The 144,179-nt window shown below is 39.2% G+C and overlaps 3 protein-coding genes and 2 long non-coding RNA genes across 5 annotated transcripts; 2 read left to right on the top strand and 3 right to left on the bottom strand.

Moving 5' to 3' along the window:
- Positions 1 to 5,000: 5,000 nt before the first annotated feature.
- LOC311427719 lies at positions 5,001 to 5,861 on the top strand. Its single transcript, XR_014687516.1, has 3 exons — positions 5,001 to 5,063; positions 5,445 to 5,612; positions 5,765 to 5,861. It is a non-coding gene; the product is annotated as an uncharacterized lncRNA (long non-coding RNA).
- Positions 5,862 to 18,762: 12,901 nt separating this feature from the next.
- On the bottom strand, positions 18,763 to 26,665 carry FBXO4 (F-box protein 4). Its single transcript, XM_084504093.1, has 7 exons — positions 26,096 to 26,665; positions 25,768 to 26,003; positions 23,959 to 24,179; positions 23,027 to 23,102; positions 22,351 to 22,529; positions 21,279 to 21,454; positions 18,763 to 20,422 (listed from the first exon to the last, which is right to left on the bottom strand). The coding sequence occupies exons 1-7, from the start codon at positions 26,528 to 26,530 to the stop codon at positions 20,333 to 20,335; spliced, it is 1,413 nt and encodes a 470-aa protein (XP_084360219.1). The 5' UTR covers positions 26,531 to 26,665; the 3' UTR covers positions 18,763 to 20,332.
- Positions 26,666 to 26,744: 79 nt separating this feature from the next.
- Positions 26,745 to 29,972, bottom strand: RIMOC1 (RAB7A interacting MON1-CCZ1 complex subunit 1). Its single transcript, XM_084504094.1, has 6 exons — positions 29,858 to 29,972; positions 29,476 to 29,582; positions 28,930 to 29,076; positions 28,414 to 28,545; positions 28,093 to 28,207; positions 26,745 to 27,980 (listed from the first exon to the last, which is right to left on the bottom strand). Exons 1-6 carry the CDS (start codon positions 29,961 to 29,963, stop codon positions 27,901 to 27,903), a joined length of 687 nt encoding a protein of 228 aa, XP_084360220.1. The 5' UTR covers positions 29,964 to 29,972; the 3' UTR covers positions 26,745 to 27,900.
- Positions 29,973 to 36,588: 6,616 nt separating this feature from the next.
- LOC311426779 lies at positions 36,589 to 42,949 on the bottom strand. The gene is made up of 2 exons (XR_014687018.1): positions 42,806 to 42,949; positions 36,589 to 37,049 (listed from the first exon to the last, which is right to left on the bottom strand). It is a non-coding gene; the product is annotated as an uncharacterized lncRNA (long non-coding RNA).
- On the top strand, positions 42,168 to 128,718 carry OXCT1 (3-oxoacid CoA-transferase 1). Its single transcript, XM_084503408.1, has 17 exons — positions 42,168 to 42,551; positions 44,890 to 44,998; positions 46,420 to 46,510; positions 60,497 to 60,632; positions 63,161 to 63,310; positions 64,634 to 64,740; positions 68,822 to 68,886; positions 88,672 to 88,775; positions 91,487 to 91,598; positions 92,088 to 92,182; positions 92,683 to 92,731; positions 96,070 to 96,142; positions 96,905 to 96,980; positions 110,835 to 110,924; positions 117,343 to 117,423; positions 120,526 to 120,627; positions 127,455 to 128,718. Exons 1-17 carry the CDS (start codon positions 42,471 to 42,473, stop codon positions 127,488 to 127,490), a joined length of 1,557 nt encoding a protein of 518 aa, XP_084359534.1. The 5' UTR covers positions 42,168 to 42,470; the 3' UTR covers positions 127,491 to 128,718.
- The last annotated feature ends 15,461 nt before the right edge of the window (positions 128,719 to 144,179 follow it).

Here is a 144,179-nt window from a genome sequence, read left to right as displayed (position 1 = left end):
GGCTGTGAGCTAGGTAGGAAACATCACAATGAAGAGCAAATGAAGACTTGGCTCCTTTCCCCAGTATTCAGAGTGCCATAAACTAATCTACCTTTTGAAAATATGCCTAAATTTGTAATCTCCAGAGACTCCTACTGAAGATAAGTCACTCCACCTCAAGCATTATGTAACATTAGGCAAAAATATTAGATTGCCTGCTGTCTTGCAGGACTGAGGTTTCTTAAAGATGTGAAGTCCTAAAGCCACAAAAGATGATACATTAGGAGGAATGAGAAAGACTAATTTGGATTCCAATTGAATTGGAATTTGATTTTTCCAAAAGTAGTTCACCCAAGAAACTCAGACTGATATCAGACATGCTGTTCTGCTTGTTGTCAGGGCAGGTGAACAGGTTGCTGCACCTGTCCAGACCCCAGGTACTTGGTGCAGCCATCCTGCCAGAAGTTATTATTCAAATCAAGATGTTGTTTTTGCTGCTCCTCAGCATAACTTTAGAAAATCTGTTACTGCAAACACATTACCCAGCCAGGCTCATTTTAATAGAGCTGTGTGAGGAAGCAAGAGCATACCCACTACTGAAGAGTGGTTGTATGCCTAATATGTAAACAGCAAACTCCAATGCCTTTGAAATAGAAATAGGTGATGGGCCATCTCATTTGAATCATAGCATCTGATCTGCAAACAAAATCCTTTGAATTAATCAAAGATTTAAAACAAAACATAAGTACCTATCCTTTTAACGTGACAGCAGGGTGCTCTCTCTGTTCCGTTAAGTGCATATAATTGGAGTCCAAGATTGCACAAGCTTCTACATCAATTTCTACTTTGTTTTTCAAAGCATTCTGAAAAGACAGAATGAATCAGAAAAGAACAAGAGGCATGCGGACTGGTCCTCAAAGTACTTTTTAACATTCACTGAGAAGAGGAGAGTTCAAAGGCAAATGCTGCACAGTAAAAGCTTCCTCCCTTGTTTCTCTTTCTAGAGAATTATCTTGTATTCTGACCCGACTCAGAGCAATGTCAATGAAAAATGAAGGCATTCCTGTGAGCTGAAACAAGAGTAGACTAACAGCTTAAAGTATTTTCTACACTGTTTGGAAACAATTTCAAATAAAAACAGAAGAATCTTTGACCTTCAAGAGGAAAAGTGTGGCAACTTCAGACTCCAACCAGAAGACATAAAAACAAGAGGAAAGGGTGTGAAAAAGTTAATGACAATAATTACAGTATTAACCTTTCCTTTAATGATGTTAACTCAAAACATGAGCTCTAAGTGTTCATTTTCACCTTTAAGAATTCTCTCCTTTACTGATAAGAGAATTTGCTGCTTCAACTGTTTTGTTAGAAATGGTTTGAGAAGAAACTTTTCTTAAATCCATCGACTTATTATTACCCTGGTTGTGAAACTAAGTCCAGGTACCTGAATGTGTCTATACCACAGACAAAGCACTGACTGTGGAACAACAGAGAAATTCCTGGCCTAACCCTGAATTAGCTATTTCTGATACTAATCTTACCACATACACACAGTACTTAGAACTGATTTAGCCAAAATGATATGTCATACGTCTACTTTAAACTTGTACACATCTTCAGTCATCTTAGAGCAAGAAAAATGTTTTTACATTTTGAGCTTATCATTCAGGAACTGATTCAGAAGTTTGATTTTCTGCCAATAGCAGCAGAAAACAGCTGCCAAAAGACTGCAAAAATCTTAAACTAAGGAAGTAATATAACCTGCTTACATCTCATTCTAATCTTTCAGAATAGTTTAAATCCTGGAATGTGGAATTTTGTAGACATTTGTCTCCAGTTTCAATTATTCCAGGGAAATTATTCCTCCAGTGTACATTCAATTCTTTTAAGCAAGAACACATTGCTTAATATATTCAGTTTAAATTATTTTTTGTAGCAGTGAGAGCTCCATGGTTCACATGATTCATAACAGGTCAAAATATTAAAAAAATGTTAATGTAGAAAATTCATTATACAGAGAAAAGATAATGGTTCACAAGGGCCTCCTGGAAATTTTGTAGAGATTTTAAATATCTGATTGAGAATATTTAGGCAAAAGATTTATCAAAGAGAATATACAGACCCTAGTTTTTATTAGTGGTTGTATTACACAGAGTGTAGTAAATCCCACAGAGGTTGCTGTATATTGTAAACAAGACTTCCAAGGTAAGAATAAATGTATTGGCTTAAATTTGATCAGTAGTAAATCTTTTATGAAAGGCAAAATGAACACCTGAGTACAAAATTTATTACAGGTTTGTAAAATTGCATCTAAAAGCAAAAAGATTATAGAAAGACTTCTGAACTACTGCAGTGATGAAATCTTTCTCGATTAAGTATATGCCTATTCCCAAACCTGAGATCAAGGACTGCATAGGTTATTGAATAAAATTTCCATTTTATGTCCAGTTTTACTTCTATTTACATTTCTACAAACTTTTTCCTATCCATTACAGGTAGATTCCTCCATTTTATATACAAAAACTGAAAGTAGAGAATAAGTGATTATATAAAATAGTGATGTGTTTTATAAAATTGGGATTTCCTTCTTTTCCAGCAGCAATTAAACTCAATATCTGACTGCAGTTGGTCTTATATTAGTTTGTTCTTATTATTCATGAAGACATGAGCCAGAAAACAAAAACAAAAACCTTACATTTGTCTTCTAAACATATTACGATATTCATCCCAGTAGTACTCTTTTACATTGAATTTCACTGAATAATTTTTGATTGCATTCAAATAATTTTCCTCCAGGCCTTTTTTTTTTTTTTTTTTTTTTTTTTTTTTTTTTCCTTCTCCTCCTGAGTTATCATTTCAATCAATTTCACCAGGGGCTGTAGGATGTGCTATGGATACTGAATACTAACATTAGCTCTTTAGTGTACATGTCCCAGGTATGCTTGCAGTCATATGCATCTTTAATCATACTTAAAGAATATAAATCACTGACAAATATTTAGCTTATTGAACAGACTGTTGAAATTAAAACGCCTTTCATTTATAAGACTTCCATCGGGTCCAAAGTTAGGTCCAATTACAGGTATGTGAGCAAGAGCTCCTCTTGCTTTTGTTTGTGAAAGACAAGCATGTACAGACATAATTCACTACCTACATTGCCTATCTTCACTTCAAAAAGTACTGAGAAGTAATAAGCACAAGAAAACTGACTAATTATAGAAATCCATAGCAGGCTTTGAAGATACTTATTTGTATCACTGCAATGCAGTCCCAGTATTTTTCAATAATCTGTAATTTAAAAAGCACCAGGCAAAGCTATTTCACAGAGCTACGCATTTTGCGTGAAGTTACTAAAGTGAGCCTGAAATTTTCCAGAAGTATTAGCTGGCTAGCTTGTGCTCTAACTGATAATGAGAGGTGAACTGTAGGGCGGAGAACATTTAGATTCTGATGCTGAAGGAGAGAGCACAAAGCTGGTGGCATTATAATGCAGACTGAATGTCTATTTGGAGCCAGAATATAAATAGAGATAAATATATCCCCAGGGAACAGATTCTTTGGATTAGGGAGGGTGCAGGAGAAATGGGAGTGGAGGGTGGAACTTACAGACCTTTCCTACCTCATGGAAAACTTCACAAGCTTTTTCACATTAATAAAATGTAGTTGGTTTGTTGCAGCTGAGGTTCTAAAGCTATTCATCTCTTGGAGCTGTGAATTCAAATGAGAAGCCTGTCCTTGAAGGTGTATTACTTTGACAGTTTAGTTACTTTAAAGCTTTTCCCCCCACCCCCACCAGAAGTTAGTATTAAATTTTTGGAATTAAAGTTTCCTAATGTCACCAGCTAGCGATATAGCTTGCTAAGGCAACCCATCAATTATGCCTTAGACATCTTGTTATATTATTTGTAAATGCAGGTATGGCAGAGTTAAAGAAGATCTCATCTGATCTAATACTTTATTTTCTAGGGAAGTGAGAAAAAAAAAAAAAAAAAAGAGAGAAAAATACACAAGTAACTAAAAACATAAGCCATCACATTTGCATGTGTACAAATCTGTCTAAAAAGGTTTGCTAAACACAAACAGTAAGTACCTTAGAGTATACCAATATAGGCATACAATTTACTGAATTGTGTTGTTTATATCACCTTCTATTTCACTTCAGAAAATGAAAAATGGATTGCTTTGCGTAGGAGAATAATCCAACCTGCAGTGGCATAAACACCAAAGGAAATGTTGCACCCAGCTTCTATGAAAGAAACACATCCATTGATTTTTTAGTTATGGTAATAATGAATGTAATAAATTGCACCCTAAGACACTACAGCTTTCTTTGGCTGAGGAAGCACTTTCATATGAAGTTATTCTCAGAGTGTTATCTAACTAGGTATCCATGTATTTTTAAGCTCAAATTATTCTTCACAACAACCTCATTAGCTCAAACGGTAAAGAACTTAGTCCAGTGTTTAACCCCTATCACATCTTCCAGAGTCAGTGCTGTACTGAAACTAAATGATATGAAGAAACTGGTGAACTAATAGATTATATTTAGTAACATACCATCCAAGAATTCACCCACTCTGCAGAAAGCAAGGGGAGTGAGAGGGAAGGGGGGAGAAGAAGAAAGAAAATAGAAAAGAAAAGAAAAAAATGCTCCTCTTCCTTCTCTTCTTCCAGCCCTGATTAAATTCACTTTTGTCAGAAAGCAACACACCTGTGGCCTCTCAGCTCCTACTCTGCTTGTCATCTGATTTCTGTTTCCTAATCTTAGACACCTGTGCTGGTGTAAATTAGCACTTCATGGGAGCTCTCTGGCTTTCTGACACCTGTATGGTCTGACAGGTACTCCAGCAGAGAAAGAGGAGCAGTAGCATTGCATTTTCCCCTTTATCTCTCTGTCTTGTATAACTTCACAATTGGTTTAAGCCAATATAAATGATGTGGCAGAAACACTGGGCTGGTGTGGGGAATGTGTATCCTGACCTGAAGAAGGGAACATTGGATCTGGATAATTGGAGGGACTGATAAAATGTACTCACTGCTCTACAATGAAAACATTTGCTTGGCCTTCTCCTCATGCTTTCTAACAGGTAAATGCAGAGCAGCCTTGCAAGCAGAATATTGACTTAGTAAAAGAACTATGATGTGCTTACTTTATAAAGGCTCCATTAAGGGAGTCCATGCACTTCTGTGTTACTCCAAGGTATTACGAGGGCTCTATAAATGCAGGCCCTGACTGCCCCCTAAGCCTGTTAGCAGCCCTTTGCTGTACCCTCAGTTCATCATAACCTTGGGGCCCAGTGTCTCCAAAACAGACACAGTTTGTGTCAAATTGGCACAATGTGCCAAAATGTGGCATAGGAAGGACCTGCCTGCAGGCACCTTTCTCATGCTGCCCATGCCACTTACAGGCAGCTTTCTGCACTGAGAGGTAATGCTGCTGACAAGAGCCCACACCATCCTTTTTCCAGGTTGTATCAACTGACTTCAGTTTTGTGTGCAACAAAGAGCTCCACAAACCCTACTACTGCAGTGATACCACCAGAGGCGAGCCTTCTGCTTCCTGACGTGGCTCTCTTCCCCCAGCAGTTGGGTCTGCAGTGAGAGGGGCCCATGGCAAGGCACCAAGACTCCCCCGGGTAATATGACTGGTGGGGCCCCAGGGTCCCTGTGGGGTGCTGCAGGCCCAGACCCTTACGGGAGCACCCAGGCAGCAGCAGTCTTTTGTAGACTGAATTAAAAGGGCCTATTTTAAATTGGCATAAATTCATATAAAGTAATTCCTACACAGTATGACCACTCTGTTGTGCCAGATGGATGGTCCAGGATCTGTGGCGTAATGGGGAATTGGGACATCAGTGTTCAAAGTACAGGCCTCTGCACATACGGCTGCAGGTAGGCCAAAAAGGAGTTTATTACCTTTCCCCCACGGCACTGCATTTTTCTCACTCATTAGACTTTGTAGTTTAATATGCAATCAAATGAGGATCATAGAGTCATTTCCCAGTCCCTCTGCCAAGGCAGCCATAGGCATGGCAAAGCACAGAAAGCAAGCTGCGGTTCTAGCTCTTGGGAGCAGAGCAGTAGCAGGTTGCTTCATTCTATTGTAATTATTACCTTAACTTTTGATTCAGGCAGTGATTATCTCAACACTATTCCCTTTGAAATTGGTGAAATAGAATTGATCCAAGCTGTTTGCACATGCACCTGTCCCCTCATGTGCCTGGATCCAGCTCCCACTGCCTGCTGTGTCTCAGGGAGCCTCTGATGCAATTTTTTTCCACTCTGGGAATTACAAAAGAACGGTTGAGGTACTCTTTCAGTGAAATGCTCTCTCTTCTGTCATCTACATAGTATGGCACCTCACTTTTTGGCTATAGTAGTGACACAGGCGAGAACATGAAATAAGGTTTTGGACGTTAATTAGTGTGGTTAGAAAATTGGATAAAAATGCAATTTAAGATGTGTCTGTTCAGGGAAAAAAAACTTGATGACAGCAGAGAATTGGACTCATAATGTACTATTCACATACAACTAATCTCCCTAACTCTGAACTGATGAGGATGGTTTTCCAGTAATTTGAACACCAGATGGTTTCAGCTCTCTGAATAATACGAACACTTGTAATGCAATTCTTATTGTGTCTGTTTATATCTTCATTGTAGCCGAGGAAAGTTTCATTATAAGTTGATAGCAACTTTCTCAACAGAGAAGGAGTCCAATGTGTCCTTCATATTGTACATGTACTTCATAGAATCACAGAATGGTTTAGGTTGGAAAGAACCTTAAAGATCACCCAGTTCCAACATACCTGCAAACCCAACTCCTTCAGCCTATCTTCTCCAGCCCCTTGGTCATCCTCATGGCCCTCCTCTGGACTTGTTCTAACAGGTCCACGTCCTTCTTGTGCTGGGGACCTTAGGCCTGAATGCAGGACTCCAGGTGTTGTCTCAGCAGTGAAGAGCAGATGGGGACAATCACCTGCCTTGCCCTGCTGGCCACACTGCTTTTCATGCTGCCCAGAATAAGGTTGACTTTATGGGCTGCAAGCACACTTTGCCAGCTCATGTTGAGCTTTTCTTCAACTAACACCCCCAGATCCTTCCCCCCGGGGCTGCCCTCAATCCATTCTCCACCCAGGTGGTATTGGTGCTTGGGATTGCCCCAGCCCAGGTACAGGACCTTGCACTTGGTTTTGTTGAACTTGATGAGGTTCACACAGGCCCAGCTCTCAAGCCTGCCCAGGTCCCTCTAGATGACATCCTTTCCCTCCAGTGTGTTGACCATACCACACAGTTTGGGGTTGTTGGCAAACTTGCTAAAGGTGCACTTGATCACACTGTCCGTGTCATTGACAAAAATGTTAAACAGCACCAGTCCCAATACTGACCCCTGGCGAACACCACTCATTACTGACCTCCGCATGGACAGCTGTTGACTGCAGTGTTGACTACATGCATTTAGTAGGGATGGTGAACAACAAGGTAGGTAAAAAAAAAAAAAAAAACTACCCATCTGCTCCAAGTGTGCTCTTCAACACTGTGAGGTCTAACCTGCAACTGGTGATGAGTACTGCTCCACAGGCTTTGATACTGGGACCAGTACTATTTAACCTTGTCATCAACAACCTGAACAGGATGAAATGTATCCTTGTCAAGTCTGGGGAAGACACCAAAATGTGGTGAGTGATCAATATACTGAAGAGCAGGCCTGTCACTCATAGGACCTTGGTGAGATAAAAGTGTAGGATAGCAGAAATCTCGTGACTTTCAAGGACAAGAGGAAAGTCTTGAAGCTGGTGCAGAATGACCCTGTGCAGTTTGTGGACTGACTGGCTGGGGAGTGACTCTGCAGCAAAAGACCTGACAGTGCCAGCACCCATGAACATGGCTTGTCAAGGCATCCTTGAGGCTCTGGTCCTGGTACCGACCCCTAAGGAATGCCATTTGTCACTTGTCTCCACCTGGATGTACTATGTCCAACTGTTCAATGAAGTACCCAAGTGGCAACTGGCAATTTAGAAGTGCCACTGAATTCTGTCACCAGACTTACTTTTTCTGTACTGGTAGCCCTATATGATGTTTATGTGAACTGAGAACAGCAAAAGACATGCAGGGACATGTCATGCAGTGCCATTTTAGAAATGTTTTAGCTCTTTCTGAGCAAGTTTGTATGCCTACATGAAAAAGCATGAAGAAAATAGCACTGGTTACAACCAAGTGAAGTGGTCTACATCTCTTGCCATCCTCAGTTGACTTCACGTTAGTGAAACATCGTCCCGTTGAGTCACACCCTCATATCCTAGCAGTCACATTTCTTATTCTAGCAATCACATTTCATGACCTGACAGTTTCAAACCTATCTTTGTCCAAAGTTTAAAAAAAAATAAATGGAGACAGAAGTATTAATTTTGAGAGCAGACTTTAACCATGTAATTTGTACAATAAATTCAATAAATTACTACTCTTCAACTGAGATAGCCAATCACTGTCTTATTTTCCAAAGACTTCTTTGCTGAAAATGTTTAATTTTTCAAATAGATCAGAAAATACATTATACCTAGAAGGAACTGCAGACTCGTGATCCCGCTTGGCTTAAAGCTAAACCCATGTTTTTCACTTCATCCTTTCATTATCATCCTACAAACAATGCAGACCTCCAGAAACAGAGGTGATTATTTGTTGAATTTGTATTGTTCAGATTATTATGTTTATTTAGTGCATTTTTTGCAGGTAACCCGTGTGTGAATGCACTTTAAGATGCTGTCTGCAGTCAAGAAGCCTATTTACAATGTTGGTATTAAATTACAGGCAGTAGTTGTTGCAATGTTCCTATACAATATGCTCTATCAGCATGCCAAGAACACTCACACTGAACTTAAGGTGGGTATGATTTAGTTAAGAGACTAAACAAATGGAATAAAACACTGGGCATCCTTAGTGAATGGTGAGATTTCACATTGACACATCACAACTCCTTAGTTACTGGGGGATGTTGGCATGTTAGTGATAGAATGGGTAAACACATTAAATATATGGAGAACTATCTAATGATGTACATAAAATCAGTAACAATTCTTGGTGCACTGAGTTTTACTGATCAGGTAATGACTTTCTTTTTGAAACCAAACACATAGAACAAGAGGGACAGAATGCCACCAGACCTCTTGCCTTGTACTGTGTATTGCTGCCTTCCAGCTACCTCCACATCTAAAAGCTAGGAACAACATAACAGAGTAACAACATCCTAATCAATCAATCAAAACAAACAAACAAACAAACAAACAAAAACAGCCTGCTGGAGTTAGGATAAACCCTCAGTTCCTCCTCCTCCTCCATGCAAAAGTTGAACAGTTTACTTTCCTTCTTCTTTCTTCCAGTTCATCTTATTTGTATCCTCTTCAAATTGTCTAAACAGCACTGATGCAATGGGAAGCAACATACTGCCTGAAATATCCAACTGTGTGGGAGGAAAAAAAGCCTTTTTCCCTTTATTTGTTTGGAACTAGGTAGTAAGTTCTACTCAAAGTTAATTCCAGTGTCTAATAGTGCTCATTGGTCTACAGGAACTGGTGTAACTTCTGACTTAAACCACCAGTAATAAAGATGAAATAGTAAGCATTTATTGAGTAGTTAAATCTATTTTCTGGTTAATTCTGCCACTAACCACAAAACAGCTGTATTTTGGTTAATAAATAAATAAATAAATAAAATTAAAAAATAAAAAGCAAATTGTTCCCAGCATTGCTGCACTCTGTTGCTTGTATATTCAGTCGTAAGCACACAAATTTCAAACCATTTGTGCTTCTTTTTTGGTTCTAGGTTAATGTAAGATAATGTTGGTCGTTGGTGTAAGCAGTGCAGAGGAAATACTGAATAATACTGAAAACTGAATCACTCTTATCACTACTCTCAAGTGCTGCTGTTTTGCAGTACCCTGTGAAAAACAAAGTCTCCAGTTCTCCAGGGTGTACTGCGTGGACATATTAGTAGTCCCTTTCCAACATGGCTCTGTGTCACTGTGGATGAAGGCAGCTGTTTGGTTAGGTGTTTCTGCTGTTTTCTCAGTGATAAGCACATCCACTGTAATTTCTGCAGCAGGCTGAAAACTAATTAGGCAGCAGTGATATTCTCCCTCAGTGTCACAGAGAGAGGAATATTCAAGAGGCTTTTTTTGGTGTAGGATTTTTTTTGGAATTTTTTGGAATTTTTTTTGGAATTCTGATAGAAAGATAAAGCCTTAAGGTGGCAGATATCTGGCTTTCAACCCTCACTTTGAGGTATGCAGTTTACTATTATAGATTGTCTCAACACTGCCGTACTCCTTTTGTTTTGAAATATATATATATTTTTTCCATCACAATGTCTGCAGACAATGGAGAGATAGTTAACACATACCTAAAATGCATTTTTCCAAGGTTTTTGCCTTCCTATTTTTTATTATTTGGTTAGCTTTGGGGAAAATGACCACAATCCAAAAACAAAACAAGGACAAAACAAGACAAAGACAAAACAAAACAAAACAAACAAACAAAAACTTAACCAGTCCTTATAAGGATTTAGTGAAATCAATGGAAAAAAAAATTAAAAAATTCAAAAGCCAAGTTCGTGTGTGTTTGCTCATAAGAAGGAGCTTGCAACTTCCTTTACCAAGTAGTTTTCATGGGGAGTTCTGCAGATATTTTTAACAGTACCAGGTAATTTTTTTGCATTCATGAACAGAGATGCATATTTTGATATGTAACACATATGAAAGTAGCACATTTGGTACAATTGTTAAAAATAGCTCACAGGCTCTTCTTGAAATGAGAATTGATTTCCTGGCTTTTTACATGTGGGGTAAAGAGACAATAAAATACTATCAGCCTGATCATTTTATGAGAGTTGATACTGAAGTAAGAGTGAGGTGTATGCTAAGAGACGCACTGAAATATGTTTGACTTTGTTTGCCTTTTAAATTCTAAGAAGTCAGTGGGTCCGAGAGCAGTACCACAAAAAACATGTCTGGACCATCCATTTTCTCTCCCAGCCTCCAGCTCATGTTTTCAGTTTAGGTTTCAACTTCAGTTTTTGTTATTTCCTACTAGCCAGCAGACTTTTCGTGGCCTAGAAACCCACAACCTCCCTTCACTGGCAGTACATGAAAATGTTCTCCTCGTGTAGTGTGCAAAACTGGGGGTGGAACTTGGAATTTGTAAAGGGGCTATTCAGACAGAACATTTCTTACAAAGTTCTTCAGTTAACAAACATAAGCAAAATTTTTTTTTTTTAGGTGAAGGTTTTTCCAGCTTCTTTTCCTTCTCCCTGATTTAGTGATGTAAACAGGAAAGTAAATCCTTGATTCTGTGTAATAAAGTGAAAGAAGCAGCAGTCAAAGTTTGCACAATCTGGAACAAACCAGAGAGGCAGATGAACAGGCCTCAGGGAAAATGACTGTTTACCTGAAGCAATACGAGAAAGGAAATGAGTAAAGCAAACGGGTAAAGGAAGAAAAATGTCTTTAAAACTTTGTTTTGCTGTGCTGCCTTTATCAACCGTGCAGAGCCATCCACTCTGTTCCTGTCCAAACACACCTACCCTCTTTTATCCACCTCTGTTTCTCATAATTAAATGGTGAGTGCACTGGAGTAAGATTGATCTTCCTGCTTTGTGTTTGAACAGCACCTTGCACAAACTGCTCCCACATCTTTGGCTAAGAACAGTAAATGCTACAGAGATAAAAAAAAAATCTGGGCTCAGAGACTTTGATAAAGAGGTCTGATCATGACTAGGCCCAACATCTTGTAAACCCTTCCCATGGTACGTAGGTCTGCGGTGATGGAGCTGCCATGAAGGCTGTTCATGGGAGCCAGAGGTGCTGGGCTATGGGGCCATGTGAAGAAGGCACCTAGAGAGCTGGTGAGCAAATGTGTAGGGGAGGCCAGGATTAGGCTTGGTGGGAGAAAGGAGATCAGAGGACTTGCGAGACCAGTTGCAGTGCACTGAAATTGAGTGCTGGAACAGTACACGTGCTAAGGATGAGGAGAACAAGTGGATATGCAGCACTGTCCTATCTGGTCAAACCCTTTGCAAGCAGGGTTGGAAGGAGAGAAGAGAGGGGTGATGGTTACTAGAAGAAAGGTCTATGTACATACCAGTAAAAGCACCTTTGGCTCTGGAGTTCAAGTATGTAGTCCCTACTGACTTCAGTAGACTTTTACCCTCACTGGTATCAATTGTATATTTTGCTGACAGAAATTTTTACCACATTTGTTTATTTATGAACAAAATTCTTTTCGCCTCCCCAGGTTAGACAGATTCTGCACTGGACTCAGGAGTGAGTTATGCCAGTAACCTACTGAACAACAAGCCTACAGCGTGCTGATAAAGGAAGTAAAATCACTGCAGCAACCCCAAAGCAGGCAAAAGGTGATTCTTGTCCTGCACACAGAAGAATTGGCAAGCACAGGACTAGATAGATTGAAGTCCTCAGGCTCTGGAAAAGAAATCAGCCAAAACACCCATAAAACCAAATAAACCTAGAGCTTCAAAATCAGTCTGATTAGAACACTTGAACCCAGTAAGAAGCAAAATTAATCAATTATTGCTTCTACATATAAAAATCCTTTATCATTTCCAAAGAAAAAGCAAGACACCCATTTTGCAAAGACTTGCATGCCAGATTTCAGGTGCGCAGTACTATTTATTGCCTTCAATAACCATTGCCATCTATGTGGTTAGTGTAGGATCCAAATCCATACATGTAGTTTGATTCTGGAGTATATTAAGCATATTGAAGGAGTAATAGCACTAGTCTTATTACATTTATGGCAGAAATACACTCTGATGTCCTAGGTGTTTAAATAAACATAGTCTGTAGAGGAAGCTCTTATTATTCTGCAAACAATGGGGCAATTTCCCGGAGTGAACAGTGCTGTGACCTCTGCGTGATTGATAGCAAGGAGCAAGACATGATATTGCCAGCATCCAGACAAAAGCAGAGTATTGGCTAGGAGAGACTCCAGCACTTTTTCATCCAAGATTCAGGCTGTCTCAAAGAGATAGAACAAAAGTAATTAAATATCATAAACCAAAATCTTTAGGAGCAGTGTTGCAATGTGCTGAAGTAACACAGGAGCTCTGAAATGCTCTCTGAGGTAGCATTTCTCCCCATCTCCCTCTCTCTCTCAGGAGCTCAGATCCCTAACTGTGGATACTGTCAACAACACATTACTTAAATGCTCTTAAAATAGGTGCCTGATGAAAACATATTTAGAAATCTTGGTGATAAATACAGGGGTCCTAATTAATGAGTCCTAGTGATGAGCAACAAGTTATATGATCCTGATCCTGTCTTAACCTGAGCCAATGGAAACCTGATTTTAGTGGATTTAGGCTACATTTTTGCTCTATTTAGCAGCTAGTTCCAGCCCACCATCAGTTAGACTGGGACAAAGTTTTAGGTTTCAGGTGTGCTCCAGTGCACTGGCACCTCAGAGGAAATAACTTAAGCCCACAGTGTTCCTTGTCATAGCTTGTTGTCATCCTGGATTATTGAGTTGGGTCCACACACATACTACTTGCGATGCACTCTGTTGACAGTATGGCACCGTACAGGGCTGTCAGGGTGCAGATGGTGCATCTTTTTTTTTGGCATATGCTGCAGCTGAAGTACAGTACAAGCATGGACCGCAGCTCACTGAGGCCAGGGTGTGTGCTTCTCAGTGTCCCTGTGACCACAGTTTGTCAAACAATGATCAAGGAAGAAATAAAGACTTATTTCAAAGATTTGACACACTGTGTTTGTGTTTTGGAGCTACAGCATTAATATGTTTACATTAGATATCACAATTAAGGCTCACTTTCTGTGAAGTTATTCTGGAACTTTTTGTGACATTTTAACCCTGAGCATAAGTCCACTGTGCTGGTGTTGTTTTCCAGGACATGGCCGTGTCCTTCTGGTGTAGTTTATTGCACTTGGAATGAACAAAGTGCTCCTCCTTTGGAGTAAGGGTGGCCCTACTTGCAATTGTCCAAGAATAGCAATTTCTTTCTGAATTCACTCTCTAATCTGAGCCAACTTTCAAGCATAGCCAAGCCATTTAGACATTCCACAGGGTTGTCAGGAGGAAGATACCCTCTTTGAAGAGAGGTGACCTAGCTGTCATGCCAGCTTCCACCTGTGGCTCAGATAAATATGCAGACTGACAATCTCTGGTGTGCTGTAAGCGCCCCTCTAGAGCAAGCCCTTTTGCCATTGCAAAGAAATGCTGTGACAGTGCTGATATTCCAGTACCCAAATACCTCCATTCCTGTGACACACGCATGAAGAGATCAAGCTAGCAATATATAAATGCATACAAATATCTCAGCAGTGGTTTTACAGGAATAGCTAGGCCTCAGGAATTTCCCTATATGCCGTGCCACAACTATTGAAATTCTGTGGATGTAGCTCAAATATTCTGAGACTTTCCTTTCTCCCAGTGTCTGCAATTCTGTGTGCTCAAATATGGGGTAAATTTATAGATCTGGCATGTGGTTAGGATTAGGAGAGGGTTCCTGGCATATGGCTGCACCTCTGAGAGCAGAATCTCACACAGACCATGGGCTCCAGATGCAACGCAGATCTGCAGTTTCTTCCACCCCCTGACTTCAGCCTCATCTACTCAGCACGTTGCAGGTCAGGCCAATGAAAAGAATTTGGTGGACAGAATAACAGCAGGAAAAAAAGTGCTATGCTCTACTGCTCTAGGCCAGAGATGCCAGGGGGAAATTAAGGCAGGAGCTGACTGTAAGCCTCATGGTCAGTGTGAGGGGGTCAGCATGAACATGCCCCTGGATGTTGTGGAAAGTGCCTATGATGCTTTTTGTTGTTGTTGTTGTCAGCCAGAAATTTCCATTATTGGTGATTTTCAGTGCCTACCATGAATCTTGTTGATCATGGTGGCAGCAGCTTGCAATGTCTTCTGTAAATTGGGCCCTTCAAATGACTACACCCTCAGGCACATTGAGTCACTCCAAAAAATCATTACACCAACACTTCCTGTGGCTTGTTTAATTCTCAATTTGTCTCTAAATTATTAACAATTTGTGACTGGAACAAGTGATCAGAGAACTGCTGGGGAAAAATGTCTTGTTGTGTATCTATGCACCAGCTGATTTGTATCGACTCACATCCTGTCATTAAAAACAAGTTAAAAAAATTGTGCTTGATAGAAGCTTTGTGATTTTTTAGTGAGCTCAAAAGAAGTTCAGGTGTATCAGCTGAAAAGGATATTGATATTGGTTCAGCTGCAATTTTTTTTTCATCAGAAGACTGGAATATACTTGTATTCAAGTGCACAATTCAACCACATGTTGATTATTCTCAGAGTTGCCCTTCCTAGTTTATATGAATGCAGCAGTGATCAGGTAATTAGGTTCTTTTCTCCCAATAATTTATGTTTTTACAAAATTTGAATCTCTAATTTTGGATAAACATAAGACTACTTTAATCTTTCTGTTAGTTAAACATTATTTCTATTTATTGTCTTGAATATAGCTTGTGATTTTCTTAAAAGATGCATTTGTGCAGCTGTGTCAGTACATCCTTATGTTGTACTGTTGTACAGTACAAGGCTTGGACGCATAATGAATGACATTTATAGTCCAAAAAGGAGATTCCCAGGTAACTTTTTTGCTTTAAAATTAGTGATTCAGATTCATGATACAATTCTAAATACTTCCTCACACAGAATTTAATGTATAGCACATATCCAGGTCAAGTATAAACTACCATATTCATATGAATTAAAGGTATGGACACATCTTTAAATCTCTACAAAATTTAATATGAAGCCAGTTCAATGTCAAAGATGTCTGGCTGGAAGTACTACCAGTCTTACAGAACACAGTCCATTAGCTGAAAATATAGTACATTGGCTGGAAATACTATCAGTCTTATAGAACAAAGTTCAAAGCAACTGCAGTTTCTGGACTCATTTTGCACAGGAAACTTGTATAAGATGCTTTCATAAAAGACAAGGTGGATTTGGTTCAAAGTAGAGAAATAGGGTTATTTTTGTTCTTGGAAAGTAGCCCTTGTATGTTCACATTTGTGGAATGTGTCTCCCCTGCAATCAGGCTGTGGAATTGTCTTCATAATTCAAGTCAGTGGGGAAGATATGAAAGACACCAAAAAATTGCATCCATTTATCAACAAAATGCAATTGATTAATAAATACAGACCTCAGTCCCTCTCAATCTCCCTCAGTTCCTTGATTCCTGAGACCAAACTGAAGAAGAGTTTATTTTCTTGTCATCACCATTAAATATTTTAACAAGTATGGTAGGTGTTTGTGGGTTGTCGCCAGCCTTATTTCATAATGCAAAACTTTTCAGAGCTTGGAGAAATGCACTTCTGGGACAGTATCAGACTAACATAGTCCCAGACGCTCTCTTTCACCCGTGACCAGTTTGCCAAACTATGCAGGAATTTATTTAGAGGCTCTGAGACTCACAGTATTCAACTTTTTTGATGGAGCAGATGGCTTGATTGATTTCAGCCTTCACAAAAAGACTGAATGCCTTTATGTCATGGGTTTTTTGTTTGTTTGTTTGTTTTTTCTTTTTTCTTTTTTTTTTCTTTTTTTTTTCTCTCCCAGCAGATGACTGATTCTGCGTGTTGTCACGGGCAGGGCCGGTGTTTCCAGAGATACAAGAATCCTGGTGCAAGGACAGCCAGAATTTTTGCAAGTGTGCATTCAGTGGGTAAATGGGTTCTTCAGGAACCTCCAGATGCTGAGCAAGATAAATGCAAAGTCCATCATCTGGAAGGGAACACGATGGGTCAGAGACTGGTTTGGGAACTTGTGGGTCTGAATCTGGAGCACTGTGTCCAGTTCAGGTCTGTGGTGTGGTGTGATTATACCCTATAGAGAATCCAGTACAGGACAGCTGAAGTGGTTAAGAGTGGGGCCTGGGAAGGGAGGTATAGAGAAAGTAAACTTAATGCTGGTGGGGAAGTGAGCTAGTGAAGGAGATCATCCAGCCTTGCTGGTTATTAAATATACCCCTGTGTCCAGAGCCACTGCATTCTGCTGCTTGCTCTGTCTCTCTCATTGAACATCTCTTCTGTACAGCTACTTCTATCCTTCATTTGTAATTTCATCCTCCCCAGGGAACTGAGAGCAGCCTGTGTGCAAACATCTGACCTGAGATTTAAGCACAAGCTCAAACTCTAGCATCGCCTTGTCTAATTGGCCCAAGAATATAATTTCTTCACTCTTCTACATAACAAGGATATCTTATCCAGAACCACTCTTGCTAAAATGGCATGAAAGACACACTAAATCACTGGCTTAAGCTTCAACCACCTCTCAAAGATGCCAGATTTCCATGCATCCTCCTGACTGCAACTTGCTTTAATCAGAATCCTTCCGTGCAAATTGGTGTCAATACCCACCGGACTGAAAGCAGGGGCATCAAATTCCCTCTCTATAACCCTTTGAAAATCACGCTGATTGTTCTCACAGGCTTTTCTATAACTGCCTGTATCTGAGGAAAGTCAGAGGGACGGGACCCCTTGAAGCAGCTTTGCCGCAGGTGCGAGGTGCGGACCGGCAGTGCCATCCAGCGGGACGCGGTGGGGTTGCGGGGAGCAGAAGGTCCCCGCCGGGGCGCTCGGCACCGCTCGAGAAGAAGCCGAGAGACACCAACCCAGTCCTGGGGCACCACCGGTGTCCTGTGGACTCGGCAGGTTCCTTCACTCCACCTTCTTTGGAGTAGACAGCAAGCGTTCCTGTTATTCTCGATTTCAAAGACTATGAAAACCAGCGCCCCCACGGCCACTTCCTTTTTTTTTTTTTTTTTTTTTTTTTTGCTGGGGGAAAGCTGCTCAGAGGAGGGCCCATTAACAGATCTATCATAAATTAGATTTACTGTCAGTTTATTCTTTTGCTTTTATTTTGTGAACGCTTTTTAAATAAGCTTCCTGTGTCAGTGGACAGGAAAATGATTCTCTTTCTAGCAGTGTTAGAATCCTTCTCCGGGAGAACAGGATCTCTGGGAAACAAATTGCTGAGTTTTATTTCTCACAATCTCATCACAGTCATAATTGCTGCTATCGATACAAATGTAAAAACCATATTAAAAACAAACCAACAACAAATTAAAAGCTTGTTTTAAAATAAATTTTCGTGACGTTCAAATATTCAATATCCAACTACTTTTATCCAAACCTAATTGCCTTATCATGCTTCTAAATTCACCAGGCTCAGGAATTTAAATAGTGTATTTTCTAGGTGAAATACAAAAGCCACTTCTAAATGACATCGGCAGTGCCTCTCTGCAATACTTATTTGGCGTATGAATTCTCAACAGGCTGATTGCCTATTTCATGGCATATCTCACTGCACCCAAGCCGTTGATTTGCAAAGCACACACTCCACTCATCATCTTCCTTAGTCATATTGATCTGCCACCGACTGCACTATCATGCAGGCTGCCCCCCCAGCTCTTGGGATTCCAGTGATGCAGCTGCACAGACTGCCAATTTCCATGGTTCCAAGGCTGTGCCCTTAAAAATCTCAAGATATTCTAAGTTAATGTAAAATATGTCCCCCCGGTTATGATAAACTGTATTCCCTACGTTATCTTGACCTTTTAAAATGACAATAAATTAACATCTATTAATTAAACATTTAATAACATTAGTCACTGATGAAAGCAATGCTGCAATTATAGTTATCTGTTCTGGCAGCATGACTGCAGACAGTGCATGTTTGTGTGTTTGCAGACGGGGGGAGAGCTTAACACAGAGAAAGACTGGAAATACTTTTTAAAAAATAATTTATTCCATACGAAGAAGGCAGAATAAAGATCTTGCATAAACAATCATTTGTAATAGCTAACACAGGTTTCTGCATTCAATTCTCCTTAACATAGACAGATAACAACAGAATTATTATAACTAGCAGGAAGGTCACAATCACCCAGTCACAAAGTGTCAATTTTTTTCTCCTATTGTTCATGTTTTGCATACTATTTTAAAGCACAGAGTACACATATTATATTAAATTCAGGATAATAAACACAGTTAGCATAGTATTGCTTGTCACGGATCCTCCCTTAGAACATCTCCTGATATGAAGTCAGACAAAAAGCCTAGAAAACTGTTAATCCTGTATAAAGATGAACAAAATAAGATTACGATTCCTATCTCTGTATTAGTTCATTAAACAAACAAACGAAGACTTCTCAAATGGAATGTTTCTGAAGTAGCTGTGTTAAACATCAAACGTGTATACCAGAATGAAGGTAGTTGCAAGCTGGATGTGCACCATGTGCAACATTTATCTAGGTAACAACAAAAAACTGTTTTTGAGACTATGGCACTTTCACGTAGCAAACAAAAGAAAAAAACAAAACAAAATAAAACAAATACATGCATAGGCAAAAAAAAAAAAAAAAAAAAGCCAAGGGAAGTTTCTGAACATTCATCCAATTATTAAAAAATATTAAAAAGGTGGAAGAATAGGAGCAGAACTATGCCAAAATACACCAATATGAAAATGACATTTTGGATCTAAAATGTTGTCTACTTTTTATAAAAATATTTACAGCTCTGTAGAAAATTTCAAGCCCAATACTTCACATCTGCAAATGGCCACAATTATCTGAGTAAACAACAGGTCCTGGAGATCTATGTATTTGATAAATCTTTTGAAATACTAATAACTCCATTTTGCATTCACTCATGGCAACGGGTATGTCAGTTCAAATTAATAATTTCACTGCAGCAGAAAGCAGATGTTGAAGGGTTTCTGTAGTCAATTGATAAACAAGATCACAACCAAGAATTAACTGATTCATGCAAGGTATTTTGCTTGTTTGCTTGTGCGAGTTTTGGTTGGGGCTGTCAATTATGCCTCAAGCACTATTTCTTGTCAAGGTCTTGTGGTTTCTGAAGAAAAAATAGACAAAAAGGAAAATCTACACTTCTGAAAGAGATACTGTCTGTCAATCTACTACAAAAGATGATGAGTTAGGACCATAATACAATGCACAGTGTATTTTCTTTGGTTAGGAACTGTCATTGTCGAGACATCCACTGAATGTATTTACTGAATGTGTGATGCGTGCCATACAGCTGCATTGATAAACTAACCTAGTTCGGTATATTTACAGATGAGATTATCAGATATACTGAGAAGAGATTGCACCTTAAAGGCCTCATTTTAAAAGAAAGAAAACTAACTATGTTAATTATTTATGTGCAGTGAAATGTATGCAGGTTTGTCTTTTAAATCTCCTTTCTGATGCGTCTGTGTCAGGACAAGATTCTCAATTCATCTAACTGCCAAACACCAAAGTCTCTATACAGTAAACCAAAGCAAGTTCCATTATTGCGTATTTTTACAATCTGCTTCCTCTAAGAGCCATTCGATTCCACTTAGCAATCCAGTTAAAGTTGCAGCTACAGTATCTTGCACCTGTAAAAATAAAAAATGAAAAATAAAAAGTTAATGTATTACAAATAACAGGCAACGTAACAATATTTTAGTAGCACTGCATGTCTATCTTTGAAGTCAAAAACACTCCTCAAATCTAAATTTTCACCACTGGCTTCTATATCCCTTAAACAGGGTTCCTGAGAGTATGGTACAAAACAAAAACACTAAGGTTTACAGAACGAAGTATAAGACCCATTAAAAAAAGCCTTGCATTGATATCCAGGTGAATTTTATCTTAATCACTCCATTGGCTATTCTAGACAATTTTCTTTACAGATGAGAAGCCACTTGCAAATTCTTCTCGTAACTCTTACAGGAAAATTGTCACCGACTTTAGAATTCAAGGCATTACTACTTCTCAGATTTTGTAATGTATTTTAAAGCATCTATTAGAAATGGTATACTTTTAAAGCTTGTGAACATTTTCTTTAATGAAAACAAAGGAATTATCTCAAATTGGGATTTGATCAGCTGGTCAAGAGGTGATTCTCCCACTATATTTAGCATTGGCACAACCTCACCATGAATATTGGTTGCAGTTGTGGTCTCCACCACATAAACAGGATGTTCAGGACCTTGAATACATCCAGAGGAGAGAAACCCCCTTCAAGACCCTTCCTTACCTTGTGGCTCCGGCTGAAGTTTCTTCTGTGTACCTAGGCAAGCCACTTACCACTTACAGGACCAGAGAAATTAAATTATTCATTTAAATGGAGTGCTCATATAATACTAGTGTTGAAAGCTTGCTTAGGTGGGTACAGTTCAGGAACTACAAATTACTTAAATTACATTTAAGCCACATGGAAATGGAAAATAAAGGTTAAAAAGCAAGTACCATCCAGGGCTGATTTAGCAGATTTAGTTGCAACTGATGTGCCACATAAACACAAGGAATTCTTTTCACATCTTCTTGAGAGATGCAAGACAGAACTAGCAGAGGTCTGTTCGGAGGTCCAAGGGTTGGATCAATCATTGCCAAAATATGAGCCAGTTCCTCCTGACGATCATGTTCTAGGAAACAATTTGTAAGTATTACATATATGCAAATCCCAGTAAGAACAATTTTTTTTTGTCTTAAATATTTTTCAAATATTTAAGATCTCAGAGGTGAGGCAACACAGAACTAGAAGAGGTATAGACAAATTATCTCATTCTGCTTAACTCAAGGCCAGATCATCTGTCTTCATGTCACACTTAGCTGTTATTTAAAGATCTTCAGAGATTTCCACAGATGGGCTATTCCAGTCCTTAATGACAGAGTATTTTCTAGGCACCTCTAACTCCAAAACAACAACAAATCACTAAAATATACTGACACTCTGTACAGCCAGCAGCCCTTCCCTAATGACTGTATTTTTCGTTTTAGTATATCCCCTCGCATTTTTTACCCTCTTCTTTCCTGAGCTAGACCTTTCCATCCATTTAAAACTGATGAATATAAAGAAAATTAACATGATAGTTGTTTGGATTATTCTTATTATAGGACTGTCCTGATTTGAGCTAATTGCATCTTTTTCTGCACTCTTTCTGGTGGAGGCTCTCTTTCCAGGCCATTATACCCCTAGCACCATTCCAGGCTGCTTCTCCTAGCCACCCCCAACGATTTTTTATTCAGGTTGGTTTAGTTTTGCTTTTTTAAAATCCAAAATCACTTCCCAGATCTAGCGTAGAGAGCAGACATATAAGTACCAGCCATAACCGAAAGAATGGGCTATAACATCTCACAGGGAGGTAACAGACTACTTAGACAAGCGACCTCCTGGACCAGGTAAGAAATGAAGAAACAGCACTAATGAAGTTGATTTTGAAATAATCAGAACATGAATGTTGATGTATTCTATATTCTGCATAAATCTTTTGTGACATGCCAACCTTTCATAAAATATGAGTAAAGAGAAAAACCTTACTTTTATGAGCTTCTGCATTAGCAACATAAATGAATCCATCAACTACTTCGCACACCTTTTTAACTTGAGCTATTACATTGTAGTGCACAGCTTGCTGATTTCCTACTACACTGTTTTCTTGGTAGAACATCTTATTCACAACAGCAGCTTGCTCCTCCCTTGCTCTCTTTCTTTCCACACTGCAAGGTATTAAAATATTTCAGTAGTCAGATTAATTAAATAGAAAATGCAAAAACAGGATCTAGGCAGCATAGCACAGGGGCAGGAAAATAGCTTAAGCCAGCATAAGTTTCATTCCTCACACTTTTTTTTTTTCTAGTGTATGTATTCAGATAGCTAGCAATTTGCAAGAACTCATGAAAATACACTCCAGGATGAGTTTATACAGTGTTTCAAATGGGAATTAATCAGGTTATCAAGATAGACAAGAGCACCTGCTATGTCTTTGTCGTATACATTTGTTATGTATATGATTTGAAAAATAAAGTTATTACTTCCATGTGAAAATTCATAGCTTGAAGAAAGGAAGGCAAAGACTGAAGGTATGTATTGAAGCTTCAGTTTATAAGGAATATCCATGCATATGAACACAGGCATAAAAAACACATCACAAAACTGTAAGGAGAAATATGAAAGAACAGAGAAACTGTCCTTTTTTGTGCAGAACAAATCTTACCTGGTGGTTGAATACAATGTCAGAATATTGAATTTTTGATTGTTATTAAACTGAAAACTGACTCCTGATCCAATTCCTACATGGGAAAAAAATGAGTATATGAGGTTACAAATACTTAGTCACTGGATATGACTAAGTGGTAGGCTGAAAATCCCAGTGGTGCTATACAATGGACATATCCAAACTTAGGTGTTGCTGTTAAGGGTAGCATATACATTATTTCACGCTGAAATTTTATACATGCTCTAAATTTGTAACACGGACTATTAATTTAATTAAAATAAATAGAACTGAATTAAAACAAGGAGGTATTTCCATGTTGTTTTTTTTGGTTTGTTTGTTTTTTTTTTTTTTTTTTTTTTTTTTAATATATTTAGATTAGAACCTAGAAACCTAGGTCATAGGTCATAGGGGAGTTAGATTTGCCTCTATTAGCCTAAATCAGCACAGAAAATGTTCTGCATTTACAAGAGGCTGCATTAACAATGATACAAAACAAAAAAAAGATGACAATTCTAAGAAGTTCTATTTTCACACTTCCTGTAAATACAAAGTAACCATTACAATTGTACTGTGCTTAAAGGATATAAAGTAATGTACATTTTTGTCTGGTTTGGATTTAAGCGGAATTTAGGATTTAAAACAGAAGTAAAAAGAGCAAAATCTTGATATGGTACTGTACAAATTAAATCATTACATTTACTGCAGCTACAACATGATCACAATGTTTATTGCCTTTATCATTTTGTATAAATACAAAGGGTGATTTTTTTTATTTTTTTAAAACTATGCTATTTCAAGGGGAGTATTTATTAAAAAGCATCATTTTTGTTTTCCATTTCTCCCCAATGTTTTTGTGTTTAAAGATTTATTTAAGATTTAAATAAGAATTAAAAACAAAACAATACAAACAACAACAACACCATCATTACCATGAATTCGTCTTTGAGGTAGGCCAGCCACTAGCAGAATTTCTGGGCATGTCATCATCTTTCGCACTAAAGAGTTATCCAGCTCTTCCAAACCTGGCCCAAACATCGCAAAGCGAGGTTCTGCCTGAGTGACCAGTGACTGCAAAAAGGAAGTTACAGCCCCGTACCGGGGACGGCTTGATTTCCAGCTTCTTCGACTCTGAGGACAGCTTTTTTTGTATCTGTAAAATAGACCCAAACTAGAAATTAAACACAAAATACAGAATAGGTAAAAATCAACGTTTACTCAGGTCCCACACTTCTCATGCATTATTACTGGTACAACTCAAGCACAGGTGAAAAATGACCGAAATAATCAGTTTTGAACTTCAGCAACGGGTTAAAGCAGACAAAAGAATTAGTCCTTCCAAATTCCAAATGCGGTCTTGTTGGACCTTTAACGTACTTCCATGGGATGGAATATTTAGTTTAAAAAAAAAAAAAGTAAAATTAGAAACTCTCCCAGCCTCACTGCACACACAGCATTGGTAGGATAAAATCAAAGCTGTTGTGTTGCAAACAGCATAAAAAAATAGGAAAATTCTGAGTGCACTTCCAACCTTCATTAAACTGCCTCTGTGTTTACTATTTGTTCACTCCACCTGGAAAGGACCATTTCCTATTGAGGAACAGAGAACACATGTTATGGAAGTAGACAAGCTGTTGTCTGCAGCCTTATGCATTCATTTGATGGAGAAGCTGGAAGGCATGAAATGACTTTTGTAATCACAGGGAAAGAAGTAACAGTGATGGAAGAGAGAAGCAGGTTCAATTTTTGCTTTGTTGGTCACTGCACTGTGATGCTGGACAAATCACTTCAAGAAAATATTAAATGTGTGCTTCACTTAAGATCAGCAACAACGTCAAGTGCTCACAGACACAATGAAAATCAGTGACAGGTGATTTCCAGTATGTGATGCTCTGAAGTACTTGGACCTGAAGACATTTAAATGCAGTGCTCAAAATCTATGATATTTTGCACTTCATGTTCAATACACCTCTTTCCCAGCTGTAAAATGGGGATGAAGGGCACAGAGACCACAGGAGTCAGTGCACTTTTTGTGAAGCAAGAGTTTCATGAAATCATCTTTGGAAAATGTAACTGCAAATTAATAACTTTGACTGCAAATTAATTAAAGGCATTGAATGAGTTTTAAAAAACACAAACACTGCAGAATAATCTGCTTCTCTTAGAGGACTTTTCAATCATCCAATCATCATATTATGAGTGTTGCTGTGCTTTTCAGCTACACTGGTTGAAATTACAGGCTCTGTCTTATTGCCACTAACTATTAGAGCTAAAGCAGTATTAGTACTTATTCTGCACACATTCAAAAAGAACATTTTATTTTTTACTAGGTCTTCCAGATAAGATATAAAACAAAACCAACAATCATTCCACTCGCTGTATTTTAAACACTTTTTAGTTCTTTTATTAAAACAATACATTATTTTTCATTGCACTGAGAGTGAAGAGCATTTTCATCAGGATCAGTGGTGAACACCGCTTCTCCAGTGCAAGATTTTTCACGGCACAGGAGGCAGTTTACAAAAAGCTTTGATTTTTTTTTTCGTAACATCTTACATTCCTGTTGAATTCCAAGGAGAAATACAGGGCCAAACCGTTGCAGAGCAGGAAATTAAATTTCTAAAATAAGGGACAGGTTTGGGAACCCATCGAAATTTGAGCAGTGGCTTTCAGTTTTCTGCAGTAAATATGAAGCCTGGCTGTGGGCTGTAAATTGTGCAAGAGAACACTGAGGCACTTACATTGCCATGTAGTCATACAGCGTGTTATCGCTGACTTCTGAGAAGGCTTTATTAAAAATCTCCACATCCGGGAGCGACTTCCAGTCAACGGAGGTCCAGAAGGGGAGATCCCGCAGCAGAAAGTACCTCCAGAGCAGCGGGTCCTGCACGGCCGCCCGCCAGTAGCAGCTCGTGCTCCCCAGGTGGCACAGGTCTTGCGGCGAGAGGAAGGACATGATGTTCAGCTGCACGTCGATCTGAAAACACCGACACCGGCGCATCAACCCCGGTAGCCCGGATGGCTGCGATAAGGAGGAGGAGGAGGACAGGACAGCGGGTCCGAGCTCACCGGCAGCACCTGCAGGGCGCTCGCTTCCTCAGCCTCCCCTTCCCCTTCTCCGCCCGGGGGGGCCGGCGGTGAGGCGGCCTCAGCCCGCTCCCTCAGCCCCCGCGCCCAGCGCTCCTTCAGGCCCCGCAGGCGGCCCCGCACGGCGGCCTCCAGCCCGCCCCGCTCCGCCGGGCCGCTGCCCGCCGCCATCCCAACCCCGCTCCGCACCGCCGCGGCCCCGGGCGAGGAGGAGGAGGAGAAGGAGGAGGAGGAAGAGGAGGAGGAGGAGGCGCCGCTGCGGCCGTCCCCCGGCCACGCAGGCGGAGCCCCCGCGGCTGGCGTGGAGGGGGAGGCTGAGAGCACGGCGAGCTCGTTTATTTCTTGGTCCCGAGGTAACACAGCATTTGCTTGGCGCTGCTGGTGCTCCAGCCCTGGCCGTGCAAAGGTCCCTCGCATACAGACACATACTTCGTCAGCATGCTTTTGCCCAGTTCTCGGAAATCCAGGGGTGCGCTGTGCGATCTGCAGCCCGGGCCGCTGTCGGGCGCTGGGTCTGGGGTCTCCAGGCTTTCCTGCTCGCCCTCGCCACAGAGTTTCAGTCCCCAGTAGCACATTTCTCCACTGTACACCATCGCCAGTAAGTGAGTGTCACTAAATATACCTGCAGAAATAATTCGTATCAAGCTCTTTATTCTTCTGCTGTGACCAAGTATGCAGCTTGTTGACTACGTCCTTTTCTTAGAAACACAGCAAAAAATTAAAAAAAAATGGTACAGACAACATAAGCCTATTAAAGAGGTACACCAAAGAGCAATTTTCTGCCACCGTATGACCGATGATGCCCACAGGACAACCTGGACTGAGGTCTTGCTCATTGCTCCACCTATTTTGCCCTTCCATAATACTAAAATATTTAAGGACTAGCATATACATATAAATAAATAATATATATAATATAAAATATAAATAATATAAAAATGTAATATAGATAGGTAAGATAAAAAATGTTTGCCTATTTCTCTTAGACATCTTCAGTATTTCTGAATCCATTAAGTGCACGTATGACCATGTATTAGAATTGACCACATGAGAATACCTCTGTGCCTCCCACAGTTTAAGCCTACTAGAAAACAGCTTTTTGAACATCATCTTAACTCAGGTTAAGCAGCAACAGCTTTTGTATTTGAATAGGAAACACATTAAGTGTCCATGGTCATTCAAAGCAAAGAAATCCTACTGAATGAATGTACAAAATCAGTTACTGAATTTGTTCAGTCAATGTAGAGCTGAACTAGAGCAATCCCACTTTTGGATGAAATTAAACAAGATGTTTTGCTGCCCCCGTGAGCATTTGTTGCACAGAACCAAAGTAGAAGTAGTTTTGATAAGGTATAATGTGAACATCCCATTTGTATCACCAGCTGTTTTACTTTGGAAATCCTCTCCTGCTCCACCACCATACCAGCACCACTGATGTAGTCTCAGATGCTCACATAATTGCACTACAGTAATGTAACTTACATGAAGCTACAGTGGATGAGAGAGAAAGTTTCCCAACTCTAACCATCTTTGGTTATACTTTCTACATGGGTGAAGTCAACAATTCATCATATCTTCTTTTTTCTTCTAGATCTAAACAGGGACATTAACATGGAAACATTTTGTGCCCTCTGTAATTGTGTTTGTGCTTTCGACATTTGTCCACTGACAACTGTATGGTTATAAACCACAAACACTGTGCACACAGTGTATAAAGCCTCAGTCCACTTTTCTTCAGTGCACTCAAAAATACAGAGAAAATGAATGTTACCAACTCCTAAAATCCATTACTCAGAAGAAGTTATAGGGGATGAGGAGGGAATCAGGAAAGCATGCCTGCTTCTTACGTCTGCTAGTTTTTGATTTGCTGTAAAAAGATAGTTTTGAATACAAATGAAGTCAAATGACAAAAATACACAATAAAGCATTTCAGAAAGTGGAGTAGTTATTGGGGGCGGGGGTTGTGCTTTTTTGTTTACCTTCACTGAGTAATCTAGCTGTGTCTTTATCCTGAAGTGAGTCATCTTCATTTATTCGAAGAGGGCATCTAAAGCTAAGCATCTTCATCAAGTAACGAACTCCATCATTAAGACACTGAACGCAGTTACAAAATGAGGAAAAAAAACTTTTAGGTAAATTCTAATTAACTTAATGATAGCCAGAAATATTTCCAGACATGAATTCCCCCAAACCTTATTTAAAATTAAAAAAATGTATTTTAAAAGAAAAAAAGAGTCACACTTTAAAACTGTATTTATGGACATTCACATACTTGTAGCACTTTATAAACTCTCCTTTACCTTTTTAAATATGGCAACGTTTTCTTGTAGCCATTCACTCCTTTCTTTTACTGTATGACAATACATGTAAAGCAGGGCTCCTCTTCTCCAGTAAAGACATTCTACCAGCTCTGTACCAAGGATGTTAATAGGCTGGAATAAAATCCAACAAACTGTGCTAAGCAAAAAGTAAACCATCTACACTACTCATACACACACACACACAGTGTCATATTAAGCCTCCAGCCTTAGAGACTGTACTTAACAGCAGAGGTCACAAACACAGACCTCATACTTCAGATTTGTATTGCTAAAAGCTTCTGTAATCATGAAACATTAGAAAAAATGAGTGTACAACATGTTCTTTGAAAAGTTATTTTGAGTTGTATTTAAATAGTAATCCCTAAGACATTATTTGTTTTCCAAATATCTTAAACTTTGTCCATTAAAAATGCAAATACTGCTATCCTATCCGATTTTAGATTTTTGATTTTTAAATAATATTTAATTCTCTCACTGAGTAACACTAGTACTCACATCTTCATTTATGCTGCATTCTGTCACTAGATCTTCTGGTTCTGACAGAACACTAGTAAGTTCTTTAACTTTTTCCAAAGAAGTTTGCTCTGGAAAATCTTCATCCACAAGCTGGCTTTCCTCAAAATATGTAATGTCTAAAACAGCCTACGGAAACAAAAAGATATAAAATGCAATACTACTACCTGCAGACTAATCAGATGGTAGCGTGCAGTAACATATACGTTTGAGTTTATGAAGTATTACAATTTTATAGTAATTTCAGCACTTAATTTACAAAAGTAACAACCTCAAGGTATTGTAAGGGTGTTGATGGTGAACATAAACTCATAACCCTTTCTGTCTTCATGGTATCAGTACAATTACTATCAACTTTAACTTCTCTTCTACTCCAGACAAAAGCAGCGCTGTACTTCATAGATGTTCTGTAATTACCACAGGAGTAACAGAAATCCCTCTCTGTTACACCCTCTCTCATACACCAAACCTTCTCCTATACACAGCGGATGTATTTAAACGGAGCTCTGAATGCTTTGAAGGCGCTACCTGTGTATAAAGCTGCAAAAGCTTGGAAGGGTGTGTGTTCTCGCTCCCTTCACCACAGAGTGCCTCCAGTTTCTCCAGAGCAGCAGAGCCCTTTGCGAGGAAGGTACCTGAGGGAAGAACACAACGCTCCCTTAGCGCTGACAGCCACCCACCGACAGCCCTGCTTCCTCCTCTTTTCCATTATGTTTCACCCCCTTGGTAACAGCAGCAGAACAAAACACCAAAACCGCCCCGCTGACACAAGCCCCGACCGGACCGGACACCCTTGGTGCCCGTCTCCTCCTCAGGCACACCCCGGGGGCGAGCCCCCCTCACGGGGGACCACCAGGACGACCACCGCCACCATCCCGCCACCGCCTCGCTCCCTACCGCCGCCCCTCACCGTCGCCTCCCGCTCCCCTCGGCGCCTCCAGACGCCGGCCCAGCGCCGCCAGGCGCCGCCGCAGCCCCGGCACCGGCCCCGTGCCCCCCACCCCCTCGGCCGCCATCGCCCCCGCCGCCGCCGCCGCCATGCCCCCGGCCGTGCCCGCGCCCGGCACCACGTGACGCGCGGTGGCCATGTCGGGGCAGGGCGGCCCCGCTGCCAGCTCCGCGGGGGCGCGCGGCTCCTGCGCGTGCGCGCTAGCGGCGGGGCCGCTGCTTCCCGTCAGGGGACGGGAGCCGTTAGTGGCGGTTGGTGACGTTACGGTTGAGCATTTTTACTTTTTTTTTTTTTTTTTTTTTTTTTTTTTAGGTTTCAGTTTGCCGTCCAACTTAACAGCAGCTCTCCTCCTGACCTCCGGAGATGGGCAGCTGTCGTGTTGTGAATCGCTGTCAATCGTCTGTTGCTTTTTATATTCAATAAACGCAGCAATGTTTGATCTCAGTACGTTGTTTCTCTAGCTCTTAACTGTTCCTCTTTCTGGAAAAACTAATGCATCAGCGCTCATGTGAGCACTGCGCTCATGCAGTGCTGGATTTTATTTTAAACATTTTAAGAGTGACTGGAGACATTTTCCTCTTCTAGCTCGCAATCTCTTCCCAAGTTAGTTACTATGTTAGTGCTTATCTCCCACTGGGGTGCGCTAAAAAGCTGCCTGCAATTTACTGTGCTTGTGAACTGGTAGTGGAAACCTGCCTACATAGAGACACCAGTGGTTTTGCTGTTGCCTGTGCTATGTGCATTATGTAAGAGCTATCAAACAGATCAAATACAATGAAAAAGTAAAACCAAAAAGCCAAAAATACCTGCTTCCAGAAATGGTTTGATTTTTATTTATTTATTTATTATTTTTTTTAGGAGAAATCCTTTAATATTTTTTTGTGCATACTGTTATTTACTCCTGCATAGTCCACATCCAAGCACAATTTTTTCATCTAAAGAACCTTTTTAAAGAGCCTTAATAGTGAAAGTATTAAGGTAAATAATTGCATCATTCCTGAGAGTCAAGGAGATACTGCTTCATGTTTAAAATGAAATGCAATACTTGCCACGTTGACAGCCTGGGGACTGAAAAATGGCTGCATGTCATTAAGTTCCCTTCTGCTGCCCCAGATTCTCTGCTTCCGTGGTCCTGCCTTCAATTCTTTGTTTCAACATCCAGTTATGATTTATATTGCTTTCCTCGTGGCTTTCTTTACAACTTGGCAAGCGGGTGAGCTCTTAATAGTGGAGGAGATGTCAGGTAGTCTTTCAAGATGTGCCTCGTGGAGAAACAAACAAACAAACCTGTAATGGTTGTGTGTTGACTCATTCGATGAAGGAAGTGGTATGGTTCTTCAGCCTGTGCTTGGGCACTGCTGCTTATTTTAACTGTATCTTGTTTTAGCTGTATCTGTTCTGAAAGAAAGCTAAATGTATATGCAGTGACTTCCGCCCAGAAACAGTTACACATTGTTTCTTTACTTTTGCGTCTGGATTTGACCTTTCTCAGCAGTGGTTTAGCTGGAAGAGAGGTGTTTCTGTTAATACCAAGCTGGCAAAGTAGAAAGCTGCTACAAATGAAGAGAAGAAAAAGAAGAAAAACAAACACTGGAGGCACACACTTCTGAGGAAAAGAGTATCTCAAAGTTCTTTAGTGTTATCATCTATTTATTTTTCTCCCAACCTGGTTTTGCCATTGATGCAGTCTGTGAGTGGAAGCTATAATGTCTTTCAAGCATTTCGCTTGTTCTGTACCCTGTTGGGAAGAAGCTTATAAACACAGAGGGTGTCAAGAGTTCTGGGCAAACACACGTGGAGCTGGGAAGAGAGGGCTGGGCTGAGCCTGGTTGGGATGTTGCTGCCGTGCTGCTATGGACAAGCTCAAACCTCTGCTTGGGCTCAGCCTTGCTCCTGGCCAGGGTGGCCTCTGAGCAGCTCCAGCATCCGTCTCTTCTCCAAGCTGCATTCCCTCTGGCACTAGACTCCTAAGATGTGTGTTGCAGCTTGTAGAGCTACTGTACTAATCTTCGCCACACACCCTGCAGAGCTCTTTGTTCATAAGACAGATAAAAGAATATGCCTGATTTTTTGAGAGAGCAATGATCTCAATATGCCTGATACTTTGTTTTTGCTTAGAACCTCCTGGGATAAAAGCCCTGACAAATGTTTGGAAGATAATGTCCTGGTTTTGGGTTTGCTACCTCTCCCTATTATTGTCAGGGCTGGGAAGTCTTAAAATCTAATTTCTCCAAGCTTCCCACAAAGAAAGTTGCATCCCATATTTTTTGGAAAATTTTCCATGTTTAAGAAGAATGCTCTTCCAAGATGACTCTTAACATACATTTTTTTTTGAAGCAAAAAACATTTTACTGTGTAGAGCTACTTTAAGGAATCGTTGCAGTATGGTAAAACAGTCTTAGTTAAAGATATTTAAGTGGAGTTTGCAATAATTTGCTGCTTAGCATCTCCATTTTTAAAGCTGCTGTTACTACTAAGGGAGGACATGTGGTGTTGGCCATTTAAAAACAGTTTCTGCTCTTAAATTGATAGAAGCACAATAGGTAAATTGAGAAATATCACAGTGTGTGAACAGTTTAGGTTGACAGAAGCAGGAGACCTGTTACTATTTCATTCTTCAGAGCCAAGCAAATGGCATTGCCACAACTGTCCTGTCATTTGGGTTTTATATATAAATATGTGTGTGTGTGCAAGTACATATGCACAGTGTCAATGTACATGCATGAAACACATGTTTAAACATTGGTTTTGTGCAGTATCTGTAGAATTACGTAAGTAATAAATATAGCTATGATTTTTGTTTTGCAAATTTGTAGCTCGAAAATATACACTACCATCTGTTTAAATTCGCTATGTTGCGTTATTATTATTATTAGCTACAGTAGAGTCTACAGCTGCTTTTCTTCCAAACCACATTCTTTTCAATCCTTCTGAGATTTGTGTGTAAATGTGCATGCTGTTAGAGAAACAGACTATCTGTAACCTAGTTACCAGTAAGGAATTATTTTTGTCCTGTGGTATTCCACCAGCACTCCTAACTATCATGATAAACATGGCTGGGAAACAGGGCTTGCCTGAAATCTCTGAATATGTGAAAATTTTGAACACATTAGAACAACTAAGGTCTTGAATATACAAAATATACTTTGCTTTAGTGACCTTCTTATTTCTGGAGGTTAGGGAAACAATAGTTAGACACAAGTGCATTTTTCCTCTCTATGTTTAGTGTTACCCAAACTAGAATTTAAAGAGAGGAACTGGAATACCATGGAGGCAGGAAAATATTAGCTTTAATTAAAAATACAGACTTCTCTATGGAAAACAGCTTTGTGCAGCAATGAATGGTATATTTTTATCATTACCAGCAGTCTCAAGAACTTTGCAGTTTTGCAGACTGTGCAAATTTTCTCGAACTGTGGCACATAAGTGGGGTGATAAAGAAATCATGCTAATTCTTGGAGAAAATATCCTGAGAGGAAATTTTTGGATTAAGTGAACTGTATATTTTGATTATGTGGTGTTCTGATCTCTAGAAAGAACATTGGAAGAAAGAGGCTTTCCTTTCATTAAATTTGTTGCCTGACCTAAGGTTACTAAATCTGGTGATGAAGACAGCATTGGGTTACTTATGGTTTGCTTTGGTTATAAACTAACTCTTCATGTGAAGGAGAATAAAAATAAAAAATAATAAAAAATAATTTAAAAAAGTGTGAGGGAATGAAAGCAATTTACAAAATTAAAAAAAAAAAAATAATAATAAAAAGAAAAGATAAAGTTGCACAGACTGGATTGAACCTGATCAAACAAGCTACCAGACACTACTCCTTATCCAGCAATTCCTAGCAGTTTTAAAGTCTGTGGTCAACATTTGGCTTTGAAATGAAGACTGAACACAACATGGATATTAATATAGATGTGCTTGGCTGATTTCAGTTTGCAGCAGCATGCTTCAAGTCCTGTAGAATCTGGAAAGGTTTATAATACAGTATTTGGTAAGTATCTTAGAATGACAGTAAATTACCATGACTTCAAGGATAAATCTATGCTTTTATTTTACCTGGTAAATTACTGAAGCTTGGTGTATATTTGTAAAATGTTAGGTAGGAATGGCAAATTTTCAAGAACAAGGAAATGAGAAGTGACTAACTTTTTTTTTCTTTTTTTCTTTTTTTTTTTTTTTCCTTTTTTTTTTTTTTTTTTTTAAGTGTATATATATATATATATTTAGGTTACAAACTTTACAACATACAAAAGCACAATAACCCAAATTAGGGACAAATACCATTTTACTTGTTGTCAGTGTAAATTCAGGATTTATGTGTGTGGTGGATATTAGATTGATTTATCTGTCTTATAAAGGGTGCTCTTCTAGTAAGTTGTGCTTCCAGTAACTAAGAGGCATTCTATAAAAAATAATCCAATGTACTTGCTCTTTCTACTAATTTGTATCAATGATATTTACTCACACTTATCTGCTATGGGGCTGAATAATACAAGTTTGCTCAAAATGTATTACTTGAGGTCAGTCTTGGTTTATTTATATGAGCATATTTGTAGCACATGAGCTTCATGACTTTGTTTGTCTAAAAATATCTATAAGAAAGCTTCTCAATATTGTAGTACTGCTTTTCAAATGTCTTTCTGATTCACAAAGGGTGGTGTGTGCTTTTGCTCTGTTTTATAGAGTGACGTTAGAAGTACCAGGGAAGGTGAGCAAAACTGGAATTTAATCAGAACAGTGCTAAAAGAGTGGAAAGTAGTTACCAAAAATTTCCTCCATACTTCTGTGGAATTAAACTCTATGAAAATGATTTCCAGAGTTCAAAGTCATAATGGATAATGTCATGTAATCGATTTAGGAACTATCAAATTAAGTCAGCCCTCTTAAAATGAGGCTATATATTCAGTCTGAAATACATTCAAGATAGAGCATTTGATATTCATATTGGTGATGCCAAATGTGAAACTGGGCATAAGGGTGATCTGTAATGGAGTTGTACTTTGTTCGATGGATGTGAAATAATTAATTCCGGAGAGGCACGTGACTGCCAACTATTCATAGCCTCCGTAGGTGTGTCATATTTTTCTTGTCTAACCTTGCATGACTGTTCTTTGTTCTACCTGCTTCCAGTCTGTTCATATTTTGGGTGACTGACAAAACAAAAAACACCTGCTTTCATATGATGTGGTCACCTGCGTGTGGGACAACATGGTACCTGACCTGCATTTAAGTTTAAGTAGGCTCAGAAAATATAAGATGATCTAGCAGTCTGATTATTGGTTGTTAGGAAGTGGCACGTGCTGAACTTTGAAGTTGGAACTGCTCTCTGGAATGATCTCCCTGGAAAAGGAGAACGTTAGAGCCTGACAAATAGGGATGGTTTCTTGCAGCTGAAGACAGAATTTAAGTAGCTTTTTAAACAGCTTTTCCATTATATGGTTAATGATCAAAGAGCTGTGTGTACTGTGGACAGCTTCATCATTCTGCCTGGCATATCTAATTTATGGGTTCCTGTAGGTGTCAGGCTAGGAGAATTTGCTTACAGTAAACTTCACCCCAGCCTCCAACTGTTACAGATTACTACATTTGTAGTTCAGGGTATTATTTCACAGTTGACCTTTAGGTAACATAGAAATAAGGATATTTGGTCAAAAAAAAAAAAAAAAAAAAGTGTCCCTACTCACATCCCTACTTGCATGTTCCCACCACTTCATTGTATTAATCTAAGAGTCACATAATGGTTTGGTGTGTGAGGTTGGCTTGCTTATCTGACTAAATGTTGCCTTTATTTATTTTCCCTACAGACTGAGTATCAAGCTTATCTGTGTGGCTGTAAGCTGCATAACTGGCAATTCTGATGACTGTCCCCCAGACAGAAACTAACTTCCTTTTGAGAGTGTTATGTGAAACTTACCCTTGGAGAACCTAAGTCAGTCGTGTAGTAAAGTTTTGTTCCACTGTAAGAGGCTTTATACCGTTAATTCCTTTGGATCATAGCAAAATTAAATCTACTAACTGGGATTTTATATTAATCATTGTAGTATTTAGTAATAAAGCTTTCCTGGTTATTTTGGGGCTGCTGGAGGGGGGGGAATTCTGAAATGGGGTGGAGAAGAAGAAACATGCACTTGATAAACTTTTAAACAAGGCAGAGGTGTCATGCCTTATTTCGGCAAGCATTTCTTTTGGAAGAGTGCTAGTTTAAACAGCTGCTCTGCTTTCTTGCTCCTTCTGTCCACTCTTTTTAGGCTGCCTTGTAGGTTGTGCTCATGCAGTAGTGCATGATGGACATGGCTGGGAAGCTCGTCTGTGTTCAAAGCCTCCCCCCCCATTTTCTGGGCTACACTGAGTGTTCACACACGCATGTGCTTGCTTTACCTGGAAGAGTGACTGCTGGTACAACCTCTTGGACCTATGATTAACCAAATGCCAAATCTTTCAAACCCATAAGAAAATAAATGCAAGCATACTGATTTTGAAGACCAGTTCTTGTCATAGGTAGCTCTTTCATTATGGTGCACAACTGTTGGAGTGGCAAGCCATGATAACAGTGATCAAGGTTTTATTCTGTGTGGTATATAGGAAATATAAGATTACTATCCCATCATAGGTTTTCTGATTCCTGTTGTGGATAGCTTTCAAGTTGAATGAAACTCTGGAAGTGCTTGCTTAAAGATTTTAACACTTTAAATACACTACAAACAAGAAGCACAACATTATTTATTGGATGAACAATTGAGAGTCAAGTGAATTATATATCCTAAAGGCCTGTTAATGTCTTATGGGAATCTGAGGCTCTTCTTGCCATTCCCATAGCAATAACTTTCAGTTCAGTATGCCCAGTTACTGTGGTTACTTAAAGACCTCTGTGCCAAGCTTGGTACAGATGTAGCACCTAATTGAGGCCTTATAGTTTTACATGAGGACAGCCGTTGTTGTTGGAGGAAGATAAACGTCAAACTGCTGACTCTGCCTGTCTGAGAGTTCAGCGGGATGCCACAGGGTGTCTCCACTGTCCTCAATCCACTTCAGGCTTTAAATGGGGATGTTGCATAGCACTGATGTCAGTCTCGAATGAAAAACTGTACAAACCCCCTACAGCAGAGTAGTGAAGTCCCTGTGAACTATTGCAGTATGGCTTCAGGCTGGCATCTGGAGAGAGAAAAAAAAAAAGTCCGGACCTTTGAAAAGCTGTTTGGAGCTGGTCAAATTAAGAGCAAGAGGCCTGAGAGCTTCTCAACAAATATCTGTGTGCTTGCAAATGCAGGAAACTTACCTGCTGTTTAGGTTTAACAGGCATCTAGCTCCCTTTTTGTGTCTATTTGTGGGACTGTATCTAAAAACAGACTGTTATATTTTGCCAAAACCAGGGGAGAGCTGAAGGAAATCCCCAAATTTTATGACTAAACAATTCTAAAAGGCCTTTTAAAAAGTTGGATGAGTGAATAGTAAGGCTTATTTTTAAATCACCTGATAAAGAACTTATAATAATATTTTCAGATATTGCCATCTATCCCATGTGTAAGATTAGTTGCCTTCCTAGTTCTTCTGTTCATTTGATTGAGACTAAGAAATGAAATCTAACAAGAAATGACTGTCACATTTTCCTTTTGCATGTTCAGATCATGCTTCCCATGGAGAATATTGACCAAGCTATTGATGGACTGCTCCACTGTACAGGGAAGGTCTGCGCTGCAGAGAGTTGTTCTTCCAGCAGCTGAATTAGGCAAAGCAATGCAGATGAAAATATATTGGCACCTGGTTTTGTCAGATCATGCAGGGAGCTGGCTCCCTAGAGAGTGGATGATAAAATCATTATGTGGGCTTGGACTGTGTGTGTGGATTTGCATGCCAGACTCCTGTAGCCAAGAACTGGTGCTTGACACTTAAGCACCACACCCACGAAATGGATGTCAAAGTCCAAGTTTCACCTGTAACTCGGTTTTCCTCTTTGAAATTTGCAGTCTAGGCTTGTTGCTTTTCTCCATTTCCAGCTCCACTGGCTGTCCTGTAGTCTCATGGTGCAGGACTAGATGCACTGAGTTTGAAGGTGTGTGATTTGTTTACTGCATACCATGTTTGCAAATGTGGTTCTGTGTTAGAATCACAGAATGGTTTGGGTTGGAAGGGACCTTAAAGGCCATTCAGTTCCACCCCCCCGATATAGGAAGGGACACCTCCCATCAGATCAGGTTGCTCAAAGCCCCATCCAGCCTGGCCTTGAACACCTCCAGGGATGGGGCACCCACAGCTTCTCTGGGCAGCCTGTGCCAGTGCCTCACCACCCACATAGGAAAGAATTTCTTCCTTGTATTTGATCTAAATCTACCCTTTTTCTGTTTAAAAACGTTCCCCCTTGTCCTATCACTGTATCCCCTGAGAAAGAGTCCCTTCCCCAGCTTTCCTGTAGGCCCCCTTTAAGTACTGGAAGGCAGCTGTAAGGTCTCCCTGGAGCCTTCTCTTCTCCAGGTTGAACAACCCTAGATTCCTTATCATGTTAATGTTTTATACTTCTTTCTGTCATTTACGTATCAAATACAAGGAAACTATTTCATCAATAGTAGTTCAATAAAGTCTTCCTGGGCTCTGAGTTTTAAATGCGTACTGTTTGCTTACAAGGTTTGCTTGAGCATACCCCATGCAGCTTATTAATGTAACGTTGAGTTGCAGAATCTGGAAAAGCCTGTTACAGAAGTGCTAACAACATGTGCTGACACGCAGAGTGTCAGCTGCTCAGGATTCCTGTTTCCAATTTGTTTCTGTAGCCCCTTATGCTGTGTTTACCTTTAACCCTCAACAACAATAGGATTGGAGTGTAAAATAACCCCATTCTTTCTGCTTGGCCAAAGGGGAAAAAAAGGACTTTATTGTTCTGTTACACTCTTGCAGCAAAAGCTTCTTCTCAAAAATGAAGAGTGAGCAATTAAAAATAGCATTTACTGAATAAGGATTTAAACCATCCTCCTTAAATATTGATAAACAAACATATGCCACTTCTGCAGAGGATGTCTGCCAATATCTGCTGAATTAACCTTTTTTTTTTTTTTTTTCTCTTTTCTTCTGTAAAGGAATGATAAATCACTTATCCCCTTTCCTGAACTAGGAGACATACTGTCAGTCACTGTTGAAGGTTAATATGCTTAACTAATTAAGACAGTGTTGATAACAATTACTAAATATGCATTACTAAAACATGAATAGAAGTGCCAAGGATCATGTTGAGTAATAGACTTTTGTTGTTGTTGCTGTTGTTTGTTTGTTTGTTTGTTTTTAATAAAAATGATCCCAATTTTAACTACTTATATCTTGTAAGTACTCCAGTGTTGAATGGAGGAGTAGCATTTCCAGTGATCAGAAGGATTGAAGTTCTTTATTTTTAAGACTATCATAGTGCATTTGAATTTCCTTTTTGGTCCTAAGCTTTGGCCCCTCAAGAGAAAATGTTGGCAGAATTAGTTGACAAAAGGATTCCTCAGCAGCTCCACAGGTTTTCCATCCACAGTCTTGGCACTGTGATTCTCTCACTTCCTTTAATTTCCATAACTCTTTAGAAGGTGGCTTTTTGTTTTCCAGTTGATTTTTGCCTTTGGTTTAATTTTATGCATGAACTTTCATTTGCTAACTCCCTACTAATTTTTATCATGTATAGTTTTCACTAAACCCTCAAGTGCCCATTTTACTTTGTAAAGAGTGTTTTGTTTGTTTGTTTGTTTGTTTCTTTGTAATTATTTCTTTTCATTTGAACCTTATTAATAAGTTGAATATGTAAGTTCACATTGCTTACCAGTGTAATTATTGGTCAGGCAGGTGGCAGCCCTTTTGTCTTCCTCTAGGTAAATACATCTCCTGTAAATGCTATGAGTGTATCCTAAAGTTTTGAATGGTTTTGCACAGGAGCTTGCAGTTATTTTCATGTTCTTAGATGAAATTTATTTATAATTATCAAATGCTATTATGTAATTCTCAAAAGGTGTCTTCTTTTTATTCTTCCTCTAATTGCTTTTCCCTGTGATATTCCCCTCTTGTAGGAAGATGGTGATGTTATAAAATTATCTTGTTGAAATTTTCTTTGACTTTCCATACGAAGGGATTTAGATTAATTTCACTATATCCAAAGATAAGTTTCTTGTGCTCTTGAATGATTAATGTAAAAAATACCCCAGTATTTCACGTAAAAGTATTTAAACTCCAAACTCTTGTTTCAGAATTGGGAACTATTAATGCATTGGAGGTAAGTTCAGGTGTTCTATGTGTATTCTAGATGCTGCATAATTTAAAGAACATTCCTTTCTGCATGGTGCAGTGTGTGATTTTTTATGCATCAATAACTGTGGGGTTTTGTGAAATTTTAATGGATCTGAAAGAAAGTAATTTGCTAATTTTTAATTAGCTAAAATCTGGGTCAAGTACAAACATTACAGAACTTGTACAGAAGTTGCTCATTTCAGAGCTCTGGTTCTCCACCCTGTATAGATGGATGAAATATATAAAAAAAGTCTGCCTATTTGCTAACTTTGATAGCTTTTGCTGGAGTTGGGGAAATAAGTATTTCACTGTATTGTAGTGCTGACTTCGTCTTAATATACTTGATAGTAGTATTACTAAGCTGGCTGTATAACGTTATACATGATGATTAACCTCCAAAATACATACCTACTGGCTTGTTTTTGGCACCAGGTGCTCAACACTCTCCCTCTACTCATTCATAAATGTAAAAGTGACAATAGTTTGACTTGCATGCTACCACTGGTACTTGGTTTACTTCATTGAACAAAATAAGATCAAACAAACTACAGTTATCTTTGATTATTTTGGAGACTTTGGCTATCTGGTTATAGTCCCTTGTGTGAAGAGCTCGAAATCATCTAAGAAATTAAAACAAAGTAGATTACCTGCCATCTTTTATAAACTACTCCAGAATAAATTATCTGCTCATTCAGCTATGTCTGGAACTTGCCAAAATAATATGCTTATGCTCAAAAATGTGCAGACCTTGCACAGCCTTTTTTGAATAAATTGTTTTTATAAAATCTATAGCACCTCATAAGTAAAAGTTATATCCTCCTAAATTCCTAGTTCATTAACTACTTTATATAGACAAGATTATCAGCTTGGCATAATAGATGTTTCAAGGAGGTATTATTATTCATGCACTTGTACCTACTGCATGCAGTTAGCCCCCTTTCTCCAACCTATTGATAATATCCCCTTGGAATCTCCAGTAGTCCAAAACCCACGTGAAACTAGCTGAGTATCTAACACCTTCTCAGAAGTGAACAGTTTGGCATGTTTGTAACTGCACATTGCTGGTTTAAAGGAAGATACTTACTGAACTGAAGTGAACAAACATTTAGATGAATAAGTTTTGCAATACTTAAAGGAAAAAAAATCATGGAAGGAAAAATGACATTAAGTATTTACATGTCTATATGAAATTTACGTAGAACTGAGGTTCAGAAAAACAGTTCTGTAGAACTTGCCTGCAGATGTTTAGCCCTGAGAAAATACAGACCCAGCTGTTCCTGCAAGTTCATCAAGCCCCTGTAAATGGCAGCTTTTGCCACCTAGAAGTGCCCCAGACCTAGCTGTCTAGCTTAATCCAGTGGCCTGGGAAGGGGGGAGGATGCTAGTGCCCTGGAGCCCAGCAGGGACATGACCTCCACCACACACTTCGCTGGTGTCTGCAGGGTTTGTGTTATGGGACCTGTCACTACGGGTGTCCTTGAAAGCGTGTAGGGGGCACTTACACATCAGGGTGACACGGCTGTGCTCTGCTCGTGGGCGCCAGAGGCCCGTGTGTGCGAGGCTGGACCAGCACTCTGAGCCAGAAGAAATGGATGTGCAGGGAACAGCCCTCTTTAAAAACTTGCCTCCTTTGTGTTAAATTACCCTGCCGCGCGTTTGCACAGCCATAGCTGAGGAGGACAAGGCTGGCAGCTGCGCTGGAAAGGAGAACAACGGCGGGGAGCGTGACCTCCCGTCATGTGCCGGGGGCATTTCTCCTCTCCTGCATCCCAGCCGCTGCTCGCACTCCTCTGCCAATCTTTGTTCCACCGGGCATCGCCGGCGCACGGGCTGATCCCCGGGGGTATTTTTAGGAAGCGTCAGGCACGGTGGAGGCGTGCTTTGAATTCTCCCCCTCGCAGCACGGCGAGGTGCCAGCGCTGAGAGGTGCACGCCATGTGACGGCCGCGGCCGGCGCGCGTCTATTCCAGTCACATTTTCCACACAAACAGCATCCGACGGGGGACCGCGGGGGGCCCGGCCAACCTTCAGGAGCCCCGTTGGCAGCCCACGCCCCGCTCACACCGCCTTATCGCCGCGGGGCCGGACCCTTCCTTCCCCCTTCCCTCCGCCGCCGGGCCCCGCCTCGGGCGCGGCCACGTCAGTGGGCGTCGGGGCCGAGCCCCTCGCCCTCCCCCGGCACGCCTGAGCCCACGGCAGCGCCTCTCCCGGCCGGGCCTCGCTCAGCCGGCGCCGGACAGCAGCACCAGCCGCCCCCTCCTCCTCCTCCTCCTCATCTTCCTCCTCTTCTTCTTCTTCCTCCTCCTCCTCCTCCTCCTCCTCCAGAAGATGGCGGCGCACAGACTCCTCCTGCCGCCGCTCGCCCGCCGCATCCTCCTGCCCGCCGCGCGGACACGGGGCGCCGCCGAGGTGAGGGGCGGGACGGCCTCTGTCTGTCCGTCCGTCTGTCCGTCCGTCCGTGTCACCCATCCATCCATCCATCCATCCGTCCATCCGTCCGCGCTGACCTTGGCGGAGACGGGGAGAGGGGATGCGGGGCTCGGCCCCGCAGCGCGGCTCAGCCCCTGCCCGCTCCCCTCGCTTCCCCCTCCCGCCCCCCCCTGCCCCCGGTATCCCCTTCTGATCTCCTTCTGGGTGTATTTTTGGGGGACACAGCGCCTCACCTGCTGCCTCCTGCCGCACGTGTCGGCTGCCCCGCGTGTCTCCGCGGGCAGGGGGGCCCGGCTGCTCCTGCCTTTGTTTTGTCGGGTTGTGGCTTGCCCCTTCTGCGAGGCGTCCTTCCCCTTGGCTGGCCGCTCGGGTGTCCTGGTTTGGGCTGGGGTAGCTGATTTTCTTCATAGCAGCGAGAAAATGTTGCCATGCTTTGGCTCTAGGGTAGGAATAAAGCCATAAAGCCACCGATGTGTTGGCTGTTGTGCAGTGCTCACACACAGCCCAGGGCATTACAGCCCCTCCTGCTGCCCCACGAGCGATGAGGGGCTGGGGGTGCACCAGGAGCTGGAGGGGACAGGGCCAGGACGGCTGGCCCTAGGCTGCCCAAAGGGATGTCCCACACCATGCGGTGCTGTGCTGAACGATAAAATGGGGCAGAATTGGCAGGGGTCTGCCATTGCTCAAGGACGGGTCGGGCAATTGCGCTGTGCATTGCTTGCTTTGTGTATTCTTTTTTTCCCCCCACTTTTTCTTCCCTGTTAATCTCCCTTTATCTCGGCCCACCACTTGCTGCCCGCCTTCCTGGTTGTGTGTCCCCCTGCCACTCGGCAGGGGACAGCGGGTGGCCACCATGTGTCACCAAGCTGCCAGATCCACGGCCACCACCTGGGGTTTCGGCTTCGTGCCCTGGTGTGCAGGGACACACTTTGCAGTTCTGAAAATGTGTTTCTGAAGGAAATAGCCATGGGGCTACTGAGCATGGGGAAAAGGGTCTTATTTTCAACCAGTATGGTTCCCACTTAATAATGTTTTTCTGAGCCCCTCAAAGCAGAGGAGCATCGATGGCAGAGGAGCATTGGGAAGGAAAGAAACCTCCATTTAAAAAGGTTTTCTTAATACTCCATGCAAACCCTTCTAGCCTTAGTTTTATAAAGGAGGCGGTTTGTGTAGTTTTGAAACTGAGCCAAAATTACTGCACTGGTTGTAACTGGATCTTAAGACAACTCTGCAGGGAAGAATACTGCCATTCTCTTTATGTTGTGCATACATTAGCTCGATTATTATTCATTTACCCATTCTTCTCCTCCTTTCCCAGTCTACAATTTCTACTTCCACATCAAATTAGAAGTGGAAACAATATCAGCTAGTATTTTGACCTCCAAATATGCTCAATTTTTCAAGACTGTGTAAGTATAGTGTAGTGGTTTACATGTCAGTTGCTGCTGGAGCACTGACAGTACTTCATTAGTATTAATCCATGATAATATTACTGTGAAATGCTTCAAGGGGAAAAAAAAAAGTTTTAGGATAGCTGTGATCTAAGAATACAGCAGAGGATTCATGGTGGTTACTGTTTAATGGGTTTGCGCTATCAAGTCTTGATTTTCGGGTGGAAGTCCTATTAATTTCCCTTTTGTCCTCCTATTTCATATGTTTGTGGCAGTCTCCCTGACTGAGGGTGGTTCTCCAACAATGCATGTAGTGCTAAGAATGCAGGACGAAGCTGGGCATCCCTGCTTACTACACGGCCAGCACAGTGCTGTACTTCACATTGTTCCTTGGCCTCCACTCAGAGTTTGTGGTGATGTTGGCCCTCTGCGTCTGCGCCTACTGATTATCCTTGGTGTCCAGATACTTCGGAGCTACAAGCAGTAATGTTGGGTTGGAGCAATCTACATGTTGCTCAAACTCATGTTGAGGAATTGCATTTTTGAGTCTGTTTACAGTAAGTCACGACTTCTCAACAGTTTAAGATGGAATTCAGAAACTGTAAATCTGTTTGAATATAGTCTAATGGATGCAGTTTATATTAGTCCTAAAGCCTTTATAACACGCATGAATGTAGCAAAACATGGGTGATATGATTTGGGGGATAGAGAGACAGCAGAGTCCTTGTTCTAGACAGCCTAACCCATATATATGTCCCCCTACCCTTCTATCCCTCTTTCCACAAATATGGAAGCTTAGTCTTTGTCTTAGCAGTGTCTTTTTTGTACATCTTCCCCTTTAGTTAGCCAGAGGAATGGTCGTTATTACAGAACTACCATATAATACATCGTATTCACTCACTTAACCTCTTTTAATGTTGTTCTAGATTTCTGGATGCTATTTTTCTACCAGCTCTCAACGCAACACCAAATTTTATACTGATCCTGTTGAAGCTGTAAAAGACATACCCAATGGGGCAACTATACTCGTTGGTGGTAAATATTTAAATTCTTTATGGATGAAAACTTGTATTCTATTAATGAGATAATTGTGGTTCTTTTAACGTTATCTAATTTGAGAATCCATATCTTTTGTGTAGGTATTTTAAACAAGTCATTTCCTACCTTACTAATCATGGGACAGACCTTATCAGTAAGCAAATCTTGGTTTCTTAGTTGAAGGAAATATCCTCAGGAAAAAATCATTAGTTATTTTTCCCCATTAATAAAGCGTTAGACCTTAATTGCGTCAATTTGAATGCAGAAAGTTAATTTGGTCTTTTGGATCATTACTTCAGATGGTGAAGAAAGGCATTTTAGCTTGATTATTTTTATGCATTCTGTGCTCTGTATTTGCCTTTTCGCTGGCTCTCTGTGACCTTGAACAAATCACCTGAGCTGTTTGACTGTTGGAAGTCAAAATAACTTACCTATTATTCAGTTATACTGAATGGTTATGTGTAATATTTCCAGAAGAGTCAAGAAATTGTATCATACTGGCTTTCAACATGACTTGAGCTCTTAAATATTCTAGATGTTTTTCACAGTTTCATGCTGTTTAACCTCCTGAAAGAAAAGGCAGTCTCTTTATTTAACGTACCATATCTGATTTTTAGTACTGAAGAAGAGTAGTGAATGTAATGTTGTAAAACATGGGAAACATCACTAGAGATCTGTAGTAAGGCAAAGAAATGATAATTCTTCCTATTTATCATTTTGCCTTACTACTGTCTATTTTTTTGTTGTTGTTTAGTAGGAACAAAAGAAAAGATGCAATGGTTGCAAGTAAAATGCTAGTAGTCATAGTATTAAGAGTAAGACTGGTGCTTCAAATGTGCTATACTTCATTTTAGGAGTATGAGGTTCTTGCACAATAGGCAGGGGTGTGAGGTGCTTCAGCCTGGGTGGAGATCTGGGTTACTGTGCTTCCAGTTACTGGTCTTACCCAGAAGTTTAAGATTTCCAGATTCTTATCACTGACTGTAGGTTATGCTGTATGGGAGAACTCTTTGCTCCTCTTGTTTGACAATGTTAACCATTCATTGTTACTGATGGTTAGTTGCCTGGAAAAAAAAAAAAAAAAGAGGAGTAATGTGTATAAGGGCACAGGGCATGGATAGGACACACACCAGGATAGCCAAGGTCTTGGAGACCTTATCCAAAGGCTGTTTGCATATGAGCAGGTATCTGATATCTTCATTGCTTTAATATTGCTAAATTGCTTTAATCCAAACTGGGAAGCATCCAGTGACTGGGAGATTACAGTACTAGGGCACACCACGCTTTCCAGAAGTATTGGTTTCTTTAGTCATCTAAAGTGCTCATTCTATTCAGGAAAGACTTAACTAACCAGTGCTTCTGATTAAACTGTTTTTCAAACACTTGTGACATATTCAATTTTATTTCATTATACACAGGTTTTGGATTGTGTGGGATTCCTGAAAACCTCATTGGGGGTTTGCTGAAGACTGGAGTAAAGGGAATTACAGCTGTCAGTAACAATGCAGGGTAGGTATACGTGTATTTGTGGCTTAATTCTGTTCATGTGAGAAGGCTGGTATGTTTAAAAAAATACTGCTTTTCATCATAAGGTGTCTGAAAATTAACATGAAAAAATAATATAAAAAAAATGAAAAATCAGTATGAAAAATAGCTGTGTCAGTTTTATTTTTGGACTGAGTCCAGAGAGTACAGTCCTGTGTGTATATATACCCCGATTTGTCTGGGAGCAATTGTTGCTGTAGAACATAGCAATTACGTATATTTACATATATTTAACCGGTTGATTGTAACTGAAAATATCAGTCATTTGTGTGTCTGTAAATTTCGAGATGGGAATTTTTAATTACATTTTGAGGCTTTCTGACAAAATTTTATTATAGCTCCGTTACTTTAAAAAAAAAAAAGGGGGGGGGGGGAGGGGGGGAGGAAAATAACCCCACAACAATAGAGAATATTTATGATAAATCAATGGAGAGACTTTTTTTGTGAGTCTAGAAATTATCATTTTGTTAAATATTTGCCCATTAAGAAATTCATGTGAGATTGACAAAATAATTTTTACATGCAATTTCCCAGCTTCTCATTATGGTTATTTTTTTTTTTACACAAGCTGCTCATCTAGTACACCTAACAGTCTTCATGTAGAGAAATACAGCCACAAGCGCATTGATGGAATAGAAACAAAATTAAATAAAAATTCTGACATGCAGAATGTAGTGACGTGTATTTGAAATTTGCCAGGTCAATAAGATGGATGTTCTGCTCCTTGCAGCATGTTGGATGAGTAGCATATGCAGGTAGCCCTAAATTTGGTGCAGTAACTTATCATATTAAATATCACCCACAGCAACAAAATAATCTCAGTATAATTTGGTTCACTGTGGATTTAAAGAATATTGAAAACCATAAAAAATCCTCATTTACTATTTCCTGTCAAATGCAGCATACAAAATTAAGTAGTTCACAAAAAAATGCACTAACCTGGGATTTTCTAATTGCTGAAATTACACATCATTACAGAAAAGAAAAGAAAAAAAGGGTAAGAATGCTCATGCACCATGCTCACACACCAGCTTGCTTACCACCTGGGGTGTATAATCCTATAACCCCAGTAGATCTAGCTGTGAAAACACTCTTGTTTCACAAGGCAGGAGTTTAGGATGAGCCCTCTTAAAAAAAAAAAAAAAAGTTTGCTAAAGGTGCATCGAGATACTTGCACCAGAATAAGGGAGAGATGGGTTTATGAGAAACAGAAAGGTTGTTTGGGTATGAAGAGCTTGGTTCCTAGTGTGAAATGAACGTAGATGTCAAACACTGCTTCCTCAATTCCTCCAGCCTTGCCAAAGAAGTGAATTAAGTTTGATTTATCCAGTAATGCTTTGTGCCCTTGTCATCTGTGTCATTACATCTCTCCTATGGTCTCCTACGTCTATGGTTTTGTATCCCAGTCTGTTTTAACTAGACTGAAATTAACATGATTTAAAAACAGAATATAATTAAAAAATACAGATAAAGTAGCAATTATAACAATTAATAATTAATAAAAAAAAATATGTTTTGCAAATCATTGTCTCTTCTCACTTAAAATATTTCAGACATGGTTTCTTGGTCATAGAACAAGGAAACACCTGAAATCTCCATGTGGTCTTTTTCACTACCTTTTCAAACTCAGATTTAAACATTAACAAGAGAAAGTACTTTCTTCTGTTATCTACTGTTATCAGCTTTGTTTCCTGGTTAATAAGATAATACCAACCTGTAGATTGAAATTAGCAGTGGTAACAGGGAAAAGTGTTTCAGAAAATGTTTTTTCTTTAAAAGTTTGATATTGTAAGGGAAAAAATGTGTTGAGCAAAATCAGGCAGTATTTTTTTTCTCAGATATATAATCTTACGAATTTTGGAATATTCTGTTGAGCAATCATTATGGCAATAGTGAAGTTTAGTTGGAGTTTTCACTTCCAACTAAATTGGCAAAGTATGTGGCCCTCCTGCTGCATCACAAAACTTCCGACGTTTGATACAAGGTCACATAGGTACTGATTGAGTTCTGCTAGATATAGCAGAGATATTTAGTTCTGCTAAGGTTCTCACTTCTGTTTTCTCGTTTGAGTTCTTTGGACCCCATAGAAATAAGCCACCAGTTTTATTTTTATGTTTACTTTAATTAAATACAGTTGTGGTTCTCTTTTTATTTATTTTTTATTGCTTTTAGAAGAAAATTTGTTCCTATATATGTAATCCAGGCAGCTGAAGTTCACAATATGTTAATCTTATTTTTTTCCAGTTCCTCGTGCTTGCCATTGTGCATGCATAGTAATGGATATAATTTGCATTAGCACATAGGGAGTCACACTCAAACCCTTCACTATCCTGTTGAAAACAATTTCTGTTGGATGCTAAAAAGGAGACAAAGAGATAGAATTTATGAAAGATCAATCATGTAGAAGAGATCAATCACTTTCCTTATACCCTTATTTCTGAATGACATGCATATGTGTCAACAGAGTAAGTGCATAGATGCTTCTAGCAAGTAAAGGTTTAAATGTGAAAAGAGAAGCATTGTGGAATGGAACTCAGAAGCAGACACTTTGTATTGTATTTTATAATATAGAATATTGTTGTGGTTTAACCCAGCCAGCAGCTAAACACCATGCAGCCGTTTGCTCACCCTCCCCCCTCCCTCACTGGGATGGGGGAGAGAAACAGGAAAGTGAAGCCTGTGAGTTGAGATAAAGACAGTTTATTAAGACAGGAAAATAATAACAATAATAATGATGATAACTGTACTACTACTACTAATGTGTATGAAACAAGTGATGCACAGTGCAGTTGCTCACCACCTGCTGACTGATGCCCAACCTAACCTTCACCTAGCAGGTGAAAAATCTTTCACCAAGATTTTTGATGGTATTGTAGGCCAGGCTGGATGGGGCTTTGGGCAACCTGCTCTAGTGGAAGGTGTCCTTACCTTGGGCAGGGTTGGAACTGGGTATTCCTTAAGGTCCCTTCCAACTCAAACTGTTCAGTTCACTAATTCTGTATTAGGTTGGAATTAATTTTGCTTGAAAGAGTTGCCCTGAAAATTCTTTGATCTTTGAAGCTGGGGAGATTAGTGTCAAACGTTTTGTTTTCCATGAATGTTCATGGAAGTCTGATAAACACCTCACAGAAAAGTATGATGATCTGTGCTTCCTTTTAGGCATACTCAAAGTGTTGGTATTTGAATTTGTCTCCAGTGCAGGCTTCCACCTCTACAGATTTTAAAGGCACTTCAGACCTGCATCCTCATTTCTTGTTGTATACCTGCTAATGGTTGTTACCTTTGAGGGGCTGTTGGAGCAGCAATTGTGCTAAGGCTTTCCTTGTAGGTGGTATCAGATGACTTGAAAATGCCCAAGAACATCTGGGTTTTTCATGAAAGCTAGCTTGTAAAAAGCCTGGTTTTAATCTCATATTAAACAGTATTGTCTATTTTGAAATTAATTTAAGAATATGGCCTCATCTTTTGTTTTTATTTCTTAACTATTATATGGAATTTAGCCTGCTATAATTTGATAGGGTTTGACATCTGAATCAAATCACAGATGTTGTCAATAATAAAGTCAAAATCCTCATCACAGTGAGTGAAACCATTTAAACATCTTAGAATACCATAGCAAAAAGCATAATGATACTACCAAGTATCACAATACTAACAAATAGATTTGAAAACTGAAATAGCAGAGCATTCATATGCCCTGCAGCACTAGTATTCAAAGGGTGAGTTGTTTTTTTAATCTTGGGATGTCAAGTACTTTGTGAAATGACTAACTTGCCACTTTCCAAGATGCCTCAGGATTCAGTATTTTGCTCTGGTGCTGAGTGCTGTGCTGTAGCTAATACCCTGCTGTGTTTCATCTTCCTGACTGCAACTGCTTTCTATTCTCCAGCTCTTCCAGCACACAAGAGGTAATTGGCTGTGGTTAGTGTTTTTTTTTGTTTTTTTTTTTTCATCCGGCAGTGGGGTTAGAAGGCAACTTGTAATTGGAGCAGAGAAGGAGCCAAGTATGCAGACAGGCAGCCTCTTCTAGAGAACAGTGCAGCAACATGGATTAAGTCACGTGTCTTTCAATATGTGTGAACCACAAAATGTTCTTACAGAGCGATCTGTTTGTGACTTAAAGAGCAGCAAGGGGGACAACGTTTCACTTGCATCTAGGAGAGAGCAAGAGGAAGTCCTGTCGCACTCTTACCAACTCCTTTCTTTGAGCTGGAGAGGAGGTTCAGCCAAGTTTAGAAATGCTTGGCACTCTGGGGAAACAACTTCAGAGGAGTATGTGATCACAAATTCACACCTTATTGTGCTGTGCTACAGTGCAACAGGGAGGAGATTCCTCCTGCATGTCCTTCCTCGGTTCATATGGCTGCTAGCAGGTCAAGTCCTTGTTTTGAGCTGTGAAAGCCTTGCCAGGGAGGGGATGTACAGTCCTGTATGAGGTGCTCTTGGGCACCTGAGTTAGAAATATGATCCTGCTCAACACACGGCCTGTTGCTGTGCGCTTCTGTAGTGCGTAAGCTATGCACTAGCCAGTGAAATGGCATATTTAAGAGTAGTTACTCTTTTGCCAAGCCAAACAAAGCAAAGCGTTTGAAAGGGAAGCAATACAAATATTCCATATCTCTGCTATTTACACAACGTGCTGCGGGTGAAACTGGGGCTTGTGAACCATGGGAGATACTGAAAGGTACTATGGTGGGCAGGTGTGCTTTTAAAATGCATACTCTCACACCTTCCCTTATAACTTGTTTTGCCTGTGTTATTCATATTTTAAGTATTTCCTTTACAATGTATGATTACATGCCCGTTAAATTTAGAAGATTCTATTTCAGTAACCTTCTAGAATCCATTTTATTTTGTCTTTGCTGCATTGTTTAAATTTGGTTAGCTACATATACATCAGTGCACCCTTATTTTAAACCTTGACTCAGTGAATTCCCAACATAGCTGTGATTGACAAACAGTACCTTCTTGCATGTGGCTGTTGTTATCTGCACCATGACTTCATAGTACCTGTTGCATACTGACCAGGTTATAGTAGACTTGGACATTTCAGGTCATCTTACACCAAAGCTTCCATTTTGCAGGTTTACAGGCCTATTGTTTCAGGATCTGTGTTGCAACAAAACTAATCTTGTCATTAACAGTTAACAAAGCCAAATATTTAAAATGAAAGTTTAAGGAATTGGCTCCAAATTGTTATTTTTCATTAATTATGCTTCGTGAAATGGTTAACTAATTTTGGGTATAATCACATTCTGAGATGAACACCTTTATTCTGTCTGTACTACCTCAATAGACTGACTTTGTGCTAGGTAAAAATGAAGTCTGTTAGTTACTTGTACTAGCTGCACATGTGGTCTGACTGTTGTTACAAATGGTCTGCTTCTCTCTGAGTTTTGTCTGCTTGTGAGATTTAAATATGCATTCTTTTTGAATGCAATAGTATTGAACAGTAGGTTTTCACTTACAGTAAAAATAGAAAAGTCACAGCTAATATATCTTAACTACTAATCACCTGGGTGACCATTTTAAAGGAGATTGACCGCATGCTGCCAGATTATCAGAGGTTCAAGCTATCAGCTAAGAAGGCATTAGCAGCTTTTTAAACCTTTAGTTTCTGTGCTAATTTAGGAGAAGTTATTTTTATGTTACGATATTATGCATTTCTAAGGAGAAGATAGCCTTGTGATAAATATTTGGTCAATGTGCCTGTGTGCACTAAGTTACTCATTGTATGACTGTGCACCCCATATTAATTCAAAAGTATGAAAGGTACTTTTCTAGTTTTAGCAATTAAATATTTTGTTTTTAAGGCAGGTTTAATAAACCTTAACATAGATAAAATTTATCTTGTTTGTCTGTAATTACTTTGAGCGAAGTGTGCCATGTTTGACATAGACTTCCTATTTGTTCTTGTGTATGTAATTCCTATGCCCTAATTCCTTCCTTGTATATTAATGTATATGTTTCTTTCCTTTTATGTTTTTTTTTTTAAAAAAAAAAAAAGTTTCCTGGTGGAAGTCGCATCCCAAATTCACAGAAAGTTGAGAAATTTTTCCATGTAAAATATCAATAAGGTGTTGAGTACTTCTAACGATCATAAAAGTGACAATCACTTGATTCAGAGTGAAAAATGTAACTGAAGAAGTTTATGGAAGAGTGTGAAGAAAGCTTGTATGTCACAAAGATACAATCAAAATAATGCTCAGAAGATCTTACATTGTGATGTAATTTCTGCATATATAAGAAATTCTTTGAATATCTCAAACATTCTTTCACAAGTGAAACACAAGGTCACCAATGACTCTTATCTTTCTTGCATATGGGAGGTTGCCACAGTAATGGGGGAAAGGTCTGTAATTTATTTTTAGTGTTAAGATGAATATTTGGGGCAGTTTACTTCTTTTTTCCTCTAATCTTTTTTTTTTTTTTTTTTTTTTTTTTTTTAAGAATCTATTTGGATGCTTTATTACAACCGTTAGATTGTTGACCCTCTTTGAACTGCAAATCACTCAAGATCTGACCAGGTCATCTTGCTAATTTTAGTGCGGAGGTTATTTAGGATTTTGGCAGGCCGAGTTGTACTAAACTTTGCACTACATAGAACTATTGAGAAATCAGCTCAGAGGATGACTTGCAGGTTGTGATTACAAATGAAGAGGACCAAGTAGGTAAAGAATTCAGTGTGTTTGAAGAATTGTGTCAACTTCATTTTAGAAAAGTGTCAATAAAAGTTAAACTTAGCTTTCAGCCAGGAGATAGGAAGTATGATGCATACACGATGAAATTCAAATATTTAATGGATTAAGTGTATACTATTTAACTTCACTGCAAAGGAAAAATAGGGCAAATTTTAAAAGCTCTGAATGGAATTTGCTTTATTTGTTGTATTAGAAACATGATATGCTACTTCATAGCAAAAAGAAAGATGGAGAGAGGAGTCCCTGCTGCTGACCTAAGTTTCCAATGTGCAGTACCTGTCTTTCTCAAAAATTGTCTGCCTTCACAGCATTTTGATGGACCTGGCAGATATACATATATATATGCACTAGTCATTCGTACAAGCAGTGGTGCATCTTTTTTTTATGGAAAGGAAGGATGGCAGAGGAACAATACTGTTATTTTGCTGTGAGGTTGAAGCTGAAATGGAGTTACTGGAGCAGAGAGGATGGAGTTTCCCTAAGAAGGCTTTACTAGTGGAGGGAGAAGAGTGCAGTGCAAGCAGTGTGTAGAGTGAGTGGAGGGAATTTAAAGCTCAGTCATGCTGATAGCTTGCCAGCAGGGCTTCATGATTTCAGCAACCATGGGCTCCTTTTGCTTTCATCTTTTTCCCCTCAGAGTGAAAGGGGCAGTGTCAGTCTGCTGAGCTGAGAGAGGTTCGGTGCATCATTTTTTTTTGTCCTTTGCCATGGGCTAAAAAAGGCGGTGAGACAGATGCTATGGGTTCTGGACCCTGTGATCTGCCCTGCTTTCTGTCCTGCCTCTTCCTTCTGACTGGGAGTGCTTGAGCATACTGAAGCTCCAATACTTCTCTCTTCCTCCTCTCTTCTCTGTTATCTTCCCTAAGATAGATTCTACCTCTCTTTTCTGCCTTCCATTAACCAGTTCTTAGATGGAAAAATGTCCTAGGAGAAGGGAAATAAAAAAAAAAAAATTACAGTTTCCCTCTCTCTGCTAGTTGATTCCCACCCCACCCCTCATGTTCCTCTCATTCTCCATGTACTTTCTTGGTAGTGCAGGACAGAAAAGAAGCAAAACCAGCATATTGGTTTATCTGGCTCCTCACTAATCTTTTAACCTAATGTGTAAGGGATTACTGTGGGACATGCTCTTACAGCTAGATGACTGGACAATGCAAGACATCAAGTGCTGCTAGATGAGTGCCCACATTTATTTCATCCTTGATTGCGTGCACTTAGGTGTCTTCTGGCAAAGGCCATTCACTCGTTTTCTGCACAAAAGGTCATGTTCTGATGCTGGCAGGATTGCACTTTGATGACTTTTGTGGGGCTGTGAATGTGCATCACTAAGAACTTGGACGCTTTCTTCAGCCTTTTTTCATGTTGGTCAAGTTTCATGCTGTAGTTAGGGCAGTCCCTGAGCATGCAACTTTAAGGCTGTATTACTGACAAACAGACAGTGGTCAGTCCATAGCTCTCAGCTTGGGAGCCTACCTGGGCTTCCCCTGGAAGTGTGGACCTAGTGGGAGACATGATCTGTGTAACTTGGAGCAGATCCTTTTGAGGACTGTAAAGTTAAAGTTACAAAGTAAAAAGAGACTAGATGAATCCTCTTTTAAGTGGACAGAGATGGAAGAAATTATTTCTCTCTCCCACTTGTAGCCTCTTGCCAGGAAAATTTCTAGCTCTGGAACGGATCTGTACATTATCAGGTTTCATGCGTAGCTGTGCAACGCTGTGACCTGCCGAATGCCTAGAGAGAGACTGCTCATGTATCTCCAGAAGCTGACTAGTGTTTTCATATAAAGCACTCTTTAGAAAAATATCTCTGTCAGAAACCTTGGGACTACAGAAGGAATAACCAAAATAACAGGACGAAGAGAAGTATGCTTTTTTGCAGCAACAGCAAGTTTCAAGAAACTCTAGTTTCTGCTTGAGGGCAGTCCTTGCCTGAGTATTTTTATTACATGGTTTTCTTTCTCAGTCTGTGTTCTCCAGGGATGATGTAGTTGCCCTCCTGTCCTTCCAATCTCCAGACTGTAGGAGGAGGAAGGTCAGGTATGTCATTATGTTAGCTCCTCTTTGGCCAGCATATTTTTATACTACAAAACCCAAACATACACGTTAACCTTTCATATCCAGTGACTTCTGGTCTTGGTGAGATCTTCAAGGAATATCCACCTCAGGTCCCGGAGAATTCTTGTGCAGCAAGAACGGAGAAAAACTTCTCTTTAAGAGACATAGAACAAAGCCGTGGAGTTAACTGATGATGCTCACTAGCAGTTTCCAGTGTTCACAGAAAGAGCAGCCAGTCCTTTATACATATACTTGTGCTTTTCTTTGGTACATGTAAATGTCTCTACAAAGGCAGAGAGGAGAGTGTAATTAGCACTGTTTACTCTAAAGGAATGAAAAGCCATCTCATGGCTTGCCAGAGCAGTGTGACATCCCAACTCTGCCTTTTTGTCTGAATAATAATGCAAATTTCTGTTACCTGCTTCATTGGGCTGTGTAGGGCTTGTTGGTGTGTGAAGCTTGGAAACTTCATGAACTCATCTTCCTTGTGATGCTGTAGAATGTATTTTATTTGAGACTCCAAGGAAATAAAGGTAGTTTGCAGTTCTCAGACCTTTATCTGGAGTGCAACATAGGCATGTTGTCGAGACTATTTGAAGTGTATTTGAGATTTGCTAGATCTACCTGGGAGTCTTCTTTGGCTAGTTTTCTATTACAAAAGCCTGACACTGGTTTTTGACAGGAAGATTTTGTAAGTCTGAGAGGGACAAAACAATAGAAAGGAATTCATTACTGGACAACAAGACCTGCTGAATTGTGATTATGTTTTCCGGTCAGCATTGGCAAAACAGAGACCGTGAATTTGGGTCACCTGTATTCTTGATCAGTGTCATGTTAGATCTCCTTTGCTGTATTCATTTCATGTATTCTATAGATTCAGATTTCATCCTAATATAGAACAGGAAACTTAAAAGAAATCTTGATGGCTATGAGGGTAAAAGAAAACATTCTCTGTCTCTGTACTTTCCTTCTTCTGACAGTATACGTAAAAGCTGTAACAACTTCCACCACGCCTCTTTCCTTCCTGCTCAGAGCAACACATTTTTATTACACTCACCTTCGTTTAAATTGTTAAGGGACTGAACCCAGTTTCAGGATGCATTCTTTCCATTCCCTCAGTGAAAGATTTTTCTTCTTATGGCTATTATCTGATAGCAAGGGCACTGCCTGCAGGAAAGATATTTAGGGATAACATTCTCAGTATAAACAAAGCTTAAAAATTCAAAGCAACTTTTGTGCCCAAAACAAAAAGACCAAGAAAGCAGTAGAACATGGAAAGGAAGAACAAGCAATTAACAATCTCCCTAAAACAATCAAAAAAGTTACACTTAATGAAATTTCCCTAAATCAGAAATTATTTTTTACTTTAATTCCAGAATAGAGATATTAAATAAAGGGCAAAGCATGGGGAAAAGGGGAATGATAACAGCTTTTTGACAATTGTGTGGAAATTTGTTTTCTTAGGATATTCTAGTATAAGGAAAAAAACAAACACAGAAAACAAATTAGGATGAAGTGTTCCAAGTGAGATTTTGGAGGGAAATAAAAAACAATGTGCACGAAAGGTTGCTGATGTGCTTGAAAGGTTATACAATGTCCGTGAAAGAGGGTTTTTCAGCTGGAAACCTGAATGCATGTTGCATATAATTGACATATGATATAAACATATAGGAAGAGTAACAGCAATTGGATTTTGCTTCTCTGAAGATGAAATCCCTGGGAATGGAAGTAATTCTGTGTGGCAGGCAGGCAGAGCATGACTGTCTGAAGGCAGAATGCCTCTTCTCATTGTGCTAGGAAAAAAAAGGCTGCATGGCCTGTGCGCTCTGTGACAGATCCTCACTGCAATTTTATTTTTGAATAAATTGACCTCCTTTGAGATATGGAGAAAGAGTGACTTAGAAATACCTTGGTTTGAATGTGACAGAATAACTTTTTGTTTAATTCTCACAGGGAGTTTTGTAACCACAGAGTTTTATTTGAGAGGTGATACTTTCCTGCAGTACATGAGAGAAGCAAACATATCTGTATGGGATCTTGCATGAAGATATTCAGAGTCCTGCTAAGGACCAGAGCGTAAGGACTATATGCTCCAGTAGTTGCTGCTTAGCCTGTGGAAGCAGAGAGTAGATGTCTTGGTGAAATGAAGCAGAAATATCTTCATAACCATTACAAATTAGCTTTTGGCCTTCTGCTGCAATTCCTTTCCTATGTGCATGTGCAAGTTTGCTTGCATGCAGAAATCTCGTGTCTGCCTCTTTCTGTCGGATAGCTTGAAATTTCTGAAACATTAAGTGCTGTGTTACCCTTGTGGATGATACACAGGAGTAGCAAACTCCAGTTTGTAGACAGTTAAATACACTGCCCCCAGTAAAGCTCTGCAGACTGTTACTTAATGTACCTTCTTTCACTGTGCAGTACTCTAGTTATACAACCCCTTTAAACTGCTGTCAGATATTATCTGGTCTGTTATATTTGCTCATTATTATCTTTTATAATAATAAATCGGGGTTTGATGGTTTTCTTTTGAGAAGGATTTTCCTGCTTTGACTGACACAACAAAGCAAATTGTGGTGCTTGTATTTTTATTTATTTTTAATCCCTTTCTTTGCCTACAAGATTTCTTGTTTTACTCTGTTCTCAGCTTTTTTAGTTCCAAGCCTCTGGAATCTTTTCTTGTGGGGAGTTAGAAATATAGGTTGTTTCCATGTGGCACAGATTTTATTCTCAAGGCTTTGGCATGCTGGAACACTTTTGACATTGTATGGTATTGCATCAGAGCTGGATTTCTTTTATAGGTTAGAGTTAGAGAGTGGAGAAAGCTTTTTTTTTTTTTTTTTTTTTAAGTCAAATTCTTCACATCTACAGAGCAAAAAGTAAGCTTGAAGAATCATGCAAGAGAATTTTGTTTTACTTCCTCATGCATCGTTTCCAAATTGCTTGTGTATGCATAGAAGCAGGCTGCCAAATCTTAAAATAGTTCTCATTATACATGCAACTGGGAAGTCTTTCTGACTGCACATCTTGCTCTCTGCAGCTGTTGCGAGCACTGTGATAGGGGGGGAATAGCTGGTCCTGGTACTGCTCTGCTCAGCCCCTTCTCACTTTGCATGCAACACTGCAACAAATGCTGCAGTGCTGGCAAGCAAGAGGGTAGTTGTGCTGTTGTACGGAGGGCAAGCTGGGCCTGGTACAGCCTGGAGAAGAGACAGCTTGGACTCTTGTGAATTTGGGTTAATCACTTAGGAGAAGAATTCAAAAGCATCCCCTAAGCCACCTCATTCTGCTTGAAACTTAGACTTTCAACGCCTCAGTGTGTGGAAAAAACAGCCACTGTGAGATAAGCTTATGCTCTGCATTGATCTGTGGAGCTGTCTGAACAGTAAATGCTGGGAAATACTATATATTATATACCACAACAGGAATACTGCATTGGTCCAAGTTAATTAATCAGAATTAAATTTAAGAATAAAAATATATAAGCATGTGGATTATGTTCACCATTACTGCTTTTCTGTTAGAAAATAAAGACTGATGTGCTAACTTCTTGAATCTGGCCTTTTGAAAGGATGCCAGGAGGTCACAACTGAGGTGTGTAAAATGGAATGTTAAGGGGTGGAGTATTAATATGAATTGAATGAGGTCCAGTGGGTTATTTCATTTGAACTATACTATTCATTGTGCAAAACAAATAACACTAGGCACACTCAGCATCAGTACTCTTTTTTTTTTTTTTTTCCCCATTGCCATACCAGGGCTAGGGGATATACTTAATGATAATTTGGGTAATGTATAAAAGAAAGTGGTATGATGCATTAATTTCTTCATGTGGTCATTAGTGGAAAGAGTTCATTTCTGACTATCTAGAGAAGGAAGAGTACTGTAGACATCATCATGTAAGAATGCTAAGAGTGTGAGATTAGTATTGGGAAGTGATATATTTCATTAAAGCAATTAATGTAATTAGAAAATACAGACAAGTTTTTGGAATCTTTTTCAGGAGTGGTGTTTTCAGTAGGATGCCTATATTGTAAACACTTGCATGCTAAGTACAGTGTGCTGGGTACTGGCTTTGGTTTCTCATAGAACACTCATTCAGTATTTCTTATGCTCCGCTGTGTGGATAATCTTGTTTTACTGAATTGAGACAGCTGTTAGCAAATACACCTCACTTTTGTGAGGTGCCTCTGGGTTGTGGCATCTTTCCCATGTTGTGTGTGGAGGGTCTGAGTTCTCCACTCATGTTACAGAGATCAGCACAGAGGTAGAGGAGCTTCACACACATGTACCAGTCTGCTGATATCCAGCATAATGTGGGAATGTGAAAGAAATGTTTATTTGTAATATGGTTTCTGTTTATTTCCGTTTTTATATTGTCACAAAAAACCTGAAGTATGCTGTTGTCCTACCAGTACACAATACATGTTGGCAAAAATCACGAAAGTGATAAAGACTAACAAAGACCATCTTTAGGACATTAGAATTTAGGAATATTTTGAAGCATTGGCACAGGAAAACATCTGTTATCTTTGGCATTCAGTTTAAGCTGGCATTGTGACAGACAAGAATATCTTGACTGCAATTTTAATGTCCAATGCAATGTTGCTGGAGTAGGTAATTTCTTAATAAGAAAGTGGAATACTTACTGTAGTAAGAAAATTTAAATATAAATATTCTCTTGCTTTGGGTATAATCCAGCACTATAAATGTGAATGCACCTTTCTCCTTGAGCTGCTAAACAATCACTTTAACTGGTCTTCTCCCTAGGGAGCAAGAGTTCAAACAAAAAAATAAGTCTCTGTTTACTAAAAGCCAGGTTGTGCCTTGTCTGAGTCTTTCTTAGTTAGCAAAGCTTTTTAAAGGTGCATGTATGTAGCATAACAGCACTTGTTAAGCCCATATTTGTAGCTGTGACATAGGAAATGTCATTAAAAATGAAGTTTTGGGTTTCTTCAGTGCTCTCGAAGAGAAGAGGTGTGAGCAATAGACTCCTACATTTCAGTTTTAGCTTTGATGCTTTTTTTCCCCCTTAAAGCTGTAATTTATCATTATTTTTTTAATCTACAATTCCTTATGGCAGAAATGGGGGAAGATAACTTTGTCCTGTCTAGTTAAGTCATAAAATTTATCAGATACTTTGCATAAAACAAAACAGTTATAAATGCCCAGTATTGTCTTCTGTTTTTCTACACAGTGTTGACAATTTTGGACTTGGTCTTCTGCTTCAGACTAAGCAGATAAAGCGCATGGTATCATCGTACGTTGGAGAGAATGCTGAATTTGAACGCCAGTATTTATCTGGTGAGCTTGAGGTTGAGCTTACACCTCAGGTAAGAAGACTGGTGATTTATTTTCATCTAAAATACTGATTTGAATGTTCCTTAAGTGGTCTTTTAAATTAATTTGTATTCTTAATGTTTTTTCTCTGTGCAGATGTGCAGTAGAGAAAGATGGCAGTTGCCAAGTTAGGGTCATGAGCTGTAGACTGCAACTGCGCTGTTAAGATCTAACTGGTCATATTGTGTGAATTTGTGTTATGGCATGGTACATTGCATTCATTTCAAGTAAATATAAGTACACTCATACATATACACATATATGCATGTGTGTAAAACATATATAATATGTTTTACTGTACAATGTCTGTCCTTGGTAGTTCCTCCTGGGTGACAGAAAAACACATGAACTATGGCTGGCCTACTGCTGTGGCCCATATAAGGGGAAAAAAGTCAGAGAATCCCTGGATTGATGGTAGCTGTGGTGTGTTATTTGGGGAAGTTGTGTATGCAGTGTCTGCCATCTAGTGGGTAAGAAACAAAAGAGGAGACCATTTTTTTCTGAGATGATGTTTAGAATACATTGTCTTTTGTTCTTGTTTGTTAAATCTCAGTGAGTTAGTCTACAGTGTTATGATCCAACATATACAACTTTTTAGCACTGGCAAGGTACCTCCATAGCTGGAATATAATGAGATCCTACTCCTATGAGCATTGGTGTTCCACTGGGAACTTGTTTTATAAAATAGGTACTATAACTTTAAAACCTACAGCATGTTATTGGGAGGCATTTCCAAAGGTGATGCAAAGCTTTTGGACTTGAAATAGCCATTAACTTAAGTCTCTAGGCAAAGCTACAGTATAAAGATTTTACAGAAAATAGTCCCTTGGGCTCAATCTCTTGGGATTGTGTCTAAGACTCCCAGGGATGAACAGGAAATATCCTTTTATACCCAGTCATGGAATGAATCTTCCTGGAAACGATGCTAAGGCACATGGAAAATAAGGAGGTGACTGGCGACAGCTTATGTGCCTGACAAATCCGGTGACCTTCTATTAAGGGGTAACAGCTTTGGTGGACAGGGAATGAGCAACCGACATCACCTACGTGGACTTGTGCAAAGCATTTGCACTGTCCCCCATGATATCCTTGTCTTTAAATTGGAAAGACAAGGATTGAACAGATGGACCACTCGGTGGGTAAGGAATTGGCTGGATGGTCACACTCTAAGAGTTGCAGTCAACAGCAAGTGGAGATCAGGGATGAGTGGTATTCCTCAGGGGCTGGTATTTGGGACCGGTGCTATTTAATATCTTTCTTGGTGATGTGGACAGTGGGTCAAGTGCACCCTCAGCAAGTTTGCCTATGACACCAAGCTGTGTGGTGTGGTCAACAAGCTGGAGAGAAGGGATGCGAGGACCTGGGCAGGCCTGAGAGGTGGGGCTGTGGGAACCTCATGAGGTTCAATTAGGCCAAGTGGAAGGTCCTGCACCTGGGCCAGGGCAATCCCAAGCACCAATATAGTATGGCTAGAGAATGGATTGAGGGCAGCCCCAAGGAGAAAGACCTGGGGGTGTTGGTTGAAGAAAAGCTCGACATGAGCTGGCAATGTGAGCTTGTAGCCCAGAAAGCCAACCTTATCCTGGGCTGCATCAAAAGCAGCATGAGGTGAGGCAGCTGATTGTCCCCCTCTACTGTTTTCTTGTGAGACCCCACCTGGAGTCCTGCATTCAGCTCTCAGGCCCCCAGCACAAGAAGGACTTCAACTTGTTAGCACAAGTCCAAAGGAAGGGCACAAAGGAAGGGCTGGAGCACCTCTCCTGTGAAGACAGGCTGAGGGAGTTGGGGTTGTTCAGCCTGGAGAAGGTTCTGAGGAAACCTTACAGAAGCCTTCCAATACTTAAAGGGGGCCTACAGGAAATCTGGAGAGGGACTCTTTGTCAGGAGGTGGCTTTAAACTAAAAAAGGGTAGATTTAGATTAGATGTTAGGAAGAAATTCTTTCCTGTGAAGGAGTTGAGGCACAGGTTGCCCAGAAAAGTTGTGGATGCCCCAACCCTGGAGCTATTCAAGGCCAGGCTGGATGGGGCTTTGGGCAACCTGATCTTGTGGAAGGTGTTCCTGCTCATGGCCGAGGAATTGGAACGAGGTGATCTTTAAATTCTCCTTTAATCCAAACCATTCTGTGGTTCAGTCAGCTGACATGGAAATAGCCAGGCACTTGTCACTTCTCACATTTCAAAAGCCTCAAATCTCACCTCTCTATCACCTTGCAATTCATTTTTTCCATCTTCCTACTTCATGCTCAGTAGTTCCATCCAGAAGACCTTGAACTCCTTAGTCATGTGATTTGCTTTGTGGACTGCATAGACAAGCTGTGTAAATCTTCATGGCAACGGTAGGTCTACAGTCTATGTATGTACACTGGTGAACAATAAAGTGAATTAATAACATGCAAGGAAATACAGGGGTCTGAAATATTTATGTTAAGATAAATGCTATGTTTCTGTTTTGGAAAGTGCCATTTAAATTTAATATGACTTTAGACAAAATTACTAGCTCTTGAATGTGTTTTCCCACAGGGTACACTCGCTGAACGTATTAGAGCAGGAGGAGCAGGAATCCCAGCGTTTTACACCAGTACTGGCTACGGGACACTGGTGCAGGAAGGTGGCGCACCTATCAAATACAATACAGATGGCACCATTGCCATTGCCAGCCAGCCAAGGGAGGTAAGATCTGTAAATCTGTTTTCAGGATGCCTTCTGCTTTGAAAACTGAATTTCATACTATTTCATACTATTAATCCAACATACCAAGTTTAACCTTGGTATGTGTTTAACCTTGGTATGTTGGATTAATAGTATGTCTATAGTACCAGGTAGAATAATTTTCCTCCCCCTGCTCATTCCTGCCCCCCTGTAACTGATAAAAGCAAGATGGGGAAGAACAGGTTCTTGAGGAAGTCACACGTGGCTGTGGGATCTTGGATAGTTTCAGGCTCCTTGACAGAGAACATGGAGAGGGCAGAGACCTAGTCCAACTAACTTCTCTTTGGTGGATTTAACTGGATACATAAAAGCACAAAAATGTCCTCATGTTTCTTAAAATTTATCTAATAACATGAAGAGGAATTCCTTTTGTCTACTCCATTGCTGTCTGTTTATTCTTCTTTTAAAGATCTAACAAAGTCCTGAACTTTTTACTTCATATCAGTAATCTGGTGGATACAAAAAAATATATCTTGAGTTTGTGCATATTGAATATTCCATTCGGGTTCAATTCTGCCTCTGCCTTATACAGTGGTTCAATAGTGAGCTTTACTTGTGACTGCAAAGAAAATGCAACCATGTATGAGAAAACCTAGTGATAAGTTTGCCAGAATACTTTTTTAGACTTAATTTTCTGCATGGAATGTAACTCACCTGCTTCCCAAGCCCAAGTGTGTTATGAGTGAGCTTGTCAGTGAATCAGAAGAATTTTTACCTTGGTTAGAAGAAATTGTGAATTTATTCTTCAAAAATGCATTTCATTTTTACGCAGCTGTTAAAATAGTATCTGTTTGTCAGTTAGTATTCAGGCTTCATGAACACTATCATTACAAATATTAATCATAAAGGGAGACAAAACAAAATTCAGCCTGTCAGATGATCTGAATTCAGTGCTTTGTATCAAATTGTCTTTATTTAAATTTGGTTTTTCTGCTGATAAGCAGTCATTAGGAACCTTTTCAACAGTTCTGCTTTAGCAATTTGATTCTTAATTAGCTAGTAGATATACAACAAAAAGCATGTCCAATACCGGTAGATGGAGCAGCAGGAATATGTATCTTGTTCTGTTCTGTATATGCTTCACTAAACACACACTGGGATAAGCCTGGGATTTATTACAAGCTCTGTGGCTACACACACAAGCTACAGTTTTTCAGATAGAATTGTACATAGTGCAAAAAGACCAGATAAAACAGTCTGTAAAATTAACCTTGTAAAATGAAAATTACATAAGATGATTGTTTGAAGAAACCTATATCTCAATAGTGTACTTTACCTCTGTAGGTGCGAGAGTTTGATGGTCGTCACTTTATCCTCGAGAAGTCAATTACAGGAGATTTTGCTCTTGTGAAGGCATGGAAGGCTGATCGTGCAGGAAACATCATTTTCAGGTATGACTTGTTTATCAGTTGGAAAAGATTCTTTAATGATTTTGATAATGAAAGTGAAGGAGAATCCTGTCTTGTGTGTGATGACAAAATAAAGTTTTAGTGATTTCATTTTAATTCATATTGCCTTTCCCTAATGTCAAATTACACTTATCACACTTATCAAAAATTAAAAACAAAGAAACAAAGAAACAAAAAAAAACAACCCTTTTTTTTTCTAAGGACTTCTGAGAATTAAAATACAGCTGTTCAATAAAATATTGGTAGTTAAAAATAATGTATAGGAGAGTCATAGCCGTAGTATCATCTGTGGAGAAAGGTAGTAACATTGTTCCTGTCAGTTTTTGTGTTAGTTTGGGTCCTTTTTCTTGTGTGACTGAAGGCTAACACAAGTATCATATATGCCAGAATAGAAGGGAGTTGAGTCAGTCTCCTGACCAGTCAATAATGGGAAAGCTTGATTTTGTCCCCAGAAAAGCGTGTTTAAAGTCTATTTGATCTCAGTGGTGTAGGGAGAGGCATCACATGACTTTAAACATCTTTTATAGTGAAAAACTTGGGCATTGCACTAGTGATAACATTTATTTCGGTAGTTACATCTGTCCTCTGGTTTGTCCTAAATTGAAGCAGAAGAGGTTTGCTTATGTTTAATGTCTGGTTTTTATTTGTTTGTTTTATGGCTATCAGATGAAAAGGTAAGCATTATAACAATCAGTTGCAGTTTATTATATGAAGGGTCTGAACAATGTAGTCTGACTGTATGTATTGAGAAGAACAATGTGTTGAAGAAGCAACTGAAAAATATGGGGATAAAAATGGGGAAAAAGTACAGTTGCTTTATAGGTGGCTCCATCAACAGGATAGAAAGGAAAATTTATTTTTGGCATTGTGACACATTCTGGATTTGTAGTCACTGTCACTGTGACCCTTCCATACTTACTTCTATTATGCAAATTCTGTTTTTATTTTCCAATGTATGCCAAGATAGATGTAGACTCTTCATTTACTGGCATCTGCCACTGCTTTCACAACAGTGTGGCACTATTTATAGTTAATTTCCTATGACTCTGATACCTGCTGAGCCAATAGGAGTGGAATAACTGCCAAACTGTTAGTCACGCTCAAGCTAAGAGCTTCTTTTAAATATAAAGGATATACTTCAGGTAGACTTATTAGAATCATGCAGGCCAGTGTGAATTTTTTGTCTGTTCTCCTGCATGAAGCTATACGGTTTTCTTGGGATCCTGAATGGCACTAGTTCCTTTAGGAAACAGCTTTTAAAACAGGGTTTTCTTCATGTGACTTCAGGTTCCCTAGTGCATTTGTTCTATACAATATGCTGTCATTACTTTTGTTCAGGCATCTTTACGGTGAGCAGACAGTTTTGCATCACAGCTCTTTCATTCTTCAATACGATACACCATTACCAAGACAAATAATCCCAAACTCCCTCAAACATAATGAAATAACTTCACCTTATTCCTGTGCTAGCTGTAAGGGTGTATATCTGAGCATTTCACTGTGCTAGTCTGATGCAGGTACTGGTTTTGCTTAGCAGGGGCATGGATCTTAAAGCTTCCATGGGGCTTTGTTAGCAACAGCAGGCAGCTTCACTGCTTCTGTGAATATTCCACCTGATTTGGCTGCACTTCCTTTTCATCTGGTTGTATTCAGTTTTGGAATTGTCTAGCCCAATATACTCTCACACAGTCTGAGGTGTGGTTTGGTGCCCATAAAAGTACACTCCTGACAAAAGAACAGGGCAGTGAAGAGGATGTCCTGTGTTAGGCCCCCTGCTGTCACAGCCAGCCACGTCAGGTCATCTCTTCACACATCAAGCGGTTCTGTAATACATAAATTCATCAAACAGCTAAAGTGTCCTTTCAGCTTGGCAGCACTAGGTGGATGTACTTGGTTATTCTAGTTCTCTGTGAATTAGTTTGCTGTCTTTTGTCTGTGGGGGGAAAAGACATTGCCATGTGTTTGGATCAGTTTATGAATCTAATGCTGGAACAAAGGAATCCATATGCTTGCAGTGTCTAGATATCTAGAAATCTATTGTAAAATGAGAAGGTAGCCTTTGCTAGATAGTTTTTGTTTTTCAAACTCCAAAAACCAGAATGCTATTCTGTGTTGGAAAGTAGGATTAGTATTCCTGAATTTTCTTCTTCTGGATTGATGTACCCGTTAGAAAATACCTTTCATCTCGTAAACTACAACTACTACTGAAACATTTTATTAACCAAAAAGCACTTTCAGCTTTTGTAAATAGGGTCAGAATCAAGCCCATTAACTCTTCTTCATATGACACTGAAATGTTGCTTCTAGTACCTCCCCCCTCAAGTGACAATAATTTTATATTGGTTTCTTTTACTGGCAGACTAACCAGTACAATCTTGAAAAGGTCTTCGGGAAAAAAAAAAAAAGTCACTTGGGATGAAATACTGAATTCTTTGTTTCCACATCTGCTTATCCCATCTGTATTCATTCTCCTGCTATTTTAATTATATTTTTCTTCTCATCTTATACTCTACCTAGTTTAAGGGTATATTTCTCTACATGACTTCTTCTAGTACTGCATTCAAACATTAAGAAAAGGATATAAACTCAAAGGCTTTTTTTTTTTTTTTTTTTTTTTAATAGAATCATAGAATCATTTAGGTTGGAAAAGACTTCCAAAATCACGTTCAGCTGCTAACCTAGCACCGCCAAGTCTATCAATAAACTACAGCTCTAAGGACCATGTTTACATGACTGTAAATACGTCCAGAGATCAAGAGACTCAAGCCCTTCCCTGGGCAACCTGTTCCAATGCCTCACAACCCTTTCAGTGAAGACATTTTTCCTAATATACAAACTAAACCTATTCTTGCATTTGTGTTCATGCAGCCACAAATCATGCCTTCTGCAGCCTCTTGTTAAAGACTTCACAGCTGCCATGTATTGCCAATAAAACAGGATTGCTCAAGATACATGTTTTGGGGTATAGTTTGCATTCTGTAGGTCTTTGCATTAGGTCCTAAATGCATGGCAGATGAGGATTTACACGTTTCCATTTTCTTCCTTCCCCAAAGCCACGAGGTGGCAGCAGCATGCCAAAGTTCATTAGGGTTGTAATGATAAGTATGGTCGTTAGACAAGAGGGTGCAAAAGACGTTGGGAAACAAGGATAATCTGGAAAAAAATATTTGTGTGGAAACAGGAAAAAAGGTCTTGAATTATTTGGAACTCTATTTTCTTGTATTTTGAAGAAAAAAGAAAACAAAAACAAACAAAAAACCACAACAGAATTCTACCATTAAAATAAGTGGTACCCCACCAATATATGTTTTTTTGTTTGTTTGTTTGTTTTTCTTACATGTTATACCTTACAATTTTGTTTGTTTTCTGGAAAATACAGAAGCACTGCAATGGGTCACTTGTTTATGCTTGTGTCCAGTATGATCCAGGTGCAGTTATACATACCATGTCTTACCTTACTTCCTAGAAGTTCTTTTTCCTTGTAACAGAAATATGGTGTGGGAATACTTAGGAAGAATGCCAGAGTCTTGAGTGAGTGCCAAAACTGGCACAGCTTTTTTAATCAAGAGAATTGGATTAAATTTACTACCATGCAAAGTGTTAGCCAAAGTCCATATAGCTGCCTAGTCTAAATTATGAAGGCATATGTGGGATCTGGGAGGTTGTTAGGCCCTGTGCTCACTCCCCCGTGGAGATGAAATTCATTCTTTGTGTGGTGAAGTAATGGGAATGTACCTTGTACACAGCTCAGCTTGCTGCTTCTCTTGAATCTGATAAATGAAGATATCAGTAGCATACCCAATTTCAATTAGACAAAGTGCTGATTAAAAGTCAAAAGAGCTGTAATAAATACTCTCCAATGTAGGAAAATATGATGTAATTTCATATGCATCTTATACAATTCCACAGTACTTTTTCTTCCTTCTTGTTTTTATTATTCTTCTAGCTATTTGGCAGAAGGATTTGTGATGTTCATGTTACAGAGATACTTGATGTAACTTAGTTCTGAAATGTCTGTACTTCTACAACTTTTAGTATTTACTCATTTTCTGTTCTTTTGCAGGAAAACTGCAAGAAATTTCAACCAGCCAATGTGCAAAGCTGCCAAGACAACCGTGGTGGAGGTAGGTAGTTGAAACATAGTAAGCTCTACACACCTGTAGGCAGCAGACCCCTCTGTTTTGCATGCCATTCTGGGGACAGAGTTCCTTTTCTTGACTCACTTGGTGAATTTTCAATGAGGGATGGTGGTCTAATCTGTCTTCAGATTTTTCTGAATTCTGATTTTTTTTTTTCTACACTGTGTTCAGTTGTAGTGATTAGTTTATCATCGTTCTTCAGTTTATCACTTTTCGTCTGATTATGACCAGGACTTCATTTTTTGTGATCAGCCTTTGAAAGGTTTTGCATTTGTTAAATAAGACAATAAATATATGGATGAAAGAAGAAACAATAGGCTTAGGCTGCATGTGAGAAGATTCATGTAAGACCTTATGCAAAACTTCCTGATAATGAGGATAAATGTGTAACAACATAGATTAAGCAGGTCATGAATCTATCACAGTTGAGATCTCTAAAAATAAATTATATAATTAACATGCAGGAATTAGATATGAGCATTTGATTATGCCTTGAGAAAGAGGATGGGCTAGGTAATCTAGAAGCTTCTTCCAATCTTTTTGTCTTTTTGCCTTGTAGTCTGAAACCATAATGTTTGAAAACATGGAGGAGCCTGTACTGGAAATATATTGGTGACTGGAGAGTTGTTAGGGTATAGTAATATCTGAAAGATAGACTGTTGGCTTTTTCTCAGTGCCTTTTTCTCAACTGACTGTTGGTTTTTTCTCACAACAACTGGTAGTTGTTGTTGTTGTTGTTGTTTTTTTGTTTTGTTTTGTTTTGTTTTTTTATATGCCTAAAAAAAAAGCTAAATATGATTTGAGTAAGATCAAAAGAAATTCTTCTAGACCATTTTCAGTAAATTCAAAACAGAAGAGCCTTGGTCTCTTCTGGGTTCATGTGCTTTTGTTTGTTTGTTTTTGTAAAAGCATATCTGGAAAATGTTATATAAGCATCTCTACATAATGCATTTGGGAAGTTATTTCTTTCTGTTGTACAGAGCTATAACAAAATATACCATAGAATTTGTTAAATGACTTTTAGTGACCGTTCGGCAGTAGTACATGAATTTTCACAATTGGTTTTCAAGAAAGGCTTAAAATATTTTTCCATTTAAAAATGAAGTAAAGAATCCTTCATCATTCCCCTTCATTCTATTCGCTCACCCTTCATACTTTGTTCACTGTCTGGTGCTTAGAGAATTTGAGTAGATCAAAGCCTTCCACCTACATTCCATCTCATTCTCTTTCTCTGCTCTTCTATCCACATTTGATAGGGTAGAATTTTCTTGTCAAGGAGCAACAATTATGTGACATCCTTCTTGCTATAATTCCACTTAATCTTTGGAATATCTGTCTTTAACTTTGTCCACCTTGAGTCTTGTTGCAATTTCTATACCATTTTAAAACTGCTTTTTGCAAGATAGCACATTAATGTTACTTTACAACTCTAGCTTTTTATCAATTAATTAATGGGTGAAAAGCAGAGATTTAGGACAAATAGATATTTCAAGCCAAATGCAATGCCTTGGGTTAACTTTTAAGTATTTCTTCCAAAGTAGAATTCAGGATGCTGTGTTAGGATTTAAGAGTTCAAACCCAGGGAACAGAAAAGACCTATCTCAGTATACCATCTAGTACATCTTTGGTACTGAAGATTGCCAGCCGTGCAGCTGCCTAGAGCAAATTGCTAAGTAACTGAGGCGACTGCAAAGAGTTTCATCAGGCTCCTTAGTTTTGTTGCTCAAAGCTGAAGGGTAAAATTCTCAATCCCACTTACAGTGAGAAAGAAAAAAAAAAAGGGGAAAAAAAAAAAGAAAAAGAAAAAAAAAGAGGTAGTCTAGTAATCCGGATACTTCCTTGGCAGCAGGGATTTCTGAGTTCTGGTATCTTTCCCTAAAGCTCTGTTCTTTTTTCACTCACAGACCATTTAACTTAATTTAAGCAGACAGTCTTACGAGTACAGATTTGAAGCCATCCCTGCTCCTTGCTGTCACCACTAGCTACAGGTCAGACTTGTCTTCAGAGTCATGCAGTGATTTGGGATTTGCAGGATTATAATTTCTGTTTGGCACTCGTATTCTGAGTTTGAATTTTTAGCCTTGTACTTGTTATGTAACCAGACTTCTGCTGGCAACATCTGCTTGTCTAGAAGTACCAAGCTGAGGCAGGTAACTAGCACACCCTCCACACACCCCTGCCCCATGTTTCTAGTTTTTAAGCTAGAAACTATTTTTTATGGCATTCATTAAAATTTGATGCTGTAAATACAGAGGCAAAGGGATTTGCTATTTCTGGTAGATACTCTGGTGAGTTACTATTTTTTTTTCTCTGCTTTCTTTTATACATCTAGCTTTACCCATTTTTTTAGAAGCAATCTTTTTTAGAAACAGAACTTAATTTGCTAAATCATTAGGTTACAAGCACAGATACTAGGCTATTGAATTCAGTTTGTAATAAGTTCAGTAAGTATGTTGAATCAGTGTAACTTGAATTTTGGAAGGTAGGTTTCATCAGAAAATTTATCCTGCCTTGTTTTGAATGAAGCAAGAAGTAGAAAACCCATCCTTGTTTTTGTGCCTGTTCCTGTGGCAAATCATCCTCACCGGTATAAATATGTCTTCGTACTGTAATTAGTCTGGCTTTAGGTTCTTTCCAATGCTTTTGCTCTCTTTTGCTAGATTAGAAACCTTTCTGTAGCTGACATTTCCTTCCCACGGAGTGACTTCTCAGTGCTGCTGATATGATAAGCAGATTGAGGTCTTAATGATTCTAACAGTAAAACATTTTCAGCTCTCCTATACATTTTATCTCCATCTCCTTCTGCCTCTGTTGTTTTTCTGAAAATTTACAGATGTTACCAACACGAGTGTCTTCACATTATAATGCTGATACCACTACTGTCACCTGCAAAAGTAGAGTTACCCTTTTGTCCAGTCCTGCTGCAGTCATTTTTTGCACACCCATATTTCTTGATGATCAGGGGTTTCCTTTAGACCCCTTACAGAGGTTTCCTTTAGAGTTAGTTGTGTACACCTTGTCAATCCTTTTCTGGCATACTTCAGGAAAGGTGTAATCAATGATTTCCAGCATGCATTCTGGAAGTATGGTAGCTATTCCTTGTCCTTAGTTGTCTAACTTTGTGTTAGAAATATGTTAAGTTTGAAAACACTCAATTTACCTGGTCTGGTAAAATTTTTAAATTTTACCACTCATTTTGTAAAAAACACTCGTTTTACTCACTCTGGTACTGCTGCTTCATTCATATGATTTCTTACTGCACCAGTCTTTCCGCAGATTTATTTTAGTTTCTGTTCATTGATAAAAATATGGAATGAAACTGGATCCAGTGAGATCCATACCAAGGGAAATAAAAAATACTGGAAATTCAATTTCAAGGTATCTGTGAACTTGGTGAAACTAGGAAGTACACTGGGAATTGGTTGGATCGGTTATTTACCCTGTCATAAGATATGCTGTGGAGCTGTGAATCTCCACATGCATGCCTGACATGCATATACAGTTCAAAACACATTGTTCTTTAATGTATTAAACGTTAATACATTAACATTTAATATATACTCTGTTTTGAGTCAGTTTGGCATTTTACACTGTCTTTGTTAAAGTATGGAGAGACTTAATTTTTGTAGGAGTTCATAGGTGAGAAAACTTGGCAGCATTTGTGGATAAGAAGAGTAGGAGCAGAGCCACACACATGCAAAAACCAACACTCACAAATCCACAAACTGATAGCTATTGCTTGCTTAAAATTTGTTTGCTTAAAAAAGGCATAGAGTGTCTGTGCATAGAGTGGCTTGTGAAGGAGGAGGAAAAAGTAGTAGCCTTTCTGGGATTGGAAATATATTGGTTGTAAACTAATGAAATGCAAGAGGTGTTTACTGAACCACACAAGTATTTTGAACTGTTACATATATTTCTTTGTCTTTCGAAGTGAGAGGAAGTAGAACCTGATAAGATGCTTGATAGCAAGGATGATTGGTGAAGCATAGATAACTATCTGGAGAGATCCAACTGTGCTGGCTAGTGGATTTTCTACTTTCAGTTACAGATGACCAATACTAAGGGTCAAAAAGAAGTTTTAACTGAATTGTGTGATTTCTGTTTTTTTGATATGCAATTGTTACAGAGAAAAATGTTAAATAATCCAGTAGCAGAAACTTTAGTTAGTTTGTCCTTATCTGTACATGAAAACAAAGATGACACAGGAGTTTGATTGTTTTTTATTTCTTCTACAGTGCTGAGTTCCAGAATGGTTCTTTATTTGTTGCATCTATTTGTCACTTCATCCTGCAAAACTCACAGAAATCCATCATGCAGTTAGAGCTGTAGCTTTGTTTGGACCTGAGGCCTCCAGTGCCCTTCAGTTGTTTTTTGGATCTATGAACACTTTCTTGCTCCTATGAGGAAGGCATTCCTACAACAAGGGTAGGACAGTTGGGGAATCAACCAGTCTAAAAGGATTTTACTGGCTGTAAAGGAGTCACAATTTACAGACCAGTCATGGAGTCTTGTAAAGGTGCAGAGGAAGGGCTTGTCACCTGGAGAAACATGAGGGCTTGTGTGGTCTTACATCTGCAGTAACCTTTTCCAGATATTCTCTGTTACATGAGGAACTTGTCTGCTGAGTTCATCATCTGGTACTGCTGTCAGGCTTCCCAAGAGATTAATTGAAATGTGTGATAGTAAATGGAACATGTAGCATCTTGAAGTTACAGTGTTACCACCTGCATGTGTGGCCCGTACTGCTAGGGCAAGGGCTGCGGTGTTAGGCTGCCCTCTAAGATGTGCATCTTCCTGCAGAAGCTCTTGAGAGCAGAGCCCCACCAGGAGGGACAGCTCTGGTGATGATTTTGCCAGGGTCAGGCATCATGACAGTACTGAGAGGTGAAGGGTGATTTAGGCAGAGGCTAAATTGTCTGTGCCCTGCACAAGTGCATGGACATCTGTAACAGCCTCAACACCACTAAGCTGCTGTCTGTTCGCTGCCACTGTTATTCTCTGCTGTAAGACCTCCTGAATGGTTGTCCCTGGCAAAGTGGTTTTAGATCTCAGCCACTGCCACAATATAAGTGTTTGAGAATGGTAATAGTCAATGTGTTCAGAAATATTTATTGACTGGCTGTTTGAATATCGAGTTTGAATAATTTTCTTGTTCAGACTGCAAGAGGATGGCTAAATATATCTCCCTGTGTAAACAGCATTTCCACCTCAAATAATATCATAGGAGGAAAAAAAGAGAGTGTACTTTCTCATAAAAATACATTAAATAAAAATCATTAAACCCTGCATTTTATCTCTGGTTGCCTGGTAACAACACAGCCACGTCAGTGAGCGTCATTATCTCAGGTACAATGAACTGTGCTACACTGAGGGACAGAAGCAGACTGAAATAAGCCATTTGTACCCTGTTATCTGTGCTAAATCATGGCATTGTGTTTTATTGAGGAAACTGAAAAAATAACTTTTTTTTTTTTAATGTCTACTCTACCAAATGTTTTAACACTAGCAAAACTTTCCTCAGATGCATAGCTCCATTCTGAGGAATTCTTCAGGGTTTTTACACAGTGACAATTTGTTGCAAAATACCTACAAGTGTTGTTTAAGGTGGAAAAATAGTCTTTTTTTTAAAAAAAAAAAAAAGTTTTTATTTGCCTGGATGCCACAGCCATGGAACTCAAAACCAAACCTTGGTACAGGAAGCAATTCTCAGTTTGGGATGGGCACTGCCTATGCATTAAGATGTCTTTCTGGAAGACTTCAGTTTAGGGTTTGAGGTCCAGTTTAGGGTTTGAGGTCCAGGAAGACACAGAACCAAGGTGTACCCCCTCCTTCTGAGCAAGTGCTGCAACACCAATTTGCATTTGATAGCCATTTTTGATAGCATTATCTAGGTACTCAGGGATGACCGTGTATGTGCTCAGTGGACAACTGCAGAAAGCATTGGAGGCGACTGCAGGATAGGAACATTTCGTTTGGCACAGGGTGGGTACTGAACTGCTTAGTCCTATGATATCAGCAGCTTTTGGCACAAATTACAGTAGAATGTTAGTTTCCATAATATATACACTTATGTATGGAAGTCTTTGTATCTAAAGCATCTAAGTGTTAGTCAGCGACTTTGACTGCATGACTGGATTTATGTCCCTAGGTTTGGGTTAAATCCCATATCAGGGATATTTCTAGATCTGGATTTAGATAAATATGAACCCAGGTATAGACTACAGACATTGCAGTATCCTTTCTCAAAGGTAACTGAGATGAAAAATTTGAGTGAATAAAAAAAGATTTGAGTGGGATAGTAACTATGAAATGCAGGCTCGAGATCCTTAGAAAGCACAGAATGGAAAATGGCAAAATATCAGGAATGGCTTTTAGGAAGACAGACTTTGTGAGCTCATAGATTTGGTAAGTGAAAGCTTCTGAGACATCTATTTAAAAAGAAATGAAATTAAAGAAGGACAGTTAAGGGCTTGAAAAGAAACTTTTCTAGGATGGAGAAAGCTTTGGGAGAGCAGTAGAGTATCACCTTGATCACAATCATCACTATCTCAAATGCAGAAAAGAAAAATGACAGAAAGTGAAAACAAGGTCAGATAACTGAGGCTGAGCATTGCAAGAATACAACCAAGCAAAAAGGATTATGCGTGTAGAAGCAAACTCAGAAAGCTCCGGTACAGTACAAAATAAAGAAGACTTTGAAATGCCAAGAAATCTTTAGGAGTACATACATAGTGGGCTAGAAGACTAGGGATGTTTGTATTTCACTTTCTGATGAAGACAGTAAAATTCTCAATGCAAAGTATTGGACTGGGTTTATTTGGCAAGGATTTGATAGACCCCAGCAGTGGACTGCAGGGGTGGCCTCTGTGAGCCAGCAGCTGCCCCATGTTCGATCAGAGTCAGCTCCAAAAGGGACCTGCTGCTGCCCAGAGCTGAGCTGATGAGTGACACTGGTTGGGCCTCTGAGAGACTGGACTGAAGAAAGGGGAAAAAAAAAACCAAAAACAAACTGCTGCACAGCAGCAGCTGGGAGAGAGGAGTGAGAACCAGCCCTGCAGAGACCAGGGCCAGTGCAGCAGGAGGTGCTCCAGGCACGCAGCAGGGATCCCCTGCGACCTGTGGGGAGGCCCCTGGTGGAGCAGGCTGTCCCCTGCAGCCCATGGGTCCCACATGGAGCAGATCTCCACGCTGCAGCCTGTGGAGGAGCCCTGGTGGAGCAGGTGGATGTGGCCTGGAGGAGGCTGCAGCCCATGGAGAGCCCCCGCAGGAGCAGGCCCCAGGCCAGAGCTGCAGCCCATGGAGAGGAGCCCACGCAGGAGCAGGGGGTCTGGGGGGAGCTGCCACCCACCCTTGGGGCCCCTTGCTGAAGCAGTTTGCTCCTGGGGGATGGACCCTGTGGTATGGAGCCGTGTGGGAGCAGGTCTCGAAGAGCTGCTGCCTGTGGGCAGCCCCCTCAGGCTCAGTTCAGGAAGGACGGCATCCCGTGGGAGGGACCCCACAGGGAGCAGGGGCAGAGAGGGACCTGAAGGAGCGACGGAGACAAAGCGTCAGGGACTGACCACAGCCCCTGTTCCCCTGTGCCACTCAGTGGGATGGGGTGGAAAAGGGTGGATGGGAGGGAAAGTGATTTTAGTTTGCTTTTAGTTCTTACTGCTCTAGCTTGTTAGTAATAGGCAATAGACTATACTAATCTTCCTATGCTGTGTTTGTTCTGCCTGTGACAGTACTTGGTGAGTTTTCTACCTGTCCTTATCTCAACCCTTGAGCCATTTTCCATTATTTTCTCTTCCTTCTACACTTGAGGAAGGGGAATGAGACAACCATGTGGTGTTGGAGTTTAGTTGGCCATCAGTGGGAAACCACCACAAGTACCATGAAAGCTGAAGGGCTTAAAGTTTTTTCTGCCTTGTCCTTCAGTAATGTTAAAAAGCAGTTTCACTGTTGTGGTGCCATATACAGAAAGTTGAAGAACAAGTTTGAGAAGGACTGGAAACTACTTTTTTTGAAAAGTAACTCATAGAAGCTGTTGCACACCATTTACTTCCACAGTAATTTTAGTTTGCCAAAAGGAAGGCCACTGCCAGATTTTAATGTTCTTTTGTTGTTTTTATTGATTTGATTCTTTGATTATTTCATTTTGTCTGTACATGCATTAATTGAGAGAGAGCAGGACAGCAAAATATTTTTACAGCTGTTGGGCAGACCATATTGAAATGTTCTGAGAAGCATTAGAATAGACTGGGCTAGAAGAGATTTCAAGATGTAGTTCTTTTTGTGTGCTTCTGATTTTCAGGGAAGGAAACTTCTTTAAGAGTTAATTTAGCTGTGGGGTTTTCCTACTGGTGATTTTATTTATTTTTTTTAATCTATAACTTTAAATTATTTGGGTTCAGATCTGACACTTTATTGCTGGAGTAGTAAATGCTACGTTGTTGAAATTCAGAGCAGATCAAAGTGTTCAGACTCTTGTTCAGTCACTTTTACCTACATGTAATATGGTGCTGAAAGAGTTGAATTTGTTATTCTTTTATCCGTCTCTCTATCTTTTTTTTTTTTTTTTCTTTTAAAATTGATACTTTCTGGAATGAATATCATGAGCATTCTCCACATTCAGTTTCAGAAGTTCAATGTAGATGTGTTGAATTTAATATTTAATGAAAAAATCCTTTTATCCTTGTCATATATGTTAAGAACAAATATGACATTCAAAAAGAACAGTCTAATGCAAGTCTGTGGTTGATCAGTAGATGCTGCAGATTGCCAGGAAGTTATTGTGCTGTGAAAAGCTCCGTTGACTCCTAAAGCAAAGTTCAAGGTGGTTTGTTTGGTTGGTTTTCTTGTAACAATTTTTAGAAAATCCACTATGCTGTGCCTTAAAACTGTGCATTTTGAAGTACATGTACATTTATTTTACCATACTCATGTTCTGTTAAGAGAACCTGAATAGGATTTTAAAATATTATAGACTAAACTTTTCATTGTATGTATTAATATATACAATCAGTTAATGGTAGTTCTTATGCTCTGCTTTGTGCTTAAGATACATTAATCAATGTATGATTTCTGTATTTACATTTTAAATCACTTTTTACATAATTGTATCACTGAAAAGATGCTGTGGAGAGAGTCTTAGGGATGATTCAAAGACTATATGTGCATGCATATTTCTATTTAAGTCTTAAAGTTAAAATTTGTTTCCTATGCTATTAATAACTTTTTGTCAATTCTGATGGAGATTTCTAGTATACAAAGTAATGAAGATTTGAAGTTCAAACTAATAATACAAAAACTTAGTTCACAGTGTGAGTAATACCTACTGGCATGAAACAGCATTTCATTAGGTGGCCAAAATATTGAGATTAGAAAAGCTGCATCCTTGTAACTCATACTGGGATGAGAATTTTGGAGTCATCACTTGAATCTGTAGCTCAGATTTTATCTTCTCTTGCAGCATCCTTCCCTGAAAATGCTTTAAAATAGTATTATTAAGTGAATATGAAAATGATGATTTAAAGAGAAGTAAAGGATCGAGATACCAAGACTGTCTTGACTTCATAGCATACCGATTTTTCTTTTCAGGTGTGAGTATTTATTGCTGTTCCAGCAAGCTGTAACAGATAGTAAAGTAATGAATGCAGGCCATGAAGTAGTTCTTAATTACCATTTCACAAACAGGCTAAATTTCTTGGTGTTCATTTGAAAGTAGACTACTCTTGCATTTTTTCCCAAACTATGTTAAATTGCTGTATAAAAAACTTGCACTCATGAAGTCCACTGTGTGGAAATTCAGTCCTTTGAATTAGATGTTCTTTGCCACTTGTGATTAAGCCAGAGAAAGTGACAGATAAACTATTTCTAAGTCATGTTTGGTATTTCTTTTTTTTTTAAAAAAATAACTGAAAAAAAATAGGGACATTTGACCTCCCCCCTTATGTGATACGTAGCAAATGGGTTGTGTAAGCCAGTATGCTAAGGACCACTACTGCCCTCCTGGTTCTGATGATAAAGTTGTAGGTGCTGCCTCTGACTTAATTATGCATAGATATATATGAGTATATACATATATATTCTGAATTTTGAAAGCAGTATTACTTTAACATAGATTCTAATTGGCAACTTCAAATTTGGAGTTCCACATTTAAGATTCAAAGTGCTGAACTTCACTAAGCATCAAGAGCTGCAACTGAATGGACAAGCACATCTAATAGTTTTTAAGTAAACAACTTTTTAATAAAAAAATATTTTCAGATACTAATTTTGTTCCCACAAATAAAATTTAGACATTCAAATTAGACCTTCAAATTAGACATTTGCATTTTTATGCAAATATTTTTTGGCTATTTGAAGTCCAGGCTGATGGAAAGTATACTGATACCTCACAGTTCACCTTAATTTTCCTAAGTGGATTAGAAAAGTTTTAGTCACCTTTTTCTAGTTGCTTTGCTTTGCTCTGAAGGTTTGCTGTTATTTGCTATTTATTTATTTATTTATTTCATGTTTGTGTCTTCCAAAGAGTCTCATAGCTTTTGTAGAATCTTGAGATGAGGCCAGCTGAGAAACATGCTTTCTAGCTTGGACAGTTGCAATGTTTGGTCACCTCCTGTAAAGCATGTGGGATGGGTTATGTGCTTTGTATTTGTCTTTGCCACCAGCAACTAGAAGACTATCCCTGCCCTGAAGTGGGCCATCTCTTGATTTCCCTGAGCTGGCTATGCAGGCATTCAGTTTCTACTGTCATTCATACAATGAGTAAAGCAGTTTTTACATGTGTTTGTCTCTACAGGAATTACATTTTACAGAAAAGTGATGGTAGATGCAAGGTGCTTCATTCATTCAAAATTAGATCTAATCTGGGATTTAAAGAAACTCCAGATTTAAGGAAGTAAATTGAGCCATGATAAAAGTAGAAATGATCTGCTGTTTGTGATGAATGACATCAGATTCCATCAGGGTTGAATATGTGCTAACCAAATGTTAGAGTTAGACATCTGCCAGGAAGTTTACAGGAAACGGAAGAACCAGATGAATTATATGAAGTTAGCCACTCAACCACCCCTTCAAGGCAACATTTAGACTTTCCATCACAAGAACAAAAATGGCTAAATGAATGCATAGTTTTCTGAGAGTCCTACATTTTTATTTGAATAAATAGTTTTAATTAGAGACAGCAAAGATATCTATGATGAATGTATTTCTACTCTGAGGTCGCTCAGGAGAGGAGGATTACAAAAGCAAAAGGTAAACCAGTTTGCAAGAGTTGTATAGGAGTTCTACTAGGAATTTTATGGCAATCAGTATTGCCTTGATCTGCTTCGCTGGTTATTCTCCCTGATCAATAAATACAGAGACAGAATGGAAACCCTGCTGAGATCAGGAGATCAGAGGTACTACTTCTTATAAGTTACAATATCAGACGTGCTAAAGGCAATTCTGTACACATGTTAGAGGGAAGGAAATCAGAATCAGAATTTTCTCATTAGAGTAAGATAAAACAAAACTACATGTATTTATTACTTCTGAAGTGAAAGATTGATTTAATATGTCTATGTCAGTTTCGGCCTCAAATAATATTTTTTGATTCTGTGAAGCACTTATTCCTGTTCATTATTCATATACATGTTTAGTGTTCTCCTTCCCAGGCAGCATTCAGGAAGGGTAGTAATTAAGTGTAAGAGAAGTTTTATTTTTCTTAAGAGTTATAACTTAAAATCACTTGATACTCAAATTCCTGTGGTTTCTGATGAATCTGTGGAAACTGTCTAAACCTCATCACATACTATCTTCAGTTGTTTTCTTTCTTTCAGTATTTTCCTTGAAAAACACTCTGGCTACTTTCTTCCTTAAAACTGCAGAAGAGTTGGTCTTTAATATTTTGGATTGGTTTTCTTTTTTTTGGATCTCTGCTATGGTCTTGGAGGTCAAATATATCACACCGATCCCTCATTGAGGAGGAAAAAAGCAGTGGTACTATGTATTTTTCAAAAATCTTTCTGAACTACCACTGTCTATAATGAACTTCTGAAATAAGGATAAGTAATAAATACGTGTACGTAAAGTGGCATTTCAGGATGATGTGTTTTTTTGTCTTTTGTATTGAAATAGCTCAAGGTTTCTTTTTCTTACCAGAGAGAACCACCAAAACAATCTGTTATAAAATAGCTGCTACTGCATTGTTTCACCCTGATTACCATCCTGTATGTATATATCATGCTTAGCATGCTCTGGGCTGATTCTTATTTAGATGTATTCGAGCTTCAAAGGTATTTAGAGAGACATGCATAAGCTGGGAATTATAAAGAATTCCTTCCTGGATGCTGCAAATAAATTTGTTTTGTATTTGGTTGTGTTTTTTTTTTTTTGTTTTTTTTTTTTAAGTTTTCCTCCTCTTCCTTCAGTACTTAAATTCCTCTTCATTCATTTTTGACAGTAAAGCCTAAATTTGTCTCCTGACCTTTAAGTTAAATTTTCTTTGAATGCGTGGGAGATAAGATCTCTTTCAGTCTCTTTTCATTTGTCATTTCTCTGATATGAATAAGAAAATATAATCTTTTGTTGAGATTAAAGATAACTTCTTTAGGTTTCAATTCTTCTTGATAATGTATGAACAATTTTAATAATAATAATAAAAAAGCCTGTTACTTATTTTTACCTTCTTATCAGTCCAATAGTTCTGAATCTATGAAAATAAGCAGTGAAATACAGGAATAATGTATTTAAAGCAAAGTAAATTTCATTTTAAAAAATGTTAAATGATATAATTCCAGTAGAGTTATTATGTTAGCAGCTACACTGTTCAGGAATGGAAAGATTTGGGATGTGGTCAGTAACCTTATTCCAGCAGATGTACCTGGTACAGGCTAAACAGGTTCTTTTGCCATTAACAAGCCCTTAACAAGTGAATAATTTGTTCAATGTCTGCTGGATTTAAAAATAAATAAATAAAATTACCCCCCCCCAAGCTCTTCTCCCATTATTTTAATTGTTTGAAAACTATGTAATGTAATCTAAAAATTTATTTTCCAAAATTAACTTTTCCAGAGCTGAGAAAGCAATTTTATATCAATTCAATGGGAATGGTTATGTTCCATTTATTGTCAAGAACTTAGATACTGAATACAAATTGGGTGCTTTATAATTAAAAGGTGAAAATATAATTAAGTTCCAGTTTCTGTTGTCACTACTGTTATTCAGTTCAGTGTGATATAATTAAGTATTGAGAACTATGAAATCACTCGCTTCATCAAGAAAGCACAAATTGCAAAATCCAATCACTATTAGTGTGAGTTTATTGATGACTTCAAACTATCAAAATATGTTTATATCAAAACAAACAGATTTTAAGGTTTTAGGAAGCCTGCTGAGGTGTGCTTACTGCAGGAAGGTGGGACTTCTGGCTTGGTGTTAAAGCAATCCCTCATACTTTTATTTCAGGTAATGAATTTTACAGTTGAAAAATAAGGCCAAAATTCAAATGAATGAATTTAAGATGGCAAGAAAATTGCTGTCATTTATCACTTTTTCTTGTTGATGCATACAGAATTATATAGACAAACTTGTGCAAATAATCATAGAATCACAGAACAGTTTGGGTTGGAAGGGACCTTAAAGACTGTCCAGTTCCAACCCCCTGCTATGGTCAGGGACACCTCCCACCAGACCAGGTTGCTTAAAGCCCCATCCAGTCTGGCCCTGAGCATTTCCAGGAATGGGACATCAACAGTTTCTCTGGGCAACCTGTGTCAGTGCATCAGCTCTCTCATAGTAAACTATTTCTTCCTAATACCTGATCTAAACCTGTTCTTTTTCAGTTTAAAGCCATTCCCCTATCACAGTCCTATCGCTATACTCCCTAACAAAGAGTCCCTCCCCAGCTTTCCTGTAGGCCTCCTTTAGGTACCGGGGCAAACAACCAATCAAACAAGTATTTCCATCAATTTAAGGGAGTATTTCAGTAACCAGTAATATCTGGCAGACGCTGTTTTTTTTTCTTTGTTACCTACTTTGCAAACATCATGAGGAAAAAAACCTGCAAGTTTTAGTTCGTACATACAGAGTCATTTTTACAGTACTTATTTACAGGCAGTATTGATTACAGGCATCTATTGCTGAAGTTGCTACTCTTTATAAAAGCACTTCTAGAGCATTTTAGTGAGTATGCCTAAAGTGATTATTTTGGATAAAACTGCCCAGTTATATATGTATGAAAAAAAAAATAAAGGCAAAGTGCATTGTTTAAGAATGTTATGGTCTTACTACTTTTCCTTTGAGAAATTTCAGTATCTTCTCTCTCCTTAAAACTTAAGAATATTGTGTTCCTGGTAGTGCTAAAAGTTGAACAATTTCTAAATTTCTGAAGTATAATTCTATGTGTGCGATAGAGCTTTTTTGGAGGCCAGCAGCTAATTTATTCATATTTTTTTTTCATTCATACATACAAGCACACAACTTTACAGATAGACAGTTTTTGTAAATAATCAAGTATGCTTCCTCTTTTCTTTCAAGGTGTTATGCCAGAACAGCTATGCATGAGTACCAAGAGCAGGTAATTTAATGCAGCCTATATACTTCTTTGCTGTCACTAGTACAGCGTGGAGGAAGAGGTGAAGTACATGGAATGGAAAGTGGCTGTTGCAGGGAATGGAGGCAGCAGATACAGAGAAATGTGAGAAAAGAGATTAAGCCATAGGCAACTAAAAGTGAAGGTAATTGAAGAGATACAGAACAGAGAAAACAAAGGTGAAAGGAGTATAATCTAGCAGGGGCTCCTAAATTATAAGAATCTATAGCCGCATGATGGAAAATGTAAAAGATTCATGTCAGTTTTGCTTCCATAATGTTCAGATATAAAATACTGGCAACGTCTCTCACTGTTTTTCTTCTGTGCTCACAGAGGACAAGTCTGCTAGAAACCAGAAAATACTTCAGATACATAGAATATTCATTGGCACAGAATAGATGAATCAAAACCAACTGCCTCCTATTCCTGTATTGCAAGAAAAGGAATTACCCGGTGAAATCACAAGAATATTATCACAAATATTTTTCATGCTATTTAAATCTGAGAAATGCAATGATATGATATCATTTGGGTGTTGAGGAAACTATTAGATGAGTTTGTGGTCCATCAGAAGCTATGAAGCAAGGTGGTCTATGTGCAGCCTCTGACTGAAGAGGTTCCTAAACTGTAGGTGCTAGAAACTGGCAGGAGATAGCCAGGAGTATCATGCTGTCTTTTAAGCTTCTGTTGTTTGCCAAGATGGAGGCTTACTGGACTAACTGGACCTTCAGTGTGACGCAGATCAGCCTCATTAGCCTAAAGGTTCTCTAATAAATCTGCACTTTACAGATTTTTACTGTTCCCGTGTCTTGATACGCTTATGAAGAAATTTATTCCAAGTCTGACATGAACACAACCTGGCTGGTTATGACCAAGACATACCTTTATCAGACTACTGAGTAGTTGTTCACTTTTAAAATTGTTGTAAAAGTCTCTTCTTCAGGATGGAAATAGACTGATGGTTATTTCATTACAATGGAAACTTAACAGGAATTGAAATTTCATGGTGTGGCTGATCTCAAAACCAGAAAAGGACAGAACAGAATTCAGAACATCTATTTCATCTCCCTGCATTCAGGCAGAACTGAGTAAATAATAACCTACTTTGCTCTTCCCTCTAGCCCAGTAAGTCTGAATAGTTTGTTCTTAATTACCAATGACAATTTTCAGAGTATATATTCCATTGTTTTACAATATCAAAGGTTTTTGTTATACTCAGTCTAAATAATTAAAATCAATTAAGACTGACTTTTTTCTTGTTTGTATTAGCTATGGGGAATGGTTTATCACAGTTCCTGACTACCTTCAGTCTTCTCTGGAGTAGACAAACAGACACATCTTTTTCTCATAGCTCTTTCTTTAAACTTTGTATGAGTTTATAAGTGTTACAATGAATTTTGGAACTACATCCTGACTCTTCGAGCAGTGCACTGAAGAAGCATTCTAATAAGCTTGTCTCTAGCATCTAAGGGGTAAATTTGTTTTATTTCTTCTGTTTGTTGTCATGTTTTTGCTAGTTATGTTCTGCTGGGTGTTTTTATTATTTTAGTTTGATGAACTGAAAGGTACTGGGATAGTGAAGACAGTGTTAGAGGAATTTAATAAAGTCATTTTAAAAATAAGTGCATAGATTTTGTTAATCACCTGCCCCCAGCCCTCCACATTGTCTCCCCCTATCTTGTTGTTGATCATAATAAGGTTTTTGGTCATAATAAAGAATTATGTTTACATGTGAGGCTGTGAGGCTTAGTATTATTAAAACTGAGTTTTAAAACAGATATAGCTAAGAACATTTCACATATCATAAAATACCTAATTAGACAACACGAACAGGTTAAAAAGTGAGTTCTCAAAGTAACCATTTTTTAAGTTTCAAGTTGTTTTGACATGAAAAAATGTGTCATTATAACTTCCTTTCCAATTTTTGTTCTAGAACTGGTGTTTGTTATCTTACTGGAAGTTCATAACCTTGAAGGTTCCCTTTCTCTCTCTAGAAGCCTTTAGAAATTCTGAGTTAAAAGTTCAGAATATTAGCTGAATTTCCATAAGCAAAATTAAAACTTCTTTAAAAGAGAAAGTGGATGAAAATTGCAGAAGGAAGTGATATTTTGAAACAAGTGACCATTGATTCTATGAGTGCAGATACCAAAAAGAATGGCAGAAGGCTCTTGTGAATCATAGCAGAGAACAGCTTTTGTGTTCTGCTTGTACTTGCAGATAAACCAGTATTCAGAAATGTTTGAAATTATTCATTCTGCTCCCATTGTCAGCAATCAGCAAGATTTGCAAGGATATTTACACCAAGGAAGGAAACTGATATTGTGAAACTCTTGAACCAATGAAAGGATGTTTGAGTCATGAATCAGAACCTTCCCAGAAGAGAGAACTCAGCCCATATGGTCACTCTTCAGCTTCACCTGTAAAAGATGTGTGAGCAAAGATGTGTGAACTTACTATCACTTTGAGGTTAAAATTGAAAATGAACATGTGATCAAGACAATATCAACAGTACCAAAGTGTCTGATTCACTAATTCAAAAAAGTACAAAAGGTGGTCTGCCCTGATTAGTTCCCTATTTAGGCTTTGTCAGACTTTTTTTTGTGTGTCTCTTGGGCAGGATGTCATATATGGATTTCAGATGTTTACACGGGTTCTTCTCTGTGACAAAATAAAGCCTGAGGCAAATAGAGGAAAGACGGAGCAGAAAGACAAATAAAATTGAGAGTAAAACAGGGAAAAAAGATATGTCTTATACAATTCATACACATCCTTTTAATTTTTAATATAAGTTTTCTCCTAGGTGTCTGCTGGTGGTTGAGAATTAGACTATGGATGTGTTACAGGAAAGACTTACAAAATAATATGCAGTATGAGAGGGAACTGAATATGCCCAGCTGTAGAGATGTTTATTTTTTGATTATCATTCTTATCTAGAAAGATGCTTATTAGGTTATGTCTTGCATTGGTCACAGTAGTGCTTAGTAGAAAGTTATGTTGCTGTTTCCCATAGCCATCAGACTTCCCGTTTCAGTTTTGTTGGCCTGTCTTCATCTGTGGTAGCAGCGCTGGCAACACTGATAGAGGTGGGCTGCCAGCAACCTCCAGCGTTTCAGCTGGAGCATCATCTAGTTTCTCTGTGAGCACAGTTTGGAAGGAGAGTTGGAGTAATCAGATCACATTTGTACTTTCTCAATGAGAGTTCTTACTTTTCCAAAGAAATGTGCTGATTAATTTTACTTGCAGAAGTGGATGATTTGTATTCTTGCAAATTTGTGTTCTTGTATTACAGGCAAAATTACAATCCCTTTTCAAAATTCCATTTTATTGTTATATGCATATTTCAAACATACTTAATTTTAATTATACTCGACGCTCATTTGACATAATGGTAGTACATGGAAATTACAGGACACCAGTAAGAATGGTAGAGGGCTGTCTGTGATCACAAAGGTGTTCCAGTCTGCAGGGATCCTTAGGCTCATTTAAAATCCTTAGGGCAAAATACATTTTGTCAGTGTTACACTCATTTAGGATAATGTACTGAGAAAATAAATAATTATGTTGATGGTTCTTGTGAGGAAAGGCTATCTTGCTGATGGCTGTTTCCAAAGAGATAAAATGCTAACCAATTAAGGGAATGGGGTGACTAATAACAAAATCTGGTATTGTTGGATAAATTATTTATTCTGTGTATTCTACAGGGGGAGGGATGCAGTGTGTCAAGTTTTCTGACAGCATAGTTCTGTTGAATTTGGTTGAACTGTGCTAGCAAAGATTTTGATTTTATAACCTCAGCTACTGAAGCAAATAAAAGTAGTTCTTTTTATGATGAAGTTCAAATCAGTAGCAATTAGTATACCCCAGACCTAATTTTCAACCTGATAAATGAAGACAAACATAATTAGGCAAGGTGAATTTGGGAGTTCTGCTGATAGCAGATCATCTGCTTATATATAGCTTCATTTCAAAGTCAGTCTCCTGATTTTCCTCCCTTTGAGCATGTTATGGTAGTAGTCCCAGCTCTTAGAGAACATCTTCAGCTGTAGGATTTTTCATCTTGCCCTGTGTTTGACTTGGTGTCCTTATTAACTTTAAAATAAATGTATAAAGTAATAACCTTCAATTTAGTGAGACAATTTAGAGAGGACATGGATGCAATTGCACCATTTTTTTTCCTGAATACAGTGGACTGAGTTTTTAAAATACTGATTTCATCATCTCTCCTCCTTTTGTAAAAATTCAGGTAGCCTTGCACTTTCTGGATGTGTGATTCTGATATCTGTGAGCCCTGTGTTTTGTGTCACTGGCTGTTAAAACCTCCTCCTTGCAACCTTTGCCTTACAGCATTCACATCATTCACATCTTGTCTCCTCCTGCTTTTTTACCCCATCCATGGCTTTTTTTTTTTTTTTTTAGGGATCATCTTTTTCAGATCCTGTGATCTTCAGTCTGTTAATATTTCTTCTCCCTCTGCTGCTTTTATGGTGGATTTGTTTTTGTTTGTTTATAGCCACACTGCTTGGCACAGTAGGGAGGTAGTTGTCTATCAGATGCGCTATAGATTTTATTATTGATCACATTGTGCAGTAACAGTAGGATGTTAAATTGAATTTTAAGTTCTTTAATGTTGCTTCTCTGGTGATGGCTGCCAAAAGATGTAACCCTACTGATATGTCACACGCGGGGTCTTGTTTTGGAATTCTTAGACTTCTTTCAGATATTCCTGAAAGCTTAATTAGCTTCTGATGGCAACAGAAGACAGTTTGGAAGCTATTTAATTTCCTTTCAAGTAGATTATTTCAGATGCTATCTTAGATCCGTTGCTTCAACATCATAAATTTTCTCTGTGGTTTGATGAAGGTAGAGTCCCATCGCAGTGTTTGTCTTTTGAGCTTTGTGACAGAATGAGATGTACTTTATGCACCTGAGATTTTCCAAGAAAAGCACAGTTGTACAACTAGGGTGGTTAAAAAATCAACTACTTCAAATATGTATATAGAAATATCCTTTGAAGGAAGTGTGCTTTTTGCTGCATATGAAAGAAAAGGAAAGATAAGCAGTAAAAATAGCCTGTTTTAAATGGAATATCTGTTTTGTCCCATTTCTTGGTTTTCTTCAGTGATTTGATCTGCTGTATATTTAACTGTAATTTAACAGCTAATGAACTCTCTCATTTAATATTGTTTGTAAATATTTTCTTTTTCTCTTTGTAGGTAGAAGAAATTGTTGATATAGGAGCATTTGCCCCAGAAGACATTCATGTTCCCAAAATCTATGTTGATCGCCTGATACAAGGAGAGAAGTTTGAGAAGAGAATTGAAGTAAGTAGCTCAGCTTCTTGGCCATGATATATCTTATCTTGGGTTGCATTTTAGAATTTACAGCACTCTTACTGTAGCCACTAAGTGGTAGCAGTGAAAACCTGTCAAACCTATGTACTGGAGCTTAGGTAGGTGCTTAGTAGGTAGATGAGAGTCTGAGAATTGATTTTTTTGTCTCATGCATCAGCCTCTTAGGTTCAATCCCTAAATAAGCTAGAACAAGTGCCTGTGGTACTTGATGACTTTATTGCAGTTGAAAAATCGTTGATAGAAAATCTTTCTTCATTCTCCTTCTTTCCCCCATTTCTCCGTCTGTAGACAAAAGGGGAACACCAGGACTTGACAATAAGGTGCTTTTTTTTTTTTTTTTTCTTTTTTTTTTTCCTATTGGGAAGCTTTTGATATGGTAGGGCCATTCTCAGCCCCTTCCATGCCTCACAGTGAATTACATTACATTGCAGAGGTCACAGAACTTTCCTTTTCACTAAATGGGAACTTTTCTAGGCATTGGCATTTCTGAATAAAATATATCAATAGTTATTACAAATTGCAGGAATATTATTCAAACACTGAAAAATTCCAAGAAAATGACCATTATGTAATTGTTCTTTGGGCTTTGCCTCACTCAGGCTATGTCTCTCCATTCATCTTGGTGATGTGACAATGCTCTTAAAGTCCAATTAAAAATTATATGTTTCTCCAGTGTATCCATAGCCTGGAGATGGGAATGATTCAAAATCTTATTAGAAGAGCTGGTGGAGGGTGAACTACATGACACAACAACAACAAAGAAACATTTGACCAAAAAAAAAAAAAAAGTGCAAAAAGGAATTGTAATAACTAAACTTTTACTATTAAACTGAAGTCAAAAAGTCCTATGAAGTCATAAAAGGCCTTTTCTCTAAGTAAGCTTGTTTAGGTTAACATTAAAACATGCTCTTGGTTGTTGTTGCATCTGCTCATTCTGCAAAAACATTTTCCCTGTTGTTGAGTATTTGACTGGAAAGAGAAGTATCAAACCTCTCATATTTTTCCTCAGGTGTGTTGCGTTAGACTGCTCTATTTCATCCTTTTGAATTGACACCCTATTGTAGAGTTTAAAAGCTTTAAACTTGCAGGGGAGAAACCAATTTTGTATTTAATAAACTTCTGTTCTGATTACAGTTTGGCATTGGATAAAATGGTGATTCTCTTCCAAGGAGAGACCTTTAAACAAAGTACATAAGCTACTTGATTTTCTTTGACTTGTCTGTGTAAGGGGGGGTGGACACCTAGTCAACTGCCCTCTTTCCTATATGCTTAAGAAAAAAAAAGAAAACAAGAGAAAGAAAAATGCTACTGTAAACTATGCAACAAAGTTGTAACAGAGATTAATTTTATTTGTGCTTTTTTTGTGCTTCTATGTAACTCTAGCAGTGCTCTTTAATACGTAGGGGAAGAAAATGGCAGATTTATGTACTCATCCATAAGAGATTATCCATAGAAGATTAGGGATGAGAGATTAGGAAGTGTTTGTCCATATGAAAACATTGAGTATAAGTGCTAAGAGGGAAGAAAAGGAATAAAAAGAGCAGCAAGCCTATCGTAATTCTTGCTGGTAGTGGTTCCTGCCTAACTGAGCTCAGGCTTGTTCCCTCTGTTAGGGACAGTGTTTGTGTCATACTTTCTACCTGACTTTCTGTTTGGTGGAGGAAAATCCTTGGTGATTGATCCTAATTTTTCCATAACATATAAGGGAAGTGATCCTAGGAAAAATAGCCAAAGCATAAAATAAAGTCATCAGGAACCTCAAGAGGACTAATACTGTTCCTGACTGCCGAAGAGGAGACTGACCTCCAATACAGAGGAAAAAAAAATGATGCAAAAATTATCTTGTGGTGATGAAAAAGAACAGATGATAGTTTTGCCAGATTTGTCAATTATGTCCTAGTGAGGAGTGAATGTGAGGACACAGTGGGTGCAGGATGTGATTTTGTCCAGATCAGTCTTATACCCATGGGGGACATGCATGAAGAACAGAATTTCTGTAAAGAAATACCTACAGAAAGGATCATACAAAAATCTTGAATGCTGGGCATTTTTCAAACATATGTGATTTTGGAAGCATCAATTTAAGGCCAGGAAACTTCAGGAAAAAGACTTCAGACACATTTTATGCAAGATTGTATTGACTTATTTCTGAAAATGTACTTGCCTAACTCCCATTATCTTTACATGACTGGCAATTGTCTGTTTCATGCATGTAAATCCAGAATAGCACCACTGAATTAAATGAATGCAGAAAGAGAGCAGTATGTGAATTTTAGGCTGACATTAAAAAAAAAAAAAAAATCTATTTAGGTATCTCTGGGGCAATGAATGTCAAATTTGCTAGTAGCTGCACTAATACTTGGTGCCTTCTTTCACTCTTATTCTTCTTAACTAGTTGCATCTATGTATCACATATCTTGACAATAAGAACAAGGTACTTGGCAATGTAGACAAAGAAATAACATTATGCTCTAAAGATATCATTGGGGCTGTCTGATGACTCTGTTGGCTTGGGTAAGATTGAATAGATAGACAAAACATCTTTCTTGTAAGAGATAGATAAATAACATTATTCTTAGATGAAGTATCTCAATGCAATCACAGATCAGGCTTTTGTGTTTTGAGAAGCAAGAATCTGGATGTTAATTTTTGCTTATGGTTATTTTTTGTTTGTTTTGCAGCGCTTATCAATCAGAAAACCTGAAGACTCAAAAGCCAAACAAAAACAAGGAGACAATGTGAGGGAGAGGATCATCAGACGGGCTGCTTTAGAGTTTGAGGATGGCATGTATGGTATCCTCCACCTGTGCTATAGGTTAAAATGATGACTTGATAGACTAGTAGCTGCAGCTGTTTTTGTTTCATGAAAGTTAATTAACATGCTCTTTATTTGTCTTTCCAAGAGTCTGGAATTCTTGCATTTTAATAACACTCTGTTGAAATAGATGGGATGTTAAAGCATAGGATACCTGGAGTATTTATTCAGGCATATCTGCAGAGCTTGTTGGCAGTTGAAAGTTTCGTAAGAATTTCTTTTAAAATTTACCTGCATTATCAATGGAGCTTCGTTGGACTGCTTTTTTGTTTGTTTTTATTTAGTACGTTGACTCAATGCAATTAGTCCAAATGACAAAATAATTCAGCACAAATGTGAGGCATCCTGCTAAAAATTGAAATGTTTATGAAAACAACAGTTCTAATGGTAGTCCAATAATAACTTTGTTTAATTTACTAGTTTACAGTAAATATATTCCTTTTTGCACCTTGACCGATTTTTTTCAGCTAATCTGGGTATTGGAATCCCACTGTTGGCCAGTAACTTCATCAGTCCAGACATAACTGTTCACTTACAGAGTGAAAACGGAGTCCTGGGTTTGGTAAGGATGTATCATAGTCCCTTATCTGCAATACTTACTTTGCTGTGCTGCTAGGTTTTATTCCCTGCTGCTGTCCCCATCCTGATTACAGTTTTACTAGAAATCATATTCAAGCAATATTGCATGGTGATAAAACTTAAAAGGGAATACTATTTTTGCTGTGGTAAAGCTTTACCATATTACACTTGAATACCTCTTTCTGAAAAATGTCTGTCAGTTTGGTTAGGAAAAAAAAAAACGCACAACAGCAAAAAAAAAAAACAGTCTGGTTATTTAATGATTCTAACAGCCTCTAAACAGTATATCCATCACTCTTGATACATTAGTTGATGTAAATTTTGTCTTGTATCATCATGCATAGTGTTGTGCTGAAGAGGAAAAAAATGGATGTTTGTGATGATCTGTTTTCTGCAATAAGCATTAGAAATAGTAAAGCAGTCATGAATTGTATCTCAGAGATATTGTAATATAAAGCTGACATATGTCTGTGTTATTGTCAGGGTCCTTATCCACTTGAAAGTGAAGTAGATCCAGACCTGATTAATGCAGGTAAAATCTTTTAAGTCAATTTAATATATCGAAAATGATTCTTCATTGTTAATTTAGAATTTGTCTTTTGATTTGGCATTTGAACAGACTCCTGGTTTATTTACTTATAAATATTAACATATTTGGCTTGGTTTAGTCTTTGAAATGAAGGTTGGCTTTGATCAATAGAGATATTTAATATTCTAGTTAGAGAGCTTATGCTTTTGTTCATTTTAGTAGCTGCTGAAGGGAGCTCTTTTCCAGGCCAGTCAGTAAAGAGTACAATTTTCCTTTTCAGAAGTGAGGTTGTTTAGTGGAGCTTTTACATGAATATGGATATTTTTTTCCCTGTTCCTTTTCATGTTCTTCTAGAAAATGTTTTTCAATTGTATGTTTGGGGAGGGAGCTGTAGCCAGGGCTGGGGGAAGGAGCTTGCTGAGGGATCAAGAATGCTGGAAGGCTGCTTTCCGTTCGCTGGGGGTGGAGTGTAGGTCTCAGGTTATGAAGTGAAAGCAGGGATGGGGAGGCACACAAAGGAGCAGCAGGTCTGGGACTGCTCTGTCTGGAGGAAAGTTCCTTTTCCACATGTTATCACCTGCTATGGCTCCCCTGTATTTCTCCATCTGAGCTTCATATTGCTTCCTGCTCTTTTGGGGCATTTCACCTCAGAAGCAGCCACAAAATGCAAAAATACAAACTTGTTATGGTTTACTGCATCTGTCTGTGATCTGATTTCTGTTGTCTTAATAGGAAGTTGTACTCACATCCCTTCTCTCTTTCTATATAAGAGTAAACCTATATATTACATTCTGACAGACTGAAGTAGGCCTTATATATTCTTATATGACACCTTATGAATTCTCATTCATTCTAATGATACAGAATGTAGACCCATAGCTGACAAGCTTAGACTTATTTTGTTAAGTCTCTCTATCTTTCTGTACGCATGTATATAAGTGTGTAAATATATATATGTATAGATATGTAGAAAGCACCTTTCTCTGTGTCCATTAGCTAGTCCAATTAAATTCTGAATAGCCAAAGGAAATAAAGCACTGACATCAAATGGGCTTTTAATTTAATATCATGGTGCAGTCCAGCAATTGTTCACTGACTTGAAACATTTGCTACCTGGCTCAACTAATTGATACTGTTATGTTATGCTATGTTATTTCTCTGTTGCTGAATTATGTTTTAAATAAGGAGCTATTTAAGGCCATCTTCTGATTAGAAATTAGAAATTATTAAGGAATTGAGTCCAGTGTTTCAACTGTTGAGATACATTTTATGAAGAAAAATATCAGGGGTACATGGAAGCTGAGTTAATGATTGAAGTTATTTTCAGGATTTAAATAAATACTGAAGGTGTCATTGTAAGGAAAAAAATATTTAGATAAAAATACTTATCATAAAAGGTAAAACAATATAGACCCTTGTTAGAACTTAATGGTAATTTCTAATACAAGTGCATTAGAAATGAACACAGTAACAGAGTAATAATGGGAAAAAAAGCCAAGAACTTGATAAAGACTGAAAAAAATGTTCTGCTTTTATAAGGATATCAAGATGATCTTGTTTATGACAAATATTTTTGAAGACAGAATCTTGCAGGTAGCATAAAATGTTAGAATGCAACATGGAAATCAGATTGTTCTGGTATTCGTAATTTAAAGTTAAGCTCCTTAACATCTTTCTCTGAAGTTGCAATAGACAAAACACAAGATTAGGTGAATCCCTGTTCAGTCACCAAAACTATTATTGGTATCATTGCTGAAACACGCAGAACTGCTAAACCCCACTGATACTTACTTGGATTATGACCACTCTAGGTGCTTTTCAGCCAAATTTATAAAAACATTTAGAAGAATAGATCCTAAATTACAAAGAATAGAAAGAAGAATAGATCCTAAATTACAAGGGAGTAAAATTTAATTCTGTTCTTGCTCATAGCCTGAAAAGTAGCAGTATCAGCCCCAAATTCCATGTTTTCAAAACAAACTCAAGGCTGGGCTCTTGCCATTTTTTTTATCAAATGTAATTGCATTTTTCTGAAATAAGTTTTGTTGTCTGTTCCATTTTCTGAATGTCTCAGTTAGAGTCAGGTTATCTTGACAGTAATTTCAAGGTAGATTCTGTCCGCCTTTCAGCAGATGTGTTTACAAGCACTGACTTCTTGAAAGCATTTTCCAGAACTGGGTAACATGGTGTTCTTGTTACATTGTTCGTTGGCCCTCAGCCTTTTTTTTCTCAGCACTGTCTTAGCTCGTCTCTTTTTCCTGAGGTTCTCACTCCATGCATCTTCTGCATCATCTCTCCCATTCCTTGATTGCCTGGTAGGGAAGGACATTTCAGGCAGTCTCACTGCTGCTCTGGGTGTTTGCATGATGAATTCTTGTGATCTGACTGCAAGACTGCTTGTATAACCTTAACTCTATTTTTTTTCTATTAAGATTTTATTTCCTCACAGTATCTTGGTGTACGTAATACACCAGTTGAACTCAATTAATTATAACAGGTAACTTAGGTCTCGGCTTCAACTTGCCTGAAGTGTTTCCTTCCCCTTTCCCATCCTTTTTGTTTCCTTTTTTTCTTCTTTTTCCCAGTTTTCTGGAAACTGTTTAATGATGTCTCTTCCCTGCTGTTGTTGTCTAACCTTATCTTCTCAGTGTTGTCTGGTGCTAAAGTCTGTTTTTTTCTCTAAAGTATCTCATGTTTGGTGGATAATTTTATCCACAGTTGTGTTTCTTTTGACTTTCTATGGGCACCCTAAATACATGGTTGATCCTCAGACTGTTTCAAAGTACTGGCAGGAGAGGAGAGAGACGGCTCTGGACAGAGTCAAAAAACAACAACAACAACAACAACAACAACAAAAAAAAACATTTCCAAGTATGCTCCATTGTTTAACCCAAGAACAGTGAAACACACAGAAGCCCTTTTTCTTTTGCACTTAAGGCAAGGTTAGACTAGATCATTTGTTTTTGTGTGTTCTACATCATTATCAGTGTAGACTGTGTTGTGCCTGGTCTGCTCATTCTTCTTTGCAACCTGCCTATCTCCTGAAGATGCTCTTTTTCAGTTTTGGTAGTGCAGAAAACTGAAGTCCACAGAAATTTCTTAACCTCTTGTCTCAGTGCTGCCTTGCTTGAGACTGCTGGTGGTCAAACAGTGGCCAACCCTATTATTAAAAACTGTCACAAACTGCTTCCTTGTCCATTATGATTGATTAGGTTTACATTCTTAATTGTAATCGGGTCCATAGTTGTACAGAATCCAACTCGGTGTTCTTGGTTAATAGCTGTAGCTTCTTTTGTCAAAGAAACAAAATATGTACAGACAATATCTTATTTCTTTTACAGGTAAGGAGACAGTCACTGTTCTTCCTGGTTCTTCTTATTTCTCTAGCGATGAATCATTTGCAATGATAAGAGGGTATGTAACAACACAAACCCTGATCTTTTGAAACATTAAAAGAATAAACTTAGTCAGTGGCTGAACTCATTAGTAATTCTTTGAAATGTGGTTAACATTTAACAGCCTGCAAAATGATCATGGACTTAATCAGTGATGGTTTATAGAGTATTAGGTCTAGCTATTGGAAATTGAAAAACACTAACTAACAGATACCATAGTGATGTTTGTGTCTACCACCACCTGGACATATATAAACACATTTATAACTAGGTTCTAACAACTACTTTTTGGTCATTTCCAAGTATCTAATCTGTGCTTGCACATTGTGTATTCTCTTTGTTCAGCTTGCAACTATGATCCTCATTCCTCCTCCCTAATGGAAATTCACCATCTGCACCTGTTTTTTGTTTGTTTTTCGGGAAGGAGGCTGGATGCAAACAAACACTAAATCCTAATGGCTCTGAAAAGATAATGAGTGCATGTAAATATGTGAAGGAGTGTACTTAAAAGTATGAGTTCAGAGCTGATTGTCTGTGCATGCAATTAACCAAAACCAGACAGAAACAATAACATTTCTGAGGCTCAGTAGGCAGGCAGGAAAATTTGCAGCAGTGATGTATCTAGAAGAAAACAAAAACCTATGAGTGACAAAATGGTTGCTAAGTCTGTGGTATACCATTTTAAAGGTGATGCAATGAGACTCTGGGAAAAAAATGTAAAGTGTTGTGGGCTGTTACTTGAACATGATATGCTAATTACACACTTTGCTTCTCTTGCCAGAGGCCATGTTGATTTGACGATGCTTGGAGCTATGCAGGTGTCTAAGTACGGTGACCTGGCCAACTGGATGATTCCTGTAAGTAGACGTTTGTATAACTGACAGTGCACCATATTGAGGATAATATAAACATATTTGTAACTGAGAGTCAGGGAAAGGAGAAGAGGCTTGAAGCAAAAGCAGCATTGAGAAGATGGGTCAGGGCAGACCCAAGTACAAATACAGACTGGGAGAAGAACTCATTGAACTCTGAGGAGAAGGACTTGGGAGTATTGGTTGATGAGAGGCTCAGCGTGAACTGTACCTGCAGCCCAGAAAGCCAACTGTATCCTGGCCTGCATCAAAAAAAAATCATGGTCAGCAGGTCAAGGGAGGTGATTCTCCCCATCTACTCTGCTCTTGCGAGACCCCACCTGGAATCCTGCATTGAGCTCTGGGGTATCCAGTATAAGAAGAAAATGGACCTATTAGAGTGAATCCAGAGGAAGGCATGTTAGTGGAGGGCTGGAGCACCTCTTCTTTAACTCTCAGCCTCTCTTTATAGTTGTTCTGTCTGGGGAAGAGAAGGCTCCAGGGAGGCCTTACAGTGGTCTTTTGGTACCAAAAAGGGCCTACAAGAAAGCTGGGGAGGGATTTTTTGCAAGGATATGTAGTGATAGGACAAAGGATAATGGTTTTAAGCCAAAAGAGGGTAGATTTAGATTGGACATAAGGAAGAAATTCTTCACTCAGAGGGTGGTGAGACACTGGAACAGTCAGCCCAGAAAAGCTGTGGATGCCCCATCCCTGAAAGTGTTCAAGGCCAGGCTGGATGGGGCTTTGGGCAACCTGGTCTGGTGGGAGGTGTCCTTGCCCATGGCAGGTGGTTTGGAACTAGATGATCTTAAACAGCCCTTCCAACCCAAGACGTTCTGTGGTTCTAAAAAAAAATAATAATAGAGGACATGCAACCTTGAGGTTAACAGTTTTCCTTGGATACTGCTGTCACCAAGCAATAAAATACAAGAAGTCAGCCCTCTAAAGTTATGTTGGTGTGAAGTAATGTGAAAAACTAAACTTGATTTATGTAAGCTGGGTTTTATTCCTTTTGGGTCTATGCCTTTAAAATGTCAAGTTTTCAGCTGAGGCATGATGCTTTTTCTTCAGTGAGCAACAACTCTTGTATAGTTGTAACTGAAGAAAAACCTTTAAGGAAGGTGTGAAATAGTGTGGAGCTCATCGTATAATGATAGAAAATAGCCTGCATTATTTTTCTCAGTATTTCTGTCAGTCTCAGCATTACCATTTTGAATACACCTAGAAGGAAGAACTCATATTTGTGCAGATAGTTCTGCAGGTTTGAATCATAAAAATATAAGCCAGTCTCGTTATTATTTAAGCAACTGATAACATTAATCCATTATTTGAACACACTTTAGATTTTAACATCAGATAACATATGTATTTTTCATATCACTTACAAGTTTGATATTTTCAATGGCTTTCAATACGGTACTATTTTTATCAGAATTACCTACGGAAACAAAAACAAAACAAAACAAACAAAAAAGCATTTTTAGCCTGGTTTATGGTATTTAGAGGTACTCTCATAGGCATAGTTTAATATATATTTTTTTTAATCTCTCCATATTTTTATTTCAATTGTCAGATAAATTCTTTGTTCTGTTCTGCTTGGTTGCCTTAGACAGACATTCTCTTTATGCTTTTGCATAAAAAAAAAAATCACTATATTTACATGTCCCTATACTTGTATATTCAAGATTACTTAAGTCTTGAGATTTTCTTCTTTCCCAGTCCTTTGGTTTTACAAAAGCTCTGTTAAATGTTCCTGCACCTGGTAAAGCCTTTTTTCTCAAGTTATTTCTGAAAGGCCCATTAGAAAGCAGAAGGGGGTGGGCTAAATTTTAGGTAGGAAGGATTGCTTTTTTGTGCTTTTTTGTGCTTTTTTGTGCTTTTTCATTGCTTTTGTAAATTGAAGAGTCTAGAGAAGCATTCTTCAAAATATCCAAGTGAAAAAATATTAAATGATCCCTACTCTATAATATTCCTAGGAAATAAGCAAAATGCATGTGATAGCCAATAAGTTGAAATGGTCAGGGGGAAAAAAAATCTTACTGATTCATCAGTAGATAGTTTTTTTTTCATTCCCCCTCCCCCCCAAAAAACCAACCAACCAACCAACCAAAAAACTTTAATTTCAACTGACCAAATTGGTATCTCAGGATATTAAATTTCACACAGTTGCATCTATGCTGAATCTAAAAGCTATTAACTAGAATCTTTATTCTTGAAAAGAGTTATCATGACCAGGAGCAATTCACCACTTGCTTTGTTGATTTCTTTCATTTTACTTGTTTTGTTTATGTTCCCTCCCCCTACTTCCCCCCTCCAAAAAAAAAAAAAAAAAAAAAAAGCCTATTATGCTACATTCCCATACATTCCCAGCTTTATTTTTATTTTAACCCCATCTCCCATTGGCTTTTGGTAGGCTTTTCCTGGTATATTCTAAAAGTGCTTTTTAAGCAGTATTCTGGATTGATAAATCACATGTATTTATAGTTTATACAACAAAATATGCTTTGACATTGCTTAAATATTAAATCAAAAATATTTTTTGCACAGGGCAAAAAATCTCTTCAAAATAAAGCTGTTAATTTTTTTTCCAGAAATATTTTACCACAATATTTAGTTTATTGTCCAGAGCTTCTTTGATTCCTGTCAGCATCAGTTTCCAAAGATAAGTCATGATTGGAGCCTATCAGAATTGTTTCTGGGCATCAATAGAAAAGCGTTTTGCATTAGCAGAAGAGATGCATTTACAAACATGTTTCCTGAAACGTTGGAACATTAAGTTGTATTCTAAGTTTTTCTAAGGACCCTGTAGACCTGTGTATTCTTTCTTTCATTGCTTTGTTCTCCAGATGATTCTGACTTTAGATTTTGTATCCCTTATGAGGGTATTATTGGGCATTATTTTTCATATCTGGCATTGCTTTTGAAGATGTGTCTCCATTCTGTTCAGGTTTAGGCTTCCCTCAGATTCGTGAAAAAAACATGCTTTCAAAATTGGAAAGCAATAAAACTTTGGGTAGCTTTCTTTTTTTTTTTTTTTTGTTACCTTTGACGTGTACCTTTTTGCCATCATACACCATGTAGACCACTGTGACATTTTTGCTGTCCTCATTTGTCCTCATTTCCCCCTGTACTCAGCTCTGGTGAGGCCACACCTCGAGTGCTGTGTTCAGTTTTGGGCCCCTCGCTACAAGAAGGACATGGAGGTGCTCGAGCGGGTGCAGAGAAGGGCGACGAAGCTGGTGAGGGGCCTGGAGAACAAGTCCTATGAGGAGCGGCTGAGGGAGCTGGGCTTGTTCAGCCTGGAGAAGAGGAGGCTCAGGGGCGACCTTATCGCTCTCTATAGGTACCTCAAGGGAGGCTGTAGCGAGGTGGGGGTTGGTCTGTTCTCCCACGTGCCTGGTGACAGGACGAGGGGGAATGGGCTTAAGTTGAGCCAGGGGAGTTTTAGGTTAGATGTTAGGAAGAACTTCTTTACTGAAAGGGTTGTTAGACATTGGAACAGGCTGCCCAGGGAAGTGGTGGAGTCACCATCCCTGGAAGTCTTCAAAAGACGTTTAGGTGTAGAGCTTAGGGAAATGGTTTAGTGGGGACTGTTAGCGTTAGGTCAGAGATTGGACTCGATGATCTTGAGGTCTCTTCCAACCTAGAAAATTCTGTGATTCTGTGATTTGGCAGTCATATTTAACTTGGACTGTCTGCAAAGTGAATTTGTATTTCCTTGCGAGTAAATACATTTGACGCTTCTTATATATCCAATCAGAAGCCTTTCCAGTCAGCAAACATTTTTCCTTTGGTTACTTTATTTTGAGATCCATTGGTAAGGTGATTCTTAATATGCTTTTCTGTGCTATTACTATCCTACAGTACGCGTTTTTAAATTTTACATTTTTAAATATTGTACATCTTGAGACAGATAGAAATACTTTAATCTCTCATATTACTCATCATGATGACCAAATTACACTAGCAGCTGTTGGGAGAGAAGGCGTTAACTGAATGGGATTAATCAATGTAGGCATTCAGGTCTCTCTACTTCTCCTGTAAATACGATGATAAGTTACACTCAATTGATTAGAGTGAGATGAACCTATTTTTAACCAGAAGATTTGTGTGGGGTGATACAAAGATCAAAGATGGACTTTGCTAATAGCATAAGACTTCTTTAAGCTTTACTTCATTGTATCATTTTTCATTCAGCTTTTCATTTAGGATTAGTTTGTGTGATTTTTTTTTTAGTGTCTTTTTTTTTTTTTTAACATGCTGTAGCTTTTAAGTTCTTGGATTGATGGTATTTGCTATAATTTTAAAGGCAAGTAATAACTCTAAATTTCATGTTTTGAATAAGTACTATCATGAAACTATCCTTTCTGTCCCATACTCGAGCTCTAGTAGATGCATATTACGTATTTACTTGCACTTGTTAATAGGAACTGAACTAGGAAGGCTCATTGAAATAATTACAGCCCTTTCATATCTGCCAATTTCTAATGATGAGGAAAGCCCTGTGACTGAAGGAAAAAAGACAGAATATTTTGAGCATGTGCAATAAACAGTGCTGTTCGCTTGGTTACTTACTGAAGAAGTTACTTCCTAAACTGGCATTTATAAAGAGATTTGTTGCATTAAACAAGACTTATGGTTTTTTCTCTTCCTCCTTCTGGTATTTCTCAGACTAATCTCCCAAGGGGGAATGGGCTAAAGTTGTGCCAGGGGAGGTTTAGGTTGGATATTAGGAATAACTTCTTTACTGAAACGGTTTTTAGGCATTGGAATGGGCTGCCCAGGGAAGTGGTTGAGTCACCACCCCTGGAGGTCTTTAAAAGATGTTTAGATGTAGAGCTTAGTGTAGAGTTTACTGGAGGACTTGTTAGTGTTAGGTCAGAAGTTGGACCAGGTTATCTTGGAGGTCTCTTCCAACTTAGGTGGTTCTGTGATTCTGTAATGAGAGGGTTTCTGGGGAGGGAACGAGAAGGTGTCAAATTTCTGAGGAGCCCCTGGGAACAAAGTGCAGCTGGAAGAGGGTGTCCAAGATAGGTGGAAGGGGAATGCTGAGGAGAAAGCTGTGGAGCAGAGCAGACACACCAGAGCAGATGGGAGCCATGGCTGCTGCAAGCTACTGGTTGGAGCTGTGCTTCACGTCATGGATTAGGACACAGTATCTGGCCTTTGCGTTTCACTCAAGCTATTGCCAGAAATTGCTGTAGCAGAAATTACTGCATCTTTGCAGAGTAGCAGCATAGGCTGTTGTGTTCCAGACTTCCATGCCAGCATCTTAAAAGTTGTGGTATTCTCCTTGTCCATATTTGCTTTACCTGTAGTTCCTTTCTACCTGTGACTTTATGGGAACCTCCTAACAGAAGGATTTTATGGGAATTTCTGTCACCTCTCCAGTGGCTACAGCTTGCTAAGCAATACAGCTTTTTTTTCCACAGCCTTCTTGATGGAAAGTGTATAACACTAATTGCCTCTTTGACATGTATTAGAGGCTAGGCATAGGTTACCAGAAGTTCTGAAATGTTGCCCTGTGATACCAGAAGTTCTGTTTTATCACTAATAATTATTAATTATGAGTATTAGTGCGCATTTCAGTAGATCTCCTAACCATTACACACCATTAGTAAAATAACTACTTGTATTGCTGACATGGTTTTCCAGCAGAAAACTGTTGCACTAAAACTGGAGAAGCCCTGCAGCTAGTTCGAATATGAAAGTAAAATGAATGAAATTTCTGTGACATCATGTTTCCTGAGGCAGAAATTTACTACAGATGAAAGGGATGAGTATCATTATAAAGCTCATCATTCATGAGAGGGTAACATACTCTTGGCTGAAGGACACAGAAAAGGCTGAGGTACTCAGCATCTTTGCCTTGGGTTTTAGTGGCACAGTCTCTATGGTTGGTGGAAGAATTTGGGGGAAGGTGAGTAATACTCATCGTAGAAGATAACTGGTCAAATACACATATTCCAGTCCATGGGGCTGGACAGGATACATTGGATGGTGCCAAGGAAACTGGCAGTTCCTCAACCGTCAGGCTCAAAGGGCAATAATCAGCTGTTCAGTTAAAAAAACAGCAGCCTTAGGGACGATGCTGGGACTGATACTATTTTACATCACTACTCCTTACAAACAATAAAGCCAAATAAAATTTTAAGCAAGAAAATTAACTCTAGCTTTGTATATTACTCTGCTGGAGCATAAAATTCATATTTGGATAGCTAAGGTAATGCAGTTAAGGGACTGAGCAAGAGGGCAATGTAAGTTGTTCCGGGTAGCTCAGTTTGGTTACATAAACACGGTTCATTCTTGGAAAAAATGAATAAATCATCCTAAAATTTAGAAACAGGAGCCTTAATTTTAATGCTCAGATTTGGAGTATCCAAACTTAAAAGGATTAAGGAGTTGATAATTAAATCAAATCAAAAGTATGCAAAAATTGTAAACTTTATCAAAGAAGACTTTCTGAAAAGAAGAGATGAGGAAACCCAATTCAAATTTAGTAATAAATCATTTAGTTTGCTAGCTGTAGAGGTCAGTATATCCTAAGACACTAGGAATGTAATTTCGTATGTTGTTGGTATGTAGGCTTGTTTGTTTTTACAGGGCTTCAGAGTACATCTTTTGCAAAGTTTTATACTATGTAGGATGGGAGAACTGCATGTTCACTTATGTACTACACAGTATAAGGGGAACTACGTGTTTGTTGGTAAAAACTTTCATTTTCAAAGGAAGGTATACTGTGGCAGAGGGTAGCTGAGTATGTGATTGCAGGAGTGAAAGTTTTTTTGTCGTTGTTTTTAAGTTACTATTTGTACCATCTAATCTAAAAGCAGAAGGCTCCACAGCAAGAGCTTTTCTGACTTGAAATGTTCACTGTTAATGGTGGGAGAAAAAAAAACAAGTATCCTTGGAAGCCTAAGAACAATGTAGGTTCTTCTCTAAGGAGCCCTATTGCAGCCTGTCTGCCTCTTTCTTTGAATAGAAGAGTTGTTGAACAAACTTTGTCTTCATTTTGAATCCAAAGACACTGTCTGGTAACTGTTGCACAGAGTGCAATCAAACTGTCTGTTCTGTTCTAAGTTGTACAACATGTTGTTGTAAGAAAATTTATGAGATTTTTTTTTTTTTTTTTACAATTATTGTTTATAAAATGAATAAAGCACTACAAATTAGATAAATTCTGTATAAATAGAAAATATGCAGGTTAATTAGGCTTAGTGACTGTGGCTGTGTCTGAGTACTGATCTGACTTCAGTGTGTAGGACATGACTGAGTAGAGCATATGCAATAGCAATTTAACACAGAGGAAAGACAGGACCTGCAGTTACCTAGATTTTCCCTTCAAATCTAAGTTTCAGCAGGATATCATTTTAATATGAAGTTAGTTTTAGATACTAGTTTTTCATGGACACCTGTCTTAGAATCAAGACTACAGTAGAATACCAGTTCACTGTTTCTCTCCCATAAGCATAGGAAGCCCTGGAGAGCCCTTCAGAATGTGGCATGAAATTACTGCCATTGGAAGAGTCCTGGAGCCTCAAAGTAGAAAGCGTGTGTTAGCTCTATTTCTCCTTCCACTTTTCTGAGGGCATTTTCTGTCCAATTTGTTTGTGTTTATTCCTCTTCTGCAGACAGCATAATGGAGGGAATATAGGAGTTCACTGTTGGTATTTTATCCATATTCTCTCTACATTTTCAATGTGGGAAGTGTCAGCTATGTGTTAGGCATCTGTATAATGAGAGCAGCTGAAGAAATTCTGCTTGTCTCAAAAATATGAGCATATGTCAAAAGGCTTTTGATCTGTGGGTTAGTAGTAGCAATTGTGACTGCTGTGTGGAACCGTGACTTTCAGGTGAGACTAGTATTATGTTGACAGTGATATTTAATTATTGCACAGTATGCTGCATGCTTGGGGACTGGAATGCAAACGTAAATGGAAGGTTTAACTGCCCCATTACACTGAAATAACATTAATCATTATAAAGCCAATCCATTTCAATGAAGCATGTCACAGACTGTTTTGAGGTGCTCTTGAGATGCAATTCATTTGAATTTCTCTCAATCATTTGAAACTGTTGCCAACAGTTATTTGATGTTAGTTTTACAGGAAAATAAATGAGCAAAATTTGACTAACTTTCTTTGCATATATCCCTTGCTATCTTAATTTTCTGCTCATGGAAAGTAAAATACAAATTTAGTTACTGCACTTGTGTATGCTACATTTTAGTGAAAATTTATTAATAAATTTTGCCAAGTATTATAAGTCACTCGAGTCCGTATTTCATCCTTTCAGAACTTCTACTTTAAAATTTTGCTGTTCATTGCATGTGTTAGGATATATCTAGTCAGCATTCATGAAAATCAGGTCATTTTCAGCATGGGTAAGCCCTAGAATTAAAATATTATTTTGGACACTCTTAAAATATAAATATGTATATGATCTTCAACCTGTTGTGCATTTGGGCTGGGCTCCATTTATTGCATTCAGCCAGTATTAACTCTGCACTGTTATTCCATTGCCCACACCAATCAAATCCCATTAATGATTTCCTGGATTTTCTTGGTAATGTTTATTCAGTCATACTCAGTAAAATCTAATCTAGCTGTCATAGTTGGCATTCAGAATATTTCATGTTCAGCTTTCTCTGTTTCTCTTGAAAGTCTTCATCTAGTCTTTTTTGCTGAAGAAATTAAAAATGAAATACAGGATGAGTTGTGGCTATCATTTTATAATCAACTATAAGCCTACCTTTCCTTTAAACACAGAACAAGCCCATTAGCAACGGGCAAAGGATTGTGATCTACATTCTGTTTACTTAGAATAGATCTGTGCATATGTATTTTTGTTACCTTCTGATTGACATATTTTTATTTATTTTTTTTGGTGCAAATCTAAGGTCTCTGCTAGTATGCAAAAAAAAATAAAAAAATAAAAATCTACACCCACAGCAGCTGTTGAGATACTTTTAAAATATTGCATGTGGCTCTGATGACCTGTGCATGTCACTTGAAGCCACCACATCTGTGAAGACAGACAGTAGCTGCAAGGAGAGGAAGACCTGTGCAACTAACATGTGTTAGGAGTCCAGAAGTACTACTGAGGAGAAGGGCAGAGCAGAAGGGGTTTATCCTTTGACTGCAGTACTAGCACCACTGGCGGTGGTGATGGAGTAATTCTGTATCCACTGCATTACCTTCATTTCCTCTTTTCTTTGTGGAGTTCACACTGCTCCGGTTGCTCTGAATTTTAGTAGCTTTCCCTGGCAAGACATGATTATTTCTTTCATAATGAAGCCAACATTAACATGGGTTCTGTACTTGCCACCTAGTCCATGTCTGTATTGTCTGTATCTGTCAGAGATGTTACGGGCACTCCCTGTAAACACTGTTGTGAGGTGTGGAGCATCTGAATAGCTTTGCTTATAGATGTGTTTAAGGTCTGTAGGTTTGTTTTTTTTTCGTTCTGCTTGTAGTCACTCCAGGAAGGTGAAGAAGGCACCCGTAAACTTTCTTTCCACCTTTAAAATCAACGCAAATTTTAAATATTGAAAGCTTAATTCTCTCATCTTAGGTAATTTGTTCAAGATCTTTCCAGGGACATGCTTCAAAATTCAGATTGAATGGGAAGCCTGCTTGAGGAATATAGTTTAAACTGGAAGCATTCATAATCTCATTTAAGCTTTTTACAACAGATATTTTACTAATTTTGAGCAATGTGTGAGGTACATGTATTCTTTCTTCTACTTAATGGACAGAAAGAAAAACTTCTCACTAAATCCTGCTTGTTTAATACATTATTAGGTCAGCTGGCAACATGGACAGGGAGATGGCTCAGTTCCTTTTCAAAGTGGTATACATTTTCACCTTACCTCTCCTTTGATATTAAATTTTAAATGGAATTATTTGAGCTTTTATTTCCATCTGTTTTCTCATCTTTAAAACTCTGCATTTAGCACTGGTAAGTTTTTATGTTTCTTGAACACATCATTAACATCTGTTTTGCTGCACTGCTGATGGGATATCTGTTTGTCTCAAAAGATAATTTTCTTTTAACTTAACCATGCCAATTCAGATGCCTTTTATCCTATGATGTTGGGAGTAGCTATAGAATTCAACTATGGAAAAATAGCTCTTGCTGCCAGAAATGCAGAGGAAAAATGCAGGACAACAGGATGGGTTCAAGACTTTAATAGTGTTTGAAAGGCTCCTGAAACATTTTATTTTCTTTCAGTCACCTTGCTTTAGTCTGTTTAGATTTTCCATATAAATGCTGCTTCCTTTCCATATAAATGCTGTTACCTGCTTCCTCTAGTATCTTTCTTGCAGCATCATTGTAGAAAAACTTCATTCTCTTGAAAAAATTCTTGACTGTCTCACCTGCTTTGGAGTACTCACAAGTTTCTGTTGGAATCCTATGGATTGCCTCCATCTGATCAACCAATGCTTAGGAATTACTATTAAGCTGAATGACTTTCTCAGGCTCTTTAACATCATATTTTGACCACCCAAATGTTGTTCAGATATGAAGACATCAAATGAGAAAATATGTAGCCTTCTATAATGTTTTCTTTAAAATGCCCCATCACTATAGTAATCAAATAAATTCCCCCTTCCATTTTTTTTTAAATGTCTGTCACAAAGCAAAATTGCTGAATATCATTGAAATAAACAAGTAAAAATCCATCAGGTGCATGACTGTCCTCCTTTTGCACCTGAAGATTACTTGGTCTGAGATGTAGCAAGAACTGCTAAGAAGGAGCATGACGCAAAAGGCAGAATTCCTCCTTGCAAACTGGACCTTTTAACTAATGGCTTGAACAATATAGCTGCAAGGGAACTGTCAGCTTGTTTCTGCCTTCTGTGTTACCCTATTTATAAGTATTCCCAATGCTGGGCCTTTCAGGAAGCACATGGCAAATTCAAAACACATTTTCTGCTCACTTCAAGCTCTTGCTGGTGAAGTAGTCGTCTTTTTTTTTTTTTTTTTTTTTTTTTAATAGGGCACTGATAGTTTGAAACACGGCCAATAAACTAAGTCTTTCCTTCTGGTTTCTTAAGTGAGCAGCACTACTGTGTTTGGGAACTTAAAAAGCTCACCTTTTGGAAAAACAAACATGCAAAAGCTGGGCTTTAGCATGCTTAGAAGGTGCAGGAAACTTGCAAATGCACTTCAGTCATTCCTTATTTGAAATATTCTTTTTAATGAGTTACCTAAAACAAGTGAGCACTATGTAGGTTATTAACATTGTGATTAAATGCCTTACCAAGTTGACAAGAGCAAAAAAAATAATTACCATCTGTAATTTGGCTTGTTCAATCAAAAATAAATAAAAATGATCTCTACTTTTTTAAAGTGAAATGTATAGCTCTCAACCCAGTTAGTGTTCAGCATTGTCAAGCCAACCTAGCTGTTATCAGAGATTTTACATCAGTGTTGGTGGTTGCAGGCAGTCTCCAGGAAGTGAATATGTTTTTCTATGGCAGACTGCCTTTATACATGTAAAGAATTGAAATAAAAGCCATACTTTTGACAGAGGCAATTAAATATGCTATTAAAATTCAAAAGAAACAAATTGCTTATTGCTTGGAAATGTGCAGTGTTTATAAATGTCAAAACTGTTTTGGTCTGCATGTTTCTCTTAAGCAAAAAGAAACAAGATGTCTTTTGGGAATCACATCTTTGACTGGAGTGTTTTAATTCAAATTTAGAATGCAGCTGGCCCTGTCCTAATATGGTGTGCAGGACAGGGCACTTAATGGGAGTTTGGTAGCTGCAGTGAGAATAATGTAAGGCTCTTCTCCCTTGAATATTCCTCAAAATAAAAGCATGCTCGGCTATTTGGAGATAATGCTTAAGTAATTTACTTTACCTAACAGTCACCCTGCAGTGATGAGAATGTTTGCCTGAACAACAACAGATACAGTGATTTAAAGGCCCTCTCAAGTCCTTTTCAACTCTACTTGGTTTTTCCTATTCCCATGTACATGAAGGAATGAAATCTCTTGTCAGAGTCCTCTATGACAGCTTCTTCAGCAGTACATTTGTCATTGCCCTTTATCTGCAGCTATTTCTTCAGATGTTTCCTAATTGCTGTAGCTCTTTACTGGGTAGTAGAACTAAGAGTCCTGAAAAGTGAACTAATGGTGTTGCCAGGGTAGGAGTGTTGATAGCATAATTCTTGATGCAAACTTATTTTGAGTTACTGGGGAGATAATATGTTGTCTTCAGCTACTCTGCATTATCTTGTCAGTGACCCTCTGGCAAGCTGATGAGAAGTCACTGCGGTCTCTGTAAGAGCTTTGTATTTCAAGGTGGGTTTGAGAATGATCAGAGCTGTGCCAGGAAGCCAAATACAGAGATAAATCCTGTCATCTCTTTTAGGCTCGTGTTTGCAAAAGAATATTTAATAGGAGTGTTAATGTAATTAATATTACTCTGATATAAGAAAATCAAAGGGGCTTGTTTATAGATAAAGGAAGATATGCTTTATTCTTCACTGTACAAAACAATTTATTTTTTTTATGTGTATTGCCTTCATTATGATGAAGAAGTTTTCAATAAATTGCTGTCCTGACAGCTTAATGAGGCAAGTTTCTTCCATGTGTTCTGTGTCATGGGCCATAGCTGCTGATGGTACCGAACTACATAGCTAATAAACAAAAGGATAAGAGAAAAGCTTTATGCTAGGAAGTTTCCAAGTTGTTTAACCATATCATTTTAGGCCTAAAATAAAACAGAATGCAATATATTTCTGTACTTCATTGATTTTAATGACAGATAACAAGCAGCTGAAACAGAATGAATACAAAATATTTGAGACAAAATAGTTGATTTTAATCTCCAAAATTCCTTGCCTCGTGTTTCCTGCTAACTTTACCTATCATGCAGGTCCCCTCCCCAGCAGCTCAGGAGTGACACATGAAGTTGTTACTTTGTGGTTTTGGGCTGGGACTCTGGTGCTTGTTGTTCAAAAATGACTCCTCATACTAGTAGAAGATTGTACTCAAGGTCATTACCCATCAGAAGTTTGTTGAGCTTGGCAAGCCAAGCAAGCCTTGCTGCTTACCTTCCAAGATCAGATGCCTTCAGTTTAAGATGTTGGAAGCAGTCAGGGGTTGAATGCCACAGCATTATGAAAACCAGAACACCAAGCCATAATACAGCTCTTGTGATGACAGGTGCAATTGTGACACTCTTTAAAAAAAGCGCGAGTCACAAAGGCAGAAGGCATTTCTTGGCTTGAAGGACAAACAGAAGTGAGTACTAGTTAAAACTTATTTATTGCCCCTGTTCTGAAATGACATCCAAATACACCTGGAATGGAATAAAAAGAATGGTTTGTGCTTATCTAGTGATACAAGCAATGTCTGAACTGGCAGGTGGAGACTGCTCTGATGTTCTTGTTGTTAAATTTAAAATCAGTTATTTACTTTTGAGACAATGAGATTTCAAACATTGTGAGAATGAGCACTTTGTTTTTACAGTATTAGAACCATTGCAACTGGCTTAATTGCTCATCAGCATCAGGGCTCCCACAGTCACTGTTCAGGTGTAAGTTACACCCAGGATGCCTCACAGGGCAGTGGGTCCTTGGCAGTGGGTCCATGGCAGTGGAAACTCATTGTTCTCCTATTTGCATCACGTAGACCCTAAGATGACACAACTGTTTCCTCTTAGGGGAAGCTCTGGTAGTGTTTGAGTACAGTGGTCATGAATAATGTGGGTTTTCTACACAGGAAAAAGATAAATACCTTATTCTGTTGTTGCAGCCAATATGTTATTTCTGTGTTTGTTTGTTTGTTTGTTTTTCATTTTAGTAGAAATGTTACATTTCTATTTAAAATCTCGTTTTAGGGTAAAATGGTGAAAGGAATGGGGGGTGCCATGGACCTGGTATCCAGTGCCCAGACCAAAGTTGTTGTCACCATGGAGCACTCAGCCAAGGTAAGGTGCCACTTATTTCTATATAAGTCTTGTGCTGTAGCTAGAAAGGAATAATAATAATAAAGACGACTTCTTACATTCATACTTCTGTCACTTTGTGAGGATTTGACAGTTTTGCTGTCAAATGCTGCTGAGGGGGATACAACAGGAGGATAGGTTGTTAGTATGGTTCCTTGCCTCTTGTAAGTGAATCATTCACCATGGAAAAAATGAAATATTAATTTGATATTTAAAAGCTGCACACATTTTTTAGTTGCTTCATGCATATTTAATGAGAGTGGTAATTGCCAGAGCTACAGTAGATGCTACCCTAGAGATTTTACTCTTTACCTCAGAATAATTTGAGAAATGAGGTTCCCCATGGCTAAATATTTGTTATGATGGATAGATATTTACCTTTAAAGCTGTCAGTCATATTGGTACTGACAGTTGATAAAACAGATCTTTTTGGCATGATACAATGCAAGCTGCCTTTCATATTATACCATTACGTGCTAGAGGTTAATCTAGAGATGACTTTATGGAGGGAGACTTATAGAAATAAGCAGTCTCCCACAGAAGGTCATAGGAAACTTGTCAATTGAAACTTCTAGAGTGGGACTGTCCAAACAGAGAAAAATGAGCCAAAGGACAAAATCTTCTATTCTTGGAGAACTAAAACAAATGTTTAAAAATTAACTTCCTGTTTTATTTCTGTGCTTGTTATTCCTATTTTGTCATGTGTCTGCCATAAAAATTAGCTGTGTGTATTTAAGATCCATATTCCTGCCAGAATTCATAAGGGATTTGCATGATAAGCTAAATATATTAATGATTGTGGGGTTGTGTGTGTAGTGTTTTTTTTTGTTGTTTGTTTGTTGGTTGTTTTTTGTTTTGTTTTGTTGTTGTTTTTTTTTTTTTTTTTAATGTGATTTAGGGAATGAATCTTCATTTTCCGTGTTTTTTCAACTTTTTTTTTTTTTTTTTTGGAAATTGGACTATTTATACTAAGTTGTGTCCTCAAGTAGCACATTCTAAGCAGCAGGACTGGGTTTGACCCAATAGTTATTGTGTGCACATGTGTAAATAAATAAAAGTGCAAAGCATCCTGACTGCATCCCTATCACAGTCTCTCCTCCCCCACCAAATTGGATGTGTAATTATCCATTTGCGCAGACACATACTTCAGGTATTAATGTCATTTGAATGAATATTTATGCTAGACTTCAAGTTACTGTAGAATTCAGTTAAGGGTCAGAGTCCACACGCTGTAATTATTTATAACAATTTATCTCTTAATAGCACTATTACCAAACTCTTTTGTCAGTACAATGTTTGGAAGTTGTTTAATTGTTGTTTTTAGTCAATAGGAACACTGAAACTTAAAAAGATAGGAACACAGGTTCACTCTTACATGTATAAACAATTCAGGCATAGACTTATTTATTTTGGTATACATATACATAAAAAGGCCTTTATATTCATGGGGTGCCTGGTGTGTGCTTCTAGAAAGCCTATTCACAGAATCACAGAATTTCTAGGTTGGAAGAGACCTCAAGATCATCGAGTCCAACCTCTGACCTAACACTAACAGTCCCCACTAAACCATTTCCCTAAGCTCTACACCTAAACGTCTTTTGAAGACTTCCAGGGATGGTGACTCCACCACTTCCCTGGGCAGCCTGTTCCAATGCCTCACAACCCTTTCAGTAAAGAAGTTCTTCCTAACATCTAACCTAAAACTCCCCTGGCTCAACTTAAGCCCATTCCCCCTCGTCCTGTCACCAGGCACGTGGGAGAACAGACCAACCCCCACCTCGCTACAGCCTCCCTTGAGGTACCTATAGAGAGCGATAAGGTCGCCCCTGAGCCTCCTCTTCTCCAGGCTGAACAAGCCCAGCTCCCTCAGCCGCTCCTCGTAGGACTTGTTCTCCAGGCCCCTCACCAGCTTCGTCGCCCTTCTCTGCACCCGCTCAAGCACCTCGATGTCCTTCTTGTAGCGAGGGGCCCAAAACTGAACACAGTACTCGAGGTGCGGCCTCACCAGAGCTGAGTACAGGGGGACGATCACCTCCCACGCCCTGCTGGTCACACTGTTTCTGATACAAGCCAGGATGCCATTGGCCTTCTTGGCCACCTGAGCACACTGCTGGCTCATATTCAGCCGACTATCCACCATCACTCCCAGGTCCTTCTCTGCCTGGCAGCTCTCCAACCATTCCTCTGCCAGCCTGTAGCTCTGCTTGGGGTTATTGCGCCCCAGGTGCAGGACCCGGCACTTGGCCTTGTTGAACTTCATGCAGTTGACCTCAGCCCATCGGTGCAGCCTATCCAGATCCTCCTGCAGAGCTTTCCTACCCTCAAGCAGATCGACACACGCACCTAACTTGGTGTCATCTGCGAACTTACTGAGGGTGCACTCGATGCCCTCGTCCATTACAGACTTTCATAAATTATTTCTTCTGCTTTTGTAAGAATGCACTGCAAAACTAATCTACATAGGTGATTTTTCAATTTTATCCTTATTTTAATGGAAGGCTCCCAGTATTCTTAGTGCTCTTTCTTCTTACCTGTCCTCTTTTGGGGCTGCTTCTTGTTGGTCCAAAAATGGACAAGAGGTGAAGTATAGAAACCTAGCATTCAAAAATCACAATCTGCTTTTACAGCTTTTAATATGCTCCTTGGAAAGGCAGGGAGGTGATGAACAAGCAAATATAGCACCTGTGACACCAGTTCTGAAAGTCAGAAGCCTTCTGTTGAGGTGACTGCTTCTTACAGAGCTGATCTTATATTTACACCTTTTTATTTCTTTACCACAAAGGGTTTCTCAAACTGTTATTTCATCCGTATGTAAGCATCAGAGGAGCCCTCTTTCCTCTTCCTCAGAGCCCATTGTTCTACAAAGTGAAAAAAAAATGTGTGCGTGTACTGTCAGAATCTGTTATGTCTGCTGGCTTTTTAGATTAGGGACATTTTTGTCATTTTATTTTCCAAGTAAATAATAAGAAATCTATCATTAGACACCAAAGCCTTCTGTAAATCAGCAGGAGTCAAGACTTGATGGACTGAAATACAGTGGAAGGCTACAGGATATATGCAGTACCTTCAATGAACACATTCAAGAATTGCAGCAATAGGTAGATCTTGCAGTTAGTTTTGTCTGATCTGTCATGTTTTAAAGGATCTTTTAATCCCCTTCAGGTGTTCTTATAATAGTGACAGCTTCTTAAACACTAAAATACATTTTTCTAAGAGTGTAATCCTTTGAGTATACATTTTGCAGTTTTCAAGGACAGCAATAGGCTGAGTCCTTGCAATGCATGCAAAATACAATTTACACTTACTTATGGGGGTGAAACTATTATCTGTCTTCACATTCAAAACAGTAATCCATTTTCCTTTATTTAAAAATAAAACTAATCACCCTTTACCCTAAAGTGTTTAAATTTTTAATTACTAAATGTTTATATTAAATTAAAACTGAAAAATATGGAAGAAAAATTACTTAAATTACTTTTGTGGAATAATTCATTTTAAGAAACGTCATTAAGGCAGGGTAGCATAGAACTGTATAAAACAATAAAGACAGGGATGCAGGATGGCTAGTCACTGCCTTACAAAAGAAATAAGGGTAGCCAACTGAAAAGAGCAGTAAGCACGTCTCAAACAGCAAGAAGTATTTTTCATAGCCAACTAATGAAGTTGTGGATCTTTGGCAGGATATTATAGGAGTTCAACATATGGAATATATATGAAAGGTATTAAACCATTTTAAGAATTCAAGTTCATCAGTGACAATTAAATAGCATTGACCAGAAGCAGTCTCTAGCTCAAGAAATCTATATGTCACAGCATCTCAGGAACCAGAAGGGCATAGCTATTGAGGGGTGGCTCTATTTTTGTTCTATGCGCTTAGGCCACTGTGAGCCACTTGGCAAACGGTCTTGAGTCTAATTTGTTGTGAAAGTTCTTAATGTATTTTTTGCTAAATTGCTTTTTTTGTTTGTAACTGTGAAGAACAGTAATAGAATGTTGAGCTGTTATTTAATCTCTGAACAGTCACTGCACACCTGTGCCCATTTGGCTATACTCTGCCTAAGAGAAATAAAAGTCCTTCACCCCCCATTGTTGACATGTTTTGCAAAACATAATAAAATAATGGCTGGTGATTGTTTCGTGCTTTGAAATGAGTTGTCTACACCATTCAAAAAATAGAATGGAAACTAGTTTTAAACACGTGGCTTGGATGTGGCTGAAACATAAGAGCACTGAATTGAAAACTTTTCTGTCATTGTGAATAGCTTTGATTTTTGATGTGTTTGGAAAATTATGGGCATTTTTGGTTCTTCATTAACAGAATTTAGAGAAAGCAGACTGAAACACCTTAAGACTTTGGATATCTACATGACAGTCTTTTCTTTCTTTATCTGAGCAAATCCTGTATAAATTCAGACAGCAAAAAAAAATGCAATTCTATTTGGATTCCCATTCTGATAGTGTCCTGATGGATGAGTTCCAAAAGTCACCTTTCATGGTAACTGGTAATACAGTAATGTTCAGCTCTTCTGTTAAAAAGCTGGAACATATCAGTTCCTAGGGTCACAGGAGCCATTCAGGCTGTCAGCTCTTCAAATTCATTTTATTTCAGTCTCAACTAGACACCAAGAAGAGATACTGCAATTCCTTAGAATTACACCTGATATGTTACTGAGGATACTACAGATAGTGCAGGTTAACCTTGGGTCTTGAGAAAAATTTGCAGGAAGGTCCTTAAGATAGACAAGATAAAAGTTGATCAATTGAAAGTAACATACTATCACAAGTTGTCATTTTTGTAAAGAGTGATCAAGTTTCATCAAAGTAGTTGCCTTGATACCAGATGTGGATCTTGCCAGTAAAATTATAATTATAATGAAAAAATAGTTATTCACTGAAAAAGATAAATTGAAAAGCACATAGACTGCTCCTTTTGTTATCACTTGGGAATCAAACTGGCTGAGATATGGTTTCCCAATTTATATTAAGCCTTAAGGAAAATTGATGATTGTAAATTTTAAAAGTATTGCATTCAGAGAGTTAAATGCAGTACTCCAAGAGTTTTGAAATGCACAATTGAAAATTGATAATTAGAGGAAGAACTCATATAATAATGGGGAAAATGTGTACTTAATGCTACCTGTGTATAATGCTCACAAAATCCTGACTAAAAACATAGTAATCTATCTTTATTGTATCCATTTGGAGCTATTGCAGATTTAGAAAGATCTAAAGCCATTTGTGAACTATTAAAAAAAAAAAAGAGGGAAAAGAAAACCCTGCCATCCAAACCTTACACAGCCAACTTTGTGACAGAAGCTATGTTTTTTCATTAGGTAATATTTTTCCCAATATTTAGAGTAGCTGCTGTTTGATGCCCTAAAAAAGGAAATGCTGTAGAGTAAATCCTGTTTTCTTTACGTACATTCTTTTCTACCATACATGCAGGCTAATCTGTTCTGTCTAAAATAAATAAAATGTAACTTTTCTGTAGTACTTGAAGATCACAGAATTTGTAAGTTGGAAGAGACCTCAAGATCATCGAGTCCAACCTCTGACCTAACACTAACAAGTCCTCCACTAAACCATATCACTAAGCTCTACATCTAAACGTCTTTTAAATACCTCCAGGGATGGTGACTCCACCACTTCCCTGGGCAGCCTGTTCCAATGTCTAACAACCCTTTCGGTAAAGAAGTTCTTCCTAACATCCAACCTAAAACTCCCCTGGTGCAACTTTAGCCCATTCCCCCTCATCCTGTCACCAGGCACGTGGGAGAACAGACCAACCCCCACCTCGCTACAGCCTCCTTTGAGGTACCTGTAGAGAGGTGAGTATATCTCACTCACCTCTTAGTGTGCTTCTGTGCTTTCCTGGAGAGATGGAGGAAATGGGAATTGAATGTGGGAAAAGAAACTCCATTTACTAGTTTCAAAGCATGACTGGGCACTTGAGCCCTAGGGATTTGAAATGCCTGTGTGTATGTCTGATCCTGCACATACTGTTCATAATAAAGTATAAGACAGAACTGTCATGCCCACAATGTCATTTTTTGTCTAATATTTGTCCTTTATATGTCATCAGTGAGGTCCCATGTGTATCTTATTCTCACATTGCAAATCATTAAGCAGAAGTATCCAGAAGTTCTAAACACCACCCACTCAGTGATGCAGTAAGACTCCTATTCGTCATCTTCCCATATCTAGGGTTTTAGTTACAACTGTCTCAAATTGCCAGAGGTATAATCTGCCTAAGAAATGAATTCAGAGAGTATTCTGAATACAGTGAATGTGTCAGTAACACTCAATGCCTACAGCTGTGATTTTCAAGTACATATTTGCATTCTGAGTTAGTTGCATTGTTTTTTAAAATTAACATTTGTCTGTATATTGTTTAACACAGGGCAATGTCCATAAAATCTTGGAAAAATGCAATTTACCACTTACTGGGAAGCAATGTGTAAACCGCATCATTACAGAGAAGGTAAAGTACTTTTCTTGTCAATACTTTGCTCCTCTATTGTGAAGAAACGCAACTCAGTAAAAGCAGTAAAGCTTAGTAAAAGTGAATAATATATTCAGTAGCTGTGACCAGTGAAGGCTAAAAATTCCCTTGGAGTTCAATTTCAGAGACCTGGTGGCTCATTTTTTGTTTTAAATCTCTCACCACTGACATCAAGCATACCAGATGATGTTCTTAGACACCTTCAGAAGAGAAATGCCATCCATGAGAAGTATGCAAAGTATATATCTGCTTATTTTTCCCAAAGAATACTTGAAAATTTGCCTCATGAGGTGCAAATCCTGAAATACACATTTTCCTCAAATATACATGCAGGGCAATGGTTCTATAGCACATACATGTCAGACAATTAGTATCTTCCTTGGTGTATACTACAGACTTTGAGAGAAATATGACCTGTAGCTGAAGCAGGGCTTTAATTCTTTTGTCCTTACTTGATTCCACTTTTGAAGCAGTTTACTGTCCAAGTCCTGGTGAGCATCTGATATTACTGATGCTCAAAGTACATTAGTGGATCTTTTCAGCAGAGGATAAGTGACTTGGGATTCTTGCTGTAATCATACTCCTTCTATTATCAATGTTTACATTTTTAAAGGCTTAGAGTAGTCCCTCTGTGAGCCATCTGTCATGCTAAGTAGAATACTTCAAAGGTGTGGATATAGAATTTATTTTTACCCAGTGGTATATTGCTACTGTCACTTTAAGTTTTCCTCCACTAAAGAAGGGAAACTAAGTGAAAATGGACAAGTTATGATGCAGTTTTCTACTAACTGGCCACATACAAATGTAAGGTACAAAAAAATGAACTGAATAAAGGCTGACAGAAAATAAACAACATGCAGAAATTTTCTGAGTCACCACTCATCAAATCTGTCTGTTTTATTAAAAGATGACACAAATGTACAACAGTACTTAGATTGTATTCTAAACTGTTTCTGCTCTAACTTCCTAGTATGGATGTTCCTTACACCCAGCCTCTCTTTTAAAACTCAGAAGAGCTATTTCAGTCCCAGAGAATGGTTTGGGTTGGAAAGGACCTTAAATATCACCTAGTTCTAACTCCCACCATGGGCAGGGACACCTTCCACCAGACCAGGTTGTCCAGAGCCCCATCCAGCCTGGCCTTGAGCACTGCCAGGGATGGGATATCCACTGCTTCTCTGGGAAGCCAGTGCCAGTGCTTTACCAACCTCACAGTAAAGCACTTCTTCCTCATGAATAGTCTAAATATATCCTCTTTTAGTTTAGAGACATTGCTCCTTGTCTTATTGCTACACGCCTTTGTAGAAAGTTCCTCTCCAGATTTCCTGCAGGCCCCTTTTGTGTACTTGGAAAACTGGTATAAGGTCTTCCCAGAGCCTTCTCAGCTGTTCTTCATAGGATAGATGCTCCAGCCCTCTGGTCATCCTCATGGCCCTCCTCTGGATTCAATCCAACAATTCCACATGTTTCTTGTGCTGGGGGCCCCAGAGCTAAGTGCAGGACTCCAGGTGAGACCTTGTGAGGGAAGAGCAGAGGGGGTGAATCACCTCCCTCACCCTGCTGGCCACGATGCTTTTGATGCAGCCCAGAATACAGTTGGCCTTCTGGGCTGCAGGTGCATGCTACTGGCTCATGTTAAGTTGAGCTTTTCATCCACCAGAACCCCCAAGTCCTTTTCCACAGGGCTACTCTCAGAGGGTGCTCCCAGCCTGTCTTTGTGCTTGGGTTTGCCCTGGCCCAGGTGCAGGACCTTGTCCTTTGTCTTGTTGAACTTTGTGAGGTTCTCATGGGCCCACCTCTGAAGCTTATCAGTGTTCCTCAGGGTGGCATCCATTATCAACCACACCACACAGCTTGGTGTCATTGGCAAACTGGCTAAGGGTGCACTCAATCCCACCCTTTATGTCACCACCAACGATAAAGTAGTGCTGGTCCCAATACTGACTCCTCAGTGACATTGCTCATCACTGGTCTCCACCTGGATATTGAGCATTTACTGTAACTCAATGAACGTGATCATCAGGCCAGTCCTTTATCCACTGAGATGTCCATCTTTCAAATCAATGTCTCTCCAGTTTAGAGACAGGAATATCATACAGGGCAGTGTCAAATGCTTTGCTCAAGTCCATGTAGGTGACATTAGTTGATTTTCCCTTATCCACCAATGCTGTAACCCTGTTTTAGAGGGCCACCAAATTTGTCAGATGTGATTTACACTTAGTGAAGCCATAAATCAATCCCATATGCCCAGAGGCCTATTGAGTTTCAGCACACTTCTGTGGGTTCATAAGACTTCATTTTCACTCCCAGTTCAATCATCACTGGACTTTTTCTACTGATTGCATTTTAGAAAAATTAATATAGACCTTATGGTTTCCCTGGCAACTAAAGTGCAACCTATATACTTACCTCTGGCAGGCACCATTACAGTGCATGCTGTTTTACAGGTGTTCTTATTTGATGTGTTTGTGAGCCTCGGAAGTGTAAAGCATGTCTTGTGAAGACGTCAGAAAGAATAGCCTTTGCTCCTTCAGCCACTTCTTCCCAGGCTTCCTATTGAAAATAAAAAAAAGAAACCTTCTTGTTCATTGCTAGCTTCTGAAAATACTAAAATTAGAACTGAGTGTTTAATAGCTATTGGAGAAGCTCATCCAATAAGGTGATCAGCCACCCTGTACCTCTCTGCTGGCCTAAAAACAAAACAGAAGGGCAAGGGAGACAATGGCTTTCCCTATTTTCTTTTATGATCTCTTGATAGACATTGTGTTGCAGCAGAGAATATCTCAGCCCTTTGTGCCAGATTGGAGCAGGAGGTGCAGTCTTTATTTCATACAGCAAAGAACAGTTGCACATTTTTCCACAAAATCAACATATCTTATACTTTAGATTCTTTTAGGTACAGATAAATGCTGCAGAAATCATTATTGTTCATAAAAACCAGTTAAAAACCAGTTTTTAACAGCATAATTTGTTACTGAAGTAACTCTTTTCAGAACATTAATTTGTACAGTATCACTACTCACTTCCTCCTTCTTTAATATACATTAAAAAATTTAATTGTGTGCTATTTGAACCTGACAGGCTGTGTTTGATGTGGACAAAAAGAAGGGGCTCACCCTTGTGGAAATCTGGGAAGGACTGTCAGTGGATGACATAAAGAAAAGCACTGGCTGTGACTTTGCAGTAAGTCATTTCACAAACAAATATATACAAGTATATTCCCAAACAAATATACTCTGGTGTCTGAATGAGTATTCACAAATAATCTTCCCATGAAGACTTGTAGGTACAGTAAGTTTTTTCCTTAAAGGTGAGGCATGGGTAGATTTACCCAGGAAGAGAGTTTACAGGATATCAGGATATTTTAAGGCTAACCTAATATGATTATATTAGGTATAATGGTGTTAGAATCCAGGTCGAAAAAAACAAAAAAAAAGGGGAAAAAAAAAAAGATGCAGGAATAGCTAGGAGTAAAAAGGGCAATGTAGAAAGGGAAGTTCAGTTCCCTGAATACTTTGAAGAGGGAGTCTGAATGGTGGTTGAATATTTGTACTTCCACTGTCAAAGTTTACTAATTCTCTAATTTTAAGTTTTCATGTTATATTTGGGTGGGGCTGTAAGTCTTCTCATCAGGGATCACTACATACATGCATCCACCCTAGTTACTACTGCCAATCAATTAAATCATAGAATCATAGAATCATAGAATCACAGAATGGTTTGGGTTGGAAGGGACCTTAAAGATAACTAGTTCCAACCAACTGCCACAGACAGGGACACCTCAAAGCTCATGTTTTAGTGGGATGCCGAACTGTTTCTTTTGCTGAACATCCTTTCTTTTCCAGTGCCTCGTTCTTAATCCATAAACCCACTGCAATTTTACTTTCACTTTCTGTTTTAAGTCACATTTAATGCTAACACAAAACTGGCTTGTTAATGGAAAAAACGTAGTGTACTGGAGTGTAACTGATTCTGTAGGTATAGCCAATAACAAATACAGTTATGTCATGGCCTTCTCCTACGTGGATATCACAAAGCTTTTTCTTCTGCATTGTAAAGTTGGGGCAGGTCATCCAGACCTCTTTTGGTGAGGACATCGAGTCTGACAGTATACCTTGTGTGCTGTAAAAATGGTTTAGAAATATTTGGTATGAAGAGTAGTATCCTTTTTGGTAGTGAAGTGTAGTACTCTTCACAGAGTTAAGAGAGGCAGGGCTAGGGCACATAATTGCAAGATAAAAGAACAGTTGTTATGTGAGAGTTTGTTATTAAGGCTTTGAACATACAATTGGCAATAATTAAAATATTCAGACTAATGAACACGTGGAATTTAATTCATTCCATGTCCTTTAGAGAACATTTTTGACAACCAAATGTGATGGCGTATGCTTTCCTTGTGGAGTTTTAAATATTTTAAATAAAAAGCTGTTCACTTGTAAGAAAATATTCATTTATCTGGAAATAAGAAATGTTCTGTTAAACATGAGTGACCTGCAACTGCAGAGTGCAGGAAATTGCTACAAAATCACTTTGCTCTATTATTCATTTTCTATGTAACATTTTGTGGAAGTCATTTTTATTTTTTTACTTTACAGTAGTAGCAAGCTTCTATATTTAGCACTTCTGTGTGCAAAAGAAATTATTCATTCAGCTCCTGTCTATGATTTTGGAAAAAAAAATGATACATTTTTTAAAATGTCAGTATCAGGGCTTCTTTTTCTTCAGCTGATCAACCTCTCAAACAGCTAGCACCCAATACCAAAGCATAAAAATGACCTTGTAGATTTGTGTCTGTGGCAATCTATTATATAAAATTATATATTTAATTTGAGGATTAATTTGGGGCTGGATTTGAAAAGTGTCGTGTTTAGTAACCATTTAAATAGACTGAAACTACAGGAAAGTACTTTTCTATCAGAAGAAACCATCCCTTACATGTTCCAAACCTGTTTGTTTGGAAGGAGTTGGTTTCTTTTTGGTTCAGTTGGCCTAAATATATAGTTACATATGTATATGTTTAATTGAGTATGTATTACCTGCTGTAAACTCCAGAAGCCTATGTTGAAGGCAATGGAAGAAATGGGGACCAATGAGTTCAAATAAATTTTTGTTAGGACTATTAGCGGACCAAAGACTGCTAAGACTATTAGGACCAAAGAGAAGATTAACGCCACCCACTATCCCATTAGTACTTTCCTGTAAATGTTACAAAAGAGCGGTATAAATTTTGGATCCTTGGGTTAGCACTTGATGAGAGGTATAGTGCTGTCTGTGTCTCTGGGATCTGTCAGACCAGGTTCTGGAAGGGATTCTTCAGTGCCACCCCGTTTCCTGGTTCATGAAGACAAACTCTAGTGCAGTCTGCTTTGTACAGCTGCCTTGGTCATGCATGAAATCATGAGCTGCACTAAAGGATCTGTGGGCATGAAAAATGTAGATGCTGCTTGGTTTATGCACTTTAATATATTTATCTTGAAAGCATGCAGCTTCCATAAACGCTTGCAAACCATGTACTGTGCTGACCTCTGCCTGGGTATGTGCATAGGTTGACTTTGCATTCTGGTTGGTAGCTCCTTAAAAACTCCTTTAATCTCCACAGCTCTGCAAATGGAAGGAGTGAACTAACATGACTTGTTTATTAAAGTCATGGCATGGAAGAACAGTAGCTCTTCCTTTCTCCTATTTTCTTTCTTTCTGCTTTTCCTCTTTTCCTTTCATCTTTCTTTGTTTCCACTGAGCATGTTTCCAGGTTACGGTGACCCAGTCCTCCTCGTCTGATTGAAATCCTCAGCAAAACTGATATTGGCATAAGTGACAGTAAGACTGGGTCACTGTTGCATGATGTTCGACCCTTGAGGGCCTGATTCTCATACACAGTGAACATCTATAGCTCCCTCACTTAATTTTGAAGTTGGGAAAATAAAGAGATTTGAGCACTGTGGTAGCCAGTTGTTTAGAAAGTAGTATCCTTGGTCTGTTTTTCCAAATTTCAAGACTCTGCCTAAGGCTTCTTTGCAAGAGTAACAGTTGTGCTTGTGATTATGTCCACTGAATGATGTATCTTGTCTATATTGATGACAAGAAACTTCAGTGATACTGTAAAGCTATAGTAAAAGCTGGGGGGGGGGGGGGGAGAGTGGGATTTTCTCATATGTTTTAGTAGTTTGGAACAGGACTAATAGGTGGAAAAAGAGGAGCTAAGCCTTTTCTTGCAGCTTTTCAGTGAATGCATAAAACGATGTGAACTAAATTTAGCATATCTCTATGTTTGTTACTAGTGAGAATTTCAGGAATGACTCCGCCTTCATATATAACTATCTCTCCCTGTGCAAGCTACTTCTCTTTGGGAGAGGAGAGCTTTATAGTCTTTGTGGCTTTTGAGACACATTTGGCTATACATTCCCATTTTCACAGCCTGCTTATTTGGGAAAACATCAACTAAAGGACATTTGCAACATGAAAATGACAAAGAAAAAAGGATTTAGAATCAACAATCTTGATTTTAGACTGGCATCATATCCAAAATAAATGATTCAACCTCAGTTTTACTGCACTGTGAAGACAAAGTGTTGGCTTATCTCATGCGCTTAAATCATATTTGTTGCTGCCTAGCATATAGGTTACTTTGGCAGGTAATCTGTTTTGGCTTGTACTGGTTTATAGCTTTGATGAGACCATGTAAGAACAGACAGAAACCATACTTTTGCAGACGTAAAAATCATTGTAAAGATCATCAGGGTAAGTCTGCTTGACCTGAAATAAAATAGAGATAAAAAAATCTTTTTTAAAATATAATCTGAGAGCTCAGTTTTCCAAAAAGAGATTCTTAAAAGATAATGCAGAGTTTAGGAAAAGCATCTGCTAGGACAAAGGAAAAATTAGGTAGTTGAGCAGTATTTGACTAGTGTATGTTTAAAAATAATTGACTGTCTAAGCTCAAGCCAGTGAGTGCAAAATACCAGAGGACATGGCTTTAGTTTCTGGAAATATATTTTACTTTGAGGAAATGGGCAGGATTGAATCCATTTTTAAATGGATGTTGTGTTTTTTCCTTAATCAGTCATCCCCACTACAGAACTCACAGTAGGAACAGATTTTCCTACAAAAGCAGATGTTAGAAATATGGTTAGCATTTATCTGCAATTTCAAATAATTAAGAGTTAATAATGGATAAGCTACTTTTATTATTTTAACAGTTATGCTAACACTGCTTCTCTTCTCTGCTCTGCACAATAACTTGCTTTCATACTCCTGATGAGATCATTAGAAGTAGCTGGGACTTAGCATCATTCAGAATCAGCCCTTGAAAGAGCTGCTTGCTGTAAATAAACATAATGAAATCAGCATAGAGATGTCAGTGTAGCTGAAAAGTGTTGTTTGGGGCTGGAAATCAGGAAGTCAGCAAGCTTGAATTCTAGGGAGTCCCTGAGGCAATGTGTCCTCAGCTAGGGTCTTCCTCTTAGCAGATCTGGGGCTGCATACCAGACTGCAAAGGCAAGCAGCTCCCAGTACTGCCTGTTCAACATTAGCAAAGCCTGTTGGAGCTTCCAAGATCAGCTGTTCTTCCTGTAAGTGAAATAACATTGAAAATGTATTGCTTAGGATGTACTGCAGGAAAGTAGCAACTATGCATCTGTGTACTGTGAAATAGTCTTTGTCAAGTGCATTCAGCTCTTATCAAATGCTGTGCTGCTAGCAGAGTGATACCGAATTGACTGAGTCTGCTGGGATTTAAAGTAGCAGATTCAGGAGGCTTTCTGCATTTCAGACTTGATTATTTATTGTTTTTCAAGCCCATAACATCCCTTTCTTTATGTTAGCATTTTTCTGCTCATTTAATCACATTTATTTAGAGCAAACATTTCTAATTGCATCCAGTTCTTAGTGGTGCTGGGCTCTTGCCACCTCTGTTCAGCAGGCACAATGGTACTTCTGCACTCCTGGGGATCAGACCCTTTCAGACAGGAGTAGTGGTACACACAAATGACAGCTGCTTACATCAAAAGTGCAGACATTACATTTAATGTAATATACTCATTGAATTGTAAAACATTTGAAGCTTTGATGGTACCAAAATCTAGCAGAAAAACAGCAATCTCCTCCATTAACTGCCTTTTGTCTTTATTTGTAGGGTACAGATTTTAATGGCGCTGTCTTCATCCTCCAGTTTTTTTCTTTATCTCAGTAGCACCATCCCTAGGTGAGGCAGAAACTGGCCCAGATAAAGTGAGGTGCATACCCACTTTGAGTTGGAAATGTTGAAGTATGTCTGGAACTAGCTCAGGAATGTTTATTTTTTCTAGCTCCTTTGCACCTATAGCTGTTAAATCTTTTTATTATCCTTGTTCACACAGAACTTTCAAAATCAATGAACAGTTTACATCTACTGAAAACATGTCATTAACGTTTGATATATTAAACACATTCTTCACAAATTAAGCATTTCTCTGTCACTGTTCTCATAAAATTATAGGCAGTGACATTTTGTGGCTGGAGGAAGGCTAACTTAGAAATCAAACTGGTATAGGAAATACAATCCTATATGTTTGGAAATACAGCCTTCCCTGTGCTTGGAAAAGTCCCATATATATCGCTCTTCTGTAAGTTGGCTTGTTCAGTACTATTAAGTGAAAAAGGTGGAATAAGGAGGCAGAAGGAGTGCAGTATGTGATGTTTCAGTGGGACATGCTAACCAACAAGGAGCCACATATCTGTGGTACTGTCTTTCCTCCAGAAAGAGTAAGATCACACAAATTGTTTTTGATCTTCATCCTAGGGCATTTAAATAAGGCTGGGAACAGGATATATTTAATGAGTCTTGGAGCTTCTGCGGAGAGGTTTTCCTCAGGGTGTTACGTAGATCTGCAGTCGTGGTTCAGACGGTTGTTAACCAATGCTTCTCTTTGCTCTGAACTCTTCTCTGCATTACTCCCATTTATACCTTCTGTCTTCACCCACTTCCCTATTTAGGCTTAATATGTTTTATTTTTGGTCTACTGGATATCTTATAATACAACTAATGGATTTTATGACTGTATAGAATTAAAACAATAGAATATATGAGTGTCCTGACATGAGAATTAATGTGAATGGAAGAAGGTGACTTTAAAATTTAATAACAGTTAAAATTAGAAGTATTGAATTATACGTACACTACACATATATTATAATGTAGGTATATAGTATATTTATACATTTGATTATACACTGCCTGCTAATATGCATGTTCCACAACTTTGGTTGACTACTGCTGTGCAGACCTACCATTGACACACAGCATCCCATCTCCAGGTGTGTTGGGAGGAAAAAACAGGATGAACTTAGCAGCTGAGCAAAGAAAGGAAAATACTAGTTTAGGATTCCTTGGCATGCTTGTTTTAATAGTGATGTGGTGGTTCAGGCAGGTATTAAATATCATTTGTGCTGTTGCCTGTGCATCATTCAGTGTATTGGTGAGTGAATGCAAGTGGACAAGGTGAAGGCTGAAGCACCAGCCCATCTCCAGCTACCTCTGTTATTGCTGTTCATGGCAAGCACTGCCCCACTCTGCACAAACTATGACCTTTTATGGTCCAGTATATTAACAAAGCCATGGCCTGTTCTTGAGATGTTCACATGCCATGTGTTGTATAATTGAGTTGCTGCTTCACCTGAGCTCAGCTATCCATTCTGCTGGCACTGGAAGCCCTCCACAAAGACCACACAGTTAGCAGGGGCAAGTACAGGTTCAGCTCTCCAGGATTAATCTGCTTGCATTCTTAAATCAATAATCCAACTCCAAGTAAATGAAATTTAGAGGCTGGGTAGTAGCACTACATGCATCTTGTACTTCTGCATCAGAAATTTAGTGGTGGCGGTGTTTCTCTGAAATGCAGCAAATATATGGGTTTAAATAAATACAGTGTCTCTATTCTTCAGTGGCACATTGTTAATAAAGGTGGAAGGGAACTGCGGGTTGTACTGCTATATCTGTATGTTAACTATTCTGTTTTTTCCCTCCTTCTTGATAGGTTTCACCAAAACTGATACCTATGAGGCAGATTTAAACCTGCAGCACAGTCTGGGCCAGAAGGCTTGTTTCCAAATGGGAGCTCAGTGAAGAAAAATCGATGACTGTTTTGCAATTTTCCTTTTTTTTTTTTTTTTTTTAAGGGCTTTGTAAGTAGTTTCCAGATAGTTAAACTCAGGCTGTGACTATCAGCCTAAACAGAATTTTACTTTCATAGCATTACCAATTTTAATAGAAGGGTGAATTTATTCCCTAAATTTCAAATAATGTTATACTAAAATGTTAGTGAACATTGTCCAAAAAATGCCTTTTAGTCTCTCTGCCAAATAATAGGTTTTTTTACACAGATTCAGGAAATGACCATGCAAACTTACAATTGCCTCTGCTTTTGCTGATGTTGCTCGTTACAAATCACTCTGCTGCTCTTTAACTACAGCATTTACTATTATGTTTCTTTTCCTGTAACGTGTCTTTCTTCTGGAGTGGTGTATAGGAAATGCATGCATCTTTAGAGAGCCATCATGAATATGGACTTCCCTTTTCCTGAACCTTTTAATGAGTCTGTGACAAAACTGTTTGTATCAGTTGGGCCCTTATCCCTGAATGTGTCTGCTGCTTCAACAGTGTCTGTTGGCGTTAAGATGCCATGCACCACCCACAGTCCAACTCTCACCCCTTCTATTTAAATTGTACAAGCCAGAATGGGGCTAGTTTGCAGGAGGAAGATAAAAAGATGTTTCCATTCCCCTGCAAACAACTGATAGCTGTACAGTTGTCCCACATGAACTGCTCTTACTCTTCAGATCTAATCCTTCTCCTCCCTCCCTCCATTCAAAGGCAAATGAAGGCTGTTTCTGGAGTGAGGTCTGCCCTTCCAGTGTTATGTATGGGAGGAGAATGCTGTGGGCATTTGGAAGATTGCTTCTGAAGGGAATACAAAGCAGTAAGTTTGCACCATTTCAGAATCAAGGCATCAGCAAAAGTTAGAGAGTTTGGAACCCAAACTCATGATAACTAGAATGCACACTGTGAGACAATCAATATGAAAAGCCATTCTCTCATACTGGTTCTGCTATTTGGTAAAGATCTTACTTTCCCTGTTCTAACTACAAACCAATGGTTTTTGCAAGCAAGCAACACAGTTATGACAGCATCGGATCTCACATCCCAGATTAGCACAACTGATCTTCATTATACAGAGCATTAATTGATTAGAAATACTGGAAGTCTGCATCTGTTAAAATACAGTGTTCTTTTACAGTGTTCTTTCCAGGTATGATAGTTTCCATCATTCATCTAAACAGGAATGCTTAAAACACTTTAGTGAAAATAATTCCTGACATATATTTGATGTTTGATGTTTGATAGAAGGAAATTAAGTGACTGAAAAATATGTAAAATGTATATGCACAAAGAATTATATAGATATGCCTATCATAAATGTGATAAGCAGTGTTGGGATATGGTGTAGAAGGGAATTTTGATACTAGATGGATGAGGTATTCAGTGTGTGTTTGGAAGGAATGTAACACATTTCTAGGGAACCAGATATGAAACTCCTGCAATTTTAGCTCCAGTATTAGCCTTTGTACTGTACTAGTAACCTTGTATAAGAAATACTAATTTTTCATGGGGCAGTTATAAAATTCGTCTTATCCCACACACGGGTTTTACAGCAGTAAAACTGCTGATTAGAGAAATTATTTTTATTGCGTTATAATTACTCTAAGCAGTTCCTTGATAGTCTCTTGTCAATACCAGAATATGTTGTTGTTCTCACAAAGGAATAAACGAAATACTTTTGTAAGCACCTTTACATTAGTACAAAAGTACTCCTGTAATAACTAAGCTGTATGACTTGAGCTAATAGGTGCTAATGGCTGTTGTATAGCCTAAATGTGTAGGCAAGACCTTAATGCCAAGCACACGAGAAAGAAATGTCTCATATGAGAAATGTTAATTTCATTACTGAACATATACAAATGATTTGATTGTTAATTTGTGTGCAAGACCTGAAACTGCATTGATCAAAGTGCTCCAGAATATCCAGGATTAGCAGCATTTTAACCTAGCTTTATTTTTCATATTTTCTCTATTAATACCCCTGTACATATACCCTCATTCCAAACAAGTTATTTTCTCTATGTTTGGCCGTTTCTACTGCTGTGGAATGATCTAAGTGATTCTACTCAGAGAGGTTTTGCAGATTAAAAGTCTCTATATTAAAAAGGTGACTTTCAGATCTGTGAAACAATTTTGGTTTCAGACAGAGCAGCCAAGAGATCTCTGCCATGCTCCACAACAACACTTCAGTGACAGTTCTGACCCTTGCAATGCAGCACACAGCAAAATGTGCCTAGCTTTGCCTTCAGGGTCAAGGGTGGGTGAAGAGCTACTTTAAGGGGATGGATCTGGTCCCTGAAAGTTTCTTGTCCATCGTCACTTAAAGCTCTCATAGAGATCGACCAGAATGGATGATGTTTTTAGAGGGGAATATAAAAAATATTGTACAGGGGAGGAGATTTAATAACTTATCCAGAAATAAAATTATTTAAATAGCCGGGGAAGTTGTAAAGAAATCTAGAAATGAAGCATTGATCTATTGCAATTACCTGTGTTATATTAGTCATAGTACTGATTAGTTAATTACAGCATACTTTATTGGCATATATAGGGCATGGGAGAAGTGTCTGAGGGCAGCATCAAGCATGTGCTGCTTCTTCCATTGAACTATGCTTTGCTGGCATACGCACAGAAGCCATAATTATCCTTAATATATGGCTTATAAAAAGACTGATGACCTGATAATGTCTGGGAGTTCAGGACCTTGATTTCTGACACAAAGAATTAGGAGCCATGAACTCCCACATTTTAGCTTTTCCAATTCTCTAAGTATTGCCTTGAATATTGTCATCTGTGCTCTCTGTCTTGTTTCCTAGAAAAGGGGATGTTTTTCTTCCTACCTCACAGGGGTGTTGTGGGGAATAACCAGCTATGATCTGTGCAACAGGTTATGCTTTCTCTTCAGCTTGCATCAAGAGCATGGAAGAGTGCTTTGAAGAATGCCATACATGCTAGATATTTGAATTTTGTGTCTACTCTTATTTGCACCAGTGTAATGCAAGAGGGCAAAAGTCAATATGGTGCTGAAGACCAAGGAAGTGAGGAAAACAGGCACTCTAAGTGTATTCCAGTGGTGCAAGTATCTGTATGTCACACTTACATTTTTTATCTTGAAGACATTATGTTGTGGTAGAATACTGGTATTATGAAAATGTCATGTGTCTGCAGAAGCTAATTACAACAAGCTCTGATTCTGCTGTTTAAATTGAGATTTGTAAAGTAGGATTAGAAATTAAAACACTCCAAAGTATTGCCTTCTCTGTGGACACAAGTCAGGTTTGTAGGTAAGGTATACTCTGAGCAGTAGTTGTGATGATGGGTATTATGGGGATGAGAGATTCTCATCCCTCTTTCTCTTCCATGGCTGTAAGAAAGCTGGTATGCGTGAAGGTTTATGGTTTATTGGGACATCACTGATATTATGCCTGCTTCACAGCACTTCACAAGACAAGGACCGCTGATGCTCTTTGTCCTGAAGATGATGATGATTCTACTGTTATCATGTTGGACTTAATTCATTTTGTATTTTATTGACTTTTGTCCCTGAAAAAGCGAAGAATGAATGATGATATAAAACGTAGTTGTACTGTAAGCTCTGCAAACTATACATCAAAGTCCCACTATGTATTTGCAAAACAATCAATAAAGAAAAGATTAAAAATCTCAGGTTGCGTCTATTGTTACTGTTTTCCATGGTGTTTTGTTCTGCCATTAGGAGCATTAAAGGATTAACTTCTATTCACACCAGCATGTCATACCTCAGCACACATAAAATCCTCAAGGTCTTGGCTGAGGGCGGAGGGATTTGATGAACAGAAATAACAAAAAGCTCAAAACTCAGCCAACAGCCACGTTCTCCATGTTCACTCTTCTTACTATTTTCCATGTCGGGTCAATCTCAAACGTAATTATCACATTCATTTTTGTAATGACTTGTTTTTCAATCAAGTCAAATAATGGACTACATAGATTGTCCTTAGAGAAGTGTTTTCCACCTTTTGATTAAAACTGCTGTAGAAGTGATGGCATTTGAGATGTTTATTATTGATGTTAGCATGTGGCTACACTCCGAAAATAGCACTGGGTGACAAATGAAGACAAATTCCATTAACCACGTAGTGAATGATAAATTGGATGGTTGCGAAGTGATGAAAATGCTTGTCTGTGGATAGTGAGGTCATCTTTTCAAACAGAAGTCATGCTCTTTTTGAAATATGAGTAGATATGTCATAGTATCGTTTTATCTCCTGCATCATAGGAAAGCAGGTTGATGAATGTGAGTAAAAATGTTTAATAATAAAAAATATAAACAAATAAATAAAGCAAACAAACAAACAAAAAACATGATTCACTCAGAAATTGGATTCTTCAGTAATTTACGTGTCTGGTCAAAATCCAGCATTCTCTCATCCCTGTGAAGAGGGTCCAAGGTAAGTGCCAGCACCACCAAGAGAGTACTTGAGGCTCTGAAATCCGGTTGTACAAATGCAGAACGTGAAGTTCTCCTGCCATTCAGTGTGGTTCTGACAAGAGGAGAAAGAAACCACTTAATTACTGGAATGTCTGAGTAGCTTTGTGGCAGCTTACCTATCTTCTGTTGTTGCCTGCTTTACTGTATCCCATTGTCTCTGATGCACTGCAGTCTTCTGCCCTTGTTTGTTTGCTGCTGTAGACCGGGGGGCTTAGCTCAAGATACCTGCACGGCTGCTGCCCGCACAACAGCATGTGTGGTGGTTTTTAACAGAACAACCTTGGGACAGCTTGGGGAGAAAGAAGTTCCTTTCCTGAATGTACATAACATCAGGCTTTGAGGCTCCAGCATCAATAAATGGTAGCTATTTTGTTTGTATTCCATAAACTTGCTATGTCTGGTTCACATATTTAGGTATGTGTTGAGAAGTGAGGGCAGGGGAGAAGTCCTTGCCTTCAAACCCAAAGGCTTCTGTCTATGCCTCCCATGGTAATTACATTTTATTTTTATTTTTGGTTTTGCTTGTTTATTTATTTATTTATTTATTTTCATAATGTCTGGCAGAAACAAGTAGACAATTACTCACATGTGAGAGCAGTAGAAATCTAGGACTAGACTTTCCATTTCCATGCTCTTAATGCCGTCCCCTGGGCATGCAATCCACAGAAGAAGCATTAAATTTCTGTAAACCTGTGATAGGTGGTTAGACTGCAGATGCTACAATGCAAAGCATCATGTTTGTCCCAGGCTTATGGCTGTATGAGATTCACGAGCTGAATGTTCATCAGCCTGACTGATGAAGGGTCTCACTCAGCTGGTAGGTAGGCTTGTGTGGTTTTCAACATAACAAGTGTCACAGCCACAATCTCTTTAAAAAATGGTGATGGTGCTTCTTTCTCCACGTGAACCCAGTGAGGAGACTGTCAAGGTTTGGTTCCTAACTCTGCACAGGATGGTTCAAAATGCATCAGGTTTGTCCAATATCAATTATTCTTTTTCCCATTCTTTTTGTCTTTCTTGCTTTCTTCCTTTCTTGCTTTATATATATATATATATATATGTATATATATATGTATATGCATGTATTTAAGTTCCTAAATATTCCCTTTGGATCTCTCTCAGCTGGAAAGTACGTAGTATGTGGGCTGAAAGTGGAAGTGAAAACTTATAAATGCAGGAAAATACATTACAAGAAGCAGTGCAAAAACTGCAGCCAGGAGGAGAATTAAAGTATTTGCATAAACAGCAAAAGCGATATGAGAAGCAGACTTAAATGTTACCCCCCAAAAAATAAAGGCAAGCCACAGAAGGAGCATGCTGGTACCACCTACAGAAAGTATACATTAATTCTAGGACAAATTCTGCATCGTCTGTTTAGGTGGTGAGTGAATGAAGGCTAGAAACTGGATCTGATGAAATCCTGCAAAACTGTCCTTCCTCCACCCCTGTGGGTAATGGTGAAATCTGCACGAGCAATTAGCACTTTCTCATGTCTGCCTGTGAATAAAGTAAGCTGTGCAAGGCTGGGGCAGGCGAAGTCCCACCCAATAAGTATCCCGAGAAATACCAAATTTAAAAGCCATAATCAGAAGTTCTAGATTGCCAGTCAGTTCTGTCTACTTTCTTCTTACATTTGCTTGAACAAAGCCCATCAAGTGTGCTCTGCCCCATCCCGCTTTCAGCTCTCGTGGCACCCTCGTAAGCAGCAGCTCCCTGTGCCCGCGGTGCTGATGGGGCTGTCGCATGCCTGCGGGACACCTGCTGGCCTGGCTGCTTCCTGTGTTGGAGGCAGAAAGGCAGAAATGTGTGTCTGTGTGTCCGTGTGCTGAGCTGTGCCACAAGCAGAAGAGCAGAGCTGGTCTGTGAGCCTCTGTCAGAATCACAGCACCACACCAAGGCTGGAAGGTGCCTCTGGAGGCCACCTGGTCTGAACCCTGCCCAGGCAGGGACACTGACAGCAGGGTGCCCAGGTCCATGTCCAGGTGAATTTTTGAGATCTCCAAGGAAGATCTCCACAACCTCTCTGGGCAGCCTGTGCCCAGGCTCCATCACCCACACCTGTAGCAGTTTCTAACATCACACAGGACAGGGCTGTGCTGCATCTGCCTGCCTTGTCTGTCAATAGCACAGGACTCTTCAGAGTAGAAGGCAGGGCTGAGGTCTGGGGCTGAAATGGCACAAAAACACTTCTCTGCCTGCTTTTGCTTCCACGAGAAGATGCTCCTCACAGTACCACTGCTATGTCCTTGTTCTTTCATCTCACAAGCTGCTGTTTGCTGATGCTTTGCTGCTGTATTGATTCATATGGACATTTTCAGTTCTCTTCCTCAGGCAAATGACAGCCTGGAAAAGAAAAAAAAAAAATACCAACTGCATAAATCTGCTAGCTGTAAAACTGAAAGATGGTGAAATTAGTCTGCAACAGCATATCCATGTTCTCATTAAGAGCAATCCAGCATTTTTAGGACATGTTGATTGCCATGGCGAGGAAAGGAGGCTGCAGATCAATAGGAAATAAACCACTGCCTTGCAGAGCCCCATTTGTAATTTGCAAAGAAAACGGCACAGACCAATTTGCATATGGAGTGCAAAACTGTTGCAACCTGAAAAAAAACAACTCTATATGTTAAAGAAGGCAAAAATCTTTGCTGTGGTGCCTGTGGGAAGGGGAGACCAGGCTGGTCCCAGGGCCATGAGAGGACAGTGGGCTTTGGGCCTGAGCTGCTGCTACTGAACAGGGTGAACACAGCACCAGGCTGCACCTTTTTGTTGCTGATAATGTCACAGAAATACTTTAAACCAAGAAGTTGTTTCCTGGGTGAATTAGTTATTTCCCCCCCGCCCCCCTCCCCTTCATCCCTCCTCTTCCTCTTTCACTCCCCCTGCTCTGAACTTGTGGCACAGCTATTTTTTTTCACAGGCTTGCATGATTATGTGCCCACAGCCAGAGGTCAGAGACCCAGTTCTTCACCAAGCTCTTGCCACTGGAGGTCAGGTTTTGTGCCCATGCAGGCAGCACATAACTTGTTGGAAGGGCTGGTGTGGATGTGCTTGGAGCTGTCTGCTCTCTCATAGGCTTGCTTTGGTGGCGAGGGCTGTGCCAGAGCTGGCTTTTGTCTCCCATTATCTGTCCCTCTGATGCTGCTTCCCAGAAGGCAGCAATGAGGTTGAGGACCACATGCTGCCGCTCCTCTTGGCTGTGGGTTTAGTTGGGATCCTCTTCTGGGTGAGCTTTACAATGGCATGTTTAATTCAAGCGTATCTTCAAAACTAATCAGGTTTGAGTGTGTGCTTGGGGACCTCCTGGAGCACAGGCTTTCCAGCCAAAGCTGGAGCAAGGCAGGTGATGGCCATCCAAAGCTGAAGGGCTCTTTGGCTGCAGCAGCGTGGGCTCTCAGAGGCCAGGTGGAACCTGCCAGCAGCCTGGGCACAGGGCACTTGTTTGCAGCCAGTGCAGGACAATGTCACCAGGGCACAGCAGGTTTCTGTGGGGTGGGAGAGGTGGGAAGCAATGGGCAATGCTGCTGCCCCCATTGCCCCATGTCATTAATATGCAAAGCAAAACCTGTTTGATGCTGTGCAGAGCTCACCAAAGTGGGGAGGCACTTCAGCCTGCGGCATGGAGATTTTGCCTCTCTGCATGGGAGGCTGAGCGCTGAGCCCAGCTCTGGATGGGACACAGCTGAAGGCTTTTGTGTACAGAACATTTCTCAGATTTTGGAGCTAGTTGATAGTTTTACCCAAAATGGAGACAAATTTTCAAGTGCAAGACACTTAGGCATAGCAAGATGTTTCAACTGGGGCAGATCTGCAGGGAGGTGGAGGTTGCCCAGCACAGTTTGAGCTAGTTAAGCATTAACTACTAAACACATAGCAATGAAGTGAGATTGTGGCCTGAAGATCCCAGGCTTTCTGCTCCTGGGTGAGGGCTCTCACCACTGGGTCACAGTAAACGTTTTTGGCCCATGGCTTTCAAGTATTGAGGCAGATTATGCTGAAGCCTAGAAATTATCTGAGAATAATAAAATAAAATAAAATAAAATAAAATAAAATAAAATAAAATAAAATAAAATAAAATAAAATAAAATAAAATAAAATAAAATAAAATAAAGTAAAATACTAACCACCAAATTTAATTTGAGACATGCTGTAAAAAGCTAGTAAGGGGCAGGAGGGGGAGCTCCTTGTTGAGGTCCATGCCACCATGTGCCAGCACCCATAGGAGGCATGGGTGACAGCATGGAAGTACAGTGCCCGAACAGGCTGGAAACAACAGAAGGAAAGGTAAATTCTTGGCTGGTTCCTGCCACGAAGACCCAGGTCTTTGTGATAAGGAAAGCTGCTGTGTCCTCTTGGGTGAATTAAATTGTTTTCTAACACAGGCATGAGTTCCTTTACAAAGTGCAGTTCTCCATTGTGGCATGACTCAAATTAAGATTTAAGGGCTATTTGCTAATCCCTATAAACAGACAAACAAAAAAATCCCTGCAGCTGAGAACCATCTCCAGAAAGCTCAGGCAGAGCTGGCTCCCCCACACCTTGTCCCATGGCTTCCCTTCCCTACTGGCCATGTGCAGACACACCATGTCCTTCTTCCATACTCCCCTGCATGCAAAAAAATAATATTGATTTCAAATTCTCTCTTGGAACAAGATGGAGAGTTTATTTTTGTACATCTTATTCCACAGATGCTACCAGCACAGTCTCAAGATCCTCAGCATACGCAAGATAATGGGGGACAAGGCGGCAATCAGGCACATCACAGTGAGGCTAAGTGGCATGAGGCTGGAAGTGCTGCAGTACAAGTAAAAATGAAAATCTCTTTGGCCAGGTCACTGTCATGTTACTGGCACTGAAAAAGGGACCCTGCATCATATTACAAGCCACAGTGCCTGACAATCCCATGATTTGGTGTTGAAGCCACTCTAACACCTTGAGTACAGTGTTCAGTTTTGGGCCCCCCGCTACAAGAAGGACATCGAGGTACTTGAGCGAGACCAGAGAAGGGCGACGAAGCTGGTGAGGGCTCTGGAGAACAAGTCCTACGAGGAGCGGCTGAGGGAGCTGGGCTTGTTCAGCCTGGAGAAAAGGAGGCTCAGGGGTGACCTTACCGCTATCTACAGATACCTTAAAGGAGGCTGTAGTGAGGTGGGGGTTGGTCTGTTCTCCCACGTGCCTGGTGACAGGACGAGGGGGAATGGGCTTAAGTTGAGCCAGGGGAGTTTTAGGTTAGATGTTAGGAAGAACTTCTTTACTGAAAGGGTTGTGAGGCATTGGAACAGGCTGCCCAGGGAAGTGGTGGAGTCACCATCCCTGGAAGTCTTTAAAAGACGTTTAGATGTAGAGCTTAGGGAAATGGTTTAGTGGGGACTGTTAGCGTTAGGTCAGAGGTTGGACTCGATGATCTTGAGGTCTCTTCCAACCTAGAAATTCTGTGATTCTGTGAAACTGAAGTGATGGTGAGGGCACAGGGCGTGGCGGTGAGGATGCTCAGCCTGAACTTGGTCAGGGCTTAATCAGGCTTGGGAATAGTCCCCAGGGGTCCTGGTATGTAATAAAAATAAATAAATAAATAAATAAATAAACTAACAAACAAAGTTATTTTTCCACCTCATATCTGACAGGATGGTTAAAAGTTCATCCTCTCACTTTACCTTTGCTCCAGCTCCTAAAGAGTGTAAAGCAGGTTTGGTCATCTGTATATTCCCCTGTTAAATATCCTTTTCATAATAAATTCAACAGTAAGTCTGCCAGGGGTGGCAAGTTGGGTGCGGTAACAGTTTATTCCAATGCACCTCTTCTTTTGGTGAGAAAAAACCTGCTCCAGGAGAGTTGCAACAAGGGGCAGGGCAGAAGGCTTGTTTCTCTGATGTTAACATATTTGTTCTCTATTTATATCAAAGCTCAAGATCATTTCCCAGGCTGTGCCTGACGGAAGACCTCAAGTAACTGAGGAAAAAGATGGGAATATTGCATGACTGTTCCTTGGAGTATCTCATGCTGGACCACTAGGTTGGGAGGGATTTCAGGCCCGTGGTTCCCTTTCAGGCAGCGTCACTGGAGAGGTCAATCATCCTCCCATCTGCTCTTAGAGCAGTTGGGGCAGGACCTTCTCCAGAGCACTCTCCAGGGTTCACTTCTGCTGTCATCTGCAAAGGGGCCACACTCAATTTTCATCAGTGTTTCATGAAATAGTATTATTTATAGGCCTGTGTCCATTCACATCATCTTTACTCCCTGACAATAAACTTAACAATGCCTTTGCAAGCCTTTGTTATTTGCTGAGTGCTGTGGGGTGCTGTGTTTCTGAGCTAACAAGCTTTTTAAAGAGGCTATGATTTGTCTCCTGGGTATGTTATCTTGCTATTAGCTGTAAATAGGGATGTAGATAATGCTTTACGTCTGTACCATTAAGAAACAACAAATTAGACTCTTCCCCAGGCTCTTCCCCTTGCTCACAAATCTTTGTTAATTCCAGGAAAAAATTGAATGAAAAATCACAGTTTGTAGATACAGACAAAACTATGCAATTCATATGCTTGTGAATACAACAGTTGAGATTTTTTAACAAGATCTGCTTGAAATACAATACTCCTTTTCCTGGGAAAGCCCCAAAATGTTGTTGTTTGTTTTCATAACAAAGTGAAAAGAAAGCCCAAAGCATCCAGGTTTCCTTTACAAAATTAGATAAAAAGCAATTAATTTCAAATCGATCAGTTAGAACATTTTTGTTTCGATGAAATAGATTTTCTATTTTTAATAAAGTGCAATGCAAAATAAAGAAGAAGCTGAAAGCCACTTGAGAATAGGAAATATCAAGATGCTCCTCCTCAATGAGGCCAAAGCATTTGTTTTCAGAGTGTTTGCAAAGTAAGACAAGCAGCTTCCAGCTATGCTCCGCGATGTCCTGCTTCCAGAAGTATGTGAGCTTTTCTCTCCTCAGCCAACCCCCTGGGACACTTGTGGGCTTCCTCCAAAAAAAGAAAGTGCAGAAATTGTTCCTGGCTGTGCCCATGAGCTGCTTGTTCTCCTCGAGGACCCTCAGGGAGATTTTGGCCATCTCCTTGCTGCCTGCCCCAGCACACCAATGAGTTGCTTGTACCCTGTGCTGATCAATGCACAGCCTGCTCAGTGAATCACTGTCAGAACCACTGTGTGGAGGGGCTAGGGCCCAGCTCAGCACTCCAGAATCAGTTTTAAACATCATACATAGTTTTTGGAGACACAAAGGGGTTGACACTGTATCATTGCCTGAACTCCATCTTCTTCCAGAGCTTCTGCACCAAACCAGCAACATCCCTTGCATAATTTGGTTAGATGCCCATGGATCAATCCAGATGAGTTTGCTGTCAAAGGCCCCCTGCTGGTGTTTTGCACTAAATCACGTCGCTTTTTGAAGGTGATTTTGTTAAAGCAGCACAACTTCTCACACACTAAGTTCCCACAGCCATAACCAGGTGGCAGCCTGCCCGTAGACTGCCTCATCCCTGCTCAGCTCCTGCCTTGTACCATACCCCAAAGCAGCACGGCTTATATAGAAACTTCATTTAAAGAGATTTCTTCTTGCACACGCAGCAGAGCTTCTCACAGTAGTGCAGGACATCTTTCTCCATCAGGGCCGCAGCAAGCACAGGTTCTGGTGGTGCTCAGAGGTTCCCAGACCAGCAGCGCTTGGCCATCCCTTAATGATCTTGGCCCTAGGGGCTCCCCATTGTGCTTGCTGAGGACATAATCACCACACCATTAGTATTTGGGGAGTTCTCTTGACAAGACAAAACATCAGTTCTCTACATAAACCACTTATGCAGGTGGGACTGGCCACCAGGGTGGCATGTGTCCGAGCATACATCAACACTATGAACACCTCCTTCATGGATGGGCTTGTTGTGAGGGCAGAGAAAAGGGGAGCTAGCATGGGCACACTTGAAATGTGGGGCTACGGCAAGCCCCCGTGCAGCTTTTATGCCTTATTTCATTCAACCTGCTCTGCTGTTAGGCACTTTGAGGGACTTGGCAATTTCTTTCTGGTCTCCTACCACAACAGCCAGGTGCTTGTCCCCTTCCCCAAATGCTGGTGGCCATGGCAGAACGGACAAGGCTGATCCAGGCTCCACAGTGATGGGGAGGGAGCTTCAGGATTTAGGAGTCTGCCAAATTTATTAAGTGCCTGGTGGCCAGGCTTCCTGTGTGGAGGTAGAAGGGGTCCAGCACAGCTCATCAACACCTGGTGGTTGTAGGGACTGTCCTCCGTGAAGTCCACCATGGGCATAGTGCAGAAATTGCAATCTGAACTAATAGGTCCTGATGAGGAGTGATATGGTATCCGCTGTACCGATGACTGATGGAAGCAAATTAAATTTCCATGTAATATTCATAGCTTTTTTAATTGCTGCCTTCCTACCCCGAGGTGATTCACCTATCCTCCTCCAACTTCCCACCTGCTGATATACAGGGCTAATTTTCTTGTATTGGTTTCACTTCCTTCCAGTTTTCTCTGCTGAAATTCACCTGCTTGTTCCACTGCCTCCACGAGGGCTTGTCTGCATTTTGTGAGGGATATCTATTTAATTGAGTAAAATTTTTTAAAGATGTGGGCCTGAATAATTAGCAGATGCTGGTTGTTAGATTTCAAGGTGCATTTTTGGTTTACCCCAAAGCTGGTGGGATTGGCAATTTCCATGAAATTTCCATTGCACAATAATCCAAATTTAGCTATCTTATGAGAAAACAAGAAATGCCAGGGAGAAGCAGCATGACAACATTTTTTGTCCACAGTTAATAAGACGTGCTGAAGTTGTGGCTGGCTGGTTGTTTTTGCTGTCATTTATTATTACTATTATTATTACATTTTTATTTTATTTTTGAAGATTGTGTCAAGAATCTTCCTAGAAACCACACGTTTGTAAAGGAAATTCACAACAGGCTTTGTGGAACATTAATCTCCTCTGGCTGGCACTACTGTTGTCACAGTGTGATGAGAAAGAAGTGGTGTGATGAAAAAGAATGAAAAACTCAGTGAAACTCCATTATAAGTGGTAGTTTAAGACAAATATCTTATTGGTTAGGTTAAAAACGTGAATGAAACAATAGTGAACGCACAGAAGAGTTTTAAAACAGAAAAGGTGTTTTTTCTGAATGTTATTTCAGATTAAAAATTATGCACACTTTTAATAGGGCTTTTTATGCTCACTTTTAATAGGATTTGTTCAGTTCTTGATTTTATGCAACCAACCAAAGTACACACATTTTCATTTTAATAGTCTGAGCAGGCAAAGGGGTGCCTGTGAGGAGGCTGCAGGGGGGAAGCAGGAGAGCACCCGAACTGGAAACACGATGCAACCAGAGCAGAGATACCTGCAGCAACACCACAATTATGGAAACTCCACCAGAGGTGGAGCACAGGGCTCCCAGGGGCCACGAGCATGCTCCCAGGGGCACCAGGAGCTGGGCAATAATCCTGCCCCACAGGTTCAGCCTCTGGTTCAACCTCACTTGGTGCTGCTCCTCACTAAGCAGAGGGCCCTCATGGTTGCTCCTCAGGAGGTTTCCCTTTTCTTACTCCAGCTGTGCACAGTGCAATTAAGAACAAGAACAGGTGATACAGCTTCAGCCTTTCATCTTTAAATCCTGTTCCTGCCTTTCTCTACTGGGATAATTGGCGATTCCTGGTGTTTGGGTTTTGACTCAAAAAAACCCTGAGAGCTCCTAATCAGAAGTGGAAAGAAATCAGGGGAACTCAATGAGGGGAAGGAAGCCCAGCCTGTGGTATAACATATATGTATGCAGTAAGAAAAAAAATCCAATTTTCTTCACAGAGCTATCTTGTCCATAAGCTGAGTTACTGCACTCTGTGTGAACATCATGGCGCTGAGCTTGCAAAAGCATGGAAACTGAAATATATATGTTTTTTGATCCTGGGGGTGCTCAAACAAAACTCTGGATGTCAGCCCGTAATTGGTGTGTGTTAGAGCAGGAGACACCGGGCAGATACACCTGTTTGTTTGTTTTTGTTTTTAATGAGTACAGATAGGCTTCGTCAAAGTGGTGCTGCTGAGCATCTCAGGGAAGTAGGAGTCAGGACAGGTGCATGAGTAACTCCAGGTTCATGCACCGCCTTATCCAAATCTGAAGGCAAAGGCATGACTCCTTTTGCATCTCTCTCTCTCTCTCTCTCTCTCTCTTTTTTTTTTTTCTTGTTTTCTTCTTCTCCTGTAAAAATATTAAATGAAAAGATCCCTTAAAACAAATAATCAAACAAACAAAAACCAGCAGTTTGAATTCTGTGACTCAGGACTTTCTCCTGTATGTTCACCCTGGTATTTGTGTAGAGATGATCACAGGTGAGCACCAGGCATTTGGAGAGGGTTATTAAGTGGGTCAAATGAGCAACAACGGGAATTGTGAGCAGTCTGGGGTATGGCCAGCTGTGTTAAGTTGTGCACAGGTGGTGGCAATGTTGCTGGGTGGTGTAGCTGTTGCCTGAGTCTCCTTGTAGGCTAATTCACTGAGTGATGCAGCGGTCAGTCTCTGGGAAGGGTGAATCTAAGCAAAAGACAAGATGCTGTGTGGGTGTACTGCGTCTGGCTGGAATGTTAACTTTCCCGGCAGCAGCCCATACAGTGCCATACTCTGTACTTGTAGCTGGAACAGCAGTGTTATCACACCAGTGTTGTGTCTACTGCTGAGCAGCAGTGGCACAGCATTGGGCCTTTCTCTAACCCTCCTAGGGGGTGGGCAAAAAGTGAGGAGAGAAACATCACTAGGGCAGCTGACCTAAACCAACCAAAGGGATATTCCATACCATGTGATGTCACACTCAGGTGGAAACAGGAAGAAGAGGGGTGGGGTGGGCTCTCGTTGGGAAAACGTTGGTCCTCCTCTTGAACACCGGCTGCGTGCGTTGAGGCCTTGCTTCAAGGACATGGTCAATCATCGCTCATTTGTGGGAAGCAGAGAGTAATTTCTTTCCTCTGCACTTCCATATAGCCTTCATTTATTTTGTTTGTTTGTTTTCCTCCCTTCTTTTTATTTTTCCTTTTCCCCTCCCTTTTCCCCTTTCCCTTTTTATTTCCCCTTAGTTAAATTGTTTAGGTCATGGTAGTCTTTATTTAATTATTATTATTATTTCCCTTTAATTAAATTATCCTTATCTCAACCTGTGAGTTGTTCTTTGCTTTACTTCTCCCCCCTCCTCATCTAAAGGAGGGGGAGTGAGAGAGCGGTTGTGGGGTTTAGCTGCCCAGCACGGTAAAACCACCACAGTGGGTGCAAGGTGTTGCCTGGTGTCAAAAAACTCGTGTGTAGGATCTCAGTGGGTCACACCAGTCATCATGCCTCATACATCAGGTTGCAGTCTCTCTCCTTGGAAGGCCCATAGCCTGACTGATCTCAGACCAGAGCAACGTGCTCTGGACCTGACCTGTTTGAGCAAGGGTTTGGACTAGATGAGCTCGAGGGGCGCCTTCCAGCCTGAATTGCTCCATGATATTATAGATGATGATATTTTAAGAGCTCTGGTGTTCTGTGCATTTCTTAGGCTCCCTCATGTTGTCTTAGTGTGAAAATTTACAGATTGGTCCCTCTTTCCCACTGGTGAAGGGCTGCGGCGGGCTTCCAGCCAGCCACAGCTGTGAGGGCAGCACTTCTCCCTCGTCATGGGTGCTGAGGTCACCAAAAGCCTTTGAACTCCAGAACTTGAGCAGCAAATTCTGAAAACTGAGGAAAAAAATAAAAAATGAGACAAAATGGAAGTAACTTTTTTTTTTTTTTTTTTTTAAATCCTTTGCTCTCTCCTGCATCCTGCATGCTGGTCCTTTATTAAAGGCTTTTCTCTCTCTTTAGTGGCTCATTTCCCCAAACTCCCCAGACTCCTGAGTGATTAGTGACCATATAGCCAAACTGTGGCTCTTCCTTATCTTGGATGAGATGTGGTCAGCCTGACAAACCTATTTTGATTTGATCAGATGGGATGGGGCTGCCAGCATATATTCAGGTTATTGAAAGAGGGCAAGACTGGAGCTGTGTTCCTGCTTCCTTTTCTGTCTGTGTTTGCGTATGTTTATTTGCACACACACTATGCTGAAGGTATTTAATCTTTCTTTTCTTTTCTTTTCTTTTCTTTTCTTTTCTTTT

The sequence above is a fragment of the Aythya ferina genome, assembly GCF_964211825.1.
Source record: "Aythya ferina genome assembly, chromosome: Z".
Lineage (NCBI taxonomy): Eukaryota > Metazoa > Chordata > Aves > Anseriformes > Anatidae > Aythya > Aythya ferina.
The sequence above is the reverse complement of the archived record's forward strand: the minus strand, read 5'-3'. Positions and strand labels throughout refer to the sequence as shown.

Excerpts from the sequence above, each read along its gene's own strand:
- FBXO4 (XM_084504093.1), bottom strand. The coding sequence starts at position 26,530 with ATGCGAGGGACCTTTGCACGGCCAGGGCTGGAGCACCAGCAGCGCCAA. Across the intron at positions 24,180-25,767 it reads CTGTATGACTACATGGCAAT|ATACAAAAAAAGCTGTCCTC; the intron begins GTAAGTGCCTCA and ends TCTATTTTACAG. Across the intron at positions 20,423-21,278 it reads TGCTAAATCAGCCCTGGATG|GTGCAAGATACTGTAGCTGC; the intron begins GTACTTGCTTTT and ends TTATTTTTACAG.
- OXCT1 (XM_084503408.1), top strand. The coding sequence starts at position 42,471 with ATGGCGGCGCACAGACTCCTCCTGCCGCCGCTCGCCCGCCGCATCCTC. Across the intron at positions 68,887-88,671 it reads GACAACCGTGGTGGAGGTAG|AAGAAATTGTTGATATAGGA; the intron begins GTAGTTGAAACA and ends CTTTGTAGGTAG. Across the intron at positions 120,628-127,454 it reads GCACTGGCTGTGACTTTGCA|GTTTCACCAAAACTGATACC; the intron begins GTAAGTCATTTC and ends CCTTCTTGATAG.
- RIMOC1 (XM_084504094.1), bottom strand. The coding sequence starts at position 29,963 with ATGGCGGCCGAGGGGGTGGGGGGCACGGGGCCGGTGCCGGGGCTGCGG. Across the intron at positions 29,077-29,475 it reads TTTTGCAGCTTTATACACAG|GCTGTTTTAGACATTACATA; the intron begins GTAGCGCCTTCA and ends TTGTTTCCGTAG. Across the intron at positions 28,546-28,929 it reads AATGCAGCATAAATGAAGAT|CCTATTAACATCCTTGGTAC; the intron begins GTGAGTACTAGT and ends ATTTTATTCCAG.